The 144,179-nt window shown below is 43.0% G+C and overlaps 3 protein-coding genes and 2 pseudogenes across 6 annotated transcripts in view; 2 read left to right on the forward strand and 3 right to left on the reverse strand.

Annotated features, from left to right (window-relative positions):
- The first annotated feature begins 18,337 nt into the window (after positions 1-18,337).
- On the forward strand, positions 18,338-22,539 carry LOC112260787 (protocadherin-8-like). The gene is made up of 3 exons (XM_024436136.1): positions 18,338-20,962; positions 21,303-21,537; positions 21,679-22,539. The coding sequence occupies exons 1-3, from the start codon at positions 18,545-18,547 to the stop codon at positions 22,044-22,046; spliced, it is 3,021 nt and encodes a 1,006-aa protein (XP_024291904.1). The 5' UTR covers positions 18,338-18,544; the 3' UTR covers positions 22,047-22,539.
- A 1,507-nt stretch (positions 22,540-24,046) lies between these two features.
- LOC112259637 lies at positions 24,047-44,918 on the forward strand (annotated as a pseudogene).
- A 2,379-nt stretch (positions 44,919-47,297) lies between these two features.
- On the reverse strand, positions 47,298-80,807 carry LOC112260788 (annotated as a pseudogene).
- Positions 80,808-80,912: 105 nt separating this feature from the next.
- On the reverse strand, positions 80,913-94,776 carry LOC112260789 (ETS-related transcription factor Elf-1-like). Of its 4 annotated transcripts, XM_042328915.1 has the most exons (9): positions 94,656-94,760; positions 94,475-94,554; positions 88,300-88,938; positions 87,639-87,759; positions 85,290-85,400; positions 84,670-84,825; positions 84,401-84,469; positions 83,407-83,599; positions 80,913-83,303 (listed from the first exon to the last, which is right to left on the reverse strand). In XM_042328915.1, exons 3-9 carry the CDS (start codon positions 88,369-88,371, stop codon positions 82,637-82,639), a joined length of 1,389 nt encoding a protein of 462 aa, XP_042184849.1. In that variant the 5' UTR covers positions 88,372-88,938; positions 94,475-94,554; positions 94,656-94,760; the 3' UTR covers positions 80,913-82,636. The 4 variants fall into 4 exon arrangements, with proteins under 4 accessions (XP_042184849.1, XP_024291905.1, XP_024291907.1 ...); XM_024436137.2 differs by lacking the exon at positions 94,475-94,554 and having other exon boundaries at positions 94,656-94,776; XM_024436139.2 differs by lacking the exons at positions 94,475-94,554; positions 94,656-94,760 and adding an exon at positions 91,990-92,823.
- A 44,854-nt stretch (positions 94,777-139,630) lies between these two features.
- LOC112260792 (endothelin receptor type B-like) overlaps positions 139,631-144,179 on the reverse strand; it is a 5,333-nt gene continuing 784 nt past the window's right edge. The window contains exons 2-8 of the mRNA XM_042328916.1: positions 143,850-144,179; positions 142,710-142,822; positions 142,413-142,617; positions 141,157-141,306; positions 140,725-140,858; positions 140,487-140,595; positions 139,631-140,112 (exon numbers count right to left, since the gene is read on the reverse strand). The exon at positions 143,850-144,179 is cut by the window's right edge and continues 117 nt beyond it. Of these exons, the coding sequence (XP_042184850.1) occupies positions 139,978-140,112; positions 140,487-140,595; positions 140,725-140,858; positions 141,157-141,306; positions 142,413-142,617; positions 142,710-142,822; positions 143,850-144,179 (1,176 nt within the window). The 3' untranslated portion in view covers positions 139,631-139,977. The remainder of the gene's footprint in view (positions 140,113-140,486; positions 140,596-140,724; positions 140,859-141,156; positions 141,307-142,412; positions 142,618-142,709; positions 142,823-143,849) is intronic.

The following is a 144,179-nucleotide window of genomic DNA, read 5'->3' on the forward strand; positions in this document are numbered from 1 at the left end:
TGTCATTCTGGGGTACTGTGTGTAGATTGCTGAGATTTTGTTTTTATCCATTTGGAATTCAGGCTGTAACACAACAAATGTGGAATAAGTCAAGGGGTGTGATTACTTTCTGAAGGCACTGCATGTGTGTGATCTTTCATTGGAGTGTTTGTGTGTGTGTAATTTTGTATTACAGCGAGTGTGTGTGCCTGTGTGTGAGTGAAACACCCACAGCCATGCTCTGGAGATGAGAATGCGCATGTTGGAATTAACACGCCTCCAAACAGCTTGTGGGCATTCAGTTAAACTATGAATTTTATGTATTTTTTATGTATTTTTTACTTAAACAGTCATCTCTCTTCCCCTTCGTCTCTCCATCTCCTCCCTCTTCCTCCTTTTCTACCATCTCTATTCCCCTCTCTCTTCAGCCCCCCCTTCTCCATTTCTCTCCCTCAACTCAAAAAGAGGGTGTATCAGTATTGCTGGTAGATATAGACAGAGTGGGTTTTATCGCCAAAGCTGCTTGTTAATTAAAATCAGACAGGCGTTAGCACAATAACTTTAGCTCATTCATATTCTCCATAAGGGCAGCCTTCTCTTATCCCATATGTTACTGTATCAAACAGAGACTAAACACAAATGAACCACACACAACTTATCCCAGAGCACATCCCAGATACGACTCCTCTGCCCAGTTAAGTGTGGCTCTCACATTCTTCAGTCCAACTGTGGTCATGTGGTTGAAGAAAACAGTTCCCTATTAGGTCTAGGCTACAATTACCCTTGTACACACAGATCATCTTTCAACACATGGCCAATCTGAGATGGTATGAGTTCCATTCAGTGGGTCCCTCTCGTCCACTCATTGCAGTCATTGCATAAAGCTGAGTCCCTGAACCACCTGGAAATGAAAATGTGTAATACATTGCATGTAGGTCCTCGAAAAGTGAAATAGAAAGGCCTATCCAAAATGTGTTGGCTGCTGCAGGCCTGTTTGATTACATATTGAGATCCTGGGTTGGTACTTAGTGTGCCACAGCCTTGTGGAATAGACATGTAGTGGCCTATCCCTTACCATTAAGGCTTACTGCCCACTGGGCACACACTGGTTGAATCAACGTTGTTTCCACGTCGTTTCAATGAAATTACATTGAACCAACGTGGAAAATATGTTGAATTGACATCTGTGCCCAGTGGGGGGTCTATCCTGTTTGTCTCAACCCTGGCCGTCCAGTGTCTGAAAGCACACGCATGATATCAGTTTCTTGGCACCCATGCTCTTTGTTGTCTGTTCTACGGGATATTAATACAGGCTGTTTTTCTATAAGAGACTTGTTCACGATATATAGATAACCACTCGCCTCTGTTGGTTAAACAGTAGCAGTTGCTATCAACAGGGTTTTGGATCTACAATATAACTCCCGCTGCACGCACCCATTCACTGCCGTTTAGAGAGGGAAAACACTCTCTGATGGCTTTTGTCTAGTAAGGACTAACTAAATTGGGAGAATGGCGCACAGCAGGGTACACATTTGGATGCATTTAGACACACCTCATTAACAGTTTAAAATGCAGCCTACACCTGCCTCACGCATTCCGCTCCTCACAGGGGAGAACAGGGACCCTGTGGTGTTGTAACTAGGCCTTGACGCACGAGGACAATGACATCCTGTCTCAGAGGCTTTTAGATTCAGGCCAAGAGAGAGAGACGCCTGTATAAAGTAGTTATCAAGCCATTGATCTGTGATTGGATATTTGAATGACTAGTGAAAATTCATTATGGCTATTTCTGGAGGGGCCATGGGCCAATACAGCAGCTATTCTTCCTGGGGTCCATCGAAATTAAGGCAGTATTACAATTTTAAAAACATTCAAATACATTCACAACACATTAAGTGTGTGCCCTCAGGCCACTACTGTACTGCCACATAGAGTGCCTTGCAAAAGTATTCGCCCTCTTGGTGTTTTTCCTATTTTGTTGCATTACAACCTGTAGTTTAAATAGATTTTTATTTGGAGTACATGAAATGGACATACAGAAAATAGTCAAAATTGGTGAAGTGAAATGAAAAAAATTACTTGTTTCAAAAAATGTTTTTATAAAATAACATTGAAAAGTGGTGCGTGCATCTGTACTCAGCCCCTTTGCTATTAAGCCCCTAAATAAGATCTGGTGCAACCAATTACCTTCAGAAGTCACATAATTAGTTAAATAAAGTCCACCTGTGTACAATCTAAGTGTCATATGATCTGTCACATGATCTCAGTATATATACACACCTGTTCTGAAAGGCCCCAGAGTCTGCAAAATCACTAAGCAAGGGGCGCCACCAAGCAAGCAGCACTATGAAGACCAAGGAGCTCTCCAAACAGGTCAGGGACAAGGTTTTGGAGTACAGATTAGGGTTGGGCTATAAAAAAATATCCAAAACTTTGAAAATCCCATGGAGCACCATTAAATCCATTATTAAAAATCTAAAAAAAAATAAAACTCTAAAAAAGAGTGGCCAGAAAAAAAGCAATTTCTTAAAGAATAAAAGAAGCAAACATGTGGGAGACTCAAATCAAATCAAATCAAATCAAATCAAATTTATTTATATAGCCCTTCGTACATCAGCTGCATCAGCTCTATCTCAAAGTGCTGTACAGAAACCCAGCCTAAAACCCCAAACAGCAAGCAATGCAGGTGTAGAAGCACGGTGGCTAGGAAAAACTCCCTAGAAAGGCCAAAACCTAGGAAGAAACCTAGAGAGGAACCAGGCTATGTGGGGTGGCCAGTCCTCTTCTGGCTGTGCCGGGTGGAGATTATAACAGAACATGGCCAAGATGTTCAAATGTTCATAAATGACCAGCATGGTCGAATAATAATAAGGCAGAACAGTCAGGTGAAACTGGAGCAGCAGCATGGCCAGGTGGACTGGGGACAGCAAGGAGTCATCATGTCAGGTAGTCCTGGGGCATGGTCCTAGGGCTCAGGTCAGTTGAAACTGGAACAGCAGCATGGCCAGGTGGACTGGGGACAGCAAGGAGTCATCATGTCAGGTAGTCCTGGGGCATGGTCCTAGGGCTCAGGTCCTCCGAGAGAGAGAAAGAAAGAGAGAAGGAGAGAATTAGAGAACGCACACTTAGATTCACACAGGACACCGAATAGGACAGGAGAAGTACTCCAGATATAACAAACTGACCCCAGCCCCCCGACACATAAACTACTGCAGCATAAATACTGGAGGCTGAGACAGGAGGGGTCAGGAGAAACTGTGGCCCCATCCGAGGACACCCCCGGACAGGGCCAAACAGGAAGGATATAACCCCAAACATATGGAAGAAGGAACTCTCAAGGAAAACACTATGTCTGGTGCAAACCCAACACCTCTCATCACCCCGAGAACACCATCCCCATAGTGAAGCATGGTGGTGGCAGCATCATGCTGTGGGGATGTTTTTCATCGGCAGGGACTGGGAAACTGGTCAGAATTGAAGGAATGATGGAAGGCGCTAAATACAGGGAATTATTTGAGGGAAACCTGTTTCAGTCTTCCAGAGATTTGAGACTGGGACGGAGGTTCACCTTCTAGCAGGACAATGACCCTAAGCATACTGCTAAAGCAACACTTGAGTGGTTTAAGGGGAAATATGTAAATATCTTGGAATGGCCTAGTCAAAGCCCAGACCTCAATCCAATTGAGAATCTGTGGTATGACTTAAAGATTGCTGTATACCAGCGGAACTCATCCAACTTTAAGGAGCTGGAGCAGTTTTGACTTGAAGAATGGGCAGAAATCCCAGTGGCTACATGTGCCAAGGTCATAGAGATATACCCCAAGAGACTTGCAGCTGTAATTGCTGCAAAAGGTGGCTCTACAAAGTATTGACTTTGGAGGGAGGGGGGTGAATAGTTACGCACGTTTTGTCTTATTTCCTGTTTGTTTCACAATAAAAAATATTTTGCATCTTCAAAGTGGTAGGCACGTTGTGTAAATCAACCAATGCCATACAACACTCCTTCCGTGGCCTCCAACTGCTCTTAAACGCTAGTAAAACCAAATGCATGCTTTTCAACCGATCGCTGCCTGCACCCGCATGCCCGACTAGCATCACCACCCTGGATGGTTCCGACCTTGAATATGTGGACATCTATAAGTACCTAGGTGTCTGGCTAGACTGCAAACTCTCCTTCCAGACTCATATCAAACATCTCCAATCAAAAATCAAATCAAGAGTCGGCTTTCTATTCCGTAACAAAGCCTCCTTCACTCACGCCGCCAAGCTTACCCTAGTAAAACTGACTATCCTTCCGATCCTCGACTTCGGCGATGTCATCTACAAAATGGCTTCCAACACTCTACTCAGCAAACTGGATGCAGTCTATCACAGTGCCATCCGTTTTGTCACTAAAGCACCTTATACCACCCACCACTGCGACCTGTATGCTCTAGTCGGCTGGCCCTCATTACATATTCGTCGCCAGACCCACTGGCTCCAGGTCATCTACAAGTCCATGCTAGGTAAAGCTCCGCCTTATCTCAGTTCACTGGTCACGATGGCAACACCCATCCGTAGCACGCGCTCCAGCAGGTGTATCTCACTGATCATCCCTAAAGCCAACACCTCATTTGGCCGCCTTTCATTCCAGTACTCTGCTGCCTGTGACTGGAACGAATTGCAAAAATCGCTGAAGTTGGAGACTTTTATCTCCCTCACCAACTTCAAACATCAGCTATCTGAGCAGCTAACCGATCGCTGCTGCTGTACATAGTCTATTGGTAAATAGCCCACCCATTTTCACCTACCTCATCCCCATACTGTTTTTATTTATTTACTTGCTCTTTTGCACACCAATATCTCTACCTGTACATGACCATCTGATCATTTATCACTCCAGTGTTAATCTGCAAAATTGTAATTATTTGCCTACCTCCTCATGCCTTTTGCACACATTGTATATAGACTCCCCCCTTTGTTTTCTACTGTGTTATTGACTTGTTAATTGTTTATTCCATGTGTAACTCTGTGTTGTCTGCTCACACTGCTATGCTTTATCTTGGCCAGGTCGCAGTTGCAAATGAGAACTTGTTCTCAACTGGCCTACCTGGTTAAATAAAGGTGAAATAAAAAAATAAATAAAAAAATCAAATGATACAACACCCCCTAAAATCTATTTTAATTCCAGGTTGTAAGGCAACAAAATAGGAAAAATGCCAAGGGTGTGAAAACTTTCGCGAGCCAAAAAAATCTATGTGTACGTGTGTATAGTGCGTATGTTCTCATGTGTTTATATGCATGTTTCTGTGCCTGTGTCTATGTTGCTTCACAGTCCCCGCTGTTCCATAAGGTGTATTTTTATCTCATTTTACTGCTCGCATGAGTTACTTAAGGTAGAATAGAGTTCCATGTAGTCACGGCTCTATGTAGTACTATGCGCATCCCATAGTCTGTTCTGGACTTGGGGACTGTGACCTGTGGTGGCATGTCTTGGGTGTCTGAGCTGTGTGCCAGTAGTTCAAATGCATGGGTCTCTGAGCTGTGTGCCAGTAGTTCAAGCAGACAGCTCGGTGCATTCAACATGTCAATACCTCTCACAAATATGAGTAGTAATGAAATCAATCTCTCCTTCACTTTGAGCCAGGGAAGATTGACATGCATATTACTAAGGTTAACTCTCTGTGTACATCTAAAGGCCAGCCGTGCTGCCCTGTGCTGAGCTAATTGCAATTTTCCTAAGTCCCTCTTTGTGGCACATGACCATACAACTGAACAGTAGTCCAGGTGCAACAAAACTAGGGCCTGTAGGACCTGCCTTGTTGATAGTGCTGTTAAGAAGGCAGAGCAGCACTTTATTATGGACAGACTTCTCTCCATTTAGCTACTGTTGTATCAATATGTTTTGACCAGGACAGTTTACAATTGAGGGTTACTCCAAACAGTTTAGTCACCTCAACTTGTTCAATTTCCACATTATTCATTACAATAAACATCGATTACAGGAATATAGGCCTACCTCTTTTCGTTGGTCTTACTTTACAATTGTGTGTCTTTGACGGCTCACTTAAATAACGTATGTATGACCACCAGATTCCTATTCACAGAGTTTCCATTGGTCAACCAGGCCTGTAGAATACCTCACTGCATGGTCTCTCTTTACCACTTTCATCTGCGTCACATTCAGGACATATTTCATGCAGTAAAGAGCGCTGAAGCACAGCGAGAGCTCGCGCTCAAATGAGTTTAATTGTCCTCCTAATTGACAATTCAGTTCCGGTATATTACCGATTTTCCGGTCCTTCTTTATGGAGAGAGGGTAACCCCCGAGTTATGGGCTCTCTGATCAAATTCATTGGTAACACTTTTATATTGCACTATATAAAGTCAAATTGGTCAATGCATTGTAAGACTTGTCATAAGCATGAATTAACCACACATGTATTTAGCATCTCATAATGAATTACAATCAGTCATTTTGACATTGGAAGCTTACCACTCATAGCCTAAGGCATACCATTATGATTTGATGATAAAAAGGCATCAGCCATGTCTTTAGCAATACATTTAGCTTAATATGCAGGTTTTAGATGTTATGACATTTCATCAATGTATGGACACCAGGAACTGAGGGACTAGTTTGTTTTTCTGATTATGTAGGTTCTATCCTGAAATGTAGGCATATGTGTATAATGGTGGGCCCAATAGCCAGGCCTAAACAAATTGAGGCTATGGACCTGAGTGAGTCTGTTGAGGTGGGTGTTTGAAGGAACGGAAAGCACCAAGATTGTTGTCCATAGGCCTACTGATAAAGCTCATAACAGGATGGGCAATTCACCCTCCGATGACCCCAGCGGTGTGGGTACAGGCTTTAACTCCAGCCAAAACATCTGAATCTACTAATTATGGTATTCAATCAAGGTTTGATGACAAGCCTTGAATTAGGCTTGTTAGGCCTACTGCTTGGCTAAGGCAGAAGCCTACATCCACATGGGCCCTTAAATGGTAAGGTTCCTTCACCCCTCCTTCAGGCCTATCTGATTACCCTGGGCCCCAAAAGCACTTGTCTTGGCGTAACAAACTGCCTTTAGTCCAGTCCCAGCCTCTGCATTAGACCACAGAGACCTTGAATATAGAGCAGGCATTCTTTCTAATGAGGCAGAACTTCATGGTTCCCCTTTAATAAAACTTTCTCTGGCTCCACTTCTACAGCAACAAAGCCTGAATTTAAAAAAGTTTGCCCTGTTTTTGTTGTTGTTGCTGTGACACACAAACGGTTCAGATGAATCGAACACTGCTTCCTATTTCCCCTTGCGCTAATACTGACGCCAGTGTGTGTGTGACAGCGTTCCAGAGATGCTCATGCAGAGAAATAGGCCGCTTTGGCGGGAAGCGCGACTATCAGAACAGGGCTCCTCGGGGGAAAGCTTTGATGCCGCCTGGTTGTAGTTAATTACTCTACATTTCACTTTGTGTCTAGAACTCTGTTGAGGTAGAGGATTCCTTCCTTTTTGTATTTCTTATTATTCTTCCCAGACCCTTTTCAAAATGTTCTTAGGTTTATTTACTGTGCGCAGAGCTGGGTGAGGTAACTGTGTGTGTGTGTGTGTGTGTGTGTGTGTGTGTGTGTGTGTGTGTGTGTGTGTGTGTGTGTGTGTGTGTGTGTGTGTGTGTGTGTGTGTGTGTGTGTGTGTGTGTGTCATCCTCTCTGACTCCAACCATTGAACATTCACAGGATTTCACTGTGTGAAATCTTAAAGGGGCTCCCGAGTGGCGCAGCGATCTAAGGCACTGCATCTCAGTGCTAGAGGCATCACTACAGACCCTGATTCGATTCCAGGCTGTATTACAGCTGGCTGTGATTGGGAGTCCCATAGGGCAGCGCACAATTGGCCCAGTGTGGTCCGGGTTAGGGTTTAGCCGGTGTAGGCCGTCATTGTAAAGAAGGATTTGTTCTAACTGACTTGCCTAGTTAAATAAAAACAAATAAAGATCCAGTCACTCCTGAGGGAAAGTGTGTATTTTGTTTTCAAAGTATATTTTGGGAAGCACCAAGAACCCAGTTTCGCCTCATTATCGTCTCAGGGCCCTCTTGAACAAGAACAATCAAGGCCAAGAGATTAAATATTAATTAGAGAATATTGTGCTCGATGTTGTTTAAGATTTCTCATGTGAACCTTTGCCTTATATATAAGGTATTTGTTTTAAATAAGCGGTTGTTTTCTCCTGCAGGAAAACGGGACCCTTTCTTTAAACTCTCCCTGGCACGCGCAAAGAGAGGAGAGTGTAAATTGGCGACGCGTTGATCGTGCGCAACTGTGTGTGAATGTGTGTATGTAGCCTACGTGTCTGCTGTCCCCTCACATATGTCTGACCGATGTTGGCCCGATGTATACATGATACATCTTGAAGATGTAGTATGGAGAGTGTTGTCTAATTGGCAAGACGTTGCGGAGACGTCCGGACTGTGATCACATTCCCCCCTCAGTCGTTGTTTGGAAGATGCATGTCAAGCTGCATGCTGCTCTACAGACGACATTCATTTACAGATTCTCTTTATTTGAGGTCTGGTCTATAGGTTGTAATCCCCATGAACGATTTGAAACCCTTATCAAATAAACACATGATAAACATGGACTTTTAATGGGAGGAAAGATTATTAGCTAAATCACAACAGCAATAATGAAAAACAAATATGCTTGAAGACTTGGCTGAACCTATGTGTTTTGTGTGCGTCTATAATGAAGAGACAAGATTTAAGTGAATTAAATTTATTAGGCTTTATAGCATGTTTCTGTCACAGCAAGAGCCCACGTGGAAACTGCCTGCAGTTACACATGGAGTAAAACAAACATACAGTCAATAATACAGTAGAAAAATAAGTATATATACAATGTGAGCAAATGAGGTGAGATAAGGGAGGTAAAGGCAAAAAAGGTCATGGTGGCAAAGTAAATACAATATAGCAAGTAAAAAATAAATTAAAAATAAACACTGGAATGGTAGATTTGCAGTGGACCTGAAATCTAGCAGTCTGTAGTGATGCCTCTAGCACTGAGATGCAGTGCCTTATACCGCTGCGGCACTGAACAGGGAAGGTTGCCGTTTTCCAAGCTATAATATCCTAACACAACCTAAATGTAAATATGTGACCAAAAAACATGAGATCACGTTATCAACAGATAGAACATTGGGATTTGGCACAAATTCTCCTTTGTTCGTTAGTAGGCCATTCTTGAACTCAAATTTCTTTCTCTATCTCTCCCTCCCTCCCTCCCTCCCTCCCTCCCTCCCTCCCTCCCTCCCTCCCTCCCTCCCTCCCTCCCTCCCTCCCTCCCTCCCTCCCTCCCTCCCTCCCTCCCTCCCTCCCTCCCTCCCTCCCTCCCTCCCCTCCCTCCCCCCTCTCTCTTTTCTCTCTCCATTATTTTTGTCCTCTCTCTCCCTCTACTCTCTCTCCATTCTCCCTCTCTCCCATCTCGGTGTAAGTGTGGGCAGGTATCAGTTTTGCATACTGATCCTACTGTGGGCTGATGAGACCAACATAGAACAGCTATTGGCTGATTAATTACAAATACATGCAGAGAGAGAGGGAGAGAGAAAGAGAGGGGGAGAGGGAGAGTGAAAGAGAGGGGGAGAGGGAGAGAGAAAGAGAGGGGGAGAGGGAGAGAGAAAGAGAGGGGGAGAGGGAGAGAGAAAGAGAGGGGGAGAGGGAGAGATAAAAGAGGGGAGAGGGAGAGAGAAAGAGAGGGGGAGAGGGGGAGATAAATAGAGGGGGAGAGGGAGAGAGAAAGAGAGGGGGAGAGGGAGAGAGAAAGAGATGGGGAGAGGGGAGAGAGAGAGGGCGAGAGGAAGAGAGGGGAGAAGGAGAGAGAAAGAGAGGGGGAGAGGGAGAGAGAAAGAGAGGGGGAGAGGGAGAGAGAAAGAGAGGGGGAGAGGGAGAGAGAAAGAGAGGGGGTGAGGGAGAGAGAAAAAGAGGGGGAGAGGGAGAGAGAAAGAGGGGGAGAGGGAGAGAGAAAGAGGGGGAGAGGGAGAGAGAAAGAGAGGGGAGAGGGATGGGTGGGGGTTAGCGATGCGACAGAGAAAGGGGAAGTTGGGAGTGAGAGAGAAGATGGGTGGGGGTGAGATGTGAGAGCGAGAGAAAGATGAGAGATAGGAATTGTAAAGTGAGTGGTGGGAGGAAAAGAGAAAATGTCTATATCGTTGTTTACTTTAAAGACCCGTTCCACCTCAGCGGTTAATGCAGTGAGTAGCTCTCGCTTGTGACTCATCTGCTCTTTATAAAGTAGGTCAGTAGGTTTTTTACTCAAAGTTCTAATAAGACTTAGAGAGTTCTAAAAGCCCCCAAGTTTTGAAGTTCTGGGTAGAATCACGCCCACGCTCACCTCTACAGAGCCAAAAATGGTGTAATAGATCATTCTACCCAGAACATGTCTCATGAAATGCCAGTAGTTCTACATGTTGTTTTATTGGAGTAGTCCTACATGTTATATAGACCTAAGATGATCAGTGTGACTCAGGGCATTAGCCCTGGCCGTTAGCACTAGTCGGGATCAGCTTAGGTCTAACCTTCCCTTAATCTTGATGGGGTGAAATGCAATTCTGACTTATGGCCAGTGTGGCAACTGCATAGTGTTCATGAGGACAACAACAGACATAACTTCACAGGAGTGATATCCGGCGTCTGCCCTTTCACAGCTTTCTTAACTCATCCTCCCCATCTGTCCATCTGATGACCTTGCCCAGTCTGTTGTTCCCACAAGCTTCAAGAGAACCACCATTGTTCCAGTTCCCAAGAAAGCTAAGGTAACTGAGCTAAACGACTACCGCCCCGTAGCACTCACATCCGTCATCATGAAGTGCTTTGAGAGACTAGTCAAGGACCATATCACCTCCACCCTACCTGACACCCTAGACCCACTCCAATTTGCTTACCGCCCAAATAGGTCCACAGACGATGCAATCTCAACCACACTGCACACTGCCCTAACCCATCTGGACAAGAGGAATACCTATGTGAGAATGCTGTTCATCGACTACAGCTCGGCATTTAACACCATAGTGCCCTCCAAGCTCGTCATCAAGCTCGAGACCCTGGGTCTCGACCCTGCCCTGTGCAACTGGGTACTGGACTTCCTGACGGGCCGCCCCCAGGTGGTGAGGGTAGGCAACAACATTTCCACCCCGCTGATCCTCAACACTGGGGCCCCACAAGGGTGCGTTCTGAGCCCTCTCCTGTACTCCCTGTTCACCCACGACTGCGTGGCCACGCACGCCTCCAACTCAATCATCAAGTTTGCGGATGACACAACAGTGGTAGGCTTGATTACCAACAACGACGAGACGGCCTACAGGGAGGAGGTGAGGGCCCTCGGAGTGTGGTGTCAGGAAAATAACCTGACACTCAACGTCAACAAAACTAAGGAGATGATTGTGGACTTCAGGAAACAGCAGAGGGAACACCCCCCTATCCACATGGATGGAACAGTAGTGGAGAGGGTAGTAAGTTTTAAGTTCCTCGGCGTACACATCACAGACAAACTGAATTGGTCCACCCACACAGACAGCATCGTGAAGAAGGCGCAGCAGCGCCTCTTCAACCTCAGGAGGCTGAAGAAATTTGGCTTGTCACCAAAAGCACTCATAAACTTCTACAGATGCACAATCGAGAGCATCCTGTCGGGCTGTATCACCGCCTGGTACGGCAACTGCTCCGCCCACAACCGTAAGGCTCTCCAGAGGGTAGTGAGGTCTGCACAACGCATCACCGGGGGCAAACTACCTGCCCTCCAGGACACCTACATCACCCGATGTCACAGGAAGGCCATAAAGATGATCAAGGACAACAACCACCCGAGCCACTGCCTGTTCACCCCGCTATCATCCAGAAGGCGAGGTCAGTACAGGTGCATCAAAGCTGGGACCGAGAGACTGAAAAACAGCTTCTATCTCAAGGCCATCAGACTGTTAAACAGCCACCACTAACATTGAGTGGCTGCTGCCAACACACTGACACTGACACTGACTCAACTCCAGCCACGTTAATAATGGGAATTGATGGGAAATGATGTAAAATATATCACTAGCCACTTTAAACAATGCTACCTAATATAATGTTTACATACCCTACATTATTCATCTCATATGTATACGTATATACTGTACTCTATATCATCGACTGCATACTTATGTAATACATGTATCACTAGCCACTTTAAACTATGCCACTTTGTTTACATACTCATCTCATATGTATATACTGCACTCAATACCATCTACTGTATCTTGTCTATGCCGCTCTGTACCATCACTCATTCATATATCTTTATGTACCTATTCTTTATCCCCTTACACTTGTGTGTATAAGACAGTAGTTTTGGAATTGTTAGCTAGATTACTTGTTGGTTATTACTGCATTGTCGGAACCAGAAGCACAAGCATTTCGCTACACTCGCATTAACATCTGCTAACCATGTGTATGTGACAAATAAAATTTGATTTGATTTATCCATCTGCAACCCACCCCTACACCTAGTCTGGCAAGTGTGTGCGTGTGTGTGTGTGTGTGTGTGCGTGTGTGTGTGTGTGTGTGCGTGCGTGTGTGTGCGTGTGTGTGCACTTGCATTTTGCAGGTCCCCCACAAACCTGTTCTGACAGCTTTCCCTTTGATTAGTTAAACTCCTAAACTCTTTTATTTTTATTTTACAGAAATTTGAAAAAACTCCCATATTCGTCCTTCCACAATCCCCCTAAATTCTTTGGCTACAGCCTCCAACTGAAACGCTCCCTCCCTCAGTAATGTATGGACCAAGGTCCTCAGACAATAACTTTCTGCCATTCCCTTTATTCAACTCATGTGAGAATCTTTATGTGAGTGTTCCTTTGACCTCCTGCTTCTCTTTCACTGGGATGGCGGACAGGGGCAGCGAGGCGAGACACAGCGAGACAAAAGCTGAAGAGATTCAAAAGGATTGAAAGAAACAAGGGACAGAGGAGGAGGGAGGAGACGGAGGAACCCTTTAAATCACCATTGGAAAGTCATTAGAAACCTGGCCGAGCCGGGCCGGGATGGCGGGCCGGCTGCACAGATTGCCTGCTCCAGAACACAAAACCGGTAATGAAGTGGAAGCTAGGAGGGAGTGGCAGGAGACAGATTTCTTTGGGTTAGCTATACTGGCCCTAAAGTTCCCCTCAGTCTGTGTGGGTGTAAAAAAAGATGTATTCATGAGGTGTTAACCATTTTGTTTGTCTGATGGTGGAATGCATTCAAAGTGTTGCAGCTATCTGCAACAGATGGCTGAGATGTGATGGATCTGAGCAGAAGTTAACTAACACATTGGTGAGAGAAAATAGAACCCCGAAAAGAGAAAGAATGATCATGTGTTGCCCATGCTATTTCCATGTTACCAATCTGGTGGTAATTCGAGTATCTGAGCTCTCCTCTCGGCTGGCTACTGGGAGAGAGTAGGAAAGAGGTGAGAGGAGCATATGATGGGAAAAATAGATGTGGTTAACATTGATAATGAATGTTTCATTCGAATAGTCTACATAATGCGATGCTATTATTTGTTTAAAAATAAACATAGCCTACTTAAAGGATAGCTTGGTATAGCCTATATCTGTAAAATGTGATGTGATACGCTACGTAAAACTATTCAGCCAACCACGCATTGAGGATAATTAATCTTTTATGAGCCAACGGTTTAAAAGCCTTCAAGGAGGTGCCTGAAACAGTCTAATTTATATTTCTTTATTCTCATTCTGTGTCCTGATTTCTCTATTCACACGACATCTGGAGCCTAAATACTGTCAATTAGAGGACCCGACTCAATACTCTTTCAAGTGCTCCTCTCTTTAACATGGTTATGTCGAGGGCTAACTGTTGAGCTTGATGGGGCATTCACACATTTATACCGTCTTTATTTAGCAATGGTCGGTAGGTATTATCCCAAATGGACCCCTTTGTGTCTCCTCTCTCCGTTAGAGGAGATAATGAGATAATTATTTGTGAATCACGTTAGGAACTAATTAGGATGTGTGCGTGTGATGGCACGCGAGTTAAGCAAAGGTTAGCGGGAGGTTGAAGGGGCGCGAGAGGGGCGACCGCCTGCCTGCCTCAACAGCTCGAGGGTCGATTATCTTGGACATCCCTATGTACCCCTCCATCCCTAACCCTCTCCCCCCTCCTCTCCTCTTCTGCCTACTTTCCCATAAGACGGATAATGAAGCCTAAATCACCTAATTTCCATCTCAATGAGTTAAACCCAAAAAGAGACGAGGATCAGGAGACGAGGATCAGGCGACGAACTCCTCACCACAAATGCCGGGCAATCACCAGAGCAAATCGGACAATGAGAAAGAGAGAGAGAGGGAGGAGGTAGGAAGGAAAGGGACAGTGCGGGTCTGCAAATTGAAATTGAGTGCGAGTCTGCAAAAAATATTTGTTAAGAAAATGCTAATATGTCTCGTGAACAATAGAAGGGATTTGCGAGGCTCGCACTAATTCTGCTATTGTTGTACTCGCGTGCAGACGGGTGAGAGTGACACACCAATCACGTGAGAGAATGAGGTGTGTGTGCGAGTGTCAGAGCTGGAGTAGTGAAAGCACGCTCACACAAAAGGCAGTTTTGGGTTTGCCGAAAGCCTGTCCAGTATTTTAAAGAGAATCTAAAGAGGTTTTAAGAATAAACCTCTCCCTTTCTCTCTTTCTCTTACACACACACACACACACACACACACACACACACACACACACACACACACACACACACACACACACACACACACACACACACACACACACACACACACACACACACACACACACACACACACAGAGATCTCTCTCACACATAATCGGCAAAGTGAGACTCTACACAGTGTAATATGCCTTTGATTGCTCTCTCTCTCTCTCTGTGAGAACACTGAGCTGTGTATTACAACATGCAGGCCAGGGCAGCCTAATACAAAATAAACAGAGCAATTCTCACCGTAAAGAATAGAATAGCATTCAGTGAAAAATCAATAGGCCTACAGCTAGAAACAGTCTACAGAATGTATTGAGTTACATTAGACGGGTTTTAAAGAGGTAGGTCTGTTAAACCTTTTTATTAAAGAATGTTTGGATTAAGGCTTTTGTTTCCACAATAGCAGGCTATATTTGATTGTTGACTGTTACAAACACTTTGCTCAAATGTATTTTCTCACAGGCTGTTTTCTGGTACGCCTGGCGGGCCCATATAGCCAACAGATAGCACTCACAGGTGTAACCTAGTAGTTCACAGGCTGTTTTCTGGTACGCCTGGCGGGCCCATATAGCCAACAGATAGCACTCACAGGTGTAACCTAGTAGTTCACAGGCTGTTTTCTGGTACGCCTGGCGGGCCCATATAGCCAACAGATAGCACTCACAGGTGTAACCTAGTAGTTCACGGGCTGTTTTCTGGTACGCCTGGCGGGCCCATATAGCCTACAGATAGCACTCACAGGTGTAACCTAGTAGTTCACAGGCTGTTTTCTGGTACGCCTGGCGGGCCCATATAGCCAACAGATAGCACTCACAGGTGTAACCTAGTAGTTCACAGGCTGTTTTCTGGTACGCCTGGCGGGCCCATATAGCCAACAGATAGCACTCACAGGTGTAACCTAGTAGTTCACGGGCTGTTTTCTGGTATGCCTGGCGGGCCCATATAGCCAACAGATAGCACTCACAGGTGTAACCTAGTAGTTCACGGGCTGTTTTCTGGTACGCCTGGCGGGCCCGTATAGCCAACAGATAGCACTCACAGGTGTAACCTAGTAGTTCACGGGCTGTTTTCTGGTACGCCTGGAGGGCCCATATAGCCAACAGATAGCACTCACAGGTGTAACCTAGTAGTTCACAGGCAACAGCCTGGCGGGCCCATATAGCCAACAGATAGCACTCACAGGTGTAACCTAGTAGTTCACAGGCTGTTTTCTGGTACGCCTGGCGGGCCCATATAGCCAACAGATAGCACTCACAGGTGTAACCTAGTAGTTCACAGGCTGTTTTCTGGTACGCCTGGCGGGCCCATATAGCCAACAGATAGCACTCACAGGTGTAACCTAGTAGTTCACAGGCTGTTTTCTGGTACGCCTGGCGGGCCCATATAGCCAACAGATAGCACTCACAGGTGTAACCTAGTAGTTCACAGGCTGTTTTCTGGTACGCCTGGCGGGCCCATATAGCCTACAGATAGCACTCACAGGTGTAACCTAGTAGTTCACAGGCTGTTTTCTGGTACGCCTGGCGGGCCCATATAGCCAACAGATAGCACTCACAGGTGTAACCTAGTAGTTCACAGGCTGTTTTCTGGTACGCCTGGCGGGCCCATATAGCCAACAGATAGCACTCACAGGTGTAACCTAGTAGTTCACAGGCTGTTTTCTGGTACGCCTGGCGGGCCCATATAGCCAACAGATAGCACTCACAGGTGTAACCTAGTAGTTCACAGGCTGTTTTCTGGTACGCCTGGCGGGCCCATATAGCCAACAGATAGCACTCACAGGTGTAACCTAGTAGTTCACAGGCTGTTTTCTGGTACGCCTGGCGGGCCCATATAGCCAACAGATAGCACTCACAGGTGTAACCTAGTAGTTCACAGGCTGTTTTCTGGTACGCCTGGCGGGCCCATATAGCCAACAGATCGCACTCACAGGTGTAACCTAGTAGTTCACAGGTATCAGAATATTTGACATTCTGCGGCAGCTGGGCCTTTAGAAGATGCCAACTGATATTAGTTCCCTCTGGAAAGTGTTGCCTTAGAGTGTGTGTGTGTGTGTTTCTTATGGAAAGAAAGACAAAATCTCTTAAAGACCCGTCACGGGTCCGAGGCCGTTTTCTAAATGTAGGCCTATTTGAATAGGAGGTGCCTCCATGTCCAGTCCGATTCATCCCCCATCTCCTGTTTAATGAAAGGAGTTGTGGCCGGTCTGGGGCAGGACGAGGTGGGGGGGACAAAGGCTGCATGTGGCTCTGGCACATTATGCTGCAGTTAGGGGGCTATGTGAGAGCAGCGGGGGTTTGGTTCAGTACAGGCTGGCTCACGGGCACAATACACCCGGCTCTGCATAAAGGGAAGCCCTACCATGCCATTATATTGTCACTGCTAACGAGCGCTTCATACGCCTTTGATATAATCTCACTATTGAAATCCGTATAAATCTCCCCGCGTTTACAGCCAAATCCTATTTGTTACGGGTGTGTGTGTATGTGACTGTGGGGGTGAGTGAGTTTTGTCTCTTCACCTGCGCAGCTCTGTTCTGGCAGACAAGGCTGTGGAGAGGGGCGCGCAAGGCGCTGACACGCATGTCAAATGGGCCCTGGTACACCGGCTTTCATTAACAAATCCCCACTCCCGCTCATACGACATCTCGTGGGCGGATCTGAGCTGAGGCACAATTAGAATAAAATCAATGTTTAAGTAGATAAAGTGGATATAGCCGTTACTATTGAGTCAAATCTGATCTGATAACAGTTATTGGATTACACATGGGGAAAATAATCAAAATATCTACACAGCTCTTGGTGAATAGAGTTAAAGAATTATGAATGACAATAACATAGCCATGCACATTGGACAACCATCACAGAACACTGGTGCACTTGTTGGGTTCATATTCCTATATCTCATACATTTATGAAACCTTTTTTGGTGCAATTTGTTCGTGTAATATAGTATAGTATATTGCACGTTTTGATGTACAGGCCCACACTGTGGTAGCCTACCCTTTCTTCAGGATTATTGGGTGAGAGGTGCTGCTGACACACGAATGTGTCCTCGAAAAGGCTTTAGGGGCTCTTTGGGTTGTTTGGACAGGCCTATGTAATACCATTTCCTTTCGGAGAAGGGATGGATAGGTTTCTGTTCAGAGCTTTCCAACCAAACCTATCAATATTCTGATGATGCATCGATAGCCCAATGATCCAATACGTTTTGAGCTGTCAATGAGGAGAGGGCAATAGAAGAGGTTCTATAGCATATGTCCATAATGACGAAGGTTTTTCTTTTTAGGCTACTGTAGGCTAGCTACTGTCTGTTACCCGGGTGCTTTGTCCTCTAGCTCAGGGGCACTGCGCATCTTGTCTGTTCTCCACGTGTATTTGTGCGCAGACTCATTTAACAGACCAACCAACATAAACAAGCAACGGAAACTAAACATTTTAAATCAAGCCGAACGTTTAGCCCACCTATCTGTGCCAAGTTTCTCCACACAGTCCAGGAATCTCTAAGCAGGTTTAGGGGTCTTTTAGAAGTGCCCTTTCCGTTTTCAATGCGTGGATTGGTCACAGTGAAGCTCATTTGCATGCGCCGCCCATATAAATCATCCCACTGCAGCCCTCTCGCGCTGGGAGAGCAAACCTCCGAGAGTGCAAAGCAGAGAGCGCGAGAGAAAGAGAGTGAGCGCGTTCTAAAACGAAGGGATTATTATCGCAGCATCCTAATAAGAAAACTGGCGTGCCCAACGAGAGAGGGCGAAATTCAACTTGAAAAGTGCTTTTGTTTTAATAAATAGTTGAGTTAAGTGCAGCCAGTTCAGTGGGTTTTAGTTGTGTTAAATCGGCAGAATGGGTATGAGAGGGTGGAACTGGTGGGTACTGGTGGGCATCCCACTGGCTGTCCTGCCCACTCTCACGCAGGGAAAGACAGTGAAGTACGAGACATTTGAGGAAGACGCCCCGGCAACTGTCATTGGAAACTTGGCCAAGGACATTTCATCCAGCCCCTCCTCCGGCTCCAAGACAAATTTCAGGATGATGAAACAGTTCAACTCGTCTTTTATCCGTTTGAGGGAGAGCGACGGACAGCTGACTATCGGAGAGAGAATTGACAGAGAGAGAATCTGTAAACACACCCTTCACTGCCTCGTCGCCTTTGATGTGGTAAGCTTTTCCAAAGAGCAGTTCAAACTCATCCACGTCGAGGTAGAGGTCAAGGACATCAACGACAATTCCCCCGAGTTTCCACGGAAAGAGTCGAGTCTGGAGATCTCTGAAAACACAGCGGTGGGCACGCGGATCCCGTTAGACTTCGCTGTGGATGAAGATGTGGGGGTGAATTACATCCAGAGCTACCAGATCTCCATTAACAGTCACTTCACCATAGACGTGCTCAGCAGAGCCGACGGGGTTAAATATGCGGAGCTCGTGCTCATGAAAGAGCTGGACCGTGAGACACAGGCTTCCTATGCGCTCGAGCTGGTTGCTATGGACAGCGGCAACCCGTCCCGCACGGGATCCACGCGCATCAACATCAAGGTGAAAGACTACAATGACAACAGCCCCTTGTTCGACAGGAGCAGTTTTACAGTGGACCTCCCTGAGGATGCACCAGTAGGGTTTCTCTTACTGGACCTGAACGCAGAAGACCCAGATGAGGGGCTGAATGGGGAGGTGGTGTATGGTTTTGGTCACCAGGTGCCATCCGAGATAAGACAACTTTTCAGAGTAGACCGCAAAACAGGAAGGCTCACCCTCGAGAGCCCCATTGACTTTGAGAGCAAGAAAACGTACGAATTCAATGTCCAGGCGGCTGACCTGGGTCTGAACCCAAGCCCGGCCATCTGTAAGATAGTGGTGCGGGTCCAGGACGTTAACGACAACGCGCCAGAGATCTCCATCACTCCTATGACGTCCATCACGGCGGGAATCGCCTATATCACGGAGGCTGCATCGCGCGAGAGTTTTGTAGCGCTGGTCAGCACCTCTGACATGGACTCTGGAGCTAACGGACAGGTGCACTGTACGCTCTATGGCCACGACCACTTCAGGCTGCAGCAGGCGTACGAGGACAGCTTCATGATAGTGAGTACGAGCCCGTTGGACCGGGAGAAGATCCCTGAGTATAATCTAACAGTGGTGGCAGAGGACTTGGGCTCCCCACCGTTCAGAACCATCACCCAGTACACCATCCGGTTGATGGACGAGAATGACAATGCCCCTGTGTTCAGTAAATCGGCGTATGAAGTGGCTGTGGTGGAGAATAACACCCCGGGGGCCTACATCACCACGGTGGTCGCCAGGGACATGGACTTGGGACACAACGGGAAGGTGATCTACAAGCTCGCTGACACCTACATCATGGGCTCCCCGGTGTCTACGTTTGTCTCACTGGATCCCGCGAGCGGCTCCATTTACGCACTCAGGAGCTTCAACTATGAAGTCATGAAACAGCTCGAACTCTGCCTCACAGCCAGCGACGGTGGGTCCCCGCCCCTCACCGGAACCGCAAGCATTCATGTCAGGATAGTGGACCAGAATGACAACGCACCTGTCATCAACCAGCCCGCACTAAATAATGGGTCCTCTGAGATTCTGCTGCCCCGGGACGCACCCTCAGGCTACGTCATCACCCGGGTGGAGGCGCGAGATGCTGATGAGGGCGTGAACGCAGAGCTGTCCTATAGACTGGCATCTGGAGAGGGTTCTGTGTTCTCCGTTAACAAGGCCACCGGAGAGGTCTACCTCAACCGCGAGCTCAGCCACGACGTGGACGAGACCCTGCGCATGACCGTCACGGTGAGTGACAATGGGAGACCTGCGCTCACCGCCACCGCCACGCTTCATTTCCTCATCATTGCGGGCGCCCCTCCGAGCGACAGAACGGTGTACTGGGCAGGCAGCGGGGAGGGGGGGGAGCACACACAGTGGGACCTGTCAGTGGTGATTATCATCGTCCTCGCGGGGAGCTGCACGCTCCTGCTGTTAGCCATCATCCTCATCGCCACCACCTGCAGCCGGCGGAAACAGGACAAGACTGGAGATGACACCGACTCGTACGGGGAGAAGGAGACTCTGGAAAGGGGCAAGAACATCAGCGACAATCCACTGCTGCCTCTCCATGGAACCGTGGGAGGGTTTGAAGCTCACACCTTCTCTAGCCAGCCCGGGTTTACTGGGGGACACACTGGCAGCAGCGATCTGTGCTCCACCTCTGAGGATGGGAGAGAGGCACCATGCGTCTACGAACCGGACAGCAAACCCAAGGTGAGATGCTGTTTTTAATCTAGGCCTACTACCGCCCTTTGTCTGTCTCTCTCTCTCCCTCTTTGTCTCCCTCTCTCTCTCTCTCTCTCGCTCTCTCTCTCTCCCTATTTCTCTCTCTCTCTTTCTCTCTCTCTCTCGCTCTCTCTCGCTCTCTCTCTCTCGCTCTCTCTTTGTCTCTCTCTCTCTCCCTCTTTCTCTCTCTCTCTCTGTCTCTCTCGCTCTCTCTCGCTCTCTCTCTCGCTCTCTCTCTCTCTGTGCTCTCAGCCACATACAGTGCTATTGTATTGTGTTGCTGTCCATGGTGCTGAACTATGTGTGTGTTTCTCTCTCTGCTCCACAGGGCTACTCCACTCTGCCCGGCTACGGTAACAGCTACAATAATGGTAAAGAGGCAGTCAGACCAATCACAATCTGGAAGGGCAACTCCTACACCACCATCTCCGCGAGAGACCCCGCATTCAGCGGGAAGGACAGCGGGAAAGGCGACAGTGACTTTAACGACAGTGACAGTGACATCAGTGGCACCGACCTGAAGAAGGAGGGGGTACCGGTACACCCCATGGGCTGTCACAGTGGTAAGAGACACTTATATTTCTTTATATCATCATAACCATTATAGTAATTCAAATGAAATCGGTGTGTATGGAATTTTGCTTTTGTGTTTGGTCGCACAAGTAGCCTAACCTCTTCCCTTCCCTCCTCTCTCTCTTTCTCAGGTCTATGGGCATGTACCAGTGAGTGTAAGGTTCTGGGCCACTCTGACCGCTGCTGGAGCCCCTCGGCTGTCCGTGCTCACATTGGTCCCTCACTCATTCCCACCCCCACCAGCCAGACTGTCTCCTCCTTCAACAGCTTTTCCAAGACTGCCTCGCTGCCCCGGGACTCGCTCCGGAGGGATAACTATTACCAGGCGCACCTCCCCAAAACAACGGGCCTGCAGAGCGTGTATGAGAAGGTACTACATAAGGAATATGACTATGTCCTGGTCACTCCTCCCAGACCCTTGAGAGTTCAGGAGATTAGTGACATCACTATCCCAGTCTATAGTCCCACCACGACACGGTGTCCCAGCAATGAAGTCTAAAAAAGAACTTAGTTCACAGCGTTCCAAAAAACGGTTTAATTGATAAAACCATGTCAATGAGAATCACATGTTGCTTACAAATGTATGAGATTATTGTGGGAAGAATATGTAAATTAGTTTATATATCCAAAATAATATTTGTGTATTTTGCATTTTTAAGTGTTTCATTGTAAAAGTCACATTTGGAGTTTATATCCAATCACTTTAAAGACTTTGTTGGACATACTGTGTAATTTATGCAAGGATTTGTATATAAAGAGTTTATTTTTTATAAAAATCATAATTAAAAATCGAAGATGTGTACATATTAATTGTAATTATACTCGATTCTAAGGCATGACTTCTATTTAAATGGCCCAGAAACCACGGTTTTAGGCTGGAGACCCAACGTACAAGTTGATAATTATGTATGAATTTATTTGAATGCAATAATGTAATAATTGTTTAGATTTTGTATCACGATATTTGAAAGAAAATAAACATTGAAATACTGTTTTGCAACCTTAGTAATCTTTTCCTACATTACTTCTGTTCATTTCTGCACAAGCCTATTTGTGCAAGTCATGCTGCTCCTGGTTTTAGAGGAATAAGGGAGCTAAATAAAAAAGGCTTCTATATTATTAAATAGAGGCATAATCCTTCATCAAGGCATTATGCCCCTTCTGACAATGAAATTCATTGTCCTCATCGATTCTGCAATTTGCAGACGAGAGGTGTCGCTATTGTAAAAGCTGTGCGCTCAGTAGTTGTCATTCAGTGACAGGACAGTTTAGGAGTGAGGGATGAAATAACACCTAAAAGTGAATACAAAATACGAACCCCGCCTACTCGTCTCATCCACATTTGATTGAAGATTGACTTTGACTACTGACAACAAAACGATATGGCCGGCTAGCCAATTTGCTCGCTTGAGGCAAAAAGTTGTAACCAAACAAGCTAATCAATCAGATGAAATTTAACGGAATCCTCTGCACATATTATAGTCTCCCGTAGTTACTTTCTCTGTCTAAAGAGTCAAATAGAGTCTGTGGACCACATCAAGGCATAGAATCACAATCAGTTGCGCACACATACTCAATCAAAATGCACGTTGCCAAATGCGTGACGATGCGTAAAAGCGCCCTTGGTACATTTGGATAGGGAACTGTTTACGCATCGATTGACTATCGCCTATAACCACATGGTGTAATGAATATGTTAGGTAATAAAACATGTAAGGATGGCTCAATCAGTGCACATAAGCATTCCGGGGGGGATTTGTTCCCATGGATCTTGCCTTAGTGGCAGAAATATGGTATCATCAGCTTGAGACAGGATGACACATTCCACAGGATCGCTGAATTTAGGCAACTTTAGAACTGAGTGAGAAAGAGAGAGAGAAAGAGAGAGAGAGATAGAGCGACTACTGTAAGAGCAGCTCAGGTATCCCATCTGACTGAACGTATTGTATGTTCCAGGGTGCCTTTAGATCCGCTGTGCACGTTCACGTTTGTGTTCCATCTACAGAACAAGGCGCGGCGTGTTCCACCTACAGAACAAGGCGCGGTCCCGTCTGGATTAGGACTAGAGAAATAGTGCATCATGTGTGCCTGTCAAACGTAAATACACACATTATGACAAATGATTTCTAAGATTTTGTAGTCCTACACTGCGTGTATGTGAGTGCCTCTGCCTAGAGATCTGGACATGTTTTACACAGAAGTTAATGAATGCACTTGCCCTCTGGTTGGTTCAAGACCCGAACAGGCTGTTCTTCCTCAGTCTACTCAAAGATTCACTGTCCTACTCTGCATTCCTTATGGAACCCCTGTTGTGAGGCCAACAGAGTGACAGAATTTGAAAACGCATACTGTCCACCATGTCGTTTCCCAGGGCGGTAATATAACACGCCTCTCGCATGAATGAGCAGTTTTGTTCCCCCTGCCCTGTCCCAGAGAGAACAAGAGAGAAGAAAGGAGAGAGAGAGACCTTTGCTCAGGCTCTCAGACCCATTCGCAGCCATGGCCGGGTGTTCAGAGAAAGAGCCCATCGCTTTAGCGAGACCCGATGACCTGCAACAGTTTATGCCACCAGTAAGCAGCCTATATCGTATATCTTTGCTTGTAACGTGTGCCAGATAGACTACTCTCAGAAAACTTTGTTTGGACATTCCACAAAGACACCTGCTCATTCTGAGGGAGGTGTTGTGGTTGAACTGAACTTTTATAAGCGCAACTCATTACAAACACTTTATGAACTTTGTGTAGGTGGCATTCATGTGTAAATGGTTCATGTGTTCACCGCAGGCATACACTGCTGTGGCCGTTAAACCGGCTGCCACCAACCGCCTGCTGACGACCCGGGATTGTGGTCCTTATCGCCGGGGCAATTCTGCTGCTGTTCGGGGCTATCGGAGCGTTTTACTTCTGGAACAACAACGACAACCATGTAAGCATTTAAACATTAGTCCCTCTGACGATAGCGAGTTCAAGAAACATTGGGCCTTGAACCAGCCAGCGACTCTTGTTTATCAAGAGTCAAGAGGGTAGCTGAATAGAAGCCGTGTATGTTTCTGAGACTGAGGGTCCTGCTGATGTACTGGGGTCGAGAGGTGTGAGCGCAGTAGGACCTTGCTACTTTAAAAATATTTTGTTCTGAATTTTTAGACCCAGATGGATTACCAGGACATGTACTCATAGCATGCGCTGACCAGCTGGCAAGTGTCTTCACTGACATTTTCAACCTCTTTCTGACCCAGTCTGTAACACTTACATGTTTCAAGCAAACCACCATAGTTCCTGTGCCTAAGAACACCAAGGTAACCTGTCTAAATGACTACCGACCCGTAGAACTCACATCTGTAGCCATGAACTGCTTTGAAAGGCTGGTCATGGCTCACATCAACACCATCATCCCAAAAATCCTGGACCCACTCCAATTTGCATACCACCCCAACAGATCCACAGATGATGCAATCTTTATTGCACTCTACACTGTCCTTTCCCACCTGGACAAAAGGAACAGCTACTGTTTATGAGAATGCTGTTCATTGACTACAGCTCAGCGTTCAACACCATAGTGCTCTCCAAGCTCATCACTAAGCTAAGGACCCTGGGACTGAACACCTCCCTTGACTTCCTGACGGGCCACCCCCAGTTGGTGAGGGTAGGCTGCAACACATCCGCCACGCTGAACACGGGGGTTTGCCGCGCATGACTCCAACACCATCAATAAGTGTGCCGACGACACAACGGTGGTATGCCTGATCACTGACAATGATGAGACAGCCTATAGGGAGGAGATCAGAGTCCTGGCATTGTAGTGCCAGGACAACAACCTCTGCCTCAACATGTGCAAAACGAAAGAGCTTATTGTGGACTACAGGAAATGGAGGGTCGAACATGCCCCTTTCATTTTGACGGGGCTGTAGTGGATTGGGTCGAAAGCTTCAAGTTCCTGTGTCCACATCACTAAAGACCTATCATTGTCCGAACACACCAACACAATCGTGAAGAGGTTATTACAACCCCTCTTCACCCTCAGTAGGCTGAAAATATTTGGGCATGGGCCCTCAGATCCTCAAAACGATATATAGCTGATCCATTTAGAGAATCTTGACTGGCTGCATCACTGCTTGGTATGGCAAGTACTCTGCATGCGACCGTAAAGTGCTACAGAGAGTAGTGCGTACGGCCCGTATCATCACTGGCGGTACCAGAGCGCCAAGTCTGGGACCAAAAGGCACCTGAACAGCTTCTACCCCCAAGCACACACACTACGTACACTCACATGCACAAAACACACACACACATGCATATTGACGCCACACGCACACTCACACAGACACAATTTCACACTTCACTTACGCTACTGCTACTCTATTACATATCCCGATTAGGGTTGAATGGCGGGAACCCGGTTATCAAGATTTACAGGGATTTACCACCCAAAACCTCCCCCTTAATTAAGTAACTGCGAGAAACCGGTAAATTACAATAAATGATTTTTTGAACAGCATGGAGTGAAATGGAACTGGTAAATTATATGTGATGTCTAAATCTGGTTTCTCTATGGCCTCTGCATGTTGAATCAACACTCAGGATGGGGACAGACAGCCCATCTCAGTATGGAGCGCAGTTCACAATGTATTGTAAACCTATCATTTCATCATGGTAACTTTTTTTCTTGTGACAGGTAGGCTTGCATTTGCTGAAGCATTGTCTATGCTACAGTAATATAAAGACCGAATTTACCCATCTCCATCTGGCTTTCAGGGCTCACCTTGTTTTTATTATTGTAAAGATTTTTACATTTATTTCAGAGTCAGAGTTTTACAATCAAATATCGTTGTTTTAAATCAGTGAACACGCGAGCACTCTCTCGCATTCTTTCTCTCTCTCCATCAACTACATTCAAATTGATTCCAAAATAGATCATCCTGTTCTAGATTGATGTCCTAGCCTACGTCTTTCAAGAAATATATTCAATGCAGTATTAGCCTTATGTTTAGCTAATTAATGTTGGGTGATGCATAATAAGCTTCTAACTTATAACCTCTGTCTCTTGGGAATACGCACCTCCGCTGACCTCTCTCCTTAAAAAAATGCTCTGTAGCTCTTGGAGTCCCAGGCAGGAAAAGCTAGACATCATTTTTTTCAGCATTTCTTATACCAATAGACTATTTGAAGAGGGATGCAAGCTCTTGTTAGCTGAAAGTTAAATACAGCAGCCAATAGAACTCACAGGTAGTTTGAAAGAAGAGTGAACATGCGATGGCGGTAGGAAATAGAGCCCCACATTGCAGGTGTCATAATAACTATAAAACCTTTTGTTTTATTGTGGAGACATAAAAACTATGAAATAACACATATGGAATCATGTAGTAACCAAAAAAAGTGTTAAACAAATCATAATATATTTTTTATTTGAAATTCTTCAAAGAAGCCACCCTTTGCCTTCATGACAGCTTTGCACACTCAAATCAAATCAAATCAAATCAAATTTTATTTGTCACATACACATGGTTAGCAGATGTTAATGCGAGTGTAGCGAAATGCTTGTGCTTCTAGTTCCGACAATGCAGTAATAACGAGCAAGTAATCTAACTAACAATTCCAAAAAAACTACTGTCTTATACACAGTGTAAGGGGATAAAGAATATGTACATAAGGATATATGAATGAGTGATGGTACAGAGCAGCATAGGCAAGATACAGTAGATGATATCGAGTACAGTATATACATATGAGATAAGTATGTAAACCAAGTGGCATAGTTAAAGTGGATAGTGATACATGTATTACATAAGGATGCAGTCGATGATATAGAGTACAGTATCAACGTATGCATATGAGATGAACAATGTAGGGTAAGTAACATTATATAAGGTAGCATTGTTTAAAGTGGCTAGTGATATATTTACATCATTTCCAATCAATTCCCATGATTAAAGTGGCTGGAGTAGAGTCAGTGTCATTGAAAGTGTGTTGGCAGCAGCCACTCAATGTTAGTGGTGGCTGTTTAACAGTCTGATGGCCTTGAGATAGAAGCTGTTTTTCAGTCTCTCGGTCCCAGCGTTGATGCACCTGTACTGACCTCGCCTTCTGGATGACAGCGGGGTGAACAGGCAGTGGCTCGGGTGGTTGATGTCCTTGATGATCTTTATGGCCTTCCTGTAGCATCGGGTGGTGTAGGTGTCCTGGAGGGCAGGTAGTTTGCCCCGGTGATGCGTTGTGCAGACCTCACTACCCTCTGGAGAGCCTTACGGTTGAGGGCGGTGCAGTTGCCATACCAGGCGGTGATACAGCCCGCCAGGATGCTCTCGATTGTGCATCTGTAGAAGTTTGTGAGTGCTTTTGGTGACAAGCCGAATTTCTTCAGCCTCCTGAGGTTGAAGAGGCGCTGCTGCGCCTTCCTCACGATGCTGTCTGTGTGAGTGGACCAATTCAGTTTGTCTGTGATGTGTATGCCGAGGAACTTAAAACTTGCTACCCTCTCCACTACTGTTCCATCGATGTGGATGGGGGTGTTCCCTCTGCTGTTTCCTGAAGTCCACAATCATCTCTTTAGTTTTGTTGACGTTGAGTGTGAGGTTATTTTCCTGACATCACACTCCGAGGGCCCTCACCTCCTCCCTGTAGGCCGTCTCGTCGTTGTTGGTAATCAAGCCTACCACTGTTGTGTCGTCCGCAAACTTGATGATTGAGTTGGAGGCGTGCATGGCCACGCAGTCGTGGGTGAACAGGGAGTACAGGAGAGGGCTCAGAACGCACCCTTGTGGGGCCCCAGTGTTGAGGATCAGCGGGGAGGAGATGTTGTTGCCTACCCTCACCACCTGGGGGCGGCCCGTCAGGAAGTCCAGTACCCAGTTGCACAGGGCGGGGTCGAGACCCAGGGTCTCGAGCTTGATGACGAGCTTGGAGGGTACTATGGTGTTGAATGCCGAGCTGTAGTCGATGAACAGCATTCTCACATAGGTATTCCTCTTGTCCAGATGGGTTAGGGCAGTGTGCAGTGTGGTTGAGATTGCATCGTCTGTGGACCTATTTGGGCGGTAAGCAAATTGGAGTGGGTCAAGGGTGTCAGGTAGGGTGGAGGTGATATGGTCCTTGACTAGTCTCTCAAAGCACTTCATGATGACGGATGTGAGTGCTACGGGGCGGTAGTCGTTTAGCTCAGTTACCTTAGCTTTCTTGGGAACAGGAACAATGGTGGCCCTCTTGAAGCATGTGGGAACAGCAGACTGGTATAGGGATTGATTGAATATGTCCGTAAACACACCGGCCAGCTGGTCTGCGCATGCTCTGAGGGCGCGGCTGGGGATGCCGTCTGGGCCTGCAGCCTTGCGAGGGTTAACACGTTTAAATGTCTTACTCACTTCGGCTGCAGTGAAGGAGAGACCGCATGTTTCCGTTGCAGGCCGTGTCAGTGGCACTGTATTGTCCTCAAAGCGGGCAAAAAGTTATTTAGTCTGCCTGGGAGCAAGACATCCTGGTCCGTGACTGGGCTGGGTTTCTTCCTGTAGTCCGTGATTGACTGTAGACCCTGCCACATGCCTCTTGTGTCTGAGCCGTTGAATTGAGATTCTACTTTGTCTCTGTACTGGCGCTTAGCTTGTTTGATAGCCTTGCGGAGGGAATAGCTGCACTGTTTGTATTCAGTCATGTTACCAGACACCTTGCCCTGATTAAAAGCAGTGGTTCGTGCCTTCACTCTTGGCATTCTCTTAACCAGCTTCACCTGAAATGCTTTTCCAGCAGTCTTGAAGGAGTTCCCGCATATGCTGAGAACTTGTTGGCTGCTTTTCCTTCACTCTGCGGTCCAACTATAGGCCCAAAACACATACATGTCTCCTAGTCTCCCACGCCCAGGCTACATTCTATCCCTAACAGTAAATAATATAAAAATGAAATAGAAAGATTTTTATCAAACTGAAACTAAATAAAAAATAATAAATCAAGTCTAAAAACTAACTTCATCTAAACTAGATGCTAAAAACGGATAGAACCCCCCCCAATTAAATCTCAAAACAATGGTCACCTCGTACAACCTCGCACAAAACTATGATTCCTTCTCCATCGCTGTGTGTGTGTGTGTGTGTGTGTGTGGCAGTTCTACAACATCCACTACAGCATGAGTATTAACGGTAAGGTGGAGGATTGATGGTACCAACAACATAGAGAGATTCCCCCCGCCAGCGGAAATGGTGAGGCAGTGGAGGTCCACGACTTCCAGGTTGTAAGTTTGAAAGAACAACAGCAATGACAACGACAACAAACCATTCTAATTCCAATGGTAGGAATGACCTCAGCTCTCCTACTGCCTCTCCCTATCCAGTCTCCCTCTCCCTCTGTCCACAGGCGTAACACAGTTTCTCTGGGGCCCCTGGCAAGGTTGCCGTTTGTTTTAGCTAATGTTTATTGGTAGGCCTATTTGGTCGTCATTTTCTCAGGTTAAGCCTAACATTTCACGAAGCTATACATGGTACCACAATGCTGACATTTCACGAAGCTATACATGGTACCACAATGCTGACATTTCACGAAGCTATACATGGTACCACAATGCTGACATTTCACGAAGCTATACAAGGTATCACAATGCTGACATTTCATGAAGCTATACAAGGTATCACAATGCTGACATTTCATGAAGCTATACAAGGTATCACAATGCTGACATTTCACGAAGCTATACAAGGTATCACAATGCTGACATTTCATGAAGCTATACAAGGTATCACAATGCTGACATTTCATGAAGCTATACAAGGTATCACAATGCTGACATTTCATGAAGCTATACAAGGTATCACAATGCTGACATTTCATGAAGCTATACAAGGTATCACAATGCTGACACTTCACAAAACTATACACGGTATCACAATGCTGACATTTCATGAAGCTATACAAGGTATCACAATGCTGACATTTCATGAAGCTATACAAGGTATCACAATGCTGACATTTCATGAAGCTATACAAGGTATCACAATGCTGACATTTCATGAAGCTATACAAGGTATCACAATGCTGACATTTCATGAAGCTATACAAGGTATCACAATGCTGACATTTCATGAAGCTATACAAGGTATCACAATGCTGACATTTCATGAAGCTATACACGGTATCACAATGCTGACACTTCATGAAGCTATACACGGTATCACAATGCTGACATTTCATGAAGCTATACACGGTATCACAATGCTGACATTTCATGAAGCTATACACGGTATCACAATGCTGACATTTCATGAAGCTATACACGGTATCACAATGCTGACATTTCATGAAGCTATACACGGTATCACAATGCTGACATTTCATGAAGCTATACAAGGTATCACAATGCTGACATTTCATGAAGCTATACAAGGTATCACAATGCTGACATTTCATGAAGCTATACAAGGTATCACAATGCTGACATTTCATGAAGCTATACAAGGTATCACAATGCTGACATTTCATGAAGCTATACACGGTATCACAATGCTGACACTTCATGAAGCTATACACGGTATCACAATGCTGACATTTCATGAAGCTATACACGGTATCACAATGCTGACACTTCATGAAGCTATACACGGTATCACAATGCTGACATTTCATGAAGCTATACACGGTATCACAATGCTGACATTTCATGAAGCTATACACGGTATCACAATGCTGACACTTCATGAAGCTATACACGGTATCACAATGCTGACATTTCATGAAGCTATACACGGTATCACAATGCTGACACTTCATGAAGCTATACACGGTATCACAATGCTGACATTTCATGAAGCTATACACGGTATCACAATGCTGACACTTCACAAAACTATACACGGTATCACAATGCTGACATTTCATGAAGCTATACACGGTATCACAATGCTGACACTTCACAAAACTATACACGGTATCACAATGCTGACATTTCATGAAGCTATACACGGTATCACAATGCTGACATTTCATGAAGCTATACACGGTATCACAATGCTGACACTTCATGAAGCTATACACGGTATCACAATGCTGACATTTCATGAAGCTATACACGGTATCACAATGCTGACACTTCACAAAACTATACACGGTATCACAATGCTGACATTTCATGAAGCTATACACGGTATCACAATATACACGGTATCACAATGCTGACATTTCATGAAGCTATACACGGTATCACAATGCTGACACTTCACAAAACTATACACGGTATCACAATGCTGACATTTCATGAAGCTATACACGGTATCACAATGCTGACATTTCATGAAGCTATACACGGTATCACAATGCTGACACTTCACAAAACTATACACGGTATCACAATGCTGACATTTCACAAAACTATACACGGTATCACAATGCTGACATTTCATGAAGCTATACACGGTATCACAATGCTGACACTTCACAAAACTATACACGGTATCACAATGCTGACACTTCACAAAACTATACACGGTATCACAATGCTGACATTTCATGAAGCTATACACGGTATCACAATGCTGACATTTCATGAAGCTATACAAGGTATCACAATGCTGACATTTCATGAAGCTATACACGGTATCACAATGCTGACACTTCATGAAGCTATACACGGTATCACAATGCTGACATTTCATGAAGCTATACAAGGTATCACAATGCTGACATTTCATGAAGCTATACAAGGTATCACAATGCTGACACTTCACAAAACTATACAAGGTATCACAATGCTGACATTTCATGAAGCTATACACGGTATCACAATGCTGACATCCTTTTACTTCTGGCTTGTGGCAATAATATAATTCACTAATTAAAGTTCAAAATTCAAACAATGCAGATTGTCAAATTAATTTCCGATACAACAGAATACTAATCAGCTACCAATTTATTTTTTTTAATATACAGCTGAATATATAGGCTACCTGAACCTGCATGACATGAGCTGTCCTCGCCTTCTCACAGCTTGGATAGAAAGTAAAACCAGTCTATTAATGTAAAAAGTACTGTGCGTCCACCCTCAAAACACTAGCTTAGTAGGGATTGTTTCATTATGAAGTGTACTATCTTGAGCTACTGTACCAGTCCAAAGTCTGGACACACCTTCTCATTCAAAAGTTTCTTTATTTTGTAACGCTCGAAGAGTGATGGGTGTGGAGTCAGGCGCAGAGAGCAGAAGATTCGAGGGGAAAATGCTTTAATGTCCAAAAACAGGAACGCGTACAATGGGTGACGCCGAACACAGGCGTAAAACCCAACCCAAATATCACTGGTATAACCCGGACAGCGAAAACCCAACAATAATCAATACACCTCTTACATATACAGCAACAAGCCCGCACAAACACAAGCTGGCTAATCGAATTTAAATAACCCCAACCCAAAAATCCCAACAAGGAACAGGTGAAAACAATTAGACAAAACCAAACGGGATCGGTTGCAGCTAGTAGACCAACGACAACGACCGCCGAGCACCGCCTGAATGGGAAGGCGCTCGAACACTTTCAGTGATATTCGTGACAATTTAAACTATTTTCTACATTGTAGATTAAAAAAAAAAACATCTCAATTGGGTTGTGTATGGAGGCCAGGTCATCTGATGCAGCACTCGATCACTCTCCTTCTTGGTAAAATAGCCCTTACACAGCATGGAGGTGTTGAGTCATTGTCCTGTTGAAAAACAAATGATAGTCCCACTAACCCCAAACCAGATTGGATGGCATATTGTTGCAGAATGCTGTGGTAGCCATGCTGATTAAGTGTGTCTTGAATTATAACTAAATCACTGACAGTGTCACCAGCAATGCACCATCACACCTCCTCTTCCTCCTCCTCCAGGGAACCACACATGCGGAGATCATCCGTTCACCTACTCTGCATCTCGCAAAGACACAGTGGTTGGAACCAAAAATCTAATTTGGACTCATCAGACCAAAGGACAGATTTCCACCGGTCTAATGTCCATTGCTCATGTTTCTTGGCCCAATCATGTCTCTTCTTCTTACTGGTGTCCTTTAGTAGTGGTTTCTTTGCAGCAATTAGACCACGAAGGCCTGATTCACACAGTCTCATCTGAACAGTTAATGTTGAGATGTGTCTTTTACTTGAACTTTGTGAAGCATTTATTTGGGCTGCAATTTCTGAGGCTGGTAATTCTAATGAACTTATCCTCTGCAGCAGAGGTAACTCTGGGTCTTCTTCTCCTGTGGCGGACCTCATGAGAGACAGGTAACTCTAATGAACTTATCCTCTGCAGCAGAGGTAACTCTGGGTCTTCTTCTCCTGTGGCGGTCCTCATGAGAGACAGGTAACTCTAATGAACTTATCCTCTGCAGCAGAGGTAACTCTGGGTCTTCTTCTCCTGTGGCGGTCCTCATGAGAGGCAGGTAACTCTAATGAACTTATCCTCTGCAGCAGAGGTAACTCTGGGTCTTCCTCTCCTGTGGCGGTCCTCATGAGAGACAGGTAACTCTAATGAACTTATCCTCTGCAGCAGAGGTAACTCTGGGTCTTCCTCTCCTGTGGCGGTCCTCATGAGAGACAGGTAACTCTAATGAACTTATCCTCTGCAGCAGAGGTAACTCTGGGTCTTCTTCTCCTGTGGCGGTCCTCATGAGAGGCAGGTAACTCTAATGAACTTATCCTCTGCAGCAGAGGTAACTCTGGGTCTTCCTCTCCTGTGGCGGTCCTCATGAGAGACAGGTAACTCTAATGAACTTATCCTCTGCAGCAGAGGTAACTCTGGGTCTTCCTCTCCTGTGGCGGTCCTCATGAGAGACAGGTAACTCTAATGAACTTATCCTCTGCAGCAGAGGTAACTCTGGGTCTTCTTCTCCTGTGGCGGTCCTCATGAGAGGCAGGTAACTCTAATGAACTTATCCTCTGCAGCAGAGGTAACTCTGGGTCTTCTTCTCCTGTGGCGGTCCTCATGAGAGGCAGGTAACTCTAATGAACTTATCCTCTGCAGCAGAGGTAACTCTGGGTCTTCTTCTCCTGTGGCGGACCTCATGAGAGACAGGTAACTCTAATGAACTTATCCTCTGCAGCAGCGTTAACTCTGGGTCTTCTTCTCCTGTGGCGGTCCTCATGAGAGACAGGTAACTCTAATGAACTTATCCTCTGCAGCAGCGTTAACTCTGGGTCTTCTTCTCCTGTGGCGGTCCTCATGAGAGACAGGTAACTCTAATGAACTTATCCTCTGCAGCAGCGTTAACTCTGGGTCTTCTTCTCCTGTGGCGGTCCTCATGAGAGACAGGTAACTCTAATGAACTTATCCTCTGCAGCAGAGTTAACTCTGGGTCTTCTTCTCCTGTGGCGGTCCTCATGAGAGACAGGTAACTCTAATGAACTTATCCTCTGCAGCAGAGTTAACTCTGGGTCTTCTTCTCCTGTGGCGGTCCTCATGAGAGCCAATATCATGATAGCACTACACTTGAAGACACTTTAAAAGCTTTTGAAATTTTCCTGATTGACTGACCTTCATGTCTTAAAGTAATGATGGACTGTTGTTTCTCTTTGCTTATTTGAGCTGTTCTTGCCATAATATGGCCTTGGTCTTTTACCAAATAGGGCTATCTTCTGTGTACAACCCCTACCTTGTCACATCACAACTGATTGGCTCAAACACATTAAGAAGGAAAGAAATTCAACAAATTAACTTTTAACAAGGCACACCTGTTAATTGAAATGCATTCCAGATGGCTACCTCATGAAGCTGGTTTAGAGAATGCCAAGAGTGTACAAAGTTGTTGTCACGCCCTGGTCTTAGTATTTTGTGTTTTCTTTATTTATTTGGTCAGGCCAGGGTGTGACATGGGTTTATTTTGTGTTGTGTTTTTGTATGGGGGTTTTTCGTAGGTTTTGGGATTGTGGCTGAGTAGGGGTGTCTAGCAAAGTCTATGGTTGCCTGAGGCGGTTCTCAATCAGAGGCAGGTGATTATCGTTGTCTCTGATTGGGAACCATATTTAGGCAGCCATATTCTTTGAGTGTTTCGTGGGTTCCTGTCTCTGTGTTTGTTGTCACCAGATAGGCTGTATAGGTTTTCACATTCTGTTTGTTGTTGTTGTTGTTGTTGTTGTTGTTGTTGTTGTTGTTGTTGTTGTTGTTGTTGTTGTTGTTGTTGTTGTTGTTGTTTTGTATTGTTTGTGGTTTTTCATTATTAAACATGTATCAAAATTACCACGCTGCATTTTGGTCCGACTCTCCTTCGACGGAAGAAAACCGTAACAGTTGTCATCAAGGCAAATGTTGGCTACTTTGAAGAATCTCAAATATAAAATATATTTGATTTGTCCATATGTGTTCCATATGTTATTTCAAAGTTTTGATGTCTTCACTATTATTCTACAATGTAGAAAATAGTAAAAAATAAAGAAAAAACCCTGAAATAAGTAGGTGTGTCCAAACTGTTGACTTGTACTGTATAATACCATCTATAGTGTCTTTAGCTGTGATTTAGGTGCTATTTATAATCTTTTTATAAAAATGACACATCAAATAGCCTAACAAAAACAATGAGGAAAAAGGTAGTTGCCTTGAGGGTAAATTCAGCTACTATTTATTGTCTTGCTAATAGCCTACACAAATGGACTGCAATTTTTAAGGAAAATTAAATGAGGCCTAAAACAAATGAAATCCAACTTGAGACTCCCTTGGTCTTCTGAAGTACTGTTTTCCCCACGGCCTGTAGGTCCAGGTTGCAGGCCCGACTGTTTTCTATACTGGGTATTGCCAACCCAGACAGTCTTTCCTGAGACATTGTGAATTATATGTCCATTGCGCTGCACACAATTAAAATGTATTTTTGAATGATGCATGCCATGATATACCAGAGATAAGGGACTGTTGATATTCCTCAATCTCAATCGTCAATTCACCAGTAAGTGAAACCACTTTTTTTGTTCAAGCCCTCTAGAACTGTTGTCTGCAAAATATGACAACTTGTTTGTATCTGCTGATTTATTGTCTGTCCAATATCCAGACGACCTGTCCCCAGAGCTTCCTATTCACTTAATCTTGTTCCGTGACGTGTTGAGGCCAGCAATTAAGGAGAATGAGAAACGCAATTAAAGATATTGCAAAACTGCTTTAATATTAGCACTCCTCCCTTCTGCCTAGTTTCCCTGAGGTTGCTACGGCAATCAAGCTGTTTTTACCATCCCTGTAACTGTCGTTTCTGCAAAGAGCTCGTTCTCTAAACTAAAACTCATAAAGAACTACATAAGAAGCATTAGGCTCTCCGTCTGATATGAACGTTAGAACACCTGATTAAGCTCCACTCATTGCACTGTCACCATCGTAGCCTTGACCACGACATTTGTTCACGGATATCCCCCTTATACTTTCAATCAGTTTAAATGTTTCTTTTTCAAGGCCTGAGGAACTTAATCAGTCACATTCCTGAAGCCCAAGAAACAAACACTTATCTTCCTGGTACATATGGAAATCAAAAAAGGTATATGAATAAATGTATTTTTAGAAGGTTACTGTCAAAATGATTTATTACATGTAAAAAATAAATAGACATTGATGACAGGCACATGGGCCCGCAGATCTCATGGGTCCCTCAGCCTCGTTGGGGCTGCGGGTGTGTCCTGTACGCCAGTGCCTCTGTCTCTCTCTCTCTTTCCGTCTCTCTCTCCCTCCCTCTCTCTCACTCTAACACTTGCGTGCTACTTCACTCATCACCTTCCTCTGTGTGTCTCTGTCTGTCTAAAGGTGAAGGTATCAGGTCAGAGAAGTTCTGGGTTACCTATCTGACCACGACACACACCTATCAACTGTCAGACACGGTTAACATTGGCTGAGGGTTGGGGTGCGGGGTAGGTATAGGGACTGAGGTAATTTAAGCGATTACAGGACAGATCTAAGATGAACTGAGTGGTTGACTCTGGCTGGGTTAGCTGTGTGTGGATGTGTCTGCTGTGGCGGTGTGTGTGTGGTTAGTTGGCCTGGATGTGTTTAGCCTGAGGGCTTGTAAAGGGAAAGGAAGAGATTGTAGTAGATTGGCATCCAGACCCAAACATGAGCTCTCTCTCTGGCCTGGGGGGGGGCTCCTCTGCCACAAACTATATCCAAAACAGACCTGTGATCTGGCCTCAGCTGACACAAGGGACTCCCCACCCCCTACGCCCCAAGTCAATGTGTTATAGCCCTGACTGTCATGTTGTCCATTTCTCTCAGAGTGAAGCCAGTTTAGGAGTATTTGATGGTGAACATATATCTATTCATGTTCCTCTACTGTTTACTGGTGTTGTTTTTTCCCTTAATGTAGCAACTTAATGAACAGCCAGAGAAGGTCATGAGTCAGTAACCCTGCAGTCAGGAGAAGCACAAAGTTCCAGCTCACATACAAGGAGGCTGACATACAAGGAGGCTTTAAAGTCCTGTTAGCAGCTGTCAGATTATCAGAGAGCTAGTGGCAGAATGGGGAGGTGGACTGTGAGCTGTGGAGCCTCACACACTAGTGCTGAAAGATTGGTGCTTTTTGAGGTCTGTTCGGTTTTGGTTTGATTATTTTTTAAATAATCAGTTTTCAATTGGTTTCGATCATTTTTTAAAACCACTTAATGTACTAGTCATTATTTGGGTTGAATGCTGTAACACAGAATAAAACCATTAGTGAATGGGTGAGGACCAAGGTGCAGCATAGTAAGCGTACATTTTCTTTTGATTAAAAATGACGCCGACAAAAAACCAAACCAAACCAAACCAAACCAAACCAAATCAAACCAAACCAAACCGTGATGCTATGTGCCCTGAACAAAGACAAAGTTAACTTCCCACAAAACAGGTGGGGGAAAAGGGTACCTAAGTATGGTTCTCAATCAGAGACAACGATAGACAGCTGTCCCTGATTGAGAACCATACCAGGCCAAGACATAGAAATACAAAACATAGAAAAAAGGACATAGAATGCCCACCCGAGTCACACCCTGGCCTAACCAAAATAGATAATAAAAAGCCTCTCTATGGCCAGGGCGTGACACCATGATGGCAGTGACTGCCCATTACTGCGTATCTCTTATTAGCCATCATTTATTCACATTACTTTAATAAAATAGTTCAGTTGTTGTGTATTTTACTTTTGTTTTATTTGATTACTTTATTATTTAATTCCACGTCATCTTCTCATCTCTCTGTCTGACAAAATCACTATTTAGGTAGATCTGACAAAATCACTATTTAGGTAGATCTGACAAAATCACTATTTAGGTAGATCTTCAAAGTAAATAAGGCATACCTTTATGACTGCTGAATACAACTATCGATTACTTAGATCATGTATTTTCAGGTTGAAATACCTCGCAAAGCAACTGCTCTCTATCCCTCTCCGATCCCGCAGTCTCTTTTACATAGCAGGTGTAAAAGAAACACAGACCGGACAAGTAGGCGCGCAATGGATTATGGTCATTGTAGTTAATTACCATGTTTTCTGCACTAAAATATGTAGAATATTGTCCTGTTGGAAACTACAACTCCCTACTACTTCGCACAGTTTGGGCTTGAACGTATTTATCTCTAGAGAAACGGCTGCAATGTGCGTAATGAGCTCATGGAAAAAAACTGAATTCAAATAATTTAACCTAAGTCATTAGTTGTTTAAAAAGTGGAAAATATACATTTTGGTGAATCGCTCAGCACTATACACACACGTGTACACACACACACTAGCACATGCCTCTCAGAGAGAAGGATTGCTTTTACTTGTGAGACATGTTTTCACACTCTCGCTCTCTGGCCAAACTGGGACGAGGTGGGTTGGATCAACACACTGATCTTAACAACATCTGAACAAGCCTGTCAAGCTGTCACAGTGCTGCAAGTTGTGTTTGTGTGTGTTTCTCTGTGTGTGTGTGTAAGCTGTCCCTGTGCCGAAATGAGGCCGTCTGATTATTTAAATCAGTTAGCGCTGCATATGCACCATGTACACATCATTAAACATCATGCAGGGCTGTTCTCTCACAAACACACACATACACACAGTACCTTACTCCCTGCCTTGTAAACAGCCATTTATTTATTCTGCTGTGTGCCAAACTGTGTGTGTGTGTGTTCGGCTCAGATAGGGAGATGTGGTTATAATAGTAGCTGCAGGCTGGTCATCTGCTGTAATTTAGAGTGATGGGAAATATGGGTCAGATAAACTCTTATCAGTCTCGCAGGGGTGACACACACACACACACACACACACACTGGGTCAGATAAACTCTTATCGGTCCTGCAGTGGAGGACCCTTGCTGTTGTTTGTCCCCCAAGCTAATAATTTAAAATGAAAAAGTAATCTGTTGGGTTAGATGATAACATTCCCCTGACTATCTATTACCTGTTTAGTAACTAGCAACACATGTTTATTACTCTAATAATACAATGTTATTACCATGTTATTAGTGTTAGCTGTGTGTCTGTGTCTGTCTGTATGTGTGTGTTTTCGATCTAAAAATCAGATGAAATACTTTTTAATATGTAGGTCATGTTTTTCTGTCAGCTTGTAGACTTAATGTGAATGTCTCCTGACTTTGTTTGAGCACGTAAATACTGGAGAGAACCTAAAGGTTTTTTCATCAACAGAACAGCTACTGAGTCATTACACGAGATGAGTGCCTTTGCGTTCCTTTGATATTTTAAGTAGAAACTGTGCACCAACATTGAATATCAAAAGCCTGCAATATTAAATGAAGTTGCCTTTGGAGAATTCAATAAATCAGAATTTTAATATAATAATAATTTATTAAATGTCTAAATCACTTTTGATAACAATTTGAAAGCTCTTCAAAAGCAAAAAACAAACAAGCATTACATGATGAGTTCACTAGCTATAGTTAGGTCAACCAGTAGAGGACAAGTCTGTGTGCATCCTCCAAAGATGGAGAGGGACAGTTCATGGCTTGATCAGAGGAAGTTGGTCAGGGAGATGGTTGATGAAGGGTATGTAGAGGGCTCCTCTGGGAACCAGCCTGAGTCATGTAGCTACTGGTCTTCTCCTTCGCAATGCATGGCACCCACTTGGCTGATGCCTCAGCAGCTCTGGGTGTCAGAAAGCTCACCACACACAGTTATGACTAAAGGCTTGCTCCATCACTTAGTCCCACATTTTATCCAAGTTTAAATTGTAAAGCCCTAGTTATTTTGATGCTCTGACAAAGTTACTTCTGAAGAGTATTATTTATTTCATGTGATTAATGATTCATTTACATCTGTCCCTCATTTTATGGTCAACCCTGTTATGTGAACTGAACTCTCATTTGAATATGGTTAAACTATTCCTAAAAAAAAAACATTGACCATCTAATAGTCAAATCCTAGAGTTAAAGAAGGTGAGATGGTTCTACTCTTTTTGGCCATTTTCTGGTGTTTTGTGGTGGAAAACTAAGCAGGTCGAGCATAACACGTCAACCCTGTTACTTTTTTGCCACTCCCTGTTGCAGACAACAAGCTTCCATTCCCCGTCACAAAGGGATTTATGACTGATTTAAGAAGAAATCATTCATCCTGTTATGGTCAACCCTGTTACTTTATTTGCCACTTGTATTTTTTACGTCATGAAATTGGAAAATGTGCTGTTTATTAAGTTGAAGATGTGCTCTTTATGACAGAATGTTAAAATGAGGTGAAATCAAAAATAAATTGACCAAGTTACCTTTCTCAAAAGGCACCGAATTGGTGGAACAACTGTGTTTTCTACTCAGTTCTACCTCAGGGTACCTAACACAGACCATCCAATAAATCTAACATCTAACGAACACTAGGTCAGAAACTATATATTTACAAAAAGCACGAGGGATTTCCCTGCTTTAATATGTACTTTGTTATTGGTTTCATTTAGAAAACATACAAAAGATTTAAACAGAAAAGGGGGAATGAGAAAGAGCAAACCATATCAAAACAGACAAGGGGTCAAGAGTCAGAAAATTGCCATTAAACAGGAAAATAATTACTGTCCGTCAAACATAGTGTAAGTCCAGGGGCTTTCCTTAAGAGCCCGTGTCTGTCTGTCAACTTTGTATAGTCGAGAGCTACTTACAGTGGGGCAAAAAAGTATTTAGTCAGCCACCAATTGTGCAAGTTCTCCCACTTAAAAAGATGAGAGGCCTGTAATTTTCATCATAGGTACACTTCAACTATGACACACAAAATGAGTAAAAAAAATCCTGAAAATCACATTGTAGGATTTTTAATGAATTTATTTGCAAATTATGGTGGAAAATAAGTATTTGGTCAATAACAAACGTTTATCTCAATACTCAATATTGTTATATACCCTTTGTTGGCAATGACAAACATTTCTGTAAGTCTTTACAAGGTTTTCACACACTGTTGCTGGTATTTTGGCCCATTCCTCCATGCAGATCTCCTCTAGAGCAGTGATGTTTTGGGGCTGTTGCTGGGCAACACGGACTTTCAACTCCCTCCAAAGATTTTCTATGGGGTTGAGATCTGGAGACTGGCTAGGCCACTCCAGGACCTTGAAATGCTTCTTACGAAGCCACTCCTTCGTTGCCCGGGCGGTGTGTTTGGGATCATTGTCATGCTGAAAGACCCAGCCACGTTTCATCTTCAATGCACTTGCTGATGGAAGGAGGTTTTCACTCAAAATCTCACGATACATGGCCACATTCATTCTTTCCTTTACACGGATCAGTCATCCTGGTCCCTTTGCAGAAAAACAGCCCCAAAGCATGATGTTTCCACCCCCATGCTTCACAGTAGGTATGGTGTTCTTTGGATGCAACTCAGCATTCTTTGTCCTCCAAACACGACGAGTTGAGTTTTTACCAAAAAGTTATATTTGGATTTCATCTGACCATATGACATTCTCCCAATCTTCTTCTGAATCATCCAAATGCTCTCTAGCAAACTTCAGACGGGCCTGGACATGTACTGGCTTAAGCAGGGGGACACGTCTGGCACTGCAGGATTTGAGTCCCTGGCGGCGTAGTGTGTTACTGATGGTAGGCTTTATTACTTTGGTCCCAGCTCTCTGCAGGTAATTCACTAGGCCCCCCGTGTGGTTCTGGGATTTTTGCTCACCGTTCTTTTGATCATTTTGACCCCACGGGGTGAGATCTTGCGTGGAGCCCCAGATCGAGGGAGATTATCAGTGGTTTTGTATGTCTTCCATTTCCTAATAATTGCTCCCACAGTTGATTTCTTCAAACCAAGCTGCTTACCTATTGCAGATTCTGTCTTCCCAGCCTGGTGCAGGTCTACAATTTTGTTTCTGGTGTCCTTTGACAGCTCTTTGGTCTTGGCCCTAGTGGAGTTTGGAGTGTGACTGTTTGAGGTTGTGGACAGGTGTCTTTTATACTGATAACAAGTTTAAACAGGTGCCATTAATACAGGTAACGAGTGGAGGACAGAGGAGCCCCTTAAAGAAGAAGTTACAGGTCTGTGAGAGCCAGTAATCTTGCTTGTTTATAGGTGAACAAATACTTATTTTCCACCATAATTTGAAAAAAAATCATTAAAAATCCTACAATGTGATTTTCTGGATTTTTTTTCTAATTTTGTCTGTCATAGTTGAAGTGTACCTATGATGAAAATTACAGGCCTCTCTCATCTTTTTAAGTGGGAGAACTTGCACAATTGGTGGCTGACTAAATACTTTTTGCCCCACTGTATAAGATTTACATTTCAATGTTTATTGTGTATTTATAACCCCCCCTGTATTTCTCTCTCCAGGATGAGGGAGGTGACCCCTGCTAAATTTGAGGAACAGCCATGGATCTGGGTGGCAGCTGACGTGCCCCTCTCTGACCCTGCCTTCCTCAGCACCAAGATCCGTGATTTGTGTGGAGACCTGCAAATTTTCTGGCTCCGTCACACCTACACCAACAGTACCCAATCAGACCCTTTAAAATGATCACAGAACAACAATAAGTTATGAAAGTGACTCCAAGCAATGCACATAGCAACATGATGCACTGGAGATATGCAAAACAGTACAATTAGTAGGTTTTTTGCAATTAGTATTAGCAATGTAGGTGTGCTGCCTTCAAAAGTGGCTCCAATAATGACCAGATGTCAAATGATGTTGTGTTGGCTTCCATAGTGTATTGACTGTCTCTGTGCTCTCCCCAGGTGGGCAGAGGAAGAGGGCGGCCCCTCATCAGCGTCGCCAGGCACCCGGGGCAGAGGAGGAAGTGGACCCGGAAGCAGAATTTAACCCGAGAACCCCTATCACGTGAGTCCCCCCGACCAATCAGTCAGTATGCTGTGTTACTCGAGATTCCCACAGCAGAGCACTATTATTTGGCCTTCATTGACAGTGTTTGCTGTGTCACCACTGGCCTATACGAACAGCCAGACCACATCCTCTCTCAGATATATAATGTTATGTTCACAGTTGAGTGTCTGACAAATGGTTTCTGTCCTGGTCCCGTCTCTCTCCCAGCATGCACAGCTGTGTGAGCAGGAGCAGATGTTGGGGTCACAATGTCAGTGTGTGATTATGTGAGTGCGCCTGTCACTCAGAGCGTGTGTGTGTGTTTGCCTGTCACGCCGAGTCTTGTCTGCGCCTCATGAACCCCTTTAAAATACCAAACTAAAGTCCCATTGAGCCTTTCAGGAGTGTAAATTGCTCCCCTCCTGCCACTCTGTCCATGTGTAGACCCCCAGACTTCCCCTAATCCTCACCGCTCCTCCTTCTTCTCCTTCCCCTGAGAGAAACAGACATCCCCAGACTCCCACAGACATAGACACAGACTCTGTTTGCATTTGAGATAAATCATTGAATGAGAAATATAATTCTACACAGAAACACATTATACATTAATACAGACATAAATGGGTTTAGAGAGGAGTTGAAAAATGTGGCTATTATCAGTATTTCACTCTCTCTCTCACTCCCTTTCTGTCTCCCTCTATCTGCCTTTCCTCCCCTTCTGTCCCTCAACTTAAAGCGTGGCCTGGATGGTGATGAGGGCACAATGACCTTTGACCCCATGCTGTAAGGAGTGCCGGAGGAGCCACACCCCGTGCCAGAGGACCTGTGAGCCCCTGGACGGGTTCCAACCCTGGCCCTACCACTACCGCGGGTGCAGGGTAGCATGCAGAGTCATCATGCCCTGCTGTTGGTGGGTGGGACGCATCCTGGGCATCCTCTAAACACCCCTCAACCAGCCCTGGACTGGTAGAGTCCAGAGAGAAGGAGAGGCGGGTAGAGAGAGAAGAGGGTAGGTGGATTTGGGCAAGGGAGAGGGAAAAAACAAATCTTTCAAGGATATTCAGTTTTTCATCATAAGATATGCTATAACACAGACTACAATATCATATGACATACTTTAGAAAAGAGTACTCTTTCATACCACATACCCGTGATAACAAAATCATCCTGTCTGATCTCGTCACCTTAAACCAAACATAACAAAGTAGCATCAGCACAGCTTTTATATCAATTATACATAATATGATCTGTGATAGTTATGATTTTGGAAACTTGTATGTAAAGAGCTAACACCTTTCCTTTTAGCTTTCTGATGTAAATAAATGTAATAAGTATTCTGTATGCTGAAATATGAGTTGGAGGACTAGACTGTATGTCAACTGTGCATGCCTTTAGGTATTCATCATGCTAGTGAGAAATGTTTCTGTCCTAGCTATTTCCTAACCATTTCTCCAGAAGTAGGGCCTACTAAGGGGGCAGCAGGGTAGCCTAGTGGTTAGAGTGTTGGACTAGTAACCGAAAGGTTGCAAGTTCAAACCCCCGAGCTGACAAGGTACAAATCTGTCATTCTGGCCCTGAACAGGCAGTTAACCCACTGTTCCCAGGCCGTCATTGAAAATAAGAATTTGTTCTTAACTGTCTTGCCTAGTTAAATAAAGGTAAAATAAAAAATAACAACATGTGATGTTTGCTTTGTAGTTCTCCTCAAAAGTAACTATATTTCCCATCAGCATGAAATAACTATTTCAAAGTGCAAACATATATAATTCATTTTTGCCATTCTTATTGCATAGCAACACATTACTTCAGTAATGTACTGTCCTCAATACATAAGCGGCCCTTCAAACTGTATGTTGCAAATTAGTCTGTACTGTATGTGTCAAGAGCAGAGATGAATGCTACCGTACACACAGCATGCATGCAGCCAAACACACTGGAGTTAATATGGAAAATATACTAGTTGATCCAGAAGGTGAAAAACTTTGAGAGCAGCAGTGAGTTTCAGAGATCTCGAAAGCTTTAATGTCAGCGTTCCAGTTCTAGAAGTGTTAAATGAGACTAAAGACTGCAGCCGTCATGCTGAGATCTTACCCACGATGCTAAGTGCTTAACTCCTTTTGATGTTAGTAGAGCAGCTTCAGGCAGGGGGCTGTGTGGGTGCGTGAGATGCAGTTAAGAGTTTTAACCGAAGCCATTTGATCGCCACGGCACCTGAAACAACGTGCAATGAATTGAACACTTAACTCAGTGAGGAAGGGAAGGGGTGTGTGTATTTTTCACTTAACTCAGTGTGAGGGCTGATGATGCAGTTAGATCCATATTAATGCTCCTGCACTTAACGCAACGCCCACTCAAAGCAGAGTGCAGCAGAGCGTAGTGTGTGAGGATGAGGTCTACTCCCTGTAATATAGTACAGTAGATTAGTACAGGATTGGGTGTGTTTGGTATTGGTAATTGACGATGCTAGCTTTCTTTTGGGCCACCTTCAGTAGCCAAATGTTGCAGATAAAATGCCACGAATAGCGCAGGTTTGATTCCTTTGATGTACATAACATATGTTTATCAGAACGTTTAAAAATGGTTGTCCTTCTGAACACGCCCGAGGTCACTTAGACAACATTACACACAGTGAAACAAACTAAATAATTTACTTACATTTAAGTTTGAATCACATTGAGGAAAAGGAAATTCAAATTTGACTTCCATTGCATGACTGTATTGCTGCTGATGTGGAAAAATATTCTAGAATTCTTATACAAGTACAAAAAACAACAACATTTAACATATTTTGTATTCTTTCCAAGTGGTGAATGGGACAACATAAACGTCCCTCACCTCCCACCCACCCCGGATAAAGAAAGGCTCTAAACACAAGAACAACCACAAGAGGCAGTCCAGGAATCAGGTTCAACCCTACACTCACTACCTTTAACCAAATTGGCCATTCAGATGATTCCCAGTTTTTATATTATATATAGGATAGACAGATGTACCGATTAACCTCTTTATAGTGTTTGTCAGAATGGTTAAACGCTAGAGTTACTAGTGGTTCCTGGACTGTGGCGAAAAGCACCAAAGCTCTAAAACCAATATTGACAGACGGACTGGAAGGAAGGGTGGGTTTGGGGGAATAAAGTGGACATGTCCATTGGAGGCAAGGAGGAGAAAGCAAAATCTCTGAAACTGGAAACACTTATCTCCCTCACTAACTTTAAGCACCAGCTGTCAGAGCAGCTCACAGATCACTGCACCTGTACATAGCCCATCCTACTACCTCATCCCCCATACTATTTTTTATTTGATTTATTTTGCGCCTTTGCACCCCAGTATCTCTACTTGCACACCAATCATTCCAGTGTTCAATTGCTATATTGTAATTATTTCACCACTATGACCTATTTATTGCCTTACCTCATTTGCACACACTGTATATAGACCGTTTCTCTATTGTATTATTGACTGTATGTTTGTTTATTCCATGTGTAACTGTGTTGTTTGTGTCGCACTGCTTTGCTTTATCTTGGCCAGGTCGCCGTTGTAAATGAGAACTTGTTCTCAACTAGTCTACCTGGTTAAATAAAGGTGAAATAAAAATAAAAATATATTAACAGACATGGCCTGGGAGGAGGAAGGGGGGAGATATGGGCGATCCATTTGAGACAGAGAGCGAGAGTGTTCTTCAGTACTTCTTAAACTCCATGTCATCAGGAGGGCTCATCTCTATCGTTCTCTTCCCGACGTCTGTCCAGTTGGTGCTCAGGACTGTACCACCCGCCTCTACCTACAGGGGGAGGAGAAGAGAGTCAGTGATACTGTGTACTGCTAAAACAAAAACACCTTTCTCCGTTCCTCTCGTGGTGTGTGTATACCCACAAAGGATTTGTTCATGGCCCGTTTGACCTCGTCAGTGTCGTCACAGTAGATTTGTTGAGCGCTGCGTGTCCCTCCAGCTTCTCCTCCTCACTGATGTCCCCCACCACCTTGTCCCAGTTACGGCTAGAGCTACACAGGAACACACACGCATTAAAAAGGTTTCAGTACCAGAAACCAGTTCTGAATTTGTTAAATGTTAGTGTAAGACAGAGAGCGCAAAAGGTGGAGAGAGCACGCGTGTGTGTGACGGAGAGGAACTGACTGGGGATGAAGTGTTTGACGTTGGGCTCCTGTCCCTCTCCCTCCAGCTTCTCCCACCTGATCCACTCTGTCTTCTGCATCTTGACCTCTACCTAAGAGAGCGGGGAGGAGGACAGAAAGAGAGCACGAGTGAGGAGAGAAAGAGAGCGTGAGGACAGAAAGAGATCACGAGCGAGGACAGAAAGAGAGCACGAGCGAGGAGAGAAAGAGGGCACGAGCGAGGAGAGAAAGAGGGCACGAGCGAGGAGAGAAAGAGAGCACGAGCGAGGACAGAAAGAGAGCACGAGCGAGGACAGAAAGAGACCACGAGCGAGGAGAGAAAGAGAGCACGAGCGAGGACAGAACGAGAGCACGCGAGGAGAGAGAGCACGAGCGAGGACAGAAAGAGAGCACGAGCGAGGACAGAAAGAGAGCGCGCGAGGAGAGAAAGAGAGCAAGAGCGAGGACAGAAAGAGAGCACGAGCGAGGACAGAAAGAGAGCGCGAGCGAGGAGAGAAAGAGAGCGTGAGGACAGAAAGAGAGCGCGCGAGGAGAGATACAGAGCGCGAGGAGAGAAAGAGAGCGCAAGCGAGGAGAGAAAGAGAGCGCAAGCGAGGAGAGAAAGAGAGCGCAAGCGAGGAGAGAAAGAGAGTGCAAGCGAGGAGAGAAAGAGAGCGCAAGCGAGGAGAGAAAGAGAGCGCAAGCGAGGAGAGAAAGAGAGGGCAAGCGAGGAGAGAAAGAGAGGGCAAGCGAGGAGAGAAAGAGAGGGCAAGTGAGGAGAGAAAGAGAGCGCAAGCGAGGAGAGAAAGAGAGCGCAAGCGAGGAGAGAAAGAGAGCAAAAGAACAAAGAGAAAGTGAGAGGACAAAGAGAAAGCGAGAGGACAAAGAGAAAGAACGCCAGTAAAAGAGCGGGGAGCGGAGGGAGAAAAGAGTAATTGGTAGTCTAAATAGGGCTCAACACAGAAGTTCAGAAGATGGTAGCTCAGACAGAGCCCACCAGTCTTTTAGTGGTGTGATCAGCTCACCACAGACACACAGGGATATGCGGGGGCACAGCCCACACCCAGATCATCCAGACAGAGCGCTAACGAGACGTCTGTCAGATTGAGGGGCCGGAGTGTGTGATCAACACAGCTCAATATACTAGTGTGTGTGGGTGAGAGCTATCATTCTGTGGATCACAGCGGCAGGAGCACACATTTTGGGACAGATCATTACATCGGAGAAGAAAGGAGACAAGAAGATGAGAGGAGAGCCGCCACCATCCACACCCACTGAGCTGCAGCGACAGGCCCCATACCAGTGGGACATGCAATCTGCTGAGTTCTCCAGTACCCCCGTCATCTTAGGTTTGTTTGTGTGTAAGTAACTGTGTGTGTGTTCAGAGACAGTCTGATAAGAGTAGGGGATGCGCTGGCATGTCGACGCAATTAAAGAACATTTCTGCTCGGCAGGGAGATGAGATTGTTCATTCCATGAAGGTGTCAGGAGTAGATGCCAGAGCATCAGAGGACACACATTCAGACAAGAGCACCGATTACAGAGCTAACAGAGGAGCTCAAAACTAACCCAATACGACGGACAAATCTGGGTTTGGAGAACGCTACCAGTCTCAATGCATAGTGCCAACTGTAAAGTTTGGTGGGGGGAAGAATAATGTTTTTTCATGATTCGGGCTAGTGAAGGGAATTCTTAAAAGCTACAGCATACGACATTATAGAAAATTCTGTTCTTCCAAATTTGTGGCAACAATTTGGGGAAGGCCCTTTCCTCTTCCACCATTACAATGCCACTGTGCACAAAGCGAGGTCCATAAAGAAAGGTCCATACAGAAATGTTTTTTCGAGAACGGTGTGGAAGCCTCACAGAGCCCTGACCTTAACCCCATCAAACACCTTTTGGATGAATTGGAACGCTGAATGCGAGCCATGCCTAATCGCACAACATCAGTGCCCGAACTCACTAATGCTCGTGGCTGAATGGAAGCAAGTCCCCGCAGTAATGTTCCAACATCTAGTGGAATGCCTTCCCAGAAGAGTGGCTGTTATAGCAGCAAAAAGGGGGGCACTCCATATTAATGCCCATGATTTGGAATGTCCACATACACCACATGACCAAAAGTATCTAAAATATTGGGAGACTGTGGACAGCAGTTGAACATGGGTCAGTCAATTGCAACCTCCATGGCCACCATGGATATTATTTGACCCTGCTGGTCATCTATGAACATTTGAAAACATCTTGAAAAACAATCTGTCTTTATGGCCACACATGTACTCTTAAAAATGTCCACCAGGGTACAGCCAGAAGAGGACTGGCCACCCCTAGGAACTTAGTTCCTCTCCAAGTTTCTTCCTAGGTTCCTGCCTTAATGGGGAGTTTTTCCTGGCCACTGTGCTTCTGCATTGCTGGCTCTTTGGGGTTTTAGGCTGGGTCTCTCTTAAGCACTTTGAGACAACTTTGTGAGAAAGGGCTATATAAAATATATAGATTAATTGATTGATTGATGGAACCCTCCACTTTGACTTTCAATGTTCTTCATAGTACAGTACATTTGGAAATTATTCAGATCCCTTGACTTTTTCCACATTGTTACGTTATGGGCCTTATTCTAAAATGTATTAAATAGTTTTTGCTTTTCTCAATCTACACACAATACCCCATAATAACAAAGCAAAAACCAGCTATTTTTTTGCTAAAAAAATAAAAACCTGAAATATGACATTTACATAAGTACTCAGACCCTTTATTCAGTACTTTCTTGAAGAACCTTCGGCAGCAATTACAGCCTGGAATCTTCTTTGGTATGACTCTACAAGTTTGGCACACCTGTATTTGGGGAGGCTCTCCCATTCAGCTCTGCAGATCCTTGCAAGCTCTGTCAGGTTGGATTGTGAGCATTGCTGCACAGCTATTTTCAGGTCTCTCCAGAGATGTTTGATTGGGTTCTGGCTGGGCCACTCAAGGACATTCAGAGACTTGTCCCAAAGCGACTCCTGCATCGTCTTGGCTGTGTGCTTAGGGTTGTTGTCCTGTTGGAAGGTGAACCTTTGCCCCAGTCTGAGGTCCTGAGAGCTCTGAAGCAGGTTTTCATCAAGGATCTCTCTGTACTTTGCTCTGGTTATCTTTCCCTCAATCCTGACTAGTCTCCCAGTCCTTCCTGCTGCAAAACATCCACACAGCATGCTGCCACCACCATGCTTCACCGTAGGTATGGTGCCAGGTTTCCTCCAGATGTGACGCGTGGCATTCAGGCCAAAGAGTTCAAGCTTAGTTTCATCAGACCAGAAAATCCTGTTTTTCATGGTCTGAGAGTCTTTACGTGCCTTTTGGCAAACTCCAAGTGGGTGGTCATGTGCCTTTTACTGAAGAGTGGCTTCCATCTTGCCACTCTACCATAAAGGCCTGATTGGTGGAGTGCTGCAGAGTTGGTTGTCCTTCTAGAAGGTTCTCCCATCTCCACAGAGGAACTCTATCAGACTGACCATCGGGTTCTTGGTCACCTCCCTGACCGAGTCCCTTCTCCCCAGGCAGCCAGCTCTAGGAAAAATCCAAACTTCTCCCATTTAAGAATGATGGAGACCACTGTGTTCTTGGGGACCTTCAATGCTGTTTTTGCTGACATGCACCATATACTGTGGGACCTTAAAAAAACAGATGTGTACCTTTCCAAATCATGTCTAATCAATTCAATTTACCACAGGTGGACTCCAATCAAGTTGTAGAAACATCAAGGATGATCAATGCAAACAGGATGCACCTGGGCTCAATTTCGAGTTTCAAAACAAAGGGTCTGAATAATTATGTAAATAAGGTATTGTTTTTTATTTTTAAAAAATTTGCAAAAATGCTTAAAAACCGATTTTCACTTCGTCATTATGGCGTATTGTGTGACAATTTGGGAGCAATTTCCAAACACCTGAAGGTACCACGTTCATCTGTAAAAACAATAGTACGCAAGTATAAGCACCATGGAACTACGCAGCCGTCATACCGCTCAGGAAGGAGACACGTTCTGTCTCCTAGAGATGAACGCACTTTCGTGTGAAAATTGCAGATCAATCCCAGAACAGCAGCAAAGGACCCAGAAGATGCTGGAGGAAACAATTACAAAAGTATCTATATCCACAGTAAAATGAGTCCTATATCGACATAACCTGAAAGGCCGCTCAGCAAGGAAGAAGCCACTGTCCAAATCCACCATAAAAAAAGCCAGACTACGGTTTGCAACTGCACATGGGGACAAAGATCATACTTTTTGGAGAAATGTCCTCTGGTCTGATGAAACAAAAATATAACTGTTTGGCCATAGTTACCATCGTTATATTTGGAGGAAACAGGGCTTGCAAGCCGAAGAACACCATCCCAACCGTGAAGCACGGGGGTGGCAGCATCATGTTGTGGGGGTGCTTTGCTGCAGGAGGGACTGGTGCACTTCACAAAATAGATAGCATCATGAGGCAGGAAAATTATGTGTATATATATTGAAGCAACATCTCAAGACATCAGTCAGGAAGTTAAAGCTTGTTCGCAAATGGGTCTTCCAAATGGACAATGACTCCAAGCATACTTCCAAAGTTGTGGCAAAATGGCTTAGGGACAACAAAGTCAAGGTATTAGAGTGGCCATCACAAAGCCCTGACCTCAAGCCAATAGAACATTTGTGGGCAGAACTGAAAATTATTGTGCGAGGAAGGAGACCAACAAACCTGACTCAGTTACACCAGCTCTGTCAGGAGGAATGGGCCAAAATTCACCCAACTTATTGTGGGAAGCTTGTGGAAGGCTACCCGAAATGTTTGACCCAAGTTAAACAATTTAAAGGCGATACTACCAAATTCTAATTGAGTGTATGTAAACTTCTGACCCACTGGGAATGTGATGAAAGAAATAAAAGCTGAATTAAATCACTCTCTACTATTATTCTGACATTTCATATTCTTAAAATAAAGTGGTGATCCTAACTGACCTAAGACAGGGAATTTTTTAAGATTAAATATCAGGAATTGTGGAAAACATTTAAATGCATTTGGCTAAGGTGTACGTAAACTTCCGATATTAATTGTAGGTATTACAGACTGGGTCAGGGAGAGGTTGAACATGTCAGTTAAGACATTTGCCAGCTGGTCATCGTATGTTCTGAGTACACATCCTGGTAATCCATCTGGCAATGCGGCCTTGTGATCATTAACCTGTTTAAAAGGTCTTACTCACATAGGCTACGGAGAGCGTGATCACACAATCATCCCAAACAGCTGGTGTTCTCAAACATAGTTCAGTGTTGCTAGCCTCGAAGCTTGCATAGAAGGTATGTAGGTTGTCTGGTAGGCCTCTGTAATCCATTATAGTTTTGCAAGCCATGCCACATCCGACAAGCACCAGAGGGACAGTTCAAACAAATTACATATTGGTTTCCTTACCCTGTATGCAGTCTTATGGACAAGGTATGACAACAATCCATGCTTTGAATTAGTTTTCCACTGTTTCAAATGCCAACATTTTAGCATTTGTAGCACAAATCCAATGAGAGTTAATGGTACCTACAGTGGGGCAAAAAAGTATTTAGTCAGCCACCAATTGTGCAAGTTCTCCCACTTAAAAAGATGAGAGAGGCCTGTAATTATCATCATAGGTACACTTCAACTATGACAGACAAAATAAATCCAGAAAATCACATTGTAGGATTTTTAATTAATTTATTTGCAAATTATGGTGGAAAATAAGTATTTGGTCAATAACAAAAGTTTATCTCAATACTTTGTTATATACCCTTTGTTGGCAATGACAGAGGGCAAACTTTTTCTGTCAGTCTTCACAAGGTTTCACACACTGTTGCTGGTATTTTGGCCCATTCCTCCATGCAGATCTCCTCTAGAGCAGTGATGTTTAGGGGCTGTTGCTGGGCAACACAGACTTTCAACTACCTCCAAAGATTTTCTATGGGGTTCAGATCTGGAGACTGGCTAGGCCACTCCAGGACCTTGAAATGCTTCTTACGAAGCCACTCTTTCGTTGCCCGGGCGGTGTGTTTGGGATCATTGTCATGCTGAAAGACCCAGCCACGTTTCATCTTCAATGCCCTTGCTGATGGAAGGAGGTTTTCACTCAAAATCTCACGATACATGGCCCCATTCATTCTTTCCTTTACACGGATCAGTCGTCCTGGTCCCTTTGCAGAAAAACAGCCCCAAAGAATGATGTTTCCACCCCCATGCTTCACAGTAGGTATGGTGTTCTTTGGATGCAACTCAGCATTCTTTGTCCTCCAAACACGACGAGTTGAGTTTTTACCAAAAAGTTATATTTTGGTTTCATCTGACCAAATGACATTCTCCCAATCTTTTTCTGGATCATCCAAATGCTCTCTAGCAAACTTCAGACGGGCCTGGACATGTTCTGGCTTAAGCAGGGGGACACGTCTGGCACTGCAGGATTTGAGTCCCTGGCGGCGTAGTGTGTTACGGCTTTGTTACTTTGGTCCCAGCTCTCTGCAGGTAATTCACTAGGTCCCCTCGTGTGGTTCTGGGATTTTTGCTCACCGTTCTTGTGAGCATTTTGACACCACGGGGTGAGATCTTGCGTGGAGCCCCAGTCTTGTATGTCTTCCATTTCCTAATAATTGCTCCCACAGTTGATTTCTTCAAACCAAGCTGCTTACCTATTGCAGATTCAGTCTTCCCAGCCTGGTGCAGGTCTACAATTTTCCGGTGTCCTTTGACAGCTCTTTGGTCTTGGCCATAGTGGAGTTTGGAGTGTGACTGTTTGAGGTTGTGGACAGGTGTATTTTATACTGATAACAAGTTCAAACAGGTGCCATTAATACAGGTAAGAGTGGAGGAGCCCCTTAAAGAAGAAGTTACAGGTCTGTGAGAGCCAGAAATCTTGCTTGTCTGTAGGTGACCAAATACTTATTTTCCACCATAATTTGCAAATAAATTCATAAAAAATCCTACAATGTGATTTTCTGGATTTTTTTTCTCATTTTGTCTGTCATAGTTGAAGTGTACCTATGATGACAATTACAGGCCTCTCTCATCTTTTTAAGTGGGAGAACTTGCACAATTGGTGGCTGACTAAATACTTTTTTGCCCCACTGTATATTAGCATTTTCATGCTTCATGTCTGAATCACAAGGTATAAAAAAATGTATTGTATAACTCAATGATGGTTTGCATATGAAGCGTAGAAATGCTAATATAGGCACCTTTGACTTGTGCCACACATTGGATTTATGCCACAAATGCTAAAAAGATAGCATTTGAAGCAGTGGCAAGGTAAACAATACCAAAATCATGGGTTGCTGTCATACCTTGTCCAATTTTGTAATTTGGGTGAACTATCCCTTTAACATTGATGGGGTAAAAAACAAAAAAATAAAATAAAATCTGAATAGCATCTGGTGGTCAGAACCTAGTAATATCAGGATGTAGGATGGGACAAATCTAATTTCAATGACCAATTTCTCTGAAAAAAATAATAAATAAACATAATTACAGATTACATGACATAGGATGAAGAAACAATACTCCATTCTACTTATTAACCACAATTTATTCACGACTAATTAAATATTTAGGTTGTGTATATTAATTACACTTGTTTAATTTGATGACTATTATTTATAGCCAAGTCGTCATCTCTATAGAGCTGCTGCCTATGCTGTCTGACAAAGTCACTATTTAATCGTTTTTCAAAGTAAATAAGGTATACTTTTTTGTAGTGATGGGTGAAAAACTAAAATCGATAGTTACATACCGTATGGCTTTAAAAACAAATTCTCAATATTATTTTTGCGCTAGTTGGCTGTACCTACACCAAAGCGGCAGTATTTTTCCTCCATTTTTCCTTTTTTAATAATAAAACAAAAGGAATAAAATGTGTTTTCAGCACTTTTACTGCCATGCCTGATCAAAACGTGTTTTCTCATGTCTCTCTCATCCCTCTGCAGCCGACATATGGTAAGCAATATGTTTGGAACGTTGAATCGCAATAGAAATCAGTATCGAATCGCAATATTTTTAGAATCGTGAGAATCACAATACATATCGTGATAATAATAAGAATCGTGATAATATCGTATCGTGAGGTCCCTGCCAATTCCCAGCCCTACTTTTATGACTGCTGAATATCAACTATCAATCACTTAGAGGATGTTTCTTCGGGTAGAGATGCCTCGAAGCAACTGCTCTCTATCCCTCTCGATTGTGCATTTCTCTCTTCTCTCCCTCCGTGTCTGCCCCACACTAACCTAATGTAGCAGGTGTAATGGATTATGGTCATTGTCGTTAGTTACCACTTTTTCTGCCCTAAACTATGTATAATATTGGCTTGTTGGAAACTACAACTCCTACTACATAGCACAGTTTGGGCTTGATTTGTCATGTTTGACATTTCAAATGGTACCGCAAAGATGGTCAGAGGTTCACACATTTAAAAAAAGGATTTTCTTGTTAAAGTCTTTAAAAATTGACATTCGACAGTGGGTGGACTAGCAGCCATCTTTGTGGAAGTAATTAGAAGTTAAAATGTAAATTACATTTAAATGTCAATGGTGTACCAGCTAAAGTGCAGTGGTCCGAAAGAGATGGTCTGAAGATAAATAGTTTTCATTGAATGGACCTATGATTGAAATGACACCCACCCTGTATTCATGAGCATGTTGTGTCTTAACCAATGGCAGCACAACACAAAAACCTCAGATCATATAAAGTAGGGACTTAGCTACAACACAGGCTAATATGAAGATGTTTTTTAAAAATGTTCCTCAATAAATGACTTTCGACAACCCTGTTTGTAAGCTTCTAAATGACACCTAACTCAACTGTTAATATTTTCCATTGAAGACATGGATGTCTCATGGTATGGTGAATGATGACTCCAACAATTCTTCTGCTACTCTGTTTGCTACATACTTCAGTCTGAGACTGCCATTATTGAAGTAGTTTGTGGTGACATCAAAATGAGGGGTGTTGTACAAAACAAAGTATTCAGTGATTGGATCATTTCTAACCAATCAATGTATCAAAAGGCAATGACACATTGTCAAAATGGCGCTTTACCCACATGTGTTTGTTCGGGCTCTGGCCCAACCCATTGGTTTCTGGGACGAATCACAATGGTTAGAATGTGTTTGCGTTCTAGAAATAGTCGGGGAGGTGCTCAGATCCAGACTCATTGCAGAGAATAAACTAACATCCGTGGCATAGTGTTTGGCCGGAGCAAGGAGTTTGGGTAGCCAGCAAAAATGTTTTAACATTCAGCTTAAAAAAGTCATTTTCTGACCACTTCTTCCATGGCCAGATATGTATGGAACCAAGTATGGTCATTATTTGGGTCTCGCAAAATAAGAGGGGCGCACCGCCACCTTGTTGACTTGGCTGCGACACGATTTAAAGATTTCAGGGAAAATTAAACAGATATTTAGATATGATAAAGTTACTATCTTTGACAAATGACATTGTCGAATCATAGAAACTTTGTAATGGCAGTCAAACAAACGTCAACTGACCGAAGTTGCTAAGCTTGCTTGATAACCTTCAAATGAATGACAGAATATCTCCTATATTTATACAGATATCAGATCAGCTCATTAATACCGGGGAGATGAAGAGTGGAAATAGTTCAAGGTATCTTAACAGGGAGCAACTGTTTTAAAAATAGCCATACCTACTCTCGTACTGTTTGTTGCTCACACCTACTGAAGCTCTCATATGGGCAACAAGTACAAGACAGAGAAGGGGGAAACGTAAGAGCGGTAATTTAGGGGTTGGGTTAAATGCATAAGATACATTTCAGTTGAAAGTAGTCAGTTGTACAACTGACTAGGTATCCCCCTTTCCCTTTTAAATAAGCAAGCGACGTGCTTTGATTACACAACCTATAGATTACAGAATAAAGTTAGGAATTTTTAGGTGAGACACGAGTCAGAATTTGGGGTTTCAGTGGGATTGGAACTGGAAATGAAAATAGCCTAGGGTCTAGGACATGTGAAGATAGGGAACATTTCCCTCATGCCTCTCTGAATTGTTAACAGCATTCATGTCTGACAGAGATGCCCATATATTGAATTGTGCATAGGCCTATGAAATTTGTGACTGTCTGAAGAGTCACAATAACAGCTCAAAGAGGCGCACGTTATTTTACAAGCTATACCAGTGATTCCCAACCAGGGCTACTACTTGGCCTATCCACAGGGGTTCTTGAGAAGATTCATGAGACCATATACCTATAGGTAAAATGCACGAGGGGGGTACTTCTGGGGTATCCAGGCAGAGCAAAATGCATGTGTGTCTATCTTCCCTTCTAAGCCCTAGTTCAAACAGCGCCCTATCACAGCACAGAACTACGTCACATTCTTTTTGAAAGAGTGGTTAGAGTGCACAGAGTGTGTCTCGGGCCCTGACCTCTGACTTCCTAGGTTTTGGCCTTTCTAGGGAGTTTTTCCTAGCCACCGTGCTTCTACACCTGCATTGCTTGCTGTTTGGGGTTTTAGGCTGGGTTTCTGTACAGCACTGAGATATCAGCTGATGTATGAAGGGCTATATGAATACATTTGATTTGATTTGGATAGATTGTCGTCTGAAACAATATAGTACCCTTCGCCTGTCATTTGACGATAGTTCGGCAGCCTATGATGCTCTTTCGGAGTGGTGCTGTTGAAGCATGCCTTCATTTTATTTTAAATTTTTTACCCCCTTTTCGTGGTATCCAATTGGTAGACAGTCTTGTCTCATCACTGCAACTCCCGTAGGGACTCTGGAGAGGCGAAGGTTGAGAGCCGTGCGTCCTCCGAAACACAATCCAACCAAGCTGCACAGCTTCTTGACACAATGCCCACTTAACCCGGAAGCCAGCTGCACCAATGTGTCGGAGGGAACACCGTACACCTGGCGACCGTGTCAGTGTGCACTGCGCCCGGCCTGCCACAGGAGTCGCTAGTGTGTGATGGGACAAGGAAATCCCTACCGATCAAACCCTCCCCTGACCCGGACGACGCTGGGCCAATTGCGCACTGCCCCATGGGTCTCCCGGTCGGGGCCAGCTGAAACAGAGCCTGGACTCGAACCCAGAATCTCTAGTGGAACAGCTAGGACTGCGATGCAGTGCCATAGACCACTGTGCCGCTTGCCTTCTTTCATGCAGCGATCCATAGCAGTTCTTCCACTGTCGGAAGAAACGGTAATGCATGTTAATTTCATGCAAAAAAAGGTTGCCTCTCGACCACAACCACAACGGAAGCACAATCATGGCTCCAGATCGCAGGTGGAGGACATCTCTGAGAGGTCGCTGTTACACCCGAATTCGACCCAAAACCAACCAAGGAAGTCTGCTGCAGTGTTGAGAGCGACTGTATGAAACCAATTGGTACATCAATCATGCCAGCCCGTTCTTAATTTCTATTCAGTTCGACTCGTTATTAATTCAGTGTCTGAACTGTGCGTCAGGGAAAGTAAACAAACGTTTGGAGTGAAAGGAACCCAATGCACCCTGATAAACAGTGAGCACTGCAGCTAGTCGGACTTCTGCACAACCATGGGACTGAAGAGAAGTTAGTTGGAGACAGGTTAGGGATAAAAGGGAGGTCTGTTTTTCTGTACTTCTTCCTTCTCATACCAGAATACGGATCTACTCAAATTAAGTCAGACAAGCATCAAATAATCTCAGCACACACTCTCTCGCTCTCTTTTTCACACAACGCACACAATTCACCTGTTCAGAAATCAGCTCTAAGTGTGCCTAGCGGAAAGGAATGCACCCATCAACTGATGTGTTTCTCCCTGTGTTGTGTGTGTGTATGTGTCTCCCTATGTTGTGTGTGTGTGTCTCCCTGTGTTGTGTGTGTGGCGACCGTGTCAGTGTGCACTGCGCCCGGCCTGCCACAGGAGTCGCTAGTGTGTGATGGGACAAAGAAATCCCTACCGACCCTGTGTCTCCCTGTGTTGTGTGTGTGTCTCCCTGTGTTGTATGTGTCTCCCTGTGTTGTGTGTGTGTGTGTGTGTCTCCCTGTGTTGTGTGTGTGTCTCCCTGTGTTGTGTGTGTGTCACCCGGTGTGTGTGTGTGTGTTTCTCCCTGTGTTGTGTGTGTGTGTCTCTCTGTGTTGTGTGTGTGTCTCCCTGTGTGTCTCCCTGTGTTGTGTGTGTGTGTCACCCGGTGTTGTGTGTGTGTGTGTGTGTGTCCGTGTGTGTGTGTCTCCCTATGTATGTGTCTCTCCCTGTGTGTGTCTCCGTCTACCTGTGTGTGTGTGTGTCTCTCCCTCTACCTGTGTGTGTGTGTCTGTGTGTGTCTCAGTCTCCCTGTGTGTGTGTGTGTGTGTCCATGTGTGTGTCCATGTGTGTGTGTGTGTGTGTGTGTGTTCCTGTGTGTCCCTGTCTGTGTGTGTCCCTGTGTGTGTGTGTGTCCCTGTGTGTGTCCCTGTATGTATGTGTCCCTGTGTGAGCGTGTCTCCCTGTGTGTGTGGGTGTGTGTGTCTCTCACCCTGTGTGTGTGTGTCTCTCCCTGTGTGTGTGTGTGTCTCCGTCTACCTGTATGTGTGTGTGTCTCCGTCTCCCCCTGCGTGTGTCTCCCTGTGTGTTTGTGTGTGTGTGTCCCTGTGTGTGTGTGAGTGTGTCCCTGTGTGTGTGTCCCTGTGTGTGTGTGTCCCTGTGTGTGTCTGTGTCCCTGTGTGCGTGTCTGTGTGCGTGTGTGTCCCTGTGTGCGTATCTCCCTGTGTGTGTGTGTGTGTGTGTCCCCGTGTGTGTGTGTTCCAGTGTGTGTGTCCCTGCGTGTGTGTGTGTGTCCGTGTGTCTCCGTCTACCTGTGTATGTGTGTCTGTGTCTCCCTGTGTGTGTGTGTCCCTGTGTGTGTGTGTGTGTCCCGTGTGTGTGTCCCTGCGTGTGTGTGTGTGTCTCCCTGTGTGTGTGTGTGTCTCTACCTGTGTGTGTGTGTCTGTGTGTGTCTCCTGTGTGTGTGTGTGTGTGTGTGTCCCTGTGTGTGCGTATCTCCCTGTGTGTGTGTGGGTGTGTGTCTCTCCCTGTGTGTGTGTGTGTCTCTCCCTGTGTGTGTGTGTGTGTGTGTGTGTGTGTGTGTCCGTCTACCTGTATGTGTGTGTGTGTGTGTGTGTCTCCGTCTACCTGTGTGTGTGTGTGTGTCTGTCTCCTTCTGTGTGTGTGTGTCTCCCTGTGTGTGTGTGTGTTCCTGTGTGTGTGTGTCCCTGTGTGTGTGTGTGTGTGTGTCCGTCTACCTGTATGTGTGTGTGTGTGTGTGTCTCCGTCTACCTGTATGTGTGTGTGTGTCTCTGTCTCCTTCTGTGTGTGTGTGTCTCCCTGTGTGTGCGTGTCTCCCTGTGTGCGCGTGTCCCCCTGTGTGCGTGTGGCCCTGTGTGCGTGTGTCCCTGTGTCCCTGTGTGCGTCTCCCTGTGTGTGTCTCCCTGTGTGCGTGTGTTTCTCTCCCTGCGTCCCTGTGTGTGTGTGTCCCTGTGTGTGTGTCCATGTGTGTGTTCCCGTGTGTGTGTGTCCCTGTGTGTGTGTGTTTGTGTGTGTGTGTCTCCCTGTGTGCGCGTGTCTCCCTGTGTGTGTGTGTGTGTGTGTCCCTGTGTGTGTGTGTGTTTGTGTGCGCGTGTCTCCCTGTGTGCGCGTGTCTCCCTGTGTGTGTGTGTCCCTGTGTGTGTGTGTCTCTGTGTGCGTGTCCCTGTGTGTTTCTCTCCCTGTGTGCGTGTCTCTCCCTGCGTCCCTGTGTGTGTGTGTCCCCGTGTGTGTGTGTCCGTGTGTGTTCCCGTGTGTGTCCCTGTGTGTGTGTGTGTTTGTGTGTGTGTGTCTCCCTGTGTGCGCATGTCTCCCTGTGTGCGCGTGTCTCCCTGTGTGTGTGTGTCCCTGTGTGTGTGTGTCTCTGTGTGCGTGTCCCTGTGTGTTTCTCTCCCTGTGTGCGTGTCTCTCCCTGCGTCCCTGTGTGTGTGTGTCCCCGTGTGTGTGTGTCCGTGTGTGTTCCCGTGTGTGTCCCTGTGTGTGTGTGTGTTTGTGTGTGTGTGTCTCCCTGTGTGCGCATGTCTCCCTGTGTGTGTGTGTCCCTGTGTGTGTGTCCCTGTGTGCGTGTCCTTGTGTGCGTGTCCCTGTGTGCGTGTCCCTGTGTGCGTGTCCCTGTGTGCGTGTCTTTCCCTGTGTCCATGTCTCTCCGTGCGTCCCTGTGTGTGTGTGTGTGTGTGTGTCCGTGTCCCCGTGATTTTAAGAAAGGCATTGATGTTTATGGTTAGGTACGCGTTGGAGCAACGACAGTCCTTTTTCTGAATGCGCACCGCATCGATTATATGCAACGCAGGACACGCTAGATAAACTAGTAATGTCATCAACCATGTGTAGTTATAACTAGTGATTATGATTGATTAAGTTTAATGCTAGCTAGCAACTTACCTTGGCTTCTTACTGCATTCGCGTAACACGCAGGCTCCTCGGAGTGCAATGTAATCAGGTGTTTAGAGCGTTGGACTAGTTAACCGTAAGGCTGCAAGATTGAATCCCTGAGCTGACAAAGTAAAAATCTGTCGTTCTGCCCCTGAACAAGGCAGTTAACCCACTGTTCCTAGGCCTTCATTGAAAATATGAATGTGTTATTAACTGACCTGCCTAGTTAAAGGACTTGCCCTTTTAAAGGACTTGCCCAGTTAAAGGACTTGCCCAGTTAAAGGACTTGCCCAGTTAAAGGACTTGCCCAGTTAAAGGACTTGCCCAGTTAAAGGACTTGCCCAGTTAAAGGACTTGCCTAGTTAAAGGACTTGCCTAGTTAAAGGACTTGCCTAGTTAAAGGACCTGCCTAGTTAAAGGACTTGCCCAGTTAAAGGACTTGCCCAGTTAAAGGACCTGCCCAGTTAAAGGACTTGCCTAGTTAAAGGACCTGCCCAGTTAAAGGACTTGCCCAGTTAAAGGACTTGCCCAGTTAAAGGACTTGCCTAGTTAAAGGACTTGCCCGGTTAAAGGACTTGCCCAGTTAAAGGACTTGCCTAGTTAAATTGGGCAATATCGGCGTCCAAAAATACCAATTTCCGATTGTTATGAAAACTTGAAAATTGGCCCTAATTAAATCGGCCATTCTGATTAATCGGTCGACCTCTACCCTCAACCCTATGTCTTTCTCTCCCCCAACCCTGTGTCTTTCTCTCCCCCACCCCTGTGTCTTTCTCTCCCCCACCCCTGTGTCTTTCTCTCCCCTACCCCTGTGTCTTTCTCTCCCCCACCCCTGTGTCTTTCTCTCCCCAAACCCTGTGTCTCTCTCCCGAACCCTGTGTCTTTCTCTCCCGAACCCTGTGTCTTTCTCTCCCCCACCCCTGTGTCTTTCTCTCCCCCACCCCTGTGTCTTTCTCTCCCCCACCCCCTCTCCTCACCCACCCCACCCCTCTCCTCTACTCCCCCTCTCCCCTCCGCGCTTCTCTCCCCCATCCCTTCCCCCGACCCCTCTTGGGCTTCAACACACGTGCACCTCTGTCTGCTGTCGCCATGGTGAACTGTGAGTGAGTGTTTGTGGGGAGGAAAGAGGTGCTACATCCTCTCTCTAGGGGGGAAACTAGTTTTGGCATTGGCTGGCAGGAACTCAGGAATAACTTGACACTTCTCTACCTCACTTTCTAATCCATTTCTTCTTTCTGTCCCCCCATCTTTTCCCCTCTCTGCTGAGCTATGAGGCTGCATGTCTATCTGTCCTCCAAATCATCTCCCCCTTCACGCTCTGTCATCCTCCCCCCCCCGTTGTGCTGTGTGTGTGGCATGTCCCACTATCTCGTTAGCAGACTGAGCACCATCTCGTGCCCTGAGCGAGCCCCGACAGCCTACACCTATCCACAGATTCCCAAAGCACACTCGATGGGTTGGCTCTCTCCCTCCCTCTCACCCAAACCCTTTTAGACATGTACACGCACAAACACAGGATGAAATTCTCACAAACTCATTGGATCCGTTTCAAGCTAGTCATACACTCATTGAACCCTTTTCAAGCGTGCCATTTGTCGTCGATACAATATATCTATATTCCATTTTGACATTCAGAAGGATTGTCCAGTTCAACAGAATACAGCAGAAACACCAGAGAGCCATGGAGAGATGCCTACACCCTCATTAGCCTACACCAGGGCTCTCCAACGCTGTTCCTGGAGAGCTTCCCTCCTGTAGGTTTTCACTCCAACCCCAGTTGTGACTAACCTGGTTCAGCTTATCAACCAGCTAATTATTAGAATTGGGTGCGCTAGATTATGGTTGGTGAAAAACCTACAGGGCGGTACTAGGAACAGGGTTTGGCAGCAGGTAGTCTAGCATTAAGAGCTGACTAAGTGAAAAATCTGTCAATGTGCCCTTGAGCAAAAGCACTTAACACTAATTGCTCCTGTAAATTGCTGTGGATAAGAGTTCCTGCCAAATTACTCAAATGTAAAAATGTGAGACCCCTGGTCTACACTATATACACACATATTAGTGTACACTAACAAGTGTCCTTCCCAGTCATTAATGTCCATAATTACCAACAACTTCAGAGCTTGTTAATCCTCACAGGGAAGCTCTCTGGTGTATGTTGACACAGTCAGGTCTGTATTAAAGAGAACTCTCTGTTCTACTAATGGTTAATTACCACATTTCAGTGTGGTTATTCTCTGGTAACCTGCTATGTGTTAAATCACATCGCTATGGGTCCCTTATAAAGACTGAGCGCTGCAATGTTATGCCCTTTTTGAGGCAAATGGTAGTTCTGATAGGCTGAGTGGTTTGACGTGTGTGTTACCTTTGTGGAGAGGACCTTGAAGGTGCTGTGTTGGGGGACAATGGAATGCAGCAGCTTCATGTTCAAGCTGAAGTCCTCCCCTGAAGGAAGCTTCACCACAGCCGACAACTAAAGAGAGAGATACACACAATTATAAAACACACACCTCTTTTTATAGTGGGGTGGGGGTCGAGGACCGTTTCGTCAAATTCACCCTGAAGGGTTTTGTGCTGGTCTGAAATCAGTTGGGCTTTCTTTCTTGGATTGGGGATTTAGACTTAGATCTAGGAACAGTTTACCCTCCCTGAGTTTACAGGCACCCCTGAGGGCCTAGCTGGAGGAGTGAGTGAGCGTGTATGTATGAAGGAACATGTGCCCATAGCAGTGCCCCTGGAGGAAAAGCCCCTAGCCATCTTATTACCCATAATAACACCTCCCCTACTGTTCTCACAACCACAGAAAGAGAGAGTGGGCAAGGGCAGAGAGAAGGGAGGGGTGTGAGATATGGAATTGGAATCAGGCCCCTCTGTGTGTTTCAGAGGGAGCGCTGCTCTACTGTAACGGGACCTCAGGGGACACAACAACCCCCTATTTTACTTCTGTACAGCTGTGTACGCACACGAGCCCTACTCAACCTCTGGGCGAATGACTCCCTTCCGAATGACTCCCCTGAAATCTTTCATTTCAGATCTAGAACATCCATTACTCCTCATCTCCATCTCATTTAAACCCAAATCATGTATTTACAGCACAGATACAACACTATGCCCATACTTCAAATTGATTCAATGTTATCTACACCACCGCCGCAAACAGACTAATTTTAACGTCAATAAGATGAGAAATAAAGACATGCTAGGGACAGCTTCCTCCTCAGCAACTATACAGGGCTAATACTCTGGCAGCTTGGAACTGTACTTCTCTCCTCAAGAGCCCCTTACACTGATGTGTGTGCGTGTATATAAACTCAAAAAAAGAAACGTCCTCCCACTGTCAACTGCATTTATTTTCAGCAAACTTAACATGTGTGTCACGTTCTGACCTTTATTTCCTTTGTTTTGTCATTATTTTGTATGGTCAGGGCGTGAGTTGGGGTGGGCAGTCTATGTTTATTTTTCTATGATTTGGGGATTTCTATGTTTCGGCCTAGTATGGTTCTCAATCAGAGGCAGATGTCATTAGTTGTCTCTGATTGAGAATCATACTTAGGTAGCCTGGGTTGCACTGTTTGTTTGTGGGTGATTGTCTATGTTAGTTGCTTGTGTCAGCACAGTCCTTATGATAGCTTCACGGTCTTTATTTGTTTATTGTTTTTTGTATTCAGTGTTCAGTTCTTTCTTTAATTAAACATTCATCATGAACACATACCACGCCGCATTTTGGTCCTCTGATCCTTCTCGCCTCTCCTCTTCAGATGAAGAGGAGGAAGATCGTGACAATGTGTAAATATTTGTATGAACATAACAAGATTCAACAACTGAGACATAAACTCAGTGAGACAAAGTTCCACAGACATGTGACTAACAGAAATGAAATAATGTGTCCCTGAACAAAGGGGGGGTGGTCAAAATCAAAAGTAACAGTCAATGCAGCTGGTGGCCACACCAGATACTGAGTACTGCAGTGCATCTCCTCCTCATGGACAGCACCAGATATGCAAGATCTTGAATTTGGCGCCCTGCACTTTCACTGGCTGTTGTCATATCGATCCCGTTAATGGGATTGCAGCCATAATAAGTTTTAACCTGTCTAGGAACCCCTCGCCAACAGCCAATGAAATTGCAGGGTGCCAAATTCAATCAACAGAAATCTCATAATTCAAAATTCTCAAACATACAAGTATTAGACACCATTTTAAAGATACAATTCTCGTTAATCCAACCACAGTGCCCGATTTCAAAAAAAGCTTTTCGGCGAAAGCAGAACATATCATTATGTTATGTCAGCAACTAGTCACAGAAAGCATACAGCGATTTTCCAACCAAAGAGAGGAGTCACAAAAAGCAGAAATAGAGATCAAATGAATCACTAAACCTTTGATATTCTTCATCAGATGACACTCCCGGGACAACATGTTACACAATACATGTATGTTTTGTTCGATCAAGTTCATATATATATCCAAAAACCTCAGTTTACATTTGGCTTTGCCTCCAAAACATCCCGTGAATTTGCACAGAGCGACATCAATTTACAGAAATGCTCATAATAAACATTGATAAAAGATACAAGTGTTATTCACAGAATTAAAGATATACTTTTCCTTAATGTAACTGCTTTGTCAAATTTCAAAAAAGCCATGCAATAATCTGAGTACGGCGCTCAGAGACCAACACAACCCAAAAAGATATCCGCCATGTTGGAGTCAACAGAAGTCAGAAATAGCATTATAAATATTCACTTACATTTGATGATCTTCATCAGAATGCACTCCCAGGAATCCCAGTTCCACAATAAATGTTTTATTTGTTCCATAAAGTCCATAATTTATATCCAAATAACTCCTTTTGGTTTGCGCGTTCAGTACACAATCTAAACTCAAGATGCGCGGGCAGGTCCAGGCAAAAATTCAGACGAAAAGTCATGTGAAATGCGCGTGACCAGGAAATGGCTTTCTGCCAGTAACCTGACTCATTCAGCTCTTATTCAGCCCCACAACACAGTAGAAGCCTCATTCAAGTTTCTAAAGACGGTTGACATCTAGTGGAAGCCCAACTTCAACCATATCCATAACCACTGTGAATTCATTAGGGGCTGGGTTGAAAATCGACCAACCTCAGATTTCTCACTTCCTGTTTGGATTTCTTCTCAGGTTTTTGCCTGACATATGAGTTATGTTATACTCACAGACATCATTCAAACCGTTTTAGAAACTTCAGAGTGTTTTCTATCCAATACTAATAATAATATGCATATATTAGCAACTGGGACTGAGGAGCAGGCCGTTTACTCTGGGCACCTTTCATCCAAGCTACTCAATACTGCCCTTGCAGCCATAAGAAGGTAACGACCATTCCACAGGTGCATGTTCATTAATTGTTTATGGGTCATTGAACAAGCATGGGAAACAGTGTTTTAACCCTTTACAAAGAAGATCTGAAGTCTGGGATTTTTACGAATGATCTTTGAAAGACAGGGTCCTGAAAAGGGACGTTTCTCTTTTTGCTGAGTTTATCTGACACAATTCTGTGTGTGCCCCATGCTTGTTTATATTTGTGTGTGACTATGTGTGTGTGTACCTGTCTGTTGTCGAAATTGACGATAACACCATCCTTGGGAGCATTTTTCACCATGATGGTGATGATGACCTGGGAGTCTGTCTGGTACCAGTCGTGTCTGAGGAAGTACACACACACACTTAGTACAGGTTGGCCCTGAAGTGTAAGATCAAGTTATCCTACCTTCCTGCATATATAATGAGTCCCAAATGGCCCCTATTCCCTATGTAGTGCACTACTTTTGACCAGGCACCATAGGGCTCTGGCCAAAACTACAATCACGTATATCCTACCAACGGGACATTAAAAACTGTAATATCTTATGTTTCACTGAGTCGTGGCTGAACGACGACATGAATAACATACAGCTGGCGGGTTATACACTGTATCGGCAGGATAGAACAGCAGCCTCTGGTAAGACAAGGGGTGGCGAGCTATGTATATTTGTAAACAACAGCTGGGCCACGATATCTAAGGAAGTCTCAAAGTTTTGCTCACCTGAGGTAAAGTATCTCATGATAAGCTGTAGAATACACTATCTACCTAGAGAGTTTTCCACCACAAACCGATGTGGTGTACCACCATAAACCGTTGCTGGCACTAAGACCGCACTCAATGAGCTGTAGTTGGCCATAAGCAAACAGGAAAACACTTATCCAGAGGTGGCGCTCCTAGTGGCCGGGACTTTATTGCAGGCAAACTTAAATCAGTTTTACCTAATTTCTACCAGCATGTTGAATGTCCCCCCACCTTTACTCCACACACACAGACGTGTACAAAGCTCTCCCTCGCCCTCCATTTTGCAAATCTGACCATAATTATATCCTCCTGACTCCTGCTTACAAGCAAAAATTAAAGCAGGAAACACCAGTGACTCAGTCAATAAAAAAAAAGTGATCAGATGAAGCAGATGCTAAACTACAGGACTGTTTTGCTAGCACAGACTGGAATATGTTCTGGGATTCTTCCGATGGCATTGAGGAATACACCACATCAGTTACTGGCTTCCTCAATAAATGCATCGATGAAGTCATCCCCACAGTGACTGCGCGTACAGACCCCAACCAGAAGCCATGGATTACAGGCAACATCCACACTGAGCTAGTTTATGTGTCGGAGGGCTAGGGTCAGCCTGTTATATCTGGAGTATTTCTCCTGTCTTATCCGGTGTCCTGTGTGAATTTAAGTATGCTCTCCCTAATTCACTCTCTCTTCCTTTCTTTCTCCCTCTCTCGGAGGAGGACCTGAGCCCAAGGACCATGCCTCAGGACTACCTGGCCTGATGACTCATTGCTGTCCCCAGTCCACCTGGCCGTGCTGCTGCTCCAGTTTCAACTGTTCTGCCTGCGGCTATGGAACCCTTACCTGTTCACCGGACGTGCTACCTGTCCCAGACCTGCTGTTTTCAACTCTCTAGAGACAGCAGGAGCGGTAGAGATACTCTGAATGATCGGCTATAAAAAGCCAACTGACATTTACTCCTGAGGTGCTGACTTGTTGCACCCTCGATAACCACTGTGATTATTATTATTTGACCCTGCTGGTCATCTATGAACATCTTGGCCATGTTCTGTTATAATCTCCACCCGGCACAGCCAGAAGAGGACTGGCCACCCCTCATAGCCTGGTTCCTCTCTAGGTTTCTTCCTAGGTTCTGGTTTTTCCTAGCCACCGTGCTTCTACACCTGCATTGCTTGCTGTTTGGAGTTTTATGCTGTACAGCACTTTGAGATATATGCCAATGTAAGAAGGGCTTTATAAATACATTTGATTTGAGCTAAAGGGTAGAGCTGCCACTTTCAAGGAGCGGGACTCTAACCCGGAAGCTTATAAGAAATCCCGCTATGCCCTCCGACGAACAATCAAACAGGCAAAGCGCCCAACATGTTTTAAGAAGACCACCATAGTCCCTGTGCCCAAGAACACTAAGGTAACCTGCCTAAATGACTACCGACCAGTAGCACTCATGTCTGTAGCCATGAAGTGCTTTGAATGGCTGGTCATATCTCACATCAACACCATACTCCCAGAAACCCTAGACCCACTTCAATTTGCATACTGACCCAACAGATCCACAGATGATGCAATCTCTATTGCACTCCACACTGACCTTTCACACCTAGACAAAAGGAACACCTATTCATTGTGGCTATTCAATGAATAGCTTTCAGGTGTTAAGGTCAGTGTCAACACCATAGTGCCCTCAAAGCTCATCACTAAGCCAAGGACCCTGGGAACAAACACCTCTCTCTGCAACTGGATCCATGACTTCCTGACAGGCCGCCCCCAGGTGGTGAGAGTAGGTAACAACACATCCGCCACACTCACCTCAACACGGGGGCCCTTCAGGGGTGCGTGCTTAGTCCCCCCCTGTACTCCCTCCTGTACTCATGAATGCACGGCCAGGCACGTCCCCAACACCATCATTAAGTTTGCTGATGACAACAGCCTGATCACGACAATTTATTTTACCTTTATTTAACTAGGCAAGTCAGTTAAGAACAAATTCTTATTTTCAATGACGGCCTAGGAACAGTGGGTTAACTGCCTGTTCAGGGGCAGAACGACAGATTTGTACCTTGTCAGCTCGGGGATTTAAACTTGCAACCTTCCGGTTACTAGTCCAACGCTACAGAGGGCAGTGCGTACGGCCCAGTACATCACCGGGGCCAAGTTTCCTGCCATCCAGGACCTCTATAGCAGGCAGTGTCAGAGGAAGGCCCTAAAAATTGTCAAAGCCTCCAGCCACCATAGACTGTTTCCTCTGCTACCGCACGAAAAGCTGTACCGGAGTGCCAAGTCTAGGTCGAAGATGCTTCTAAACAGCTTCTACCCCCAAGCCATAAGGCTCCTGAACATGTAATCAAATGGCTACCCAGACTATTTGCATTGCCTGCCTGCCCCCCCTTTACGCTGCTGCTACTCTGGTATTATCTATGCAAAGTCACTTTAATAACTCTACCTACACGTACATATTACCTCAACTAACCGGTACCTCCTGTATTAGGGATGCACGATATATCAGGGAAGATATCGGAATCGGACAATATTAGCTTAAAATGCAAACATCGGTATCGATGTCTAGTTTAACGCCGATGTGCAAAACCGATGTCAAAGCTGACGTGCATACCTATATAACGTAGGTACATGACGTAATGACGCCATGTAAAATGTTGCGCTACATAGCATTCCTAACCTAGCCCACAATGTCTGCTGTGTGGATCGAGCAGTCAACAAGTCGAGCAGTCATTTGAAGGAATAAGAAAATATCAGTGAGACAACTCAAATGCGAAATCCATTAAAGCCAAGATAATGGAATTCATTGTCCTTGACAATCAACCGTTCTCTGTCGTGGGTGATGTTGGCTTTTGCAGACTCCTCAAGCCCTGGTACACACTACCAAGTCCGCTATTTTTCCAGAAGTTTCCCTACCAGAGTTACACAGTAATAGCGTCACTGCTGTTAGCTTCACGACATACATACAATGGAACGCCGTTTGGGTCTTTGCGTGTCAAAAAAGATACAGCAGCACCGTCAAAATAATTATGCCATACTTTTATTTTGAAGGCTAACCGCTATTGTGGCTAATCCTTATTGTGGCTAGCTTCACATAGATGGCCCCGACCACCATTAATCAAATAAGAACGGTCTTCTAAATTAGGGTTATTTTAGATGACAACATCTAAAATGACACCTAGCAGATTGTCGTGTTGCTATATTTTTGGGGAAGAACATTGTTTACATCCATCCAGCTTTTTTATGACCAGCACTGTAGGTGCGAGACAACTTTACCAGCAACATAGCATACATATCGATGAATCGTGGTGACGTATGAAATTCTAGTGCTAGTGTAATCAATGTGTAATAACTACGTAAAACATGTATGAATGTGTTAAATTATTATGTGACGTGCCGTCATATTCAGGCCCTGATTGGTCAACAAGCTAATTTGACACATCAAAGTGTTATTTGACGCATGTCTTTTTTAACATGCAAAGACCCAAACGTCGTTCCATAGAAATCCTGGATGAGAATGAAACGACTGAACAACAAAACAGCACAGCAAGTAAGTGAAAGAAATAGGTTATTATTATGTTTTACTGGTAAATGGGGACATGCATAAATGCCAACAAAATAACTTTTTGGTCAATGTGGTGTGTGTGTGTGTGTGCAACCTTTCTTTAACTAGGCAAGTCAGTTACGAACAAATTCTTATTTACAATGACGGCCTACCCCAGACGATGCTGGGCCAATTGTGGGCCGGCCGATGGGACTCCCAATCACGGCCGGGTGTGATACAGCCTGGATTCGAACCAGGGACTGTAGGGACGCCACTTACACTGAGATGCAGTGCCTTCAACCGCAGGATCCATGTGCCTGTGTGTTAACTATTTAACTGTACTAGAATGCTTAAAAGGCCCCTAAAATATAAAATATCAGTATTGGGTTTTTCTGGCAAGGAAAATATCGCATATCGGCCAAAAATGTCATATCGGTGCATCACTACCATATAAATAGCCTCGCTATTGTTATTTTACTGCTGCTCTTTAATTATTTGTTATATTTTTCTTTATTTTTTTCTTCTTAAAACTGTATTGTTGGTTAAGGGCTTCTAAGTAAGCATTTCACTAAGGTCTACACCTGTTGTATTCGGCGCATGTGACAAATACAATCTTATTTGAAAATTAGTGCACTATAGAGAATAGGGGGATATTTGGAATACAACCATGAAGTATACTTACTTGATGTGTGGAGTCTGCTGTGGCATCCAGGAATCCCAGGAAAAGAGAGAAAGTTTAAACAAACAAAAAAGGAGAGAAAGAGACAGGGCTTACTGGATGTGCTCATTCTAGCAATTAGAACAGAATAAGTAAGGTTTGGAAAGCTTGGAACAACAGTGCCCCCATGAGGCGGAGAGGGGAACTGAATGTCAGAAAAAACTGTATAGTCATAAGGTTTGCGTTGGTTGATTTATTTCAGTTTGAAAATACACACAATATAACATAAATAAAAATTGCAACATTTCCAGGGATAGCACAATAAAGTAAATTACTTATTTCCATTGTGGCCCTTTAAAAGTGCAAGGTGCAATACTTACATAGATACAGGCATGGTACAGAGATAGATAGAATAATTGTAGGAAGACCCGTTAGCACTCACCTTATTCTCGTTTCCGTTCTGATTCGCCGCTGCAAGGGACAGGAAACAGAATGTTACAGTCAAACAGTTTTAAATTACCCATACATTAACCGGACAGAGGAACACACAAACACACGCAAAAAAGCGCCACAGACACACACCTCCCTGACATCGCAGAGGCAGTTTGTTTGCCAGTCCATCTACACCTATTCAAACCTCAATGTATTTACCAGTTATGTCTGTTATAATATTCACTGCTTTCATTAGAGAGAGAGGAGGCAGAGGGAGGTGTGTGTGAGTGATATCGCCATGTGCACACCACGTTTTGATGTGAGTGGGGGAGTCAAAAAGAAGCGGACTGGCGGTAAGCACTGTCACTATACACATGAAAGAGGCGGGAGGTAACTCACAGGGTAAGGCCAGCTCATGGCAACAGACGACTGAGGTGTGTGTGTGCATTGAATATGTGTAGTTTTTAATCTATTTGAAGACGTATTATCCGTGTGTGTGTGTGTGTGTGTATGTATATTTTGTTAAGATGGGAGGGGGTCACATGGCTGTTTTGAACGCGAGCCCAACACCCCATGGATGTGTGTGTGTGTAACTGTGTGGATGTTTACTGGGGTTGATCTGAGGCAAGGCACCTCTCCCCCACTCACCACCCCAGATAAATGCACTGTACTGCCCGCCTGTCCAACATCACTACTCTGGACGGGTCTGACTTAGAATATGTGGACAACTACAAATACCTAGGTGTCTGGTTAGACTGTAAACTCTCCTTCCAGACCCACATCAAACATCTCCAATCCAAAGTTAAATCTAGAATTGGCTTCCTATTTATCAACAAAGCATCCTTCACTCATGCTGCCAAACATACCCTTGTAAAACTGACCATCCTACCGATCCTCGACTTCGCCGATGTCATTTACAAAATAGCCTCCAATACCCTACTCAACAAATTGGATGCAGTCTATCAAAGTGCCATCCGTTTTGTCACCAAAGCCCCATATACTACCCACCACTGCGACCTGTACGCTCTCGTTGGCTGGCCCTCGCTTCATACTCGTCGCCAAACCCACTGGCTCCAGGTCATCTACAAGACCCTGCTAGGTAAAGTCCCCCCTTATCTCAGCTCGCTGGTCACCATAGCAGCACCCATCTGTAGCACGCACTCCAGCAGGTATATCTCTCTGGTCACCCCCAAAACCAATTCTTCCTTTGGCCGCCTCTTCTTCCAGTTCTCTGCTGCCAATGACTGGAAAGAACTACAAAAATCTCTGAAACTGGAAACACTTATCTCCCTCACTAGCTTTAAGCACCAGCTGTCAGAGCAGCTCACAGATTACTGCACCTGTACATAGCCCATCTATAATTTAGCCCAAACAACTACCTCTTTCCCTACTGTATTTATTTAGCTCTTTTGCACCCCATTATTTCTATCTCTACTTTGCACATTCTTCCACTGCAAAGTGTTTCACTTGCTATATTGTGTTTACTTCACCACCATGGCCTTTTTTTTCCTTTACCTCCCTTATCTCACCTCATTTGCTCACATTGTATATACTTATTTTTCTACTGTATTATTGACTGTATGTTTGTTTTACTCCATGTGTAACTCTGTGTCGTTGTATGTGTCGAACTGCTTTGCTTTATCTTGGCCAGGTCGCAATTGTAAATGAGAACTTGTTCTCAACTTGCCTACCTGGTTAAATAAAGGTGAAATAAAAAATGGTGATCCAAACAGGCTGTTTAAACCCTTTGAGACGACAACCACAGACACACACAGCTTCTCTAATGATGAGTTTAGTTAGTACAGTGATAGAATTCAGATAGAGGTGGGAGATGGGCCTGTGGCTAGGCTTTAGATGGTGGTTGAGCTAAGAGAACAGATCCTACTTACTCGCCATCATCTCCTCACAGCGTTTGAGCCACGTTCGGAAAGTGTCATCTGAACCTGTGGAGCAGAAAGGAGAACACAGTGTTCAGACTATCTCACCCAGTTGGAACATAACTACTGCAGGCAGAATCTACACACAGCCACTTACACTTCTGTACATTTGACCAGAATGGAAGGTGCATCCAATACAGTTAATATTCCTATCAGAGGCCAAGAGCTGTTACTATTAGGGATGTGCAGCTCTCCTTTCATGAATGATTCGATATGCATGGTCTCCGATACAATACACGAACAACACTTTTTAGTTTGTGTGTCAATGGTGTGTGTAGCCACCAGAGTTGAGCAATTGGGCAGACTGAGCATCTACCACACAACTATCAGATTAGGGATGGGAAATGTATGCTTTTTGTCCCCCAACTTTTTAAAATCTGAAACCACCATCACCCACTGATTAACTTGTCATTTTTGCAGACTGAAAAAACTAGTACTACGTCAATAGCTTGGCATTTAGCCTATTAACATAAAGCAGCTATGGATTTTACCTGTCTTGAAAGTGAATGGTTTAGACTGTTTGTAATTTTACAGGAGCTCTCCCTAACGATAAATGATTGGTCTTTTATAAAAATTACCCTGTTCATGTAAAAATGACCAATTACACTGACTGTTAAAAGTAAAAGTAGCAAAACTATTTCTTATGGTGACTCTAAATACAATCTGAATGATTGAAAACCCCAATCAGTAATTGGATGCGAGTTGCTTTCCTCTCTGGTAGGCTATACAACTCCAGTAAAAAACAATTGTCTACATTTGTTAACAAGGACCCAGCAAAATACATAGGCTTCATTAGCTGAGTGACAACCTATGACTTGACATTGTCAAAAGTCATTTCACAAGCATCTGAATGCTGAAGGTGCCAGATGTATGAATATCCTATTAGAACAGGGATAGGCCTACTTCCCATTGAGCAGCTCTTTTCCCACACTTTTCCCACAGTTGTTATCTGACAGTCATACGCAGTTACATGTATAAAAGTTGGATAGGCTACTAAACTAAAGGAGGAAGCATCCGTTCAGTCACAACAGTTAAAAAGGTATTTTCCGAATAAAAGAAACCGTGAAACGGAAATGTGTAATATTTGAATGGGTTTTCTGAGCGATGCATACTTCATTTGGATTGGTTCAAACCGATGCACTTAAATCTTAAACATTAGAACCGGGGACCGATGTGTATCGGTGAATCGTTACATACCGAGTTACTATACATTTCTAACACCAGCAATATCTTACGGTTTTAGATCTACAGTACCAGTCAAAAGTTTGGACACACCTACTCATTCAAGTGTTTGATTTTTTAAAACTATTTTCTACATTGTAGAATAATAGTGAAGACAAAAAAAACTATGAAATAACACATATGGAATCATGTAGTAAGCAAAAAAAGTGTTAAACAAAACAAAAGATATTTTATATTTGAGATACTTCAAAGTAGCCACCCTTTGTCTTGACATCTTTGCACTCTTGGTATTCTCTCAACCAGCTTCATTAGGAATGCTTTTGCAACAGTCTTGAAGAAGTTCCCACATATGTTGAACACTTGTTGGCTGCTTTTCCTTCACTCTGCAGTCCAACTCATCCCAAACCATCTCAATTGGGTTGAGGTCGGGTGATTGCAGAGGCCAGGTCATCTGATGCAGCACTCCATCACTCTCCTTCTTGGTCAAATAACCCTTACACAGCTTGGAGGTGTGTTATGGTTCATTGTCCTGTTAAAAAACAAAATGATACTCCCACTAATCGCAAAACAGATGGGATGGCATATCACTGCAGAATTCTGGGTTAAAATTGCTGGTCAAGTGTGGCTTGAATTCTAAATAAATCAGAGTCACCAGCAAAACACCCCCACACCTCCTCCTCCATGCTTCACAGTGGGAACCACACCTGCAGAGATCATCCGTTCACCTACTCTGCGTCTCACGAAGACACGGCGGTTGGGACCAGAAATGTCAAATTTGGACTCATTTCATTAGACAGATTTCCACCGGTCTAATGTCCATTGCTAGTATTTCTTGGACCAAGCAAGTCTCTTCTTACTGGTGTCCTTTAGTAGTCGTTTCTTTGCAGCAATTGGACCATGAAGGCCTGATTCACACAGTCTCCTCTGAACAGTTGATGTTGAGATGTGTCTGTTACTTGAACTCTGTGAAGCATTTATTTGGGCTGCAAAAACTGGTAACTCTAATGAACTTATCCTCTGCAGCAGAGGTAACTCTGGGTCTTCATTTCCTGTGGCGGTCCTCATGAGAGCCAATTTCATAGCGCTTGATGTTTTTAAGCAACTGCACTTGAAGAAACTTTCAAAGTTCTTGAAATGTTCCGTATTGACTGACCTTCATGTCTTAAAGTAATGATGGACTGTCATTTCTCTTTGCTTATTTGAACTGTTCTTGCCATAATATGGACTTGGACTTTTACAGGGCTATCTTCTGTGTACCACCCCTACCTTGACACAAGTGATTGACTCAAACGCATTAAGAATGAAATTTCACAAATTAACTTTTAACAAGGCACACTTGTTAATTGGAATGCATTCCATGTGACCACCTCATGAAGCTGGTTGATAGAATGCCAAGAGTGTGAAAAGCTATCATCAAGACAAAGGGTGGCTACATTGAAGAATCTCAAATATAAAATAAATGTTGATTTGTTGAACACTTTTTTGGTTACTACAAAATTCCATGTGTGTTATTTCGTAGTTTTGATGTATTCACTATTATTCTACAATATAGAAAATAGTAAAAGTAAAGAAAAACCCTTGAATGAATAGGTGTGTCCAAACGTTTGACTGGTACTGTACATGACGTGTCTAAGGATAGGGGTAAGGGGCGATTTGAGATTTAGGGATTAGGGGAAGGTGTTAGTGGAAGGGTGTAGGTGCTGAAATGGAACCAGGCCCCTGTGCCCTCCACTTGTCCCCTCAGCAGGCCTCACCATCCAGGCTGTGTCCCTTCGTGAAGGCAGCATGTGACACCTCAAAGTGGTTCAGGTGCTACTCTGCCATTCTGAAGGGAGGGAGACAGGGGCAGGCTTGTTATCAGTAACAGATAGAAACTCAGGTAAAAACTGACACCAATTTAAGTTTGACATATAGAATGATTTAAGGGGGATGTGGAGTGGCAGGGTTCATGCACATTTTAACAGATGGAATATCATGCCTACTCCATGACTTAACTAAATGTCCATGACCAACAATTGGTGGCGTCTCTATGTACGTATAAAAAAAAGTAAGCAGAACGTGGCATTGACACTGGGAGGTTACTCTCTGATCCCATGTACCATCTCCTGATGTTGTACAAGGCACTTAACCCCCCCACAGTCACAGAAATAAAGTCAGACAGACATTCCTGCCAGAAAATACACAAGCTGCAAAAGTAAATGCATGTCAACTCAGCTATCATGGGCTAGGGCCAAATTGCACACATACCCTGTTCTCATGAAGGCAATGGAATGCCTTCATCATCACATACACAGTAGGTAAGTCTTACCCCATTCTCATGAAGGCAAGAAGAAGGCTGGGGTTGAGCTGCTGGGATTTCTTGGCATTGTTGACAGCTCCTGTAGAGACAGGCAGACACACACACGAGAAACATAGCTTAAGTTTCTGAAGCAAAGACAAAAATATAGAACTAACATAAGACAATCACTTTAATTAAATTATTCAAATTTCAGAAAATCAGTAAAGAAAGGTTGGATTTTATCAAAAGCTAGAGCAGTAGTTTGTCGACCAAATCAAATTTTATTTGTCACATGCGCCGAATAAAAAAGTGAAATGCTTATTTACAAGCCCGTAATCAACAATACTTTAAGAAGATGCAAGGAGGATTGGGGTTAGGGTCTGACTGATAGCAGTACTTTAGGGTTAAGTTTGGGTAAGATGTTGGGGGTTAGGATAAGAGACTTACAGCTGTAGTTTTTCAGTTGAAGTTGGGCGTAGGCTCGTTGGCAGAACCATTCTGCATTGTCAGAGTGTCCTTCCAAGGCTTCATTCAGTTCCTGTGGGACAATTTCAGTGTCATCAAATAGGCAAGTTTGGGGTCAATTGAAATAAATTCCCAAGATACATATGTTTATGAGCACTAGCGAAGGTTGACTGTTGTTTGGATACATTTTCATGTTCCCAACAACTTAACCTGGCTTTCTGCACCAAATCTACACTTACATTAGCTAGCTAGCTATAATAAAGTGTGACGACAGGTGGTTAGCCACTTAGCTAGCTATGCTGGTTAGATTTCTTGGTTTCTTGTCCAAGCTGTTAGCTAACTGCTGTAAAAAAGTTACATATCACTACTGGAGTTGAGCAACAACTATTTTCAGACAAAAATAATTTGGTAGTTTGGCTATCTAACTGTAGTTAACTTAGTTTCTAAATGTAACGTTAGCACAACATTAGCTAGAGTCACTAATAAGTTGCCTAGCTATACACTTTTCACCTTTATTTAACCAGGTAGGCCAGTTGAGAACAAGTTCTCATTTACAACTGCGACCTGGCCAAGATAAAGCAAAGCAGTGCGACAAAAACAACAGAGTTACATATAAACAAACGTACAGTCAGTATCACAATAGAAAAATCCATGTACAGTGTGTGCAAATGTAGAAGAGTAGGGAGCAATAAAAGCAATAAATAGGCCATAGAGGCGAAATAATTACAATTTAGCATTAACACTGGAGTGATAGATGTGCAGATGATGATGTGCAAGTAGAGATACTGGGGTGCAAAAGAGCAAGAGGATAATTAACAATATGGGGTTGAGGTTATTTAAAACATTTAAAATCCCCAGACTATTTAGTTATCAAGAATAATGCATTTTACTTTCAGTTAAACTAGCTCATTCTAGTTTGACAGATAGTTGGCTAGAAAGTTAAGTCAGTTAGGTAACATTGGCTATCCAGCTAACGTAAACTCACCCCAATCCGTACAAATGTGCGCAACCGCAACATTCAAACGAGGCTACAAAGAAAACTAATGGGACTGTAGCGACTGTGTTGACATCAAAATCGGGGGTGTGAACTACGTTTCTATTCAAGCGTTGAACAACATAGTACTCTATAGTATTGGAGAAAAGTTGAAAAAAAACTGACCCTCCGTTACATCTTGACTTGTCATGTCGTAACATACAGCACGCATAAAGCAACTATTTCCTTCTTACAATCTCTCTCCACCCGGTGTAGCACTTCTATCATCCTTTAAAAACAAGAACTGGACAGTGACGAGGATACCTAGTCATTTTTTGTGTCATCATTCTCAAAGCCGCTGTTTACTTCTAAGATCACTTTAGCGCCGCCCTAAAAACCAGATTAAAATTCGACACAAACCTTCAAATAGGTATGTAATGACACATTATATAAACTCTTTATAGTGTTTTATTTACATTTTAGAGGCGATAAGGTGATAAATTGGACAGATCGAGTGAAAAAAAGCTATTTTCACACAAGACATCTCTCCTTCTCACTATCACGCATTAGTTTCGCTTCCCCACCCGCCATTTTTATAAAGACCCGACGGGGCTCATTTGCCTGCTTGAATTATGCAGGAACGGGCAGCGTTTAGGTCATGTAATTGATTCTGTTGGAAAGGAGAGAAATTTTGCTTTACAATGGTATTGACATTACAGTTGATCTGGGAGTATTACGTTTTTGGGGCGCTAAAATAAGGGCAATTGTACGGACCAAGGCGATGTACGAGTTTACACGTTAACCGTTTTTTACCTCGAGCATTCTGTGGGTCCTCGTCTGACTCCATCGGGGAAAGTTCTAAAACGACAAAACAGAACTAACGTTAGCCTCTTGAACAACGACACATTTAAAATAAAATACTCGAAATGTCATATTTGCCGTTCGGTTATCATGGCGCTAGAAGTGTTGTCAGAGGGAGATAGCCGTGGCTAGCTAGCTGGAAAGTCCTCAGTAGGAATCAGAAAACAGTAGAGGCGTGTGTACGGTGCGGGCCCTGTCAACCGTCAGCTGAATAGGCTAGGTAGGCACTTCTCACTACCGAACCCTAACCGCGTGGACGAGTAGGTGCGGGTAAGAAACATTTTCACACGGTTTGAAAAAAACTAAAAACAGTCAGGAATCATTCAAACTTTTATTTCTTGAAAACAAGTTTAATAATTCCTATTTTATCAACTCCTGTGTATATTTTCACAATTAGTTCCTCACACAATAGCAGTAACAAATATATCAGAGACTTCCAGCAAAAGCAAAGAAGCATAAGGCAATATTATTAAAGGAAAAGATTGCATGGGAAAATGTGCTTTTTATTAGGATATATTCCTTGTAGGATCAGCAAAACTAACCATAGATCAGAGTCTAGGCCTGAGGAGCAACATCACCATACTTCTTTGCATAGATGAGTACATTTGGGAATTGGGATGGTATATACTGTGTTTGTGCAGCAAATAAACACAGATGCACCTGAGAAACAACTGACAGAAAAAGTATTAAGTCACATGTTCACAAACACATATATATCAAGGCATATATGGTCCAGGAAAGCACATGTATAACTATTACAGCATATCAGGAATGCTAACAAGATTGCTGGCAGAAGGGCTCCAGGTAGGAGTTGCCCATAGGGGCAGATCTAGGATCAGCTTACCGTCCCCAAATGATGACCAGGGAAAACCTTAGATCAGGGTCATTGGGCAACTACCAACTCTGGCAGAAGTACGTTTACTCTCTTAAAAGCAAATGCGTGAGAGTTATCATCATTGATAGTCATCAGCCACCCTGTCAACATTGAGATTAAGATGCAGTAAAGCCAACAGTACCGCTGCAAAAATGAAACAGAAAATCCCTTTTGATTTGTATTTATTTGTATTCTCTACTTAAGTATGAATGTAACCAAAAGCCTGTAAAGTTAAGGGCTCAGACACACCAGTAGTGTTTGCTGGCCGAGAGTACATAATTTCCGATTTTACATGTAGAATCCTGTGGAAAATGTAGGCAGTCAGATGTCTATAGCGGGTGGTCCCTACAACACAGCACTTTGAATGATCTGCCGACAAACACTAGAACCACAAACCGTGCGATGTGCCATCTCTACGGAATATACTCCCTGAACACATTGACTAGGACACGTTTACCTCAAGCACTGATGGTGGGTCTTCTACTGGTGTGGGTGACAGTATGAGAGTGTGTTTACGTTGAAGATCAACAAGTGACACACACATAAATAAGAATGTTAAGGAGCAATATGTGGTAGCTAGCGTGCTACAGATTTAAGACTGTCTTTGGTGAAAGCTGGAAAATTATTATTTGAGGCACTTTGGTAGGTGAGAGAGTGGTGACAAAGAAATGGTACATGTTAATAGTGCAAAGCACTGGTCATGGCGGAGAAAAGAACATTGAGAGAACAAGGACAGTGCACGAGCTCCCATGCATTCAGTGGAGCTGAATTGCGAACACAGATAGAGCACAGCAGGATGCTCTGCAGCGAGGCTGTAGAATCCAGTGCATGTCTTTGGTCGGCAATTAGAATGTCTGTCATGTTGGTATCAAGAGTTCTAAGACAATTACATTCTTGTTAGAATGCCGATTAGGAATGTTATCGACATGGAGTGTTTGGTACCAACATGGAAGACAGTTTGGTTAACTCTCTGTAAGAATGGCTCTGGTGCATAAGGGAATGTAAGAGTGAGAGAAAGACCATCCAGGTCTTAAAATAAATCAAATTTACATCACAACTGTCCAACATCTTTCTCTAAAGTCTCCCTTTGAAAATCATTGTCTTCTGCAGTCATCTTGGCTATGGGGCAAGGACAGTGGCTGATACTGATCAGATGTCTCGGGGCATCCTACTCCACAATCAGTCCTGAGTCTGGGTCCTCCTCAGTCCTAATCTCTAGCTCCTCCTGCTTGACAGGGCAGGTCAAGGGCTGTAAATGCAGAGTCACTATCTGACTGGTGGTCTGTTCTGCACTAGCAGCCTGTCTCTCACACAGACTCCCCAGCAGCTGAGCAGTTCTGAAGACTGACCCATGCTGACCAGGCTGCAAAGACTGCACGTTCTGCAGGGTCCGCAGCATCTCAGCTGAGACTATAGGCAGATGCTGCTGCTGGATCAGACTGCCCCCTGGTGGCCGGAGGACTGTCCTGCGATGGGCTAAGGACGAGGCTGGGGGTTGGGTCTTGGGTTTTGGGCCGGGTCGGCGCCGCTGGGCTGCTGCTGGACCTGTGTTGGTCTGTCTGGGCCTATGGTAGCCTCTGGTAGCCTGGGGAGGGGGAAGGAAAGAATGCTCGTAGGACCCTAAATCGTCCAGGGATTGGTCGCTGTAGGGCAGACTGTCCTCTGGGTCATCTGGGACGCCATCATCGCCATCGTCCTCTTCTTCCTCATGATTGTCTTGGTCCTCCTGGTCTTCATCGTCGCTGATGAAGACCATGTCTTTGGGCAGAGAGGCAAACTGGTAGACCAGCCTCTGACCCTCCACCTTGTTCAGAATCCCACGCTGGTAGTAGTACCTGTCAGGGACAGAGAGAGGACAGCTTTGATACACACACACCTGCAGGGACACAGACTGTAACTTATTATTATTGTAATGTAATTAATGTAACTACAGCGTACCGGAGTGCTCGGCCCATGGTCTCATAGTTCATGTCTGGTTTGTTCTTGTGTTTGCCCCAGAGTCTGGCCACAGCCTTGGAGTTGACCAGCTTAAAGATCCCTGCATGCCGATTGGTCCATTTGATGTAACGTGGGCAGGCCTGTCTGTCCTGGAGAAGCTCAATCAGGAACTGCCACAAGAACATAGTGTTACCTGAAACAGGTGAGGGAGAGGTGAGATGGAGTGTGTGTCTGTTTGTGTGTATGTACCAGAGGAGAACGGCAGGTAGCCTAGTGGTTAGCGCGTTGGGCCAGTAACCGAAAGGTTGCTAGATCGAATCCCCGAGCTGACAAGGTAAAAAAATAAAATAATAATAATCTGTCATTCTGTACCTGAACACTGTTCCTAGGCCGTCATTGTAATTAAGAATTTGTTCTTAACTGACTTGCCTAGATAAATTTTAAAAACGACCGCCTCTTCTCATTGAAGCCACAAAGTTCAAGGCCGACCGTGGTATTGTTTGCAGAAAACAGGATCCCCATTATAGTGAATGGGAAAATAGGTATCTACATGGTCATTCTTTGTGTAAATATATACATTTTTAAGACAATCTTGGAACCAATAATTGCTTCTACAAGACCAGATTATTTTAAAATCACATAAAGTATAAGGGTAATTTAGTTGCTAATGAAATCCTGCAGTACCCCAGTTAGTCTTCAACTTGAGATACTCAATAAGAGCGTATGTTATGCATCAGTTAGTGCTATCCGGGGTCCTTGGGACCTCCCTATCCTAAACCCTAACCCTAACCCCTACCTAACCATAAACCTTACCATTTTAAAATGTCAACTTCAATGTGGTAGGGACGTCCCAAGGATACCAAATAGCAATAACCGTTATGTAGCCATAAGACACCATCTTAACCGACTTCCTTGGCTTCAAATGCACTATTGAGTCTTCACATAGAAATGAATGGTGTCACGTGATTGATCATATACAGCCATTGGTGTGTACCTTTGCTGTATTTGCCCCTCTTGAATGTGATGTCCGGTGTGGGGGATTCAGGCCTTTTGGATTTCTTAGCTAAAATGCATAACAGAGTAGTTGTTATGTCACAATGACATTTTGACATTGTCAAAATGACAGTAGTCCATAAATGGCCAGGTGAGAAAAAAAAAGTAGTTGTATTGTCAAAAATGATGAGCAGGCATACGAGCTAAGGTTGTTGTGGTTATGATTACAATTTATAGTTTGAAAGCATGGCCAGATAATGAAAATCTAACCTCTCTTCTTCTTTGGTTGCTCAGCAACAGTCTCCCTCTGCAGTGTGACCCACTGGGGCTGGCCCAGAGCTCCCACAAGGCCTTCCGCTGACACCGTCAACTGGTGGGTAACGGGTGACGTGATGACATCACCCAGGGCAGGGACGTACAGCTGGGCTAGAGGGGAGGAGACAAACACACTGTTAGGGGTTACAGTGTAATAAATGAGTCTAAAAGGAGACAATTTGATTATATATGAGAACAGGATGAATACATCTGCTCTAAGCAGAGCAGAAATATAGATGCTTGTTTGCACTAGGGAGTGATACAAAGAAACCTGGGGTGCGTTCAGCAGGATGCAATGTTTTGGAACATTCCCGATAGAAATAGGCTATGTAGAATAACATGCCCCTCTGACATGTATAATAAGGGATCATATCAGCTCTGATCTGCAACATTCAACAATGTTTGGCAACCGAACCTGGCCATTGTGATGGTAGACAAGCTCCAAACCCAGTTAGATTTGTTTACGCAAAGACTGAGTTAGAGTCAAGACAAGTTACTCCCTGAGCTACTAACTTAAACTATCTGTGTGTGTGTGTGTGTGTGTGTGTGTGTGTGTGTGTGTGTGTGTGTCTCACTGTAGTGCTGTTGGTCCAGAGAGAGGGAGTCAGGGGAGTCCATGTTGAGGAGAGTCTCAGCTGCCACCAGTGTTTCCATGGTTTCCTCATCTCCACTCTCACTGTCCTCCACTGGAGACGGAGCGATAGGAGAGAGATTGGGATAAAGGGAAGATATGTAGAGAGAGAGGCGGGGTAATGTGTCAGCATGACATCATGGCTCTGTCTGTGGGCCTATCCCTAGTGATGGGACAGTGGGAGTAAACAAGAGGGCTATCTAGCTTCTACACTGTTAGCTAGCATAGCTGGAGCAGAATGGTAACGAATACACCGAAAACACATGGATGGTTTCTATGTGTATGATGCCATTCCATTTGCGCAGTTTGAGCCTTCCTCCCCTTAGCAGCCTCCACTGCTTTCTATCACAACAAAAGTCTAACTGTATATTCGCTGGCTAGCAAAATCAAGCTTAAACTGAGATGGCCATAATAATGTTGTAACAGGCCATGGCTGAACGATTGAACTAAAGTTAGCTAACATGCTAGAAAGTAGACAAGTGAAGCTACAAAACCTATTGGCTACACATTTACTTGCATTAACAGCCTCACTACTAAATCATTAGTTTCACAAACTGTTTACTCCAGAGAGCTAGCAACATGATAAGCAACTTTGTCAAAGCTGCAGTATCCACAGGACGTGTATTTTGTTTCACTTCCTGGATTTGCCAACTTCTCTGATTGGTTCAAGTGTGAAGGCCACAGTACGCATGTGCTCAGCCAGCTTTATGATCTTTGTTTACAGCCCCCTCACCAAAATGAGTAGAGATATCTGGGTCATTCCTACCTTGACGTGCCTTTTGGACCTCATAACTTTTTGGGGGGGAAAGTTGAAATATAAAAGAAAAAATGTATTCTATCAGAAAAAGGACATTTGACTTTCAGGCACTTTGTGTGCATTTTCCAAACTGTTAGGTGTATAATCATAACAGGGTGGAAATTTGGAGCCTAAATTAGCCATAGTTCTGTGAGTGAGCAAGTTTGAGCTAGCATAATGGTGAACACTTGAACAGGACTTTAACTTCTCTATCAAACATATTTTAACATTTTGAAAAGTGGTTAATTTTCTCTATAGTTTAGCCTAACAGGGTGGACATGAATGGGACATAAAGACTAACAACATGAAACATGGAAAGATGGACAGTGGTGGAAAAAGTACTCAATTGTTATACTTGAGTAAAAGTAAAGACAGCCAAATAGAAAATGGTGCAACTAAAAGTAAAAGTTACCTAGTAAAATACTACTGAGTAAAGTTTAAAAGTATCTGGTTTTAAAAATGTACTTAAGTAGAGTGGTGAAAAAAGTACTTAATTGTCATACTTGAGTAAAAGTAAAATTCCTTATTTTAAGCAAACCAGAAAGGCACACGCCAACACTCAGGCATCATTTAGAAACGCAGTTTTGTGTTTAGTGAGTCTGCCGGATCAGAGGTAGTTGGAATGACTATGTGTTATATTGATAGGTGAATGAATTGGACAATCATTCTGTCCTGCCTGAGCATTCTAACTGTAACGAGTACTTTTTGGTGTCAGGGAAAATGTATGGGTGTAAAAAGTACATATTTTCATTAGGAATGTAGTGGAGTAAAAAGTAAAAGTTGTCAAAAATATAAATAGTAAAGTTAAGTACAGATGACACCACATTGAGAAAGTGTGGGGTGTTGTAGCAAAGGGGTTGTTTTCTTAAAGGAGAATTGCAACAAACTAACAGGGTGGAAAGTGATATCAGGGTCACAGAAGTGATATTTCCTGTGAACAGAAAAGACACTGCATTATAGGAATCACCCAGCTAGGGTATTCTTTCTAAATGCCTCATTATATAGAAGATAAGTTAGCCACAGTACTAAACTACAGTATTTTAGACTGAAACTGCTCAGTTGTTATACTCCAGTAAGGATATGTGCTATAAACACAGCAGATAGCATCTTAGTCGAAGTAGTTAGTGTGCTAGCTAACCTTTCTACCATAGCAAGCTAACCGGCTAACCACCTGAATGTACTGACTGACTGCACAAAGTCTGTATCATGAATTGTTTTGCCCAGCACAGTTTAGGATGTGCATATCACCCTCCTGTTATACACTGACATTTTCTCTCAGGAGCTGAATGAAGCCTCAGAGCCTAAAACCCGCAGCTATACAGAAAACCCCTACCTGTTAGTCAGACCCCTTACCCTAACATCTTACCCAAATGTAACCCTCCTAATCTACTACGTCAATGTGTCTGTTTCTGTCTACTGGTGCTGTTGACAATGCCAAGAAGGCCAAGCTGCTCAACCCCAGATTGCCTTCATTAGACCGTGTGTGTTTGTTGTTACCTGTTGTTAGCAGGTGGTCTTCTGTGTGTGTCTGCTCACAGGCCAGGCCTGTGTAGGAGAGCAGGTGGGATTGTGGGATCTGCTCCACTATCACTGCAGGATAGGCCAAGTGCTCATCCAGCTGCAACACAGGGACAAATGATCTGTCACTCACTTCAATTTAGTTATTTTACATTTGAGCCAATGCTTTATTTAATCATTTCCAATATCTAATGTTTGATATTGTAAGACAACAGCCAAGGTAAGGCTTGAACCAGTAACTCTGCAGTTAAATTGGAAGGGTACTAACATCTGTGCCATGAGGTTCTGAAATCTTGGCAGAGGTTGTACACTGACATACAGTGAGGCTAGACTTTAGGGTTTTAACTTAAGAGTTGTGTGAGTGAGAGGACTACTTTCACTGTTCCCATTTGAAATAGGTCAGTATGTTCCCAATGTAAATTGGTGCTGATCTTTCAATAACTATGGCTGACGTTATCCTCATGTTATCCTTGGCTACTCTACATGTAGATTCTATCTCTGATTCAATACAGCTTGTCTGCACTTTGATATTTCATTTCCCAAGTGGTTCTACACTGACGTGTGATTTTAAAAGAGGCTTGATGTTTTATCTGTTGGTGTGCAAACACACACACACACACACACACATGGTCGTTCCCACCTGTAGTCCATTGTTCACGTGGTCGCTGGCAAACTCAAAGATGAGTTCCGTCTGCTGCAGCATGGAAGACATCCCAGAATACTCCAATAACAGGTCTACGATGTCATCATCCCAGCATTCCACATCAGATGTCCAACAGTTTCACACAACACGTTTTATGTTCCAGAGCACCAAATCGAAGTTACAGGTGTCAAATCACAGGTTCTGTGTTCCAGAAGTTCCTGAGCAGAGAGAGTCGTATCAAAAGCTTCCCCCTGTCTGTTTCTCACAGGTCCTCCTGAGGATGAGTCACTCTTAACTGCATGCCTGAACAGCACAGTGACTAAACTGTCTAAATGAAAGTAACTTCAGATAAATAGCTGGCTAGTAACTCGTTCCTCACTCCAGCACAGTGGCTTGACCTCTCAGAAGAGTGAGTGTTGGCTTGGCTAGTTGGTTAAATTGTTGAGGTAAAATCCTGCAGGAGTCCTCAGTAGATGTTCCATAGATGAGATGTTGAACAGGAAAAGAGACAGAGAAGTTGTAGGGAGAGTCAATTACTTGTTTCCTTCTCTCTTTCTAAGTTTCTACCCTCGATGAAGAAGTGGAGGCCGCCAACGGTCCTGTGGTCTCAACCTGAGAAAAGGGAACAGAGAGAGACTGGTGGTGGGAGGGAGGGAGGGAGAAGAGAAAGAGATTACATTAGAGAAGTCTCTTCAAGCCATGATAACTCTACTTGTAGACTACATAAGCCACACTCTTTCTGATCAAAGTGCAGACAGTGAACAGAATCACATGATCAGGGCTCTATAAACTCCGCTGGCAGAACAACAGTCTGTGGGTTCAGTCTGTTAGTGAGGGGCAAAAACACTGTCCTCTGTCAAACTGAGCCAAGGCCTCTTATAACAAGCAACTGTTTATATTCATATCCCTCTTATCACACTATTATGCCACACAGACCTTCTGCTCTCTTTCTCTCAGCTCTCACACGCACTGCTTTCTTATCTCCCTTTCTAAAGAGACCAAACCAGCAACAGGAAAGAAGCTTCCGGACTGCGTCATGAGTGTGTTTGTGTGTATGGGGGAGGGGTGGGAGGAGGCAAAAAAGAGCAACTGCGCCTGCTCAGAGAACCTAATGCTCAGGTCGGACAATGGACTTCTGCATTAGGGTGTGTATCATCCATACACTGTGCCAGGTCACCCTGACGTGTGTGTGTGTGTGTGTCAGTTTGAAGGGAGGGGAAACTCCTCATTCGGAGATATGGTGCTTTCCCTCTGGTCAGGGCAGGCAAGTCTGGAATGTGTTTGGAATAGTTCATATGAGAGATAAGCACAGAGCGAACAGACAGACACAGGGTTACATTACTACAGAGAGAAGGAATCACAAAAAGTGCTAGGTAATGATTGCCTGTGTTTTTGACGGCTGTTTAATCTGATTAGGATTTCTTCACACCCCGACACAGACTGTAATGTACATTTTCTAGACAAACACTCATAAGGGATTTGTTGCGTTACTAACAGGCATCAATAAGAAACAAGACTGAAAAACCTACATCTTCGCCCATCACTCCTACATCATTATAACAGGGTACTGTAGTTCCACCAATTGAGTACTTTTGGGTAGTGTAATTCATTTGGTGAAGAAAAAAAAAACTTTTATTTGACCTAATTTTAACATTCTGTCCATCATAAAAGAGCACATGTTCAACTTTTTCCCATCTTAAGAGGTAAGAGGTTAAAGATCTACAAAAATTGTATCGTTCAACAGGGGTTGATTTTTATTTTGTCTAACTTTGTTTATTGCAACAAATGATGGTGGAAACTATTTTTTAAATAAATTATGATTGCCGAATACTTTTGAAAATATGCCGGGCACGTGATGTAGGCTAATCACGTAACAATAAGCTCCACTCCACATTTAATGCTAAATGCCTACTGCTTGCCAAATAAAAAAATGTATGTTTCTTTGCAGAACAGGGATTGTCCTGATGTGCAAGAATGCCTGAAATGCTTGGCCTTGCTTATCTGGTTGGCTTGGAAGTTTCACCATCCAATTATTTCAGATCTACAGGAATGCAAGTTTCAGCAAGGCATGGACCGTGGCGATATGTTATTATTATTATTAAATTATTGCATTTTATCCATGCTGGCTTTCGCAGGCTACATGAGACAAAAAACAGATAGGTGGGGGGGCATAATTTTATGCCGTCGCCAATTTATTAATGCACAATTTACCTAAATGGAAACACTTCAACCACTACATTTTTATTCTACACTGTAGGTTTTTAGCTGTTTTCATAGACACAGGATAGATCAATGGAAACTCACCCTAGCTGATAATTGTTGCATGTATTTTCTATGCAAACTTTCTAAATATCGACAAAAAAAATCATTATCACTGGACAAGGTTGTGGAAATATAGCTATTGAGACAGACCTCCCCAACAGCTCTGTCTTTGTTTACATAAGACGTCATGCATTTTCTAACTTGTTAAATACTACACCAAACCTCTTAGTAAAATTGAGCAACTAAAACATTAAAATGACTGATGTCTTGAGTTATTTTAGATTCATTCTGGGAGTTTTGAGGATGTGAAATAGGCTTCCATGTCTAGTGTCTCATGTGGGACAAACATCATTAACCACACGCGCAATCGGTCAAGAAACACACTTCCAAGACTGAAATCTTGTTTTTCTAATGATCAACAGAAAAACATGTGTCAATCGTCGTGTTCAGTGGCTCTTTAAATCAGCCATAAATCCCCCTGTGACAGAGGAAATGGAAGCTTGTTGTGTGCAACAGGGTGGGGCAATTGAATGCAAGCTTTATTTTATTTATATTTTAACACAAAAAAACTACACGGTTGGCTTGTTACAGTGTGATCGACTTGCTCACTTTTCCACCACAAAACCTGCTTTTCCACTATGATTTGACAATTAATGTTCAATGTTTCTTTAGATTAAAAAAAAATAATGAGTCACCATAGTAGGGTTGACATTAAAATGAGGAACAGACGTAAATAGATCACACTAATCACACGAAATAAAAACATTTCTTGACACTTTGTCAAGCAACAAAATAACTAGGGCTTTACAATGGTGGTGAAAACGAGGACACATTTTGGGGTATAATGGATTTAAATCTTCCTAGAAGTCACAGAGGGACACTTTAACAAGTCTTTATTCATATCAAAAAACAGATGTATTGAATTTTCCATGTGGTTTATTTCAATGGGCACTTCATTGAAAAAGCTTTTAAAATGCAATATTGGTGCACAACTTCTAAAATATCAAAGGGACACAAAACGCACTCTTTACGTCGATTGACCCAACACCATCATCACGTGACTGAAACAATCAACCCCCAACAGCAACCCAGCCCTGTCCTCTCTGTGTTTAAGGCCTTGTCCTTGTTGTCACGTTATATAGACTGTATATAGAATTTTCTATTGTGTTGTTGACTGTACGTTTGTTTATACCATGTGTAACTCTGTGTTGTTGTTTGTGTCGCACTGCTTTGCTTTATCTTGGCCAGGTCGCAGTTGTAAATGAGAACTTGTTCTCAACTGGCCTACCTGGTTAAATAAAGGTTAAATAAAAACATTAAACGTTAGATAGGATAACATACACACACGCTCCTTTACTTTCTAGGTTTTCCCCTCTCTATTTGTTCACTCAGTCACTCACATTTTCTCTCCACTCTTTTACTCACCTGTCCTCCACTCTTCAGGCAGTTACTGACTGTTGTTAGCACCAGAAAATCCTGTTTAGCTGTTTCTGGCCTACCATGACCTCTCTTTCTCACACACAGTAGGTAAACAACCACGTACAGGTAACATGCACCATGACAACAGTTGTTGTGCTACATGCCTCTGTTTATCTGAGCTCCTCCCACTCTATCCTTAAACCCCTTAGAGAGAGACTTCCCAAGAGACAGCCTGAGAGCTGCTCACAGGTCAGACATCATGCATGCTATATTCATGCCGATGCATTTTGAATGCCAATATTTTCTGTTTTGCCTGTTCAGTAGATATGTTGCTCTTTGTGTTGTTTCTTCCATTGTGTGTGTGTGTGTGTGTGCGCGCGCGCGTGTGTGCATGTGACGGCTGAGAGAGCAAGATGCGACTGAGGCTGTTATCGCACAGGAAGCACAACCCATTCTGTGGGCTCCACTTCCTCCTGAGAGAGCGGGAGGGAGCCAAACAGCGCTGGAACAGCTGTCACCACGGAGAGAAATGTTCCATTGTACGTCTGCCAGGCTGCCATCTTGTATTGTGGTTGTTTTGAATGTTGGGTTATCGCTAACACTTCCTCATGTTCTCTGTGTCCTGTATATTTCCCAATATTGTTAAATGACTCCTTGTTTCCATGGACAATGGTGACGAGGTTTTTAAGAATATTTGGGGCATGACACAGTCCATCTAGAAGGTTCATCCATCACATGTGTTGGTGTCTGTGGCTTCAGTCATGTGATCTGATCCTGTGAAGTTGCTGCCAGACCCTTAGGGACAGTGATAAGCTCCATAACACACTCGCTGTCTTTGTGTGTGTGTGTGTGTGTGTGTGTGTGTGTGTGTGTGTGTGTGTGTGTGTGTGTGTGTGTGTACAAAGAGCATTGTGAATTAGGCCAGGCTGGTAGGGGAATAGGGTGAGGAGCTGATAAGCTTCCCCTGTTGCCCGGGGTGACTGGGCCTGGCCAATCTAACATGGAGGAATTATGAGGCGATTCTGAATAACACAGCTGTGTGTTTTTGTGAGCTTAAAATCTCACCCCCTTTCTGTGTATGACTTGTGTGTATGTATGTGTGGCCCTGTGTGAGTGTGTTTGCTCGCTCGCATATACACTGAACAAAAATGTAAACGCAACATTTAAAGTGTTGGTTCCATGTTTCATGAGCTGAAAGTAAATGATCCCAGAAATGTTCCATATGCACAAAAACCTTATTTCTCTTAAATGTTGTGCACAAATTTGTTTACATCCATGTTTACCAAGATAATCCATACACCTGACAGGTGTGGCATATCAAGAAGCTAATTAAACAGCATGATCATTACACAGGTGCACCTTGTGCTGGGGACAATAAAAGGCCACTTTAAAATGTGCAGTTTTGTTACACAACACAATGCCACAGATGTCAAGTTGAGGGAGAGTACAATTGGAATGCTGACTGCAGGAATGTCCACCAGAGCTGTTGCCAGAGAATTTAATGTTAATTTCTCTACCATTAGCCGCCTCCAAGTCATTTTAGAGAATTTGGCAGTACGTCCAACCGGCCTCATAACCACAGACCTTGTGTATGGCATCGTGTGGGAGAGCGGTTTGTTGATGTCAATGTTGCGGACAGAGGTGGCATTGGCCCCATGGTGGCATTGGGATTATGATATGGGCAAGCATAAGTTACAGACAACGAACACAGTTGCATTTTATCTATGGCAATTTAAATGCACAAAAATACAGTGACAAGATCTTGAGGCCCATTGTGAGGCCCATTTTTTGTTAAGGTATCTGTGACCAACATATGCATATGTAACTGATGTGTAATGGCTAGCTAGTTAGCGGTGGTGTGCGATAATAGCGTTTCAATCGGTGACGTCACTCGCTCTGAGACCTTGAAGTAGTTGTTCCCCTTGCTCTGCAAGGGCCGATGCTTTTGTGGCACGATGGGTAACAATGCTTTGTGGGTGTCAGTTGTTGATGTGTGCAGAGGATCCCTGGTTCGAGGCGAGGAGAGGGACGGAAGCTATACTGTTACACATATCTGTATTCCCAGTCATGTGAAATCCATATATTAGGGCATAATGAATTTGTCAATTGACTGATTTCCTCATAACTGTAACTCAGTAAAATCAATGAAATTGTTGCATGTTGCATTTATATTTTTGTTCAATATATATGTGTATACTACAAAGTCACAGGTGCCTGGATACTTTATGTAAGTACTCTAAAGCTAAACAAACAGATACAAGATAAGATATGTATGTATTCTCAATAACACATGCCAAACGCACAACCTCAGTTTTGGGGTTTCTGCAATGCTCAACTGTAGAGCACTAAACACTTTCACTTTCACTTCAGCCTCAATCTACTACACCACATGTGTCAAACTCACTCCACCGAGCGCCGAATGTCTGCGGGTTCCGCTCCACCCTTGTACTTGATTGATTAAGGTCACTAATTAGTAAGGAACTCCCCTCACCTGGTTGTCTACGTCTTAACTGGAAGGAAAAACCAAAAACCCGCTGGCACTCGGCAGTCCGTGGAATGAGTTTGACACCCCTGTACGACACAGACCCACCTCCTATTATTAACATAATAGCATAATCTTTGTCAATTCGTCTTTTATCGCTTCTGCTCTGCGATAGGAGCAGTGCGCTTACCTTGTGTTGTATATTACTGCTGTGCTGTGTCTGTGTGTAGCAGCTGGCTGGTACAATACGGACAAAGCTGAGAACAGGAAACTGTTTTTTACCCCTCCTGTGACAAAAAAACAAACTCCGGTAAGAGAATGCATTTTCGCACAGATATAGGTTCAGCTTAAAGTCCTCAAAGCCTCACAGTAACCACTAGGGGGGAAATACAAAGCTGACCTCAGATCAGTATCCAGAGGGTGACTTCATCCTTCTCCGCAAACAACAGCGCTGCTTCCTCTTTCCCCTAAGGGCCCCTCCCACAGTGAATTCTTATTGGCCACCTGTCCTGAAGTAGAGGTAACCGCTGGCGACCATTGTCAGCAATGATCTAAGGCAGCGTTTCCCAAAATCGGTCCTCGGGACCCCAAGAGGTGCACGTTTTGTTTTTTTGCGCAAACACTACACAGCTGATTCAAATGTTCAAAGCTTGATGATTATTTGGGGAGGGTTGGGAAACCCTGATCTAAGGTAAACACAGGTATACGACGGTCTTTGCAAATATCCAGAGGGCAGAGCAACAATACCATGTAGTACACACTCCGTCACACGCACATGCATGCACGCGCACACACACACACACACCGCTCAGGGCCAGGTATGTATGCGAGATAAATAACAGCGTTTCTCAATTACATAGTCACTAGCGCTCCCTATTGGCCGTGTTTATTACATTTGACATTTTAGAAATTTAGCTGACGGTCTTATCCAGTGGTGAGTGCATGCATTTCTTTCTTTTCGTACTGGAGTGTAGAACTGCTAATACATTCATGCATAACTCAATATAGGCCTATCCGTCCTTCTTCCGGTCTATAATGTATTCACTGATCTGACATGACTGGAACTTGGAACTGCTATGTACAGAAACCTGGTTTGTACTTATCCAACGTGCTAATATCCGGCTTCAAGCAGGTCCCTAATCGCTCAAAATGGAATGCCAACACAAGCTAAAACAACTATTCCCTGTGGCCTGTAGGGGGCATTCTTCTCTCCTGAGAAGCATGAACTATTCCTGGGGTCAACAAAAAACACAAAACATGAGTAACAAAACACTGATACACTAGTAGACAAGGACAGTCATACAAATGTCAAATACAACTGCAGTATATACAAACAATACAACAACAAAAATAATGTGTGTGTTACAGTGTCTCTTTGTGTGTGTGTGCCCACATCAGAGTATGTTAGTGGAGTTGAGTGGTTGGAAATCCTGCTCCTTGCTCATGGAGCAGTGGTCGCACTCCGCTCCCCACGTCCTTTCCAACAGCTCCACTGAAAACCACTCCCTGCTCACAGGAAAAAAACTGCCGCTCCATTCATTCAAATGACAATTTAACCAACAGCCATTTATTTCTGTGACTACTTGGACAACTGCGCTGCTACCATTTGGTTTTGAGGTATTGGAACCAAACCACATGATTTGAATGAAAATTATTTGAATAAACTTGAAAAGGTGAATGTAAGAAGCACATATCATTTCAAGTAGGCTACTTGTCATATTAAACAGCATAAATAGGTCAAGAACCAGACAGGGAGCCTAAGAAGGTGCAAAAATGTGTTATTTAGGCTATAAATGAATTAATTGTGAAGCATTTGCGAGTGCAACACAACAGGCTGGAAGGGACATAAAGTGCTCAGCATTTAAACATTTCATTGTATCTCATCATTATAGTCTATATAAATTGTGCATATAGGCTGTGAATTACTTAAAATTAAATGAAAAATGTGTTATTAGTGCATTTGAATTCATTTTTCGAAACATGAGTTTGGCCAGTCTGTGGCTTCAGGCTCATGTGATGGTGCCTGGAGAGCCGGTCAGCAGCAGAGAACATCCTCTCCACACTTGCAGGGCCACTGGGGATGATAAACACCCTTTTGGCCAGGCTGGGCAGAGATGCAGAGTTGTTTAAAAAAAAAAATCTATAGGTTGTCCTAAAGGTTTTTAGGCAAAATGACCCAATTTAAACAGAAAGCTCCTTGAATGTGGGAGTTTCCACAACTGGGCCAAAATCTATTATGGCCTATTATATAGATAATAGAACAAAAATGAATGAAACGTTTCCGAGATTTGATTTTTTTGTTCATAAATTTTGCTACAATGACAACCTTAGTTATCTTACCCACCTCGTTCCTTTCTTTTAGCATGTGCACGTAGTAAGTGCATCATCATACTTTCGGGATACATGTCTTTTCAGATTCCACAATGATTCCTTAGTTGTGGACACAACATCAGTTGTGGACACTTCAGTTGTGGAAACTACAAATTAGGCGCACTCTGCCCCTCGCTCCGCTCCAGCTCCACTCACAACTCTAGTCCACATAGTCCCCACCATTCCATGAGATGTTTTTTAAATGTCATTTTCCTGCTTGATTGAGTAATAGGAAATGGAAGAGAGTCTCATGCGATCATGGCTCTGTACAATACTGTGCATTGCCGTGAATTGGTTTTGGACTTTGGGACTGTAAGGATAACCCTGATGGCAACGTCTTGTGGAGTATGTATGGGTGTCTGAGCTGAATTTAAAATGATTATGCAGACAATCTGAAATTGTCATCACAGTAATATTTCTCATGAAAGCTAGAAGAAAAGCAGTTAATCTCTCATCAACCAGGAAAGACTGGCCTGCATGTTGTTGATGTTAGTTCTGTTTGTGCAATTAAGGGCAAGGCGTGCTGCTCTGTTTTGAGCCAGCTGCAGCTTTGCTAGGTCTTTCTTTGCAGCGCTTGACCATATTACAGACAGTAATCAAAATGGGACAAGACCAGAGCCTTAACTAGTACAGTTGATTTTTGTCTCATAAACGATGAGCATCTTTTTATAACAGACATACGCCTCCCAATCTTCATAACAACTTTGTCAATATGATTTGAACATGATAATTGACCATCCAATGATATACTTAGGAGTTTAGCTTCCTCAACTTCATCAATGGTCACACCCTTTATGTATAACTCCAGTTGAGGTTTAGGTCTTAGAGAATGTTTTGAACCATATACAATGCTTTTAGTTGTAGATGTATTTAAGACCAGTTTACTATTAATCACCCTTTGTGATACTGACTGTATCTCCTTATTTAGAGTTTCAGTGGCAATTCATTTTGTAAAAATCTTGAAAAGTAATCAGCCAAGGCAACTGCCATGAGGGACACCATACTGTATACAGTGGGGCAAAAAAATATTTAGTCAGCCACGAATTGTGCATGTTCTCCCACTTAAAAAGATGAGAGAGACCTGTAATTTTCATCATAGGTACACTTCAACTATGACAGACAAAATGAGAAAAAAAAATCCAGAAAATCACATTGTAGGATTTTTAATGAATTTATTTGCAAATTATGGTGGAAAATAAGTATTTGGTCACCTACAAACAAGCAAGATTCCTGGCTCTCACAGACCTGTAACTTCTTCTTTAAGAGGCTCCTCTGTCCTCCACTCGTTACCTGTATTAATGGCACCTGTTCGAACTTGTTATCAGTATAAAAGACACCTGTCCACAACCTCAAATAGTCACACTCCAAACTCCACTATGGCCAAGACCAAAGAGCTGTCAAAGGACACCAGAAACAAAATTGTATACCTGCACCAGGCTGGGAAGACTGAATCTGCAATAGGTAAGCAGCTTGGTTTGAAGAAATCAACTGTGGGAGCAATTATTAGGAAATGGAAGACATACAAGACCACTGATAATCTCCCTCGATCTGGGGCTCCACGCAAGATCTCACCCCGTGGGGTCAAAATGATCACAAGAACAGTGAGCAAAAATCCCAGAACCACACGGGGGGACCTAGTGAATGACCTGCAGAGAGCTGTGTGTGTGTGTGTGTGTGTGTGTGTGTGTGTGTGTGTGTGTGTGTGTGTGTGTGTGGATGGTAGGGTGACATATAGGGAATTCCATGACAGCGGGAGCAGAAAATATTTTTGGTATCTGAGATTGTTTTCTCAATTCTCACATAGGAACTTCATTGAACGAAGGATGTTTAACATGCTTTTCACATTTGTATAACAAACCATTTTTTTAAAATCATGATGAAAATGGCCATTTTAGGCCCTGTTTAGACCTATACATTAGTGATGGGGGAGGAAATCTATATAGTTACATATCGGATATTATTTTTACGATATATCGTATTGTTTTGACAATATGGCAGTATTATTTTTGCACTAGTTGGCTGTACCTGCAACAAAACGCCACTATTTTCCCTTCATAGCTGGTTCTCCATCTTCTTTTTAAATAGGGAGCCCATTTGTTTTCAGCCCTTTTATGTCCCATGTTTTCACCATGTCTCCCTCTTGTCCCTCTGCAGCAGACATACTGTATGGTGAGCAATGTTTTCTCATGTCTCCCTCTTGTCCCTCTGCAGCAGACATACTGTATGGTGAGCAATGTTTTCTCATGTCTCCCTCTTGTCCCTCTGCAGCAGACATACTGTATGGTGAGAAATGTTTTCTCATGTCTCCCTCTTGTCCCTCTGCAGCAGACATACTGTATGGTGAGCAATGTTTTCTCATGTCTCCCTCTTGTCCCTCTGCAGCAGACATACTGTATGGTGAGCAAGGTTTTGCATGTCTCCCTCTTGTCCCTCTGCAGCAGACATACTGTATGGTGAGCAATGTTTTCACCATGTCTACCTCTTGTCCCTCTGCAGCAGACATACTGTATGGTGAGCAATGTTTTCACCATGTCTACCTCTTGTCCCTCTGCAGCAGACATACTGTATGGTGAGCAATGTTTTCACCATGGAATTGCAATAAAATTGCAATATTGAATCGCTATACATATAGAATCGTGAGAATAGCAATACATATCGTATTAGCACCTAAGCTTTGTGATAATATCGTATTGTGCCTTCTGTCAGACCCAATAATATGTGACCCGTACATGATACAGACAACATCTGGGTGTCATTATACTCCTTATAGTGTACTCTATCATATGGAGTATGTCTACATTCTGAAATATACATTTTCACATTGATTTATTCAACATTCAAAATGGGAATATCTCAAAACTCCCACTGGTGTAGAACCGCGCTATAGTGCCACTGGGCCACATAGACAAGAGAATGTGACGCCAGTTGTCATCCTCCTATCCAGAATAGATCAAAAGGAAAAATAACACTGTGTGTTTGGTTGTTATTTTCAGTGCCAGTAAAGGCAATACTCTGCTTTTAATACTCCCTTTCTCCCTCCCCCTCTGCCATTATCTGCGGTGTATAAACTTGGGTCCAAGAATTTCATGGTTTGGCCCAAAAAGATAGGTACACTCCCCCTACTGTTATTATAAAGTAGCAGAGGACACATTCTGATTGTGTACATGAATATGTGTGTGTGTGTGTGTGTTTGTTTGTGCGCAGCCTGCGTACGTGTTTGTGTGTGTTTGTGTGCAGCCTGCGTACGTGTGTGTGTTTGTGTTTGTGCACAGCCTGGGTACGTGTTTGTGTGTGTTTGTGCACAGCCTGGGTACGTGTTTGTGTGTGTTTGTGCGCAGCCTGCGTACGTTGGTGTGTGTTTGTGTTTGTGCACAGCCTGGGTACGTGTTTGCGTGTGTTTGTGCGCAGCCTGCGTACGTGTGGTGTATGTGTTTGTGCGCAGCCTGCGTACGTGTGGTGTGTGTGTGTGTTTGTGCACAGCCTGGGTACGTGTTTGTGTGTGTTTGTGCGCAGCCTGCGTACGTGTTTGCGTGTGTGTGTGTGTGTGTGTACTTTTTGTGGACATTCTTCCATGATAACTCCTGGAGCAACGCACATGTTCCTCTCCGTTTTGTCAGAACCTTATTCTCAGTATTGTCAGATTTAGGAAACACATGCAGGTATAGATATATAGATCACCCGAGGATCTCATTTGAAGAGACTGACAGATCCTATTGATCTTATTGAAGATATATATTTTTTATTTGCATAGTACTCAGTTCTACAGTGTTTTATGGCAACATTTTATACATCACATTCTATTGCATCGTGTATCATATGACCATAAAATGGCATAAATGAAGACGACAGGTTCTTGGACATAGAAAGAACGAAACTGTCTGTGATGTCTGACCATTACTCTCATACTAGAGAATAGAGGGAGAAAACCCAGAAGGAATTTTCCACAAAACAAACTGATCAATCCTTTCTGTTGGCATGAACACTTGACCCTCTGCTTTTGAACTCAGCCGGTTCTGTTCTCCTGGATTTAACATAAAGCTTGGTGTGCCCATCTTGTTCTCCATATGTCCATGAGTTATTTATGAGGCTTTGGATCAAAGTTGTGGCAACTTTGTTCTTCTCCTCGCTATGTATTTGAAACATGTGCACGACACACACACACACACACACACACACACACACACACACACACACACACACACACATTCCAGGCCCACATAGCTTCTCTTGGTGGAGTGAAGATCTTACTTTGGGTTACTTCAACATATTTGCATTGAAGTGATTTTATGGTAGAGCCAGGAGAGTGTGTTTTCTTTGTTCTGTCTAAACACACACACACACTCACCCTGCAGGACTATTTGATTTGTTCTGTCTAAACACACACACACACACACACACACACACCCTGCAGGACTATTTGATTTGTTCTGTCTAAACACACACACACACACCCTGCAGGACTATTTGATTTGTTCTGTCTAAACACACACACACACACACCCTGCAGGACTATTTGATTTGTTCTGTCTAAACACACACACACACACCCTGCAGGACTATTTGATTTGTTCTGTCTAAACACACACACACACTCACCCTGCAGGACTATTTGATTGGTTCTGTCTAAACACACACACACCCTGCAGGACTATTTGATTTGTTCTGTCTAAACACACACACACACACACACACACACACACACACACCCTGCAGGACTATTTGATTAGTTCTGTCTAAACACACACACTCACCCTGCAGGACTATTTGATTTGTTCTGTCTAAACACACACATCCTGCAGGACTATTTGATTTGTTCTGTCTAAATATTTATGTTACCTCGGCCAGATGGACAAACGCTCCACAATATGTGTGTGTGCGCACGTGCGTACATACATGGTTGTCCTGATTACTGATGATAAACCAGCTTCATCAGTGACATGGGCTCCATAGTCTGACTCAAGGGCCTTCATCTCTCTGTGTGTGTGTGGTTGGGTTTTCTTCATCAGTTGGACAGTAAACTGAAGAGCAGCACTGGGGATGTTTGGTTCAAACTCTCTCTACTATGAGCTACAGAGTCAAGATTAACATGTATGCCTCGAATAAAGACAAGTACAGTGTGTGTTATTGCCCACCCATTATCCTATATGGATAATGGAGGGACAGATGTGTAGAGGGACAGAGGGACAGAGGTAGAGAGGGACAGATGTATTGAGGGACAGATTAATAGAGGGCTAGAGGGACAGATGTATAGAGGGACAGATGTGTAGAGGTAGAGGGGGACAGATGTATTGAGGGACAGATGAATAGAGGGCTAGAGGGACAGATGTATAGAGGGCTAGAGGGACAGATGTATTGAGGGACAGATGAATAGAGGGCTAGAGGGACAGATGTATAGAGGGCTAGAGGGACAGATGTATTGAGGGACAGATGTATAGAGGGCTAGAGAGACACATGTATTGAGGGCTAGAGGGATAGATGTGTAGAGGTATAGCGGGACAGATGTATAGAGGGACAGAGGGACAGAGGTAGAGGGGGACAGATGTATTGAGGGCTAGATGTGTAGAGGGCCAGATGTATAGAGGGAGAGATGTATAGAGGGACAGATGTATAGAGGGACAGATGTATAGAGGGACAGATGTATAGAGGGAGAGATGTATAGAGGGAGAGATGTATAGAGGGACAGATGTATAGAGGGACAGATGTATAGAGGGACAGATGTATAGAGGGACAGATGTATAGAGGGACAGATGTATAGAGGGACAGATGTATAGAGGGACAGATGTATAGAGGGACAGATGTATAGAGGGACAGATGTATAGAGGGACAGATGTGTAGAGGGCCAGATGTGTAGAGGGCCAGACGTGTAGAGGGCTAGAGGGCCAGATGTGTAGAGGGCTAGAGGGCCAGATGTGTAGAGGGCCAGATGTGTAGAGGGCCAGATGTATAGAGGGCTAGAGGGCCAGATGTGTAGAGGGCCAGATGTGTAGAGGGCTAGAGGGCCAGATGTGTAGAGGGCCAGAGGGCCAGATGTGTAGAGGGCCAGAGGGCCAGATGTGTAGAGGGCCAGATGTGTAGAGGGCCAGATGTGTAGAGGGACAGATGTATAGAGGGCTAGATGTATAGAGGGCTAGATGTACAGAGGGACAGATTTATAGAGGGACAGATGTATAGAGGGACAGATGTATAGATGTATAGAGGGACAGATGTATAGAGGGCTAGATGTGTAGAGGGCTAGATGTGTAGAGGGCTAGATGTATAGAGGGACAGAGGTACAGAGGGACAGATGTATAGAGGTATAGAGGGACAGAGGGACAGATGTATAGAGGTATAGAGGGACAGATGTATAGATGTATAGAGGTATAGAGGGACAGATGTATAGATGTATAGATGAATAGAGGGACAGATGTGTAGATGTATAGATGTAGAGGGACAGATGTATAGAGGGACAGATGTATAGATGTATAGAGGGACAGATGTATAGAGGGACAGATGTATAGATGTATAGAGGGCTAGATGTATAGAGGGACAGAGGTACAGAGGTACAGAGGGACAGATGTATAGAGGTATAGAGGGACAGATGTATAGAGGTATAGAGGGACAGATATATAGATGTATAGATGTATAGAGGGACAGATGTGTAGATGTATAGATGTATAGAGGGACAGATGTATAGAGGGACAGATGTATAGATGTATAGAGGTATAGAGGGACAGATGTATAGAGGGACAGATGTATAGAGGTATAGAGGGACAGATGTATAGATGTATAGAGGGACAGATGTATAGATGTATAGAGGGACAGATCTATAGATGTATAGAGGGACAGATCTATAGAGGGACAGATCTATAGATGTATAGAGGGACAGATGTATAGATGTATATAGGGACAGATGTATAGAGGGACAGATGTATATAGGGACAGATGTATAGAGGGACAGATGTATAGAGGGACAGATGTATAGAGGGACAGATGTATAGAGGGACAGATGTATAGAGGGACAGATGTATAGAGGGACAGATGTAGAGGAACAGATGTATAGATGTATAGAGGGACAGAGGTATAGATGTATAGAGGGACAGATGTATAGAGGTATAGAGGGACAGATGTATAGATGTATAGAGGGACAGATGTATAGAGGGACAGATGTATAGATGTAGAGGGACAGATATATAGATGTATAGAGGGACAGATGTATAGAGGGACAGATGTATAGATGTATAGATGTATAGAGGGACAGATGTATAGATGTATAGAGGGACATATGTATAGAGGGACAGATCTGTAGATGTATAGAGAGGACAGATGTATAGAAGGACAGATGTATAGATGTATAGAGGGACATATGTATAGATGTATAGATGTATGGATGTATAGAGGGACAGATGTATGGATGTATAGAGGGACAGATGTATAGAGGTATAGAGGGACAGATGTATAGATGTATAGAGGGACAGATGTACAGATGTATAGAGGGACAGATGTATAGAGGGACAGATGTATAGATGTATAGAGGGACAGATGTATAGAGGGACAGATGTATAGAGGGACAGATGTATAGATGTATAGAGGGACAGATGTATAGATGTATAGAGGGACAGATGTATAGATGTATAGAGGGACAGATGTATAGATGTATAGAGGGACAGATGTATAGATGTATAGATGTATGGATGTATAGAGGGACAGATGTATGGATGTATAGAGGGACAGATGTATAGAGGTATAGAGGAACAGATGTATAGATGTATAGAGGGACAGATGTATAGAGGGACAGATGTATAGATGTATAGAGGGACAGATGTATAGATGTATAGAGGGACAGATGTATAGATGTATAGAGGGACAGATGTATAGATGTATAGAGGGACAGATGTATAGAGGGACAGATGTACAGATGTATAGAGGGACAGATGTATAGAGGGACAGATGTATAGATGTATAGAGGGACAGATGTATAGATGTATAGAGGGACAGATGTATAGATGTATAGAGGGACAGATGTATAGAGGGACAGATGTATAGATGTATAGAGGGACAGATGTATAGAGGGACAGATGTATAGATGTATAGAGGGACAGATGTATAGATGTATAGAGGGACAGATGTATAGATGTATAGATGTATAGAGGGACAGATGTATAGATGTATAGAGGGACAGATGTATAGAGGGACAGATGTGTAGATGTATAGAGGGACAGATGTATAGAGGGACAGATGTATAGAGGGACAGATGTATAGATGTATAGCGGGACAGATGTATAGAGGGACAGATGTATAGAGGGACAGATGTATAGATGTATAGAGGGACAGATGTATAGAGGGACAGATGTATAGAGGGACAGATGTATAGAGGGACAGATGTATAGAGGGACAGATGTATAGATGTATAGCGGGACAGATGTATAGAGGGACAGATGTATAGAGGGACAGGTGTATAGATGTATAGAGGGACAGATGTGTAGAGGGACAGATGTATAGAGGGACAGATGTATAGATGTATAGAGGGACAGATGTATAGATGTATAGAGGGACAGATGTATAGATGTATAGAGGGACAGATGTGTAGATGTATAGAGGGACAGATGTATAGAGGGACAGATGTGTAGATGTATAGAGGGACAGATGTGTAGAGGGCCAGATGTGTAGAGGGCTAGAGGGCCAGATGTGTAGAGGGCCAGATGTGTAGAGGGCCAGAGGGCCAGATGTGTAGAGGGCCAGATGTGTAGAGGACAGATGTATAGAGGGCTAGATGTATAGAGGGCTAGATGTACAGAGGGACAGATGTATAGATGTATAGAGGGACAGATGTATAGAGGGACAGATGTATAGATGTATAGAGGGACAGATGTATAGAGGCACAGATGTGTAGATGTATAGAGGGACAGATGTATAGAGGGCTAGATGTGTAGAGGGCTAGATGTGTAGAGGGCTAGATGTATAGAGGGACAGAGGTACAGAGGTACAGAGGGACAGATGTATAGAGGTATAGAGGGACAGATGTATAGAGGTATAGAGGGACAGATGTATAGATGTATAGATGTATAGAGGGACAGATGTGTAGATGTATAGATGTATAGAGGGACAGATGTATAGAGGGACAGATGTATAGATGTATAGAGGGACAGATGTATAGAGGGACAGATGTATAGATGTATAGAGGACAGATGTATAGAGGGACAGATGTATAGAGGGACAGATGTATAGAGGGCTAGATGTATAGAGGGACAGAGGTACAGAGGTACAGAGGGACAGATGTATAGAGGTATAGAGGGACAGATGTATAGAGGTATAGAGGGACAGATGTATAGATGTATAGATGTATAGAGGGACAGATGTGTAGATGTATAGATGTATAGAGGGACAGATGTATAGAGGGACAGATGTATAGATGTATAGAGGGACAGATGTATAGAGGGACAGATGTATAGATGTATAGAGGTATAGAGGGACAGATGTATAGAGGGACAGATGTATAGAGGGACAGATGTATAGATGTATAGAGGGACAGATGTATAGAGGGACAGATGTATAGAGGGACAGATGTATAGATGTATAGAGGGACAGATGTATAGATGTATAGAGGGACAGATGTATAGAGGGACAGATGTATAGAGGGACAGATGTATAGAGGGACAGATGTATAGAGGGACAGATGTATAGAGGGACAGATGTATAGAGGGACAGATGTATAGAGGACAGATGTATAGAGGGACAGATGTATAGAGGAGATATAGAGGGACAGATGTATAGGACAGATGTATATGAGGGACAGATGTATAGAGGGACAGATGTATAGAGGGACAGATGTATAGATGTATAGAGGACAGATGTATAGAGGGACAGATGTATAGAGGGACAGATGTATAGAGATGTATAGAGGGACAGATGTATAGAGGGAGAGGGACAGATGTGCAGATGTATAGAGGACAGATGTATAGATGGCCAGAGGGACAGATGTATAGATGTATAGAGGACAGAGGGTACAGATGTATAGAGGGACAGATGTATAGAGGGACAGATGTATAGAGGGACAGATGTATAGAGGGACAGATGTATAGAGGGACAGATGTATAGAGGGACAGATGTATAGAGGGACAGATGTATAGAGGGACAGATGTATAGATGTATAGAGGGACAGATGTATAGAGGGACAGATGTATAGAGGGACAGATGTATAGATGTATAGAGGGACAGATGTATAGAGGGACAGATGTATAGAGGGACAGATGTATAGATGTATAGAGGGACAGATGTATAGATGTATAGAGGGACAGATGTATAGATGTATAGAGGTACAGATGGACAGATGTATAGATGGACAGATGTATAGAGGGACAGATGTATAGATGTAGAGATGTATAGAGGACAGATGTATAGAGGGACAGATGTATAGATGTATAGAGGACAGATGTATAGAGGGACAGATGTATAGATGTATAGAGGGACAGATGTATAGAGGGAGGACAGATGTATAGATGTATAGAGGGACAGATGTATAGATGTATAGAGGGACAGATGTATAGATGTATAGAGGGACAGATATAGATGACATAGAGGGACAGATGTATAGAGGGACAGATGTATAGAGGACAGATGTATAGATGACAGAGATAGTACAGATGTATAGAGGACAGATGTATAGATGTATAGAGGGACAGATGTATAGAGGGACAGATGTATAGATGTATAGAGGGACAGATGTATAGATGTATAGAGGACAGATGTATAGAGATAGAGGACAGATGTATAGATGTATAGAGGACAGATGTATAGAGGGACAGATGTATAGATGTATAGATAGAGGACAGATGTATAGATGTATAGAGGGACAGATGTATAGAGGACAGATGTATAGAGGACAGATGTATAGAGAGGACAGATGTATAGAGGGACAGATGTATAGAGGACAGATGTATAGAGGTATAGAGGACAGATGTATAGATGTATAGAGGACAGATGTATAGAGGACAGATGTATAGAGGACAGATGTATAGATGTATAGAGGACAGATGTATAGATGTATAGAGGACAGATGTATAGAGTATAGAGGACAGATGTATAGATGTATAGAGGACAGATGTATATGGACAGATGTATAGATGTATAGATGCATAGAGGGACAGATGTATAGATGTATAGAGGGACAGATGTATAGAGGGACAGATGTATAGATGTATAGAGGACAGATGTATAGATGTATAGAGGGACAGATGTATAGAGGATAGATGGACAGATGTATAGAGGGACAGATGTATAGATGTATAGAGGACAGATGTATAGATGTATAGAGGACAGATGTATAGATGTATAGAGGACAGATGTATAGAGGGACAGATGTATAGATGGGACAGATGTATAGAGGACAGATGTATAGATGTATAGAGGGACAGATGTATAGAGTATAGATGACAGATGTATAGAGGGACAGATGTAGAGGAGTATAGAGGACAGATGTATAGATGTATAGAGGGACAGATGTATAGAGAGGACAGATGTATAGAGGGACAGATGTATAGATGTATAGAGGGACAGATGTATAGATGTATAGAGGGACAGATGTATAGATGTATAGAGGACAGATGTATAGAGGGACAGAGGGACAGATGTATAGATGTATAGAGGACAGATGTATAGATGTATAGAGGGACAGATGTATAGAGGGACAGATGTATAGATGTATAGGGACAGATGTATAGATGTATAGAGGACAGACAGATGGACAGATGTATAGAGGGACAGATGTACAGATGTATAGAGGACAGATGTATAGAGGACAGACAGATGTATAGAGGGACAGATAGAGGACAGATGTATAGAGGACAGATGTATAGATGTATAGAGGGACAGATGACAGATGTATAGAGGGACAGATGTATAGATGTATAGAGGGACAGATGTACAGATGATAGATGTATAGAGGGACAGATGTATAGATGTATAGAGGACAGATGTATAGAGGACAGATGTACAGATGTATAGAGGACAGATGGGACAGATGTACAGAGTATAGAGGACAGATGTATAGATGTATAGAGGGACAGATGTATAGATGTATAGAGGACAGATGTATAGAGGGACAGATGTATAGAGGGACAGATGTATAGATGTATAGAGGGACAGATGTATAGAGGGACAGATGTATAGAGGGACAGATGTATAGATGTATAGAGGGACAGATGTATAGAGGTATAGAGGGACAGATGTATAGATGTATAGAGGGACAGATGTATAGAGGGACAGATGTATAGATGTATAGAGGGACAGATGTATAGATGTATAGAGGGACAGATGTATAGAGGGACAGATGGACAGATGTATAGAGGGACAGATGTATAGAGGGACAGATGTATAGATGTATAGAGGGACAGATGTATAGATGTATAGATGTATAGAGGGACAGATCTGTATAGATGTATAGATGTATAGAGGACAGATGTATAGATGTATAGAGGGACAGATGTATAGAGGACAGATGTATAGATGTATAGAGGGACATATGTATAGATGTATAGATGGACAGATGTATAGAGGGACAGATGTATGGATGTATAGAGGGACAGATGTATAGATGTATAGAGGACAGATGTATAGAGGTAGAGGGACAGATAGAGGACAGATGTATAGATGTATAGAGGGACAGATGTATAGAGGACAGATGTATAGATGTATAGAGAGGACAGATGTATAGATGTATAGAGGACAGATGTATAGAGGACAGATGTATAGAGGACAGATGTATAGAGGGACAGATGTATAGATGTATAGAGGGACAGATGTATAGATGAGAGGACAGATGTATAGATGTACAGATGGACAGATGGACAGATGTATAGAGGGACAGATGTATAGAGGGACAGATGTATAGATGTATAGAGGGACAGATGTACAGATGTATAGATGTATAGAGGGACAGATGTATAGATGTATAGAGGACAGATGTATAGTGTATAGAGGACAGATGTATAGAGGGACAGATGTACAGATGTATAGAGGGACAGATGTATAGAGGGACAGATGTATAGAGGGACAGATGTATAGATGTATAGAGGGACAGATGTATAGAGGACAGATGTATAGAGGGACAGATGTATAGATGTATAGAGGACAGATGTATAGAGGGACAGATGTATAGGGACATAGATATAGAGGGACAGATGTATAGATGTATAGAGGGACAGATGTATAGAGGGACAGATGTATATAGAGGGATATAGATGTATAGAGGGACAGATGTATAGAGGACAGATGTATAGATGTATAGAGGGACAGATGTATAGATGGACAGATGTATAGATGTATAGAGGACAGATGTGTAGAGAGGACAGATAGATGTATAGATGTATAGAGGGACAGATGTATAGATGTATAGAGGACAGATGTATAGAGGGACAGATGTATAGATGTATAGAGGACAGATGTATAGATGTACAGATGTATGGATGTATAGAGGGACAGATGTATGGATGTATAGAGGGACAGATGTATGGATGTATAGAGGGACAGATGTATAGATGTATAGAGGGACAGATGTATAGAGGTATAGAGGACAGATGTATAGAGGACAGATGTATAGATGTATAGAGGACAGATGTATAGATGTATAGAGGACAGATGTATAGATGTACAGAGGACAGATGTATAGAGGGACAGATGATGTATAGAGGACAGATGTATAGAGGGACAGATGTATAGATGTATAGAGGGACAGATGTATAGATGTATAGAGGACAGATGTATAGATGGATAGATGTATAGAGGGACAGATGTATAGATGTATAGATGTATAGAGGGACAGATGTATAGATGTATAGAGGACAGATGTATAGATGTATAGAGGGACAGATGTATAGAGGACAGATGTATAGATGTATAGAGGGACAGATGTATAGATGTATAGATGTATAGAGGACAGATGTATAGATGTATAGAGGGACAGATGTATAGATGTATAGAGAGGGACAGATGTATAGAGGACAGAGGTACAGATGTATAGAGGGACAGATGTATAGAGGACAGATGTATAGTATAGAGGGACAGATGTATAGAGGGACAGATGTATAGAGGACAGATGTATAGAGGACAGATGTATAGATGTATAGAGGGACAGATGTATAGAGGTATAGAGGGACAGATGTATGTATAGAGGGACAGATGTATATAGAGATGTATAGAGGGACAGATGTATAGATGTATAGAGGACAGATGTATAGAGGACAGATGTATAGATGTATAGGGACAGATGTATAGATGTATAGAGGGACAGATGTATAGAGGGACAGATGTATAGATGTAGAGGACAGATGTATAGATGTATAGAGGACAGATGTATAGAGGACAGATGTATAGATGTATAGAGGGACAGATGTATAGATGTATAGAGGGACAGATGTATAGAGGGACAGATGTGTAGATGTATAGATGTATAGAGGACAGATGTATAGATGTATAGAGGGACAGATGTATAGAGGACAGATGTATAGATGTATAGAGGGACAGATGTATAGATGTATAGATGACAGATGTATAGAGGACAGATGTATGGATAGATGTAGAGAGGACAGATGTATAGAGGACAGATGTATAGATGGACAGATGTATAGATGTATAGAGGACAGATGTATGTATAGAGGACAGATGTATAGAGGACAGATGTATAGAAGGGACAGATGTATAGATGTATAGAGGGACAGATGTATAGAGGGACAGATGTATAGAGGGACAGATGTATAGAGGGACAGATGTATAGATGTATAGAGGGACAGATGTATAGATGTATAGAGGGACAGATGTATAGATGTATAGAGGGACAGATGTATAGAGGGACAGATGTATAGATGTATAGAGGGACAGATGTATAGATGTATAGAGGGACAGAGGACAGATGTATAGATGTATAGAGGGACAGATGTATAGATGTATAGAGGGACAGATGTATAGATGTATAGAGGGACAGATGTATAGATGTATAGAGGGACAGATGTATAGAGGGACAGATGTATAGATGTATAGAGGGACAGATGTATAGAGGACAGATGTATAGAGGAACAGATGTATAGAGGGGACAGATGTATAGGGACAGATGACAGATGTATAGAGGACAGATGTATAGATGTATAGAGGACAGATGAGAGGACAGATGATGTATAGAGGGACAGATGTATAGATGTATAGAGGACAGATATAGAGGACAGATGTATAGATGTATAGATGTATAGAGGGACAGATGTATAGAGAGGGACAGATGTATAGATGTATAGAGGGACAGATGTATAGAGGACAGATGTATAGATGATGTATAGAGGGACAGATATATAGAGGACAGATGTATAGAGGGACAGATGTATAGATGTATAGAGGACAGATGTATAGATAGAGTATACAGAGGACAGATGTATAGAGGACAGATGTATAGATGTATAGAGGGACAGATGTATAGAGGACAGATATAGAGTATAGGGACAGATGTATAGATGTATAGAGGGACAGATGTATAGAGGACAGATGTATAGATGTATAGAGGACAGATGTATAGATGTATAGAGGGACAGATGTATAGATGTATAGAGGGACAGATGTATAGAGGACAGATGTATAGATGTATAGAGGACAGATGTATAGATGTATAGAGGGACAGATGTATAGAGGGACAGATGTATAGATGTATAGAGGGACAGATGTATAGATGTATAGAGGGACAGATGTATAGATGTAGAGGACAGATGTATAGATGTATAGAGGGACAGATGTATAGATGGACAGAGGACAGATGTATAGATGTATAGAGGGACAGATGTATAGAGTATAGAGGACAGATGTATAGAGGACAGATCTATAGATGTATAGATGTATAGAGGACAGATGTATAGATGTATAGAGGGACAGATGTATAGAGGGACAGATGTATAGATGTATAGAGGGACAGATGTATAGATGTATAGATGTATAGATGTATAGAGGACAGATGTATAGAGATGTATAGAGGGACAGATGTATAGACAGATGTATAGAGGGACAGATGTATAGATGTATAGAGGGACAGATGTATAGATGTATAGAGGACAGATGTATAGAGGACAGATGTATAGAGGGACAGATGTATAGAGGGATGTAGATGTATAGAGGACAGATGTATAGATGTATAGAGGACAGAGATGTATAGAGGACAGATGTATAGAGGTATAGAGGACAGATGTATAGAGGACAGATGTATAGGGACAGATGTATAGAGGACAGATGTATAGATGTATAGAGGGACAGATGTAGAGGATAGATGTATAGAGGACAGATGTATAGATGTATAGATGTATAGAGGACAGATGTATAGATGTATAGAGGGACAGATGTATAGAGGGACAGATGTATAGATGTATAGAGGGACAGATGTATAGATGTATAGATGTATAGAGAGGGACAGATGTATAGATGTATAGAGGGACAGATGTATGTATAGAGGACAGATGTATAGAGGGACAGATGTATAGATGTATAGAGGGACATGATGTACAGATGTATAGAGGACAGATGTATAGAGTATAGGGACAGATGTATAGAGGACAGATGTATAGAGGGACAGATGTATAGATGTATAGAGGACAGATGTATAGATGTATAGAGGGACAGATGTATAGATGTATAGAGGACAGATGTATAGATGTATAGATGTACAGATGTATAGAGGACAGATGTATAGATGTATAGAGGGACAGATGTATAGAGGGACAGATGTATAGATGTATAGAGGACATATGTATAGATGTATAGATGTATAGAGGACAGATGTATGGATGTATAGAGGGACAGATGTATGTATAGAGGACAGATGTATAGAGGGACAGATGTACAGATGTATAGAGGACAGATGTACAGATGTATAGAGGACAGATGTATAGAGGACAGATGTATACAGGGACAGATGGACAGATGTATAGAGGACAGATGTATAGAGGTATAGAGGACAGATGTATAGATGTATAGAGGGACAGATGTATAGAGGGACAGATGTATAGATGTATAGAGGACAGATGTATAGATGTATAGAGGGACAGATGTATAGAGGGACAGATGTATAGATGTAGAGGGACAGATATATAGATGTATAGAGGGACAGATGTATAGAGGGACAGATGTATAGATGTATAGAGGGACAGATGTATAGATGTATAGAGGGACATATGTATAGAGGGACAGATCTGTAGATGTATAGATGTATAGAGGGGCAGATGTATAGATGTATAGAGGGACAGATGTATAGAGGGACAGATGTATAGATGTATAGAGGGACATATGTATAGATGTATAGATGTATGGATGTATAGAGGGACAGATGTATGGATGTATAGAGGGACAGATGTATGGATGTATAGAGGGACAGATGTATAGAGGTATAGAGGAACAGATGTATAGAGGTATAGAGGGACAGATGTCTAGAGGGACAGATGTATAGATGTATAGAGGGACAGATGTATAGATGTATATAGGGACAGATGTATAGAGGGACAGATGTATATAGGGACAGATGTATAGAGGGACAGATGTATAGATGTATAGAGGGACATATGTATAGATGTATGGATGTATAGAGGGACAGATGTATAGATGTATAGAGGTATAGAGGGACAGATGTATAGAGGGACAGATGTACAGATGTATAGAGGGACAGATGTATAGAGGGACAGATGTATAGAGGGACAGATGTATAGAGGTATAGAGGGACAGATGTATAGAGGTATAGAGGGACAGATGTATAGAGGTATAGAGGGACAGATGTATAGAGGTATAGAGGGACAGATGTATAGAGGTATAGAGGGACAGATGTATAGATGTATAGAGGGACAGATGTATAGAGGGACAGATGTATAGATGTATAGAGGGACAGATGTATAGAGGGACAGATGTATAGATGTAGAGGGACAGATGTATAGATGTATAGAGGGACAGATGTATAGAGGGACAGATCTGTAGATGTATAGATGTATAGAGGGACAGATGTATAGAGGTATAGAGGGACAGATGTATAGAGGGACAGATGTATAGAGGTATAGAGGGACAGATGTATAGAGGGACAGATGTATAGATGTATAGAGGGACGGATGTATAGAGGGACAGATGTATAGAGGGACAGATGTATAGAGGGACAGATGTATAGAGGGACAGATGTATAGAGGGACAGATGTGTAGAGGGACAGATGTATAGAGGGACAGATGTATAGAGGTACAGATGGACAGATGTATAGAGGACAGATGTATAGAGGACAGATGTATAGATGTATAGAGGACAGATGTATAGAGGACAGATGTATAGATGTATAGAGGACAGATGTATAGAGGACAGATGTATAGAGGACAGATGTATAGATGTATAGAGGACAGATGTATAGAGGTATAGAGGACAGATGTATAGAGATGTATAGAGGGACAGATGTATAGAGGACAGATGGACAGATGTATAGAGGGACAGATGTATAGAGGACAGATGTATAGAGGACAGATGTATAGATGTATAGAGGACAGATGTACAGAGTATAGAGGACAGAGATGTATAGAGAGGACAGATGTATAGATGGACAGATGTATAGATGTATAGAGGACAGATGTATAGAGGGACAGATGTATAGAGGGACAGATGTATAGATGTATAGAGGGACAGATGTATAGAGGGACAGATGTATAGATGTATAGAGGGACAGATGAATAGAGGGACAGATGTGTAGAGGTATAGAGGGACAGATGTATAGAGGTATAGAGGGACAGATGTATAGAGGTATAGAGGGACAGATGTATAGAGGTATAGAGGGACAGATGTGTAGATGTATAGAGGGACAGATGTATAGAGGGACAGATGTATAGAGGGACAGATGTATAGATGTATAGAGGGACAGATGTATTTAGGGACAGATGTATAGAGGACAGATGTATAGAGGGACAGATGTATAGATGTACAGAGGACAGATGTATAGAGGACAGATGTATAGAGGGACAGATGTATAGATGTATAGAGGACAGATGTATAGATGTATAGAGGGACAGATGTATAGATGTATAGAGGGACAGATGTATAGATGTATAGAGGGACAGATGTATAGATGTATAGAGGGACAGATGTATAGAGGTATAGAGGGACAGATGTATAGAGGTATAGAGGGACAGATGTGTAGATGTATAGAGGGACAGATGTATAGAGGGACAGAGGTATAGAGGTATAGATGTATAGAGGGACAGATGTATAGATGTATAGAGGGACAGATGTATAGAGGGACAGATGTATAGAGGGACAGATGTATAGAGGTATAGAGGGACAGATGTATAGAGGTATAGAGGGACAGATGTATAGAGGACAGATGTATAGAGGACAGATGTATAGATGTATAGAGGACAGATGTAGGACAGATGTATAGAGGACAGATGTATAGAATGTATAGAGGACAGATGTATAGAGGACAGATGTATAGATGTATAGAGGGACAGATGTATAGATGTATAGAGAGGACAGATGTATAGATGTATAGAGGGACAGATGTATAGAGGACAGATGTATAGAGGGACAGATGTATAGATGTATAGAGGACAGATGTATAGAGGATAGAGAGGACAGATGTATAGAGGACAGATGTATAGAGGACAGATGTATAGAGGACAGATGTATAGATGTATAGAGGACAGATGTATAGAGGGACAGATGTATAGATGTATAGAGGGACAGATGTGTAGAGGTATAGAGGACAGATGTATAGAGGACAGATGTATAGAGGGACAGATGACAGATGTATAGAGGGACAGATGTATATAGATGTGTAGATGGACAGATGTATAGAGGGCCAGATGTATAGAGGGACAGATGTGTAGATGTATAGAGGGACAGATGTATAGAGGGACAGATGTATAGATGTATAGAGGTATAGAGGGACAGATGTATAGATGTATAGAGGGACAGATGTATAGAGGTATAGAGGGACAGATGATAGAGGACAGATGTATAGATGTATAGAGGGACAGATGTATAGATGTATAGATGTATAGATGGACAGATGTATAGAGGTATAGATGGGACAGATGTATAGAGGGACAGATGTATAGATGTATAGAGGACAGATGTATAGAGGACAGATGTATAGATGTATAGAGGGACAGATGTATGTATAGAGGACAGATGTATAGAGGTATAGAGGACAGATGTATAGAGGACAGATGTATAGATGTATAGAGGACAGATGTATAGAGGACAGATCTATAGATGTATAGATGTATAGAGGACAGATGTATAGATGTATAGAGGACAGATGTATAGATGTATAGATGTATAGAGGACAGATGTATAGATGTATAGAGGACAGATGTATAGATGTATAGAGGACAGATGTATAGAGACAGGACAGATGTATAGATGTAGATAGATGTATAGAGGGACAGATGTATAGAGGACAGATGTATAGAGGGACAGATGTATAGAGGACAGATGTATAGAGGGACAGAGGGACAGATGTATAGAGGACAGATATAGAGGGACAGATGTATAGAGGGACAGATGTATAGAGGACAGATGTATAGGACAGATGTACAGATGTATAGAGGGACAGATGTATAGAGGACAGATGTATAGAGGGACAGATGTATAGATGTATAGAGGGACAGATGTATAGAGGACAGATGTATAGAGGGACAGATGTATAGAGGACAGATGTATAGAGGGACAGATGTATAGAGGGACAGATGTATAGATGGACAGATGTATAGAGGACAGATGTATAGAGGGACAGATGTATAGAGGACAGATGTATAGAGGTACAGATGGACAGATGTATAGACAGGACAGATGTATAGAGGACAGAGATATAGAGGGATAGATGTATAGAGGACAGATGTATAGATGTATAGAGGACAGATGTATAGATGTATAGAGGACAGATGTATAGAGTATAGAGGACAGATGTATAGAGGTATAGAGGACAGATGTCTAGAGGGACAGATGTATAGAGGGACAGATGTATAGAGGACAGATGTATAGATGTATAGAGGACAGATGTATAGATGTATAGAGGGACAGATGTATAGATGTATAGAGGACAGATGTATAGATGTATAGATGTATAGAGGACAGATGTATAGATGTATAGAGGACAGATGTATAGAGGGACAGATGTATAGATGTATAGATAGAGGACAGATGTATAGATGTATGGATGTATAGAGGACAGATGTATGGATGTATAGAGGAACAGATGTATAGAGGTATAGAGGGACAGATGTATAGAGGGACAGATGTACAGATGTATAGAGGGACAGATGTATAGAGGGACAGATGTATACAGGGACAGATGTGTAGATGTATAGAGGGACAGATGTATAGAGGTATAGAGGGACAGATGTATAGATGTATAGAGGGACAGATGTATAGAGGTATAGAGGGACAGATGTATAGATGTATAGAGGGACAGATGTATAGAGGGACAGATGTATAGATGTAGAGGGACAGATATATAGATGTATAGAGGGACAGATGTATAGAGGGACAGATGTATAGATGTATAGAGGGACAGATGTATAGATGTATAGAGGGACATATGTATAGAGGGACAGATCTGTAGATGTATAGATGTATAGAGGGACAGATGTATAGATGTATAGAGGGACAGATGTATAGAGGGACAGATGTATAGATGTATAGAGGGACATATGTATAGATGTATAGATGTATGGATGTATAGAGGGACAGATGTATGGATGTATAGAGGGACAGATGTATGGATGTATAGAGGGACAGATGTATAGAGGTATAGAGGGACAGATGTCTAGAGGGACAGATGTATAGATGTATAGAGGGACAGATGTATAGATGTATAGAGGGACAGATGTATAGAGGGACAGATGTATAGATGTATAGAGGACAGATGTATAGATGTATAGAGGACAGATGTAGAGATGTATGGATGTATAGAGGACAGATGTATGGATGTATAGAGGAACAGATGTATAGAGGTATAGAGGACAGATGTATAGAGGACAGATGTACAGATGTATAGAGGACAGATGTATAGAGGACAGATGTATAGAGGGACAGATGTATAGAGGGACAGATGTATAGAGGTATAGAGGGACAGATGTATAGAGGTATAGAGGGACAGATGTATAGAGGTATAGAGGGACAGATGTATAGAGGTATAGAGGGACAGATGTATAGATGTATAGAGGGACAGATGTATAGATGTATAGAGGGACAGATGTATAGAGGGACAGATGTATAGATGTATAGATGTATAGAGGGACAGATGTATAGATGTATAGAGGGACAGATGTATAGAGGGACAGATCTGTAGATGTATAGATGTATAGAGGGACAGGTGTGTAGAGGTATAGAGGGACAGATGTATAGAGGGACAGATGTATAGAGGTATAGAGGGACAGATGTATAGAGGGACAGATGTATAGATGTATAGAGGGACGGATGTATAGAGGGACAGGTGTATAGAAGGACAGATGTATAGAGGGACAGATGTATAGAGGGACAGATGTATAGAGGGACAGATGTATAGAGGGACAGATGTATAGATGTATAGAGGGACAGATGTATAGAGGGACAGATGTATAGAGGGACAGATGTATAGATGGACAGATGTATAGAGGGACAGATGTATAGAGGGACAGATGTATAGAGGTATAGAGGGACAGATGTATAGAGGGACAGATGTGTAGAGGTATAGAGGGATAGATGTATAGAGGGACAGATGTATAGAGGTATAGAGGGACAGATGTATAGAGGTATAGAGGGACAGATGTATAGAGGGACAGATGTGTAGATGTATAGAGGGACAGATGTATAGAGGGACAGATGTATAGAGGGACAGATGTATAGAGGGACAGATGTATAGATGTATAGAGGGACAGATGTATAGAGGACAGATGTATAGATGTATAGAGGACAGATGTATAGAGGGACAGATGTATAGAGGGACAGATGTATAGATGTATAGAGGACAGATGTATAGAGGACAGATGTATAGATGTATAGACAGATGTATAGAGGGACAGATAGATGTATAGAGGACAGATGTATAGATGTATAGAGGACAGATGTATAGAGGTATAGAGGACAGATGTATAGATGTATAGAGGACAGATGTATAGATGTATAGAGGGACAGATGTGTAGATGTATAGAGGGACAGATGTATAGAGGACAGATGTATAGAGGACAGATGTATAGATGTATAGAGGACAGATGTATAGATGGACAGATGTATAGAGGACAGATGTATAGAGGGACAGATGTATAGATGTATAGAGGACAGATGTATAGAGGGACAGATGTATAGATGGACAGATGTATAGATGTATAGAGGGACAGATGTATAGAGGACAGATGTATAGATGTATAGAGTATAGAGGACAGATGTATAGATGTATAGAGGACAGATGTATGTATAGAGGGACAGATGTATAGAGGTATAGAGGACAGATGTATAGAGACAGTATAGAGGACAGATAGATGTATAGAGGGACAGATGTATAGAGGGACAGATGATAGATGTATAGAGGACAGATGTATAGATGTATAGAGGACAGATGTATAGAGGACAGATGTATAGAGGGACAGATGTATAGAGTATAGAGAGGACAGATGTATAGATGTATAGAGGACAGATGTATAGAGGGACAGATGTATAGAGGACAGATGTATAGATGTATAGAGGGACAGATGTATAGAGGGACAGATGTATAGATGTATAGAGGGACAGATGTATAGAGGGACAGATGTATAGATGTATAGAGGACAGATGTATAGATGTATAGAGGACAGATGTATAGATGTATAGAGGGACAGATGTATAGAGGACAGATGTATAGAGGGACAGATGTATAGATGTATAGAGGGACAGATGTATAGAGGTATAGATGGACAGATGTATAGAGGACAGATGTATAGAGGACAGATGTATAGAGGACAGATGTATAGATGTATAGGGACAGATGTATAGAGGACAGATGTATAGAGGTATAGAGGACAGATGTATAGAGGACAGATGTATAGAGGACAGATGTATAGAGGACAGATGTATAGAGGGACAGATGTATATAGAGGACAGATGTATAGATGTATAGAGGGACAGATGTATAGAGGGACAGATGTATAGAGGACAGATGTATAGATGTATAGAGGACAGATGTATAGAGGACAGATGTGTATAGAGTATAGATGTATAGAGGACAGATGTATAGATGTATAGAGGGACAGATGTATAGATGTATAGAGGACAGATATAGATGTAGAGGGACAGATGTATAGATGTATAGAGGGACAGATGTATAGATGTATAGATGTATAGAGGACAGATGTATAGAGGTATAGAGGACAGATGTATAGAGGACAGATGTATAGATGTATAGAGGACAGATGTATAGAGGGACAGATGAGGTATAGAGGACAGATGTATAGATGTATAGAGGACAGATGTATAGAGGTATAGAGGGACAGATGTATAGAGGGACAGATGTATAGATGTATAGAGGACAGATGTATAGTATAGGACAGATGTATAGATGTATAGAGGACAGATGTATAGATGTATAGAGGGACAGATGTATAGAGGGACAGATGTATAGAGGGACAGATGTATAGAGGACAGATGTATAGAGGGACAGATGTATAGTATAGAGGACAGATGTATAGAGGACAGATGTATAGATGTATAGAGGACAGATGTATAGAGGACAGATGTATAGATGTATAGAGGATGACAGATGTATAGAGGACAGATGTAGATAGATGTGTAGAGGACAGATGTATAGAGGACAGATGTATAGATGGACAGATGTATAGAGGACAGATGTATAGAGGACAGATGTATAGATGTATAGGACAGATGTATAGATGGACAGATGTATAGAGGGACAGATGTATAGAGGGACAGATGTACAGATGTATAGAGGGACAGATGTATAGAGAGGGACAGATGTACAGATGTATAGAGGGACAGATGTATAGAGGTACAGATGGATAGATGTATAGAGGGACAGATGTATAGAGGACAGATGTATAGATGTATAGAGGACAGATGTATAGATGTATAGAGGACAGATGTATAGAGGACAGATGGACAGATGTATAGAGGGACAGATGTATAGATGTATAGAGGACAGATGTATAGATGGACAGATGTAGAGAGGGACAGATGTATAGATGTATAGAGGACAGATGTATAGATGTATAGAGGGACAGATGTATAGATGTATAGAGGGACAGATGTATAGAGGACAGATGTATAGAGGACAGATGTACAGATGTATAGAGGACAGATGTATAGATGTATAGAGGACAGATGTATAAAGAGGACAGATGTATAGATGTATAGAGGACAGATGTATAGAGGACAGATGTATAGATGTATAGAGGACAGATGTATAGAGACAGATGTATAGATGTATAGACAGATGTATAGATGTATAGAGGGACAGATGTATAGATGTATAGAGGACAGATGTATAGATGTATAGAGGGACAGATGTATAGAGGGACAGATGTATAGAGGACAGATGTATAGAGGGACAGATGTATAGAGGGACAGATGTATAGATGTATAGAGGACAGATGTATAGATGTATAGAGGGACAGATGTATATAGAGGACAGATGTATAGATAGGACAGATGTATAGATGTATAGAGGACAGATGTATAGACAGATGGGACAGATGTATAGAGGGACAGATGTATAGATGTATAGAGGACAGATGTATAGATGTATAGAGGACAGATGTACAGATGTATAGAGGGACAGATGTATAGAGATGTATAGAGGGACAGATGTATAGATGTATAGAGGACAGATGTATAGATGTATAGAGGACAGATGTATAGAGGGACAGATGTATAGAGGACAGATGTATAGATGTATAGAGGACAGATGTATAGAGGACAGATGTATAGAGGGACAGATGTATAGATGTATAGAGGGACAGATGTATAGAGGTACAGAGTATAGAGGGACAGATGTATAGAGTATAGAGGACAGATGTATAGATGTATAGAGGACAGATGTATAGAGGACAGATGTATAGAGGACAGATGTATAGAGGACAGATGTATAGAGGGACAGATGTATAGAGGGACAGATGTATAGATGTATAGAGGGACAGATGTATAGATGTATAGAGGACAGATGTATAGAGGACAGATGTATAGAGAGGACAGATGTATAGATGTATAGAGGACAGATGTATAGAGGACAGATGTATAGATGTATAGAGGATAGATGTACAGATGTATAGAGGACAGATGTATAGAGTATAGAGGACAGATGTATAGATGTATAGAGGACAGATGTATAGAGGACAGATGTATAGAGGACAGATGTATAGATGTATAGAGGACAGATGTATAGAGGGACAGATGTATAGAGGGACAGATGTATAGAGGGACAGATGTATAGAGGGACAGATGTATAGATGTATAGAGGGACAGATGTAGAGGACAGATGTATAGAGGGACAGATGTATAGATGTATAGAGGACAGATGTATAGAGGACAGATGTATAGAGGACAGATGTATAGATGTATAGAGGACAGATGTATAGATGTATAGAGGGACAGATGTATAGATGTATAGAGGACAGATGTATAGAGAGAGGACAGATGTATAGATGTATAGAGGGACAGATGTATAGAGGGACAGATGTATAGATGTATAGAGGGACAGATGTATAGAGGGACAGATGTATAGAGGGACAGATGTATAGAGGACAGAGTATAGAGGACAGATGTATAGAGGGACAGATGTATAGATGTATAGAGAGGACAGATGTAGATGTATAGAGGGACAGATGTATAGAGAGGACAGATGTATAGATGTATAGAGGACAGATGTATAGAGGACAGATGTATAGATGTATAGAGGGACAGATGTATAGAGGTATAGATGGACAGATGTATAGAGGGACAGATGTATAGATGTATAGAGGACAGATGTATAGATGTATAGAGGACAGATGTATAGAGGGACAGATGTACAGAGGGACAGATGTATAGATGTATAGAGGGGGACAGATGTATAGAGTATAGAGGACAGATGTATAGATGTATAGATGTATAGAGGGACAGGACAGATGTATAGAGGGAGATGTATAGAGGGACAGATGTATAGAGGGACAGATGTATAGATGTATAGAGGGACAGATGTATAGAGGACAGGACAGATGTATAGATGTATAGAGGGACAGATGTATAGAGGGACAGATGTATAGAGGACAGATGTATAGATGTATAGAGGACAGATGTATAGAGGACAGATGTATAGATGTATAGAGGACAGATGTATAGAGGGACAGATGTATAGATGAGGGACAGATGTATAGAGGACAGATGTATAGAGGGACAGATGTATAGATGTATAGAGGACAGATGTATAGATGTATAGAGGACAGATGTATAGAGGGACAGATGTATAGAGGGACAGATGTATAGATGTATAGAGGGACAGATGTATAGATGTATAGAGGACAGATGTATAGAGGAGGACAGATGTATAGAGGACAGATGTATAGATGGACAGATGTATGTATAGGACAGATGTATAGAGGACAGATGTATAGATGTATAGAGGACAGATGTATAGATGTATAGAGGACAGATGTATAGATGTATAGAGGGACAGATGTATAGATGTATAGAGGACAGATGTATAGATGTATAGAGGACAGATGTATAGAGGGACAGATGTATAGATGTATAGAGAGGACAGATGTATAGATGTATAGAGGGACAGATGTATAGAGGACAGATGTATAGAGGACAGATGTATAGAGGACAGATGTATAGAGGACAGATGTATAGATGTATAGATGTATAGAGGGACAGATGTATAGATGTATAGAGGACAGATGTATAGAGGACAGATGTATAGATGTATAGAGGGACAGATGTATAGATGTATAGATGTATAGATGTATAGAGGACAGATGTATGGATGTATAGAGGACAGATGTATAGATGTATAGAGGGACAGATGTATAGAGGGTATAGAGGACAGATGTATAGAGGGACAGATGTATAGATGTATAGAGGACAGATGTATAGATGTATAGAGGGACAGATATAGATAGATGTATAGAGGGACAGATGTATAGATGTATAGAGGACAGATGTATAGATGTATAGAGGACAGATGTATAGAGGAGAGATGTATAGAGGACAGATGTATAGATGTATAGAGGACAGATGTATAGAGGAAGATGTATAGATGTATAGATGTAGGACAGATGTATAGAGGACAGATGTATAGAGTATAGATGTATAGAGGGACAGATGTATAGATGTATAGAGGGACAGATGTACAGATGAGGACAGATGTATAGATGTACAGATGGACAGATGTATAGAGACAGGGACAGATGTATAGATGTATAGAGGGACAGATGTATAGATGTATAGAGGGACAGATGTATAGAGGTATAGAGGACAGATGTATAGAGGACAGATGTATAGAGGGACAGATGTATAGATGTATAGAGGACAGATGTATAGATGTATAGAGAGACAGATGTATAGAGGGACAGATGTATAGAGGACAGATGTATAGAGGACAGATGTATAGAGGACAGATGTATAGATGTATAGACAGATGTATAGAGGACAGATGTATAGAGGACAGACAGATGTATAGATGTATAGAGGACAGATGTATAGATGTATAGAGGACAGATGTATAGAGGACAGATGTATAGATGTATAGAGGACAGATGTATAGATGTATAGAGGACAGATGTATAGAGGGACAGATGTATAGAGGGACAGATGTATAGAGGACAGATGTATAGAGGACAGATGTATAGAGGACAGATGTATAGAGGGACAGATGTATAGATGTATAGAGGACAGATGTATAGAGGACAGATGTATAGAGGACAGATGTATAGATGTAGAGGACAGATAGAGGGACAGATATAGATGTATAGATGTACAGATGTATAGAGGACAGATATAGATGTATAGAGGGACAGATGTATAGAGGGACAGATGTATAGATGTATAGAGGGACAGATGTATAGAGATGTATAGAGGGACAGATGTATAGATGTATAGAGGACAGATGTATAGATGTATAGATGGACAGATGTATAGAGGGACAGATGTATAGATGTATAGAGGGACAGATGTATAGAGGACAGATGTACAGATGTATAGAGGACAGATGTATAGAGGACAGATGACAGATGTATAGAGGACAGATGTATAGATGTATAGAGGACAGATGTATAGAGGAGAGATGTATAGAGGGACAGATGTATAGATGTATAGAGGATAGATGTATAGAGGACAGATAGATGGACAGATGTATAGATGTATAGAGGGACAGATGTATAGAGTATAGAGGGACAGATGTATAGATGTATAGAGGGACAGATGTATAGATGTATAGAGGACAGATGTATAGAGGACAGATGTATAGAGGACAGATGTATAGATGTATAGAGGGACAGATGTATAGATGTATAGAGGACAGATGTATAGAGGGACAGATGTAGAGGATAGATGTATAGAGGACAGATGTATAGAGTATAGAGGACAGATGTATAGAGGGACAGAATAGAGGATAGAGGGACAGATGTATAGAGGGACAGATGTATAGATGTATAGAGGGACAGATGTATAGAGGGACAGATCTGTAGATGTATAGATGTATAGAGGGACAGATGTATAGATGTATAGAGGGACAGATGTATAGAGGTATAGAGGGACAGATGTATAGAGGGACAGATGTATAGATGTATAGAGGGACAGATGTATAGATGTATAGATGTATAGAGGGACAGATGTATAGAGGGACAGATGTATAGAGGGACAGATGTATAGAGGGACAGATGTATAGATGTATAGAGGGACAGATGTATAGATGTATAGAGGACAGATGTATAGGACATGTATAGATGTATAGAGGGACAGATGTATAGATGTATAGAGGACAGATGTATAGAGGGACAGATGTATAGATGTATAGAGGGACAGATGTATAGAGGGACAGATGTATAGAGGACAGATGTATAGATGTATAGAGGACAGATGTATAGATAGAGGACAGATGTATAGAGGACAGATGTATAGATGTATAGAGGACAGATGTATAGAGGACAGATGTATAGAGGGACAGATGTATAGAGGGACAGATGTATAGAGGACAGATGTATAGATGTATAGATGGACAGATGTATAGAGGGACAGATGTATAGAGGACAGATGTATAGATGTATAGAGGGACAGATGTATAGAGGGACAGATGTATAGAGGGACAGATGTATAGATGTATAGAGGACAGATGTATAGAGAGGTATAGAGGGACAGATGTATAGATGTATAGAGGGACAGATGTATAGAGGACAGATGTATAGATGTATAGAGGACAGATGTATAGAGGGACAGATGTATAGATGTATAGAGGACAGATGTATAGAGGGACAGATGTATAGATGTATAGAGATGTACAGATGTATAGAGGGACAGATGTATAGAGGACAGATGTATAGATGTATAGAGGACAGATGTATAGAGGACAGATGTATAGAGGGACAGATGTATAGAGGGACAGATGTATAGATGTACAGAGGGACAGATGTATAGATGTATAGAGGGACAGATGTATAGAGGGACAAGATGTATAGATGTATAGAGGGACAGATGTATAGAGGACAGATGTATAGATGTATAGAGGACAGATGTATAGAGGACAGATGTATAGAGGGACAGATGTATAGAGGACAGATGTATAGAGGGACAGATGTACAGAGGTACAGAGGACAGATGTATAGATGTATAGAGGACAGATGTATAGATGTATAGAGGACAGATGTATAGATGTATAGATGGACAGATGTAGAGGACAGAGAGGACAGATGGTATAGATGTATAGAGGACAGATGTATAGAGAGAGGACAGATGTATAGATGTATAGAGGACAGATGTATAGAGGACAGATGTATAGATGTATAGAGGGACAGATGTATAGAGGACAGATGTATAGAGGACAGATGTATAGATGTATAGAGGACAGATGTATAGAGGGACAGATGGACAGATGTATAGAGGGACAGATGTATAGATGTATAGGACAGATGTATAGATGTATAGAGGACAGATGTATAGAGGACAGATGTATAGAGGGACAGATGTATAGATGTATAGAGGACAGATGTATAGAGGTATAGAGGACAGATGTATAGAGGACAGATGTATAGAGGACAGATGTATAGATGTATAGAGGACAGATGTATAGATGTATAGAGGGACAGATGTATAGAGGACAGATGTATAGATGTATAGAGGACAGATGTATAGAGGGACAGATGTATAGAGGACAGATGTATAGATGTATAGAGGACAGATGTATAGAGGTATAGAGGGACAGATGTATAGATGTATAGAGGGACAGATGTATAGAGGTATAGAGGGACAGATGTATAGATGTATAGAGGGACAGATGTATAGAGGGACAGATGTATAGATGTAGAGGGACAGATATATAGATGTATAGAGGGACAGATGTATAGATGTATAGATGTATAGATGTATAGAGGGACATATGTATAGAGGGACAGATCTGTAGATGTATAGATGTATAGAGGGACAGATGTATAGATGTATAGAGGGACAGATGTATAGAGGGACAGATGTATAGATGTATAGAGGGACATATGTATAGATGTATAGATGTATGGATGTATAGAGGGACAGATGTATGGATGTACAGAGAGAGGGACAGATGTATAGATGTATAGAGGACAGATGTATAGAGGTATAGAGGACAGATGATGGACAGATGTACAGATGTATAGAGGGACAGATGTATAGATGTATAGAGGGACAGATGTATAGAGGACAGATGTATAGATGTATAGAGGGACAGATGTATAGAGGACAGATGTATAGAGGACAGATGTATAGAGGACAGATGTATAGATGTATAGAGGGACAGATGTATAGAGGACAGATGTATAGATGTATAGAGATGGACAGAGTATGTATAGATGTATAGAGGGACAGATAGTATAGAGGACAGATGTATAGAGGACAGATGTATAGATGTATAGAGGGACAGATGTAGAGGACAGATGTATAGAGTATAGAGGACAGATGTATATGGATGTATAGAGGGACAGATGTATAGAGGTATAGAGGACAGATGTATAGACAGATATAGAGAGGGACAGATGTATAGAGGTACAGAGGACAGATGTATAGATGTATAGAGGACAGATGATATAGAGGACAGATGTATAGAGAGGACAGATGTATAGAGGGACAGATGTATAGAGGACAGATGTATAGATGTATAGAGGGACAGATGTATAGAGGACAGATCTATAGATGTATAGATGTATAGAGGACAGATGTATGTATAGAGGACAGATGTATAGAGGACAGATGTATAGAGGTATAGAGGACAGATGTATAGATGTATAGAGGGACAGATGTATAGAGGAGATGTATAGAGGACAGATGTATAGAGGACAGATGGACAGAGGACAGATGTATAGAGGGACAGATGTATAGAGGACAGATGTATAGATGTATAGAGGGACAGATGTATAGAGGGACAGATGTATAGATACAGAGGGACAGATGTATAGATGTATGTATAGAGGGACAGATGTATAGATGTATAGAGGGACAGATGTATAGAGGACAGATGTATAGATGTATAGAGGACAGATGTATAGAGGACAGATGTATAGATGTATAGAGGGACAGATGTATAGATGTATAGAGGGACAGATGTATAGAGGTATAGAGGGACAGATGTATAGAGGACAGATAGAGGACAGATGTATAGAGAGGACAGATGTATAGATGTATAGAGGACAGATGTATAGAGGACAGATGTATAGATGTACAGATGTATAGAGGACAGATGTATAGAGGACAGATGTATAGATGTATAGAGGACAGATGTATAGAGGACAGATGTATAGAGGGACAGATGTATAGAGGGACAGATGTATAGAGGGACAGATGTATAGAGGTATAGAGGGACAGATGTATAGAGGTATAGAGGACAGATGTATAGAGGTATAGAGGACAGATGTATAGAGGTATAGAGGACAGATGTATAGATGTATAGAGGGACAGATGTATAGAGGACAGATGTATAGATGTATAGATGTATAGAGGGACAGATGTATAGATGTATAGAGGACAGATGTATAGAGGACAGATGTAGATGTATAGATGTATAGAGGACAGATGTATAGAGTATAGATGGACAGATGTATAGAGGACAGATGTATAGATGTATAGAGGACAGATGTATAGAGGACAGATGTAGAGATGTATAGAGGACAGATGTATAGAGGGACAGATGTATAGAGGACAGTACAGATGTATAGAGGACAGAGATGTATAGAGGACAGATGTATAGAGGACAGATGTATAGAGGACAGATGTATAGAGGACAGATGTATAGAGGACAGATGTATAGAGGACAGATGATGTATAGAGGACAGATGTATAGAGGTATAGAGGACAGATGTATAGATGTATAGAGGACAGATGTATAGAGGTATAGAGGACAGATGTATAGAGGACAGATGTATAGATGTATAGAGGACAGATGTATAGAGGGACAGATGTATAGATGTATAGATAGAGGGACAGATGTATAGAGGACAGATGTATAGATGTATAGAGGACAGATGTAGATGATATAGATGTATAGAGGGACAGATGTATAGAGGTATAGAGGACAGATGTATAGAGGGACAGATGTATAGAGGTATAGAGGACAGATGTATAGAGGGACAGATGTATAGATGTATAGAGGGACAGATGTATAGAGGACAGATGTATAGAGGACAGATGTATAGAGGACAGATGTATAGAGGGACAGATGTATAGAGGGACAGATGTATAGAGGGACAGATGTATAGATGTATAGAGGACAGATGTATAGAGGACAGATGTATAGAGGACAGATGTATAGAGGGACAGATGTAGAGGACAGATGTATAGAGGACAGATGTATATAGAGGATAGATGGACAGATGTATAGAGGGACAGATGTATAGAGGGACAGATGTATAGATGTATAGAGGGACAGATGTATAGAGGTATAGAGGGACAGATGTATAGAGGGACAGATGTGTAGATGTATAGACGGACAGATGTATAGACGGACAGAGGTATAGAGGGACAGATGTATAGAGGGACAGATGTATAGAGGGACAGATGTATAGAGGGACAGATGTATAGAGGGACAGATGTATAGATGTATAGAGGGACAGATGTATAGAGGGACAGATGTATAGATGTATAGAGGGACAGATGAATAGAGGGACAGATGTGTAGAGGTATAAAGGGACAGATGTATAGAGGTATAGAGGGACAGATGTATAGAGGTATAGAGGGACAGATGTATAGAGGTATAGAGGGACAGATGTGTAGATGTATAGAGGGACAGATGTATAGAGGGACAGAGGTATAGAGGTATAGATGTATAGAGGGACAGATGTATAGATGTATAGAGGGACAGATGTATTTAGGGACAGATGTATAGAGGGACAGATGATGTATAGAGGGACAGATGTATAGATGTATAGAGGGACAGATGTATAGATGTATAGAGGGACAGATGTATAGAGGGACAGATGTATAGATGTATAGAGGGACAGATGTATAGATGTATAGAGGGACAGATGTATAGATGTATAGAGGGACAGATGTATAGATGTATAGAGGGACAGATGTATAGAGGGACAGATGTATAGAGGGACAGATGTGTAGATGTATAGAGGGACAGATGTATAGAGGTATAGAGGGACAGATGTATAGAGGGACAGATGTATAGATGGACAGATGTATAGAGGGACAGATGTATAGATGTATAGCGGGACAGATGTATAGAGGGACAGATGTATAGAGGTATAGAGGGACAGATGTGTAGAGGTATAGAGGGACAGATGTATAGAGGGACAGATGTATAGAGGGACAGATGTATAGAGGTATAGAGGAACAGATGTATAGATGTATAGAGGGACAGATGTGTAGATGTATAGTGGACAGATGTATAGAGGGCCAGATGTATAGAGGGACAGATGTGTAGATGTATAGAGGGACAGATGTATAGAGGGACAGATGTATAGATGTATAGAGGTATAGAGGGACAGATGTATAGATGTATAGAGGGACAGATGTATAGAGGTATAGAGGGACAGATGGATAGATGTAGAGGGACAGATGTATAGATGTATAGAGGGACAGATGTATAGAGGGACAGATGTATAGATGTATAGATGTATAGATGTATAGAGGGACAGATGTATAGAGGTATAGAGGGACAGATGTATAGAGGGACAGATGTATAGGTGTATAGAGGGACAGATGTATAGAGGGACAGATGTATAGAGGTATAGAGGGACAGATGTATAGAGGTATAGAGGGACAGATGTATAGAGGTATAGAGGGACAGATGTATAGAGGGACAGATGTATAGATGTATAGAGGGACAGATGTATAGAGGGACAGATCTGTAGATGTATAGATGTATAGAGGGACAGATGTATAGATGTATAGAGGGACAGATGTATAGATGTATAGAGGGACAGATGTATAGAGGTATAGAGGGACAGATGTATAGAGGGACAGATGTATAGAGGGACAGATGTATAGATGTATAGAGGGACAGATGTATAGAGGGACAGATGTATAGAGGGACAGATGTATAGAGGGACAGATGTATAGAGGGACAGATGTATAGAGGGACAGATGTATAGATGTATAGAGGGACAGATGTATAGAGGACAGATGTATAGATAGAGGACAGATGTATAGATGTATAGAGGACAGATGTATAGAGGACAGATGACAGATGTATAGATGTATAGAGGGACAGATGTATAGATGTATAGAGGGACAGATGTATAGAGGACAGATGTATAGAGTATATAGAGGACAGATGTATAGAGGGACAGATGTATAGATGTATAGAGGACAGATGTATAGAGGACAGATGTATAGAGGGACAGATGTATAGAGGGACAGATGTATAGAAGGACAGATGTATAGAGGGACAGATGTATAGAGGGACAGATGTATAGAGGGACAGATGTATAGATGTATAGAGGGACAGATGTATAGAGGGACAGATGTATAGAGGGACAGATGTATAGAGGTATAGAGGGACAGATGTATAGAGGGACAGATGTATAGATGTATAGAGGGACAGATGTATAGATGTATAGAGGGACAGATGTATAGAGGGACAGATGTATAGATGTATAGAGGGACAGATGTATAGAGGGACAGATGTATAGAGGGACAGATGTATAGAGGGACAGATGTATAGAGGGACAGATGTATAGAGGGACAGATGTATAGAGGGACAGATGTATAGATGTATAGAGGGACAGATGTATAGAGGGACAGATGTATAGATGTATAGAGGGACAGATGTATAGAGGGACAGATGTATAGAGGGACAGATATAGAGGACAGATGTATAGATGTATAGAGGGACAGATGTATAGAGGTATAGAGGGACAGATGTATAGAGGTATAGAGGGACAGATGTGTAGATGTATAGAGGGACAGATGTATAGAGGGACAGAGGTATAGAGGTATAGATGTATAGAGGGACAGATGTATAGATGTATAGAGGGACAGATGTATAGGGACAGATGTATAGAGGGACAGATGTATAGAGGTATAGAGGGACAGATGTATAGATGTATAGAGGGACAGATGTATAGATGTATAGAGGGACAGATGTATAGAGGGACAGATGTATAGATGTATAGAGGGACAGATGTATAGATGTATAGAGGGACAGATGTATAGATGTATAGAGGGACAGATGTATAGATGTATAGAGGGACAGATGTATAGATGTATAGAGGGACAGATGTATAGAGGGACAGATGTGTAGATGTATAGAGGGACAGATGTATAGAGGTATAGAGGGACAGATGTATAGAGGGACAGATGTATAGAGGGACAGATGTATAGAGGGACAGATGTATAGATGTATAGCGGGACAGATGTATAGAGGGACAGATGTATAGAGGTATAGAGGGACAGATGTGTAGAGGTATAGAGGGACAGATGTATAGAGGGACAGATGTATAGAGGGACAGATGTATAGAGGTATAGAGGGACAGATGTATAGATGTATAGAGGACAGATGTATAGATGTATAGAGGGACAGATGTGTAGATGTATAGAGGGACAGATGTATAGAGGGACAGATGTATAGAGGGACAGATGTGTAGATGTATAGAGGGACAGATGTATAGATGTATAGAGGACAGATGTATAGATGTATAGAGGACAGATAGTACAGAGGATAGATGTATAGAGGGACAGATGTATAGATGGACAGATGTATAGATGTATAGAGGGACAGATGTATAGAGGGACAGATGTATAGATGTATAGAGGGACAGATGTATAGAGGTATAGAGGGACAGATGTATAGAGGGACAGATGTATAGGTGTATAGAGGGACAGATGTATAGAGGGACAGATGTATAGAGGTATAGAGGGACAGATGTATAGAGGTATAGAGGGACAGATGTATAGAGGTATAGAGGGACAGATGTATAGAGGGACAGATGTATAGAGGGACAGATGTATAGATATGTATAGAGGGACAGATGTATAGAGGGACAGATCTGTAGATGTATAGATGTATAGAGGGACAGATGTATAGATGTATAGAGGGACAGATGTATAGAGGTATAGAGGGACAGATGTATAGAGGGACAGATGTATAGAGGGACAGATGTATAGATGTATAGAGGGACAGATGTATAGAGGGACAGATGTATAGAGGGACAGATGTATAGAGGGACAGATGTATAGAGGGACAGATGTATGGAGGGACAGATGTATAGATGTATAGAGTGACAGATGTATAGAGGGACAGATGTATAGAGGGACAGATGTATAGATGTATAGAGGGACAGATGTATAGAGGACAGATGGACAGATGTATAGAGGGACAGATGTATAGAGGACAGATGTATAGATGGACAGATGTGTAGATGGACAGATGTATAGAGGACAGATGTATAGAGGACAGATGTATAGGTATAGAGGACAGATGTATAGAGGACAGATGTATAGAGGTATAGAGGACAGATGTATAGAGGGACAGATGTATAGATGTATAGAGAGGACAGATGTATAGAGGTATAGAGGGACAGATGTATAGAGGGACAGATGGATAGATGTATAGAGGACAGATGTATAGAGGACAGATGTATAGAGGACAGAAGGACAGATGTATAGAGGACAGATGTATAGATGTACAGATGGACAGATGTACAGAGGTATAGAGGGACAGATGTATAGATGTAGAGGGACAGATGTATAGATGTATAGAGGGACAGATGTATAGAGGTATAAAGGGACAGATGTATAGAGGTATAGAGGGACAGATGTATAGATGTATAGAGGGACAGATGTATAGAGGGACAGATGTGTAGATGTATAGAGGGACAGATGTATAGAGGTATAGAGGGACAGAGTCTTTTTTTCTTCTTTTTTTAAACTAGCCAAGTCAGTTTAGAACAAATTCTTATTACAATGACGGACTAACAGTGAACAGTGGGTTAACTGCCTTGTTCAGTGGCAGAATGACAGATTTGAACCTCGTCAGCTCGGGGATTCCATGCAGCAAACTTTCAGTTACTTGCCCAACACTCTAACCACTAGGTTACCGGCCGTCTTTCACGCGTAATGGGCCCATAGGGACATTCTCAAGTCAAATCAGCGTTTGTGTGTGTATATATGTGTGTGTGTTTGTGAGAGAGAGAGAGAATGTCTCACATGATGGGTGCCTTTGTTCACCCTCAGTTCTGAGGGCAGGGAAACCGCTCAGAGAGAGGGCAGGGAAACCGCTCAGAGAGAGGGCAGGGAAACAGCTCAGAGAGAGGGCAGGGAAACAGCTCAGAGAGAGGGCAGGGAAACAGCTCAGAGAGAGGGCAGGGAAACAGCTCAGAGAGAGGGCAGGGAAACAGCTCAGAGAGAGGGCAGGGAAACAGCTCAGAGAGAGGGCAGGGAAACAGCTCAGAGAGAGGGCAGGGAAACAGCTCAGAGAGAGGGCAGGGAAACAGCTCAGAGAGAGGGCAGGGAAACAGCTCAGAGAGAGGGCAGGGAAACAGCTCAGAGAGAGGGCAGGGAAACAGCTCAGAGAGAGGGCAGGGAAAAGCTCAGAGAGAGGGCAGGGAAACAGCTCAGAGAGAGGGCAGGGAAACAGCTCAGAGAGAGGGCAGGGAAACAGCTCAGAGAGAGGGCAGGGAAACAGCTCAGAGAGAGGGCAGGGAAACAGCTCAGAGAGAGGGCAGGGAAACAGCTCAGAGAGAGGGCAGGGAAACACAGAGAGAGGGCAGGGAAACAGCTCAGAGAGAGGGCAGGGATACAGCTCAGAGAGAGGGCAGGGAAACAGCTCAGAGAGAGGGCAGGGAAACAGGGAAGGGAAACAGCTCAGAGAGAGGGCAGGGAAACAGCTCAGAGAGAGGGCAGGGAAACAGCTCAGAGAGAGGGCAGGGAAACAGGGAAGGGAAACAGCTCAGAGAGAGGGCAGGGAAACACCATTAGAGAAAAATCAGGGAAACAGTGTTGAGAGAGAGGGCCGGGAAACAGTACTAAGTCAAAAACATTTTAAGAGAGGGCAGGGAAACAGCTCAGAGAGAGGGCAGGGATACAGCTCAGGAGAGGGCAGGGATACAGCTCATCAGAGGGCAGGGAAACAGCTCAGAGAGAGGGCAGGGAAACAGGGAAGGGAAACAGCTCAGAGAGAGGGCAGGGAAACAGCTCAAGAAATGGAAACAGTTTTCAGAAGAGGGCAGGGAAACAGGGAAGGGAAACAGCTCAGAGAGAGGGCAGGGAAACAGCTCAGAGAGAGGGCAGGGAAACAGCTCAGAGAGAGGGGTGTAGAATAAAACCATTTTAAAAAATCATCCCTCACAGTGTTGAAGAGTATTGCCGTTCACCAGTACTAAGTCAAATATATCATTTTAATATACATGCTGGCTCAATATATCTGCAGGCTCTGGTTTAGTAGTCCTTATCAGACAGTTGACTGTAGTGATACAGTAGATTAAATTATATGTCTGATTCTAGAGGTCTTAAAAACACCAATTAAATGTAAATGTTTTTATTTTGTAACATTTTTGGGAAAATATAAACCACACAACCTTTGACAGGCACATCATCACAACCATGCACTCACAGGACAGCTACTGTATGTACAGGATATACAACAACATCAACACAGAGCTCCATATTCAATAACACATCATCACAACCATACACTCACAGGACAGCTACTGTATGTACAGGATATACAACAACATCAACACAGAGCTCCATATTCAATAACACACCATCACAACCATACACTCACAGGACAGCTACTGTATGTACAGGATATACAACAACATCAACACAGAGCTCCATATTCAAACACACCATCACAACCATACACTCACAGGACAGCTACTGTATGTACAGGATATACAACAACATCAACACAGAGCTCCATATTCAAACACACCATCACAACCATACACTCACAGGACAGCTACTGTATGTACAGGATATACAACAACATCAACACAGAGCTCCATATTCAAACACACCATCACAACCATACACTCACAGGACAGCTACTGTATGTACAGGATATACAACAACATCAACACAGAGCTCCATATTCAAACACACCATCACAATCCCTTGGCAAAAAACCACAAGGCATATGGAGAGAAAAACTTCAAATATATCCTCTCCCCTCCCTCTCATCAGACTCCCCAATAAGCGGCGAAAGTCCTTTTGGCTTGTCATGATCGCTATTAAAGGATAATAAAATTAATCGTTTTTTACAATTGGGTGGCAGTCCACAAAGCTACAGAATACTAAAATGATCATATTTGAGACAAACACTGAACTGTTTTTGAAACACATTTTGAAAATAAAGCCAGAAAGTTATTGCGAGAACTTTAGGAATGTGCTGCCATTTATGATTTATTCACATATCGTCCAACCCAATTAGATCAGTAGTTTAATGAGAAACAGCTGAACGCCTACCAAACACAGAACACACAATCAAACATTCAAAGATGCTATAGCTAACTATCCAGCTAAAATCACATATAAATGCTAACAATCACAGGAGGTTGGTAATTGGAGAGGACAGGCTCGTGGTAAGGGCTGGAGAAGATTTTGATACCATTCCAACAATACATCAGACACAAGGTTTCCAGGTGTTTGATACCATTCCAACAATACATCAGACACAAGGTTTCCAGGTGTTTGATACCATTCCAACAATACATCAGACACAAGGTTTCCAGGTGTTTGATACCATTCCAACAATACATCAGACAAAAGGTTTCCAGGTGTTTGATACCATTCCAACAATACATCAGACACAAGGTTTCCAGGTGTTTGATACCATTCCAACAATACATCAGACACAAGGTTTCCAGGTGTTTGATACCATTTCAACAATACATCAGACACAAGGTTTCCAGGTGTTTGATACCATTCCAACAATACATCAGACAAAAGGTTTCCAGGTGTTTGATACCATTTCAACAATACATCAGACACAAGGTTTCCAGGTGTTTGATACCATTCCAACAATACATCAGACACAAGGTTTCCAGGTGTTTGATACCATTCCAACAATACATCAGACACAAGGTTTCCAGGTGTTTGATACCATTCCAACAATACATCAGACACAAGGTTTCCAGGTGTTTGATACCATTCCAACAATACATCAGACACAAGGTTTCCAGGTGTTTGATACCATTCCAACAATACATCAGACACAAGGTTTCCAGGTGTTTGATACATTCCATTAACTCCGTTCCAGACATTATTATGAGCCGTCCTCCCCTCAGCAGCCTCCACTGGTAACAATATCAAACAGTGTAAAAGCAATTTAACAAAGGTATAAAAATGAATTAAGTCTAAAGTCCTTGAATTCTGAGTAGTATATGGGATATGTTCAGATATTATACTGTATAATTAACAACGTTTTTACAACTTACTTGCAATGTTCATATAATGTTCTAAGTCAGGCATTTGCACAATGATGCCTCTTTGAGTTTGGCTTATGTCATGTATCTTATGAACATTCATATAGAGGTTCTAATCAGGAACAGCCACACCCGGCAATGTCATTTCTCTACAATATGACCACCCGATGTTGTGCCATTCATTATCAATAATACTGATATTTGATTGTCTGCACTAAACTTCCATCCACTCCTCCTTCCCCCAATGATCCTCCTTCCCATCAACCCTCTCCCAGCTACACATCCCAGACCATTCACTTTCATAGGCAACACTCAAAGTGCACTTGAGTACTTCACCCTCCAGTCAGAGGAGACTTTACTGGATTAGGGCACTTCTTTTCTCCAAGTGGTTTTAAACTACATCAACTATCCCTAAATAAGGGCACTTCTTTTCTCCAAGTGGTTTTAAACTACATCAACTATCCCTAAATAAGGGCACTTCTTTTCTCCAAGTGGTTTTAAACTACATCAACTATCCCTAAATAAGGGCACTTCTTTTCTCCAAGTGGTTTTAAACTACATCAACTATCCCTAAATAAGGGCACTTCTTTTCTCCAAGTGGTTTTAAACTACATCAACTATCCCTAAATAAGGGCACTTCTTTTCTCCAAGTGGTTTTAAACTATATCAACTATCCCTAAATAAGGGCACTTCTTTTCTCCAAGTGGTTTTTACATCAACTATCCCTAAATAAGGGCACTTCTTTTCTCAAGTGGTTTTAAACTACATCAACCCTAAATAAGGGCACTTCTTTTCTCCAAGTGGTTTTAAACTACATCAACTATCCCTAAATAAGGGCACTTCTTTTCTCCAAGTGGTTTTAAACTACATCAACTATACCTAAATAAGGGCACTTCTTTTCTCCAAGTGGTTTAAACTACATCAACTATCCCTAAATAAGGGCACTTCTTTTCTCCAAGTGGTTTTAAACTACATCAACTATCCCTAAATAAGGGCACTTCTTATGACCTTGTCATAATGGTTTAAGTCAGAATCAGGTTTATATGACTGATCTTCAATTAGTCCTTTAAGGTAGATCATAGGTTACTTCATTGAGTACTTCTCTGCACTGCGCAGGGCCCCTCTCATGCTGAAGTGTACTTGTTAGTAGCGCGTGAGTTGCTCTGGTCGGAGGCCCGGTCTGAGACTTTGAGCTTCATACAGGACTGTTTCTCATCCATCAACATCTCAGCTGGCAGACACCAGCAACACAGACATGACTAGAGAGAGAGAGAGCACGAGATGGAGAGAGAGCACGAGAGAGAGAGAGAGAGAGAGCACGAGAGAGAGAGAGAGAGCACGAGAGAGAGAGAGAGAGAGAGCACGAGAGAGAGAGCAGAGAGAGAGAGAGAGAGCACGAGAGAGAGAGAGAGAGAGCACGAGAGAGAGAGCACGAGAGAGAGAGAGAGAGCACGAGAGAGAGAGCACGAGAGAGAGAGAGAGAGAGAGCACGAGAGAGAGAGAGAGAGAGAGCACGAGAGAGAGAGAGAGAGAGAGAGAGGACATTAGTTATTTGGACATTTAACACCATTTGGCACGCTGTTAGATGCAGTATGTGTATGTGTCCGTGGGTGGGTGCACACATATGTCTTACCCTGAAGCAGATCTTGAAACGCTTGCTGACCATGTAGAGAGCGATGGGGTTGATGCAGGAGTTAAGAGACGCCATGTTGATCCCGATGTAGTCCAGAACCAGGAAGAAACTGGAGAAACACACAGTCCTATTTCATCTCTCTCCTTTTTCACAATATTACGGTCAATGTAGCGAGGGTGGGGCACATAGGCATCTTAAGGAAAACAGTTTGAAGTGTATGAGAGTATGTGGTCCTCACCTGAGCAGTTCACAGCGGTTAGGGTCTTTCTCATCATAGATGGTGAGCTTGAGGATGCGGCTGAGATGGAGAGGCAACCAGCACAGAGCAAACACCAGCACCAGGCAGAACACGGTCTTTGCCACCTCACGCCTCTACACACACAGACAGAGAGAGGAATCAATCAACCCACCAATCAATCTAGCTACAGTGCCCTTCATAAATATAGGGACATTACAATATATTTTTGTAACCTTACTTAACTAGGCAAGTCAGTTTGTTATTTACATGACGGCCTACCAGGGAACAGTGGGTTAACTGACAGATGTTTACCTTGTCAGCTCGGGAATTTGATCTAGCAACCTTTCAGTTACTGGCCCAACGCTCTAACCACTAGGCTACCTGCCAAGCCTAAATATTAAAGATGAAATAAAGGCTGGAGAGAGAGGCCACCTGTTTCAGATGGTCACTCAGGGCGATCTGGACTCCGTTCTTCTTCCTCAGCATCTCACAAGTCATCAGGGTGTAGAAGACGGCGGTGACGGCCAGAGGGAGGCAGAAATACACACTGAACAGCCACCAGTCCTTAGCGGACTTATAGAACTGGGAGGACACAAAGGAAATACACATACATATAGGGCACACAACATAATGCGCCAACTCATTGACCTTGTGGTTAAAGGGTCCACCCTGAGATTTGAAGGTTGGGAGTTCGATCCCCGGCCGAGTTGTACCAAAGACTAAAAATGGTACACGACGCGTCTCTGAGTGGGGGCAAGGCCCTGCGATAGACTAGCGTCCAGGGGGTGTACTTGTACATCAAGCTGCTCGCATACACCAATGCTCATGCAAGGATACGCACACTAGATAAATGGACACTCCGTTTAAAGGGATACTCCGGGATTTTGGCATTGAGGCCTTTATCTACTTCAGAGAGTCAGGTGAACTCGTGGATACCATTATTACTGTCTGATAAGGACTCTACTGTCTCTATGAAGGAAGTTAGAGGTGGGTTTGTGAGACAATGTTATCTGGCATTAGCACAATAACTGGAAATGAGTTAGAAATTGTGTTAGCGCTACTTAGTAACTTCCTTCAAACTGAATGCAGAGACATAAAAATATTATCCACGAGTTCATCTGACTCTGAGGAAGTAGATAAAGGGCTTCATTGGCAAAATCCCAAAGTATCCCTTTAAGTGTATTGCAATTCACAATGCAAAATACCCATCAGAAAGATCCACAGACAGTAGAGGAAATCTGACTCTGACTGGTCCTGCCTTGGGAGTTAGTTGGAAGCCAAACCCTAATGCTGAAGTATGAAGTGAAGAAGAGTGAGGAGAAGTAACCTCAAGCAGACCTCAAGGGTCTCTCTAACGCAGAGTTCAGTCTTGGTAAAACGTCAACTAGCACTCCGTCTAAAACCTCTCTGGGACGACAACTACACAAGTTCAAGCTATCATCTAACGGTCACTCTGAGACACATACACCGCACAAACACACACAGATGTACTCGAACCTGTGAAAACACAGAAACACACTAAAACTACCTTATCCAGACAAACAGGGGCCTCATAAGTCATATGATTTATCTTTTCCAGAGTGACCACTAGGGGAGAGTCAGCACACAGCTGCAGCTTTCCCACATCAGACCCCAGCCTGGGACACTCCATATAGTATTTTTGTGTGTGTGTGTGCGTGCGTACATACCCTCATAAAGTCTGAATTCTGCATGGGGTGTAGCAGACAAATGCGGAGGTGCTCTCCTTTGTAGTCCATGGCGATCATGTCGAAGGCTATAGCTTCAGGGACAGCCAGCAGGATAGACAGCAGCCAGATGAGTGCGATCTCTATAGCCGTCCACTTGGGAACACCGATCCCCTTGATACGGTTCCACGACGCTACTGCTCGGTACCTGGAAGAGGATGAGACAGGGAGGAACATTATGGGGACATCCTTTCTCTCTCTGTGTGGTGTGTGTGTGTGTGTGTGTGTGTGTGTGTGTACCTGTCAATGCTCAGAGCACACAGGCTCAGCACAGTAATGCCCACTGAAGCTTTCTGGACAAAAGGCACCAGTTTGCACAGACCCACACCAAACGGCCAGTCCTCCGCTAGGAGCTAGGGGAAGAGGGATAAAGAGTTCAGGGTTACTCACACAGGAATGATCGGAGTTTGGAGGAACGTGATTAAAATGCTATCGTGTCATTTCTACTTGGTGTATACTACTTAAGTAGGATAGCACAACCCGGAATCTCACTCTATACACATTTCAACTAATCTACTTAATGATATGGACAAAAAGAACACCCATGGCAAATGATAACCAGTCATGAGTAAAATATGAGAATCTATATAGGCTGAACCCTGGCTAACCTGTATTGGGGTTTATGGTTTTCATGCCTGCTTATGAGGCCTATTGGAATCACATGTGGAGGTAAACACCAAGCTGACCATAGATCAGCATGTGGAGGCAATCTCACCCTACTGTATTGGAGTCACATGTGGAGGTAAACACCAAACTGACCATAGATCAGCATGTGGAAGCAATCTCACCCTACTGTATTGGAATCACATGTGGTTTTATCTCCATAGAACACAGGTAGATTCTTCTGGTATGCAGTTAATCATTTAAACATGTTTGGCTTCCCATAATGCCAATATCTATAATACTCTCTCTCTCTCTGTGTATATATATATATATATATATATATATATATATATATCTCACACACATACTCTCGCACACATACTCTCGCACACACACACACACACACACACACCTAATAGTCCAAATATACAGGATATTCAAGCATAACAGAGACAGAAAGTCATGTGGAATGTGGTATGGCTCAGACAAAGAAAAACGTGCTACAGAGATGAAGCTACTGTAATACAATGTGGTCTGAGAAGAAGAAAGTATTTGGCTTGCAGACAAGTGTCTGAGTTGATATGATTCTGGCCTGCCTGGAGGAATTTTGTTAAATATCAAAACAAGCTTACATATTTTTGGCTCAGTATTCCAGTACAGCCTGTTTCTCAGCTTGTAAACTACCCCTTAACTACCCCTGTGTGTGGCTTGCGCATGCGTGTTGTGTAGCCTACATGCATGCCGAGCCTATGTTGGTGTGTGTTTGATTGTTCTCACCTTGTACACGTTAATGGGAATATCAATCACAATGTGCAGCAGGTCTCCCAGCGCCAGGCTCCCTATGAGAATATTGGGCCCGTTGCGCATGCACTTGTTCCGGTAAATGATTCTGAGGAGCGTGGAGTTCCCGATAATACCGACAACAAACACGAGACATGATACTACCGTGTTGATGTACTTAAATGTGTCTCTGATCTCCGTGGGTCCCGAGCACATCGGTGGCAAAGGTCGCATGCGCCGAGCAGTGGAGACATTGGCGTTGAACCTGTCCTCTCTACCAGAGAATACTGGTTTCTGGGTGGCGGACGGATGGACGTCTGGGCGCGG

The sequence above is a fragment of the Oncorhynchus tshawytscha genome, linkage group LG10 (assembly GCF_018296145.1).
Source record: "Oncorhynchus tshawytscha isolate Ot180627B linkage group LG10, Otsh_v2.0, whole genome shotgun sequence".
Lineage (NCBI taxonomy): Eukaryota > Metazoa > Chordata > Actinopteri > Salmoniformes > Salmonidae > Oncorhynchus > Oncorhynchus tshawytscha.

Bases quoted from the DNA above. Each gene is read 5' to 3' on its own strand.
- LOC112260789 (XM_024436137.2), bottom strand. From the start codon at position 88,371: ATGTCTTCCATGCTGCAGCAGACGGAACTCATCTTTGAGTTTGCCAGC. The intron at 84,826-85,289 runs GTGAGACACACA...CCTCCCCTCTAG, and splicing joins TCTGGACCAACAGCACTACA to CCCAGCTGTACGTCCCTGCC. The intron at 83,304-83,406 runs GTACGCTGTAGT...TGTCCCTGACAG, and splicing joins ACCATGGGCCGAGCACTCCG to GTACTACTACCAGCGTGGGA.
- LOC112260787 (XM_024436136.1), top strand. From the start codon at position 18,545: ATGGGTATGAGAGGGTGGAACTGGTGGGTACTGGTGGGCATCCCACTG. The intron at 20,963-21,302 runs GTGAGATGCTGT...TCTGCTCCACAG, and splicing joins AACCGGACAGCAAACCCAAG to GGCTACTCCACTCTGCCCGG. The intron at 21,538-21,678 runs GTAAGAGACACT...TCTCTTTCTCAG, and splicing joins CCCCATGGGCTGTCACAGTG to GTCTATGGGCATGTACCAGT.